Source organism: Cornus florida, unplaced genomic scaffold, assembly GCF_030987335.1.
Source record: "Cornus florida cultivar Cherokee Brave unplaced genomic scaffold, ASM3098733v1 CherokeeBrave_3.0.0_Hap2_Chr11, whole genome shotgun sequence".
Lineage (NCBI taxonomy): Eukaryota > Viridiplantae > Streptophyta > Magnoliopsida > Cornales > Cornaceae > Cornus > Cornus florida.
The window spans coordinates 131,327,200-131,471,378 of record NW_026775581.1 but is presented as its reverse complement, the minus strand read 5'-3'; the positions used below and the strand labels follow the sequence as shown (position 1 = coordinate 131,471,378).

The 144,179-nt window shown below is 33.5% G+C and overlaps 4 protein-coding genes, 1 long non-coding RNA gene and 2 pseudogenes across 5 annotated transcripts; 1 reads left to right on the top strand and 6 right to left on the bottom strand.

Moving 5' to 3' along the window:
- Positions 1-14,020: 14,020 nt before the first annotated feature.
- On the bottom strand, positions 14,021-15,407 carry LOC132284828 (pentatricopeptide repeat-containing protein At1g77360, mitochondrial-like; annotated as a pseudogene).
- Positions 15,408-18,870: 3,463 nt separating this feature from the next.
- On the top strand, positions 18,871-22,333 carry LOC132285261 (uncharacterized). The gene is made up of 3 exons (XR_009472482.1): positions 18,871-19,497; positions 21,542-21,658; positions 22,035-22,333. It is a non-coding gene; the product is annotated as an uncharacterized LOC132285261 (long non-coding RNA).
- Positions 22,334-26,962: 4,629 nt separating this feature from the next.
- Positions 26,963-31,277, bottom strand: LOC132286476 (transcription factor MYB1-like). The gene is made up of 3 exons (XM_059788824.1): positions 31,028-31,277; positions 30,748-30,888; positions 26,963-27,738 (listed from the first exon to the last, which is right to left on the bottom strand). The coding sequence occupies exons 1-3, from the start codon at positions 31,141-31,143 to the stop codon at positions 27,183-27,185; spliced, it is 813 nt and encodes a 270-aa protein (XP_059644807.1). The 5' UTR covers positions 31,144-31,277; the 3' UTR covers positions 26,963-27,182.
- A 44,868-nt stretch (positions 31,278-76,145) lies between these two features.
- Positions 76,146-78,247, bottom strand: LOC132284217 (transcription factor MYB1-like). The gene is made up of 3 exons (XM_059786301.1): positions 77,994-78,247; positions 77,760-77,889; positions 76,146-76,928 (listed from the first exon to the last, which is right to left on the bottom strand). Exons 1-3 carry the CDS (start codon positions 78,187-78,189, stop codon positions 76,376-76,378), a joined length of 879 nt encoding a protein of 292 aa, XP_059642284.1. The 5' UTR covers positions 78,190-78,247; the 3' UTR covers positions 76,146-76,375.
- Positions 78,248-80,234: 1,987 nt separating this feature from the next.
- On the bottom strand, positions 80,235-90,011 carry LOC132282149 (pentatricopeptide repeat-containing protein At1g77360, mitochondrial-like; annotated as a pseudogene).
- Positions 90,012-105,018: 15,007 nt separating this feature from the next.
- On the bottom strand, positions 105,019-107,329 carry LOC132286515 (transcription factor MYB1-like). The gene is made up of 3 exons (XM_059788868.1): positions 107,125-107,329; positions 106,920-107,049; positions 105,019-106,006 (listed from the first exon to the last, which is right to left on the bottom strand). The coding sequence occupies exons 1-3, from the start codon at positions 107,318-107,320 to the stop codon at positions 105,445-105,447; spliced, it is 888 nt and encodes a 295-aa protein (XP_059644851.1). The 5' UTR covers positions 107,321-107,329; the 3' UTR covers positions 105,019-105,444.
- A 14,886-nt stretch (positions 107,330-122,215) lies between these two features.
- LOC132284466 (protein C2-DOMAIN ABA-RELATED 4-like) lies at positions 122,216-124,634 on the bottom strand. Its single transcript, XM_059786576.1, has 3 exons — positions 124,233-124,634; positions 123,126-123,221; positions 122,216-122,740 (listed from the first exon to the last, which is right to left on the bottom strand). Exons 1-3 carry the CDS (start codon positions 124,341-124,343, stop codon positions 122,450-122,452), a joined length of 498 nt encoding a protein of 165 aa, XP_059642559.1. The 5' UTR covers positions 124,344-124,634; the 3' UTR covers positions 122,216-122,449.
- Between the last annotated feature and the right edge of the window lie 19,545 nt (positions 124,635-144,179).

The following is a 144,179-nucleotide window of genomic DNA, read 5'->3' as shown; positions in this document are numbered from 1 at the left end:
CGAACGAGGGCATCCTGAACTTGCTAGGTAATGGACATTTCATAACGGCAGGGCTGAAAGGCAAGTTGGTCCTTTGTACCAGGTCATCTACGGCGGCAGGACCTTTCCCTTTCATAGCCTGCATTACATCTTCCATTTTCCCCTTGAGATCCTTGATCTGCAAATCGAGATGGGTAACTTTCTTTGTCTTTTCCTTAAGACAGAAGGCTATGCTTTCAGGAGGTCGGGAACTCAGTAGGAGAGATGGGTGAACCACCTCTCTATGTCGGGTTCCCACCTGGCTTTGTTCCACTTCAGTCTCATTTTGGGGGGAATGATTATCCCTCTCTTCAAGATTCCTATTACCTCCGTTTGGACTTGAGAGATCTTGTCCTGGAAAGTTTTGTTGAACCGGTGGAACAAGGTGTTGCAAGAGCGTTGCATTTTGCTGGATCAACTGGTTCATACCCTGACTCAGAGTTTGAACCTGTAATTCCAACGCTGCAAGCCGTGCCTGGTCGTTTGGGACGTCCAGGTTTTCACCCGACTCTACCCTTTGACTAGATCCCTGCGACGGTGTTCCTTCGGTAACCATACCGGACTGCAAACGTATATACCCAACGAGTAATTAATTGATTCAAGGGAATCGTCGTTCCCATAGACGACGCCAACTGTTGATGCTGAAATTCGTGCAGTCCGATACGATACCGTTTTCCTGCAAGGAAGAGAGGAGAAGATCGATGAACCTTGACGGCACCGGTGTGGTGCCTGCCAAGAGCTCTCCGACGATCAAATTAGTTACGGAGGTCTAAAAAGAAGGCAGGGATTAATAATAGTTTTTACGTCGTACCTTCTTTATTGGCTTGATGCCCTATTTATGGCTGTCGATTGTTATCAAAATCCGCTGATGTCGATAGTTGACCTTATCTTCCGCTTGTGTGAAATCATAGGAGATTTATTACCAGATTTGTCGGGATATGATTTAATCCTTTTAACCTTCTCCTGTTATAGTAGGATTATTCTTACCTGTTGAACCACGTCAGATTTGATTTCATTATCATTGATAATGAAATCTAATCAATCTTATCGAGGGTAGGGTAGGTTTATATTTTTCCCTATCAGTTCTTGACTACCAAATACACGCATGTGGCTGGGTTGTACGTCTATTCACCTAGATGATCCCTGATCACGTCCACACAAAAAGGGCTCATTAGACCCATGGCCACAACACAAAATAGTGCACTTGCATAAGGCTGGTCCCTGACTATGCCTAACTGATCTGATACTATTAATCATTAAATATTCTTTGTTAAATGACTTTAACATTTAATGGTATTAATCAAGACCACTCATCCCTATTAATGAAAGTACGGTAATATGTAACTTCTTTTTACTCTCTAAGTCCACAACTAGTCCATGACAAAATCTAAATTCTAATATCTACATCCTAACATATAATAGTTAAATATATACCTAAAAGGATTAATCAAATACGATTAATTCCTGGCCCAAATACTACAGTACATGTACGCACTCGAGTAAGTAACACTGATCTCTTTGATCAAATAATTAAAATTCATCCAAACTACAACTCCTTAGCCTTAGCCTTGGTCCCACACTTAATGAGAAATGACAACACTCAATCATGGAAATCCAAAATTATACTAAACACCTAACTATATATCTCAGTTGATCCAAAGCTAAAGACCACCAATCTCACGTTACAACTCCAAACTAAAAACAAATATCTGTCTACATACACTAAAAAGCTTTATATATATATATATATATATATATATATATATATTATAATTCACATATTCCAATTTCAAAGAATAAATAAATAAATACTATATAATTCTCATAATCTAGTTTCAAGAATAAATGAATAAATAAACATACACGTTGATGAATTAAATCTAAAGTTTAGATAATTGACTGAATTCCGAAATATAAAAGTATACAGAGTTCTATAATTATACCACCATAATTAGACATTTCATTAAAATACCCATCAAATTATTATAATATTGTTAAGAAACAAATCAAGTTACAGATAATATATGAGTATAGAAAGCAAGGTTAACTTGCCTGATAATGGAATCTACTTAAGCTTTTTCGTTACTTTGAATGATCGTGTAGACTTCACAGAATGGTATCGTAGGTAATGAAATGTTGATATACCAAGTTTAGATATATAACTAGCAGTTGAGTTCCATAAGGACTCTTTTAAAAATCAAACTAAACTGATAGCCTTATCTCTCTTAAAATTATACGATAAACCTCCTATACCTCATATAATTCCACATAGATAAATAATATATAGATAAAAACATGAATTGATAAATAAATAAATATATATACAATATATATCTGGGGTGTTACAATGCTCGTCGTCCAGTATCAATCAAATCCATTTTCTAAGCAAGAGTTTGCTGCATGACCCATTTTATGTAACAAACGTGTAACACTCATGTAATACATGACCATTAGTCCAATTATGTGACTTTTTTTATTCTCAAAGCAAAAAAGAGGGTTCAGTATCGACATAAGTAATGTGTGTAAGAGAACTTGATCAAAACACTCTTACAATATATTTTCACCGAAAATATAATACTCATGTGATATATTATAACGAGCTGTAACAAGACAACACTATTAAATCAAGAATTCCGTACACTTTATGTATTTGCATTGTTAATTTAAAGTTATTGCATGCTTGGTGTATCGCAATTTAAATGCACGAGACTTAAAATGGAATAGGAGAGAATCCAGATTCTCTAATATCCCCATTAGTGAACACTAAACAGAGAATCCAGATTCTCTAATATCACCATTAGTGAACACTAAACATATGTATTGCATGTCGCAACTCTCTATGGATGTCAATTTAATCTTTTTCGCCACTATTGGGGCGGGTTTGGGATCATCTAATCAGGTTAGAGGCGGGTTTGTGAAGAGAGTTTAACATCCACAAAGTTTCAAACCCGCCTTGATTAATAATTAATACATAAATAAATATTTTTTATTAGGTATAATTTTATTTATTTATTTTTTTCATGGAAAGAATGTTAGGATATTTTATTTAAGTCTTGTTTGGTTGACATAAACAGTGCCTAAATAACTTTTAGGTTAAAAGAATCTAAAAAAATGTTGAATTTCAAATTTTTTTTTTCTTGCACGAGACTTAAATAAGAGCCGTAAAAGAACTGTTTCACTAACACAAACAGTGCCGCCTAAAAAACATTTAATCCTTAGGGTATTTAATTTCTTATTAATTCATAATGAATATTATATTGTTTAATTTCTTTTTAATTTTTAAAAATCTATAATGGATATTTTATTATTTAATTTTTTTTAATCCATAATGGTTATTGTATTGTTTAATATAGCAGTTAAGAAAAATAAATTAAATATAAATATAAACTATTATTAATTTTAAAGAACAAAAGCGACACATTTAACATTGACGTGACTATTCAAAAACCATGACATGCCAAATTTAGAAAGTTAAATTTGAAGACTACATGTACGGATGGTTTCAGTCTGGGCTAGCTGTTGGTCTCCAGTAAGCATCCCATGATTTCAAGTAGAGAACATCACATCGTCTTCTCTAAACTTTTTCTCTATTTAGGGACCACTTCGATCAATTTAACATACGACCTTTAAAATACCATTCTCAAGGAAATAGGACCATTATTGGGTTGTAGTAAAATGTGGACACCACGTGGAATCATTTAAGATTGGAGGTCTCTATTGATGCATGCATGTATGGAAGATATAATTTTGTAAATTTTTTTTTTTTTAACATGGCATTTGTTATATTAAATAGTTCATAATATAACACATTTGCTTATTATTATATATTTTTTTATTAGCAAAAAACTTATACACCTATTTATCTCTATGGACATGCGAGCTTATTATTTGTGAAAGTAAAAGTAATGAAAATTCTTCTACAAATGGTCCCATTGGATCTTTCCATTTTCTCACAGAAATATTATACTGGAATACATGATATTTTAGGCCTGCAGCCTTTGGTATTGGTCTTAAAATCACCTGAACACTAGTTCAATTGGTATGATATTCCTTTTTTTTTTTTCCAGAGGGTGGTGAATTTTTGTTACTAGAGGCATATTGTGACTATTGTGGAGACACTTTGCTTTTGACTTTTGGTTAAAAAAATAAAATAAAAGATACTGATCTTAAAACCCTCTCCAACCATTTGTGTTGAAGATCTATTTTACTGTTTTTGTTTTTTATATTTAGAAAAGAATAAATATTATAAACAAATAAAAAATATTACATGTAACATATTATCAAACAATTACTGTATCATATATTTTTATTTTTTATAAAATATTATTTTCAAAAAATCGTAACTCTGACAAATTAAACTGTTTCGAATCATTCCAAAAAAAGACAATTATTATTATTATTATTTAAATTTTTTTTTTTTTAAGAGGAAAGAGTCACAATCAACACGAAACAACTTTTTGATTCTAATAGTGACGCGAACGATAGCTGTTGTTCATCATATGATCGGGAAAGAACATGATTGGCTGCTTGGATTTCCATCTGCTTCATAATCTCTTTCAATTCGAAATGTCTTTCTCAAGCAATGAAATCTGGAACAAAGAGTGAGCCCCACCGTGTGCAAATATGATGGTTTCTGCCTTCTGGGACGTTGGTCTGTCGGCCCGTTTTATGGGCCCCACCTTTCTGTATCTTCTTTTTCTCTTCTATATACATTTTTTATTTAACATTTATTATTATTATTTAAAATAATAAAGTTTCATTTCACAAGAAGTCCCTAGTGATTTTTATCCATGAATATATTCGCTTATGATCAGATGACGTTATATTTACTCTTTTATTCTATTTTTAAAAAAATTAACTTTCTACATCTATTTATTTACAAAAATATGACTTTTTTTATTTTTTTAACAAAATAATAAAATATTGAAAAAATTAAGAGTAGTGAAACTTGGTCTTCGGACCACAAATCATTGGTGCAGTTGAGATTGCCTATTTGATCAAAACAGAGAGAATGAGTGGCACTATCACTGTTTTCATGAACCTAGACTATAACTAATTGTTCCCATGCAACTCACACTCACCTACATTAACATATTACATCACACCGTATCGTATAACTAGACAACACTTTGAAATAATAAAAATAATTAACATTTTTACATAGTGGCTGTATTAATTTAAAATTATTATGTAATTGTTGCAGGTATTGTAATGCCTAAAATTCCACAAAAGAGAATTATGATCGTCTAATAACAAACTAATCATTATTGTCTAAAAAAAATGTCATGCTCTCCTTTTTGTTTTGTTCTGTCTAAAAATAATTGTTATTTTTCTTTTTCAAACAATATATTTTACATCTTCCTATATATGTTCTTAAAGTTTAAATTTTTAAACTTAAATATTCAAAAATTAGAAGGGCAAATTAGTAACTTTTTAGAGAGACAAGACATGTCTCACATATTTCTTAAAAATTTTTACTCTCTAAAAGTAACATCTAAATTAAAACAAATGGAGTACAATGTAAAACCTCTCTTGGCATATTCATAGTTTTAGTCAAAACATTAAAATGTTAATTTTTCAATTAAGAATACAGTTATTGCCCATTAATATCATCTAGACTCTAGACTCAAGTATTTCAGCTTAATTAGACTCAATAAGTTATAAATTTATTTATTTATTTATATATTATCACAATCTTGTGTAATTTTTATATATTTTTCTCTAATTATTCCTAATTTTTACTAAATTTTAATTCAAAAAATATATAGTATTTAAATTTTCAAGTGGAACCCCTAGCAGATTCACCCTCTGGCCCCCCGGCCCCGGATAGATCAGTGGAATGTACACTATATAACTCGCCCTTCTCAAAACTTTGTCTCTTTCTAGGAGTAGGGACCACTTCGAGGACGACCTTCCTTTAAAATATTACTGTATTTCCAAGAAAATAGGACCATTATTGCGTTCACACTGTCCAAGTAAAATGTGACACTGCATGGGTAGTACCATTTGAAGATTAGAGATTTTGCAGGTTACATTGTCTCACTATCGCATTACATAAGTTCATAATATACCACGTGTCATCATTTGTAAAAGTCAATTAATGAAAAATCTTGCAAGTTGGTCAGCTGGTCCCATGAAATCTTTGGAGTTCTGATAGAGGTACTCCTATTTGATACTGGAATACTGTGATTATGAAAAATGAGAGTTTGTTGTCAATAATAATATTTTTTTTTATTTTTTTATTTTTTTATTTATTTATTTTTTTTCAATTTTCTGCCCTTCGGTTTTGTTTTAAAATTATTGAATCACTGGCATGATTCACGTACTCTCTTTTTCGAAGATGTTATTGAATGTTTTAAGGTGTTATTTGATAAAATTTAAAATTAAATACTGAATTTAAAGTGCTAAAGTAGTTAGATAATTAAAAAAATAGTATTTAGCATTTTGTGACTAGTTGTTTTGTTACTTAAAACGTATTTTTAGTGATATTTAATTGAATAAATTTTTAACTGTTTAAGCAGTTTAAAAATTAAACGATGATTTCATTAAAAAAAAAAAAAAGTACTGATCTCAAAACGCCCTTCAACCATTGTGCTGAAAATCTATTTTATCATGCACAACTTGTTTTGCCTCCTCTGTACTTTTTATATCCAGAAGTGGTCCTTATATATTAGTGTGAAATTGAGAAAAGAAAAAGTCCTTTTATTTTAAAATAGACTTATATGTTGTGTTGAATAGGAATGAAAGAAATAGTGTGAAGATAAATTAAGAAGGAATGAATGAATTTATTTTATTCGGTAAAAATAATACAAAAAAATAAAAAAAAATAATTTCCAAAATTTAGGTCATTGTTGTTACTGTTCACTCTTTGAAATATTTGAGAGTAGTACTCCTTGGTCTTCGCACGGCACATTTATGTATTTGAGATTTGACTATTAAATTCCATCCAAATACATAATTGATTGCGATTCCATTAATCACGCTATTGCTTTCTGAAGAATCCACGAAGAAGCTTTCATTACCACAATGCGAAACATATATATTGTATGGGGCGCAAATCACCTACAGTACACTTCCCATGTAGTTTCCTACTATGAACAGTAAGTGGCCTTAATTTGGTCACGTTTTACTTTATTTAATGGACACTAACGCTGTATTTGGCAATTATATCACTATTTATAAGTAACAATTCTTCACTATTTTTAAGTAACGTCACAGAAATCTAAAAGTAATGTCACATATAGGGATGTCAATTTTTACCGTCCCGCCGGGGCCCCGCCCCGTTTCGCCCCGTTAATAACGGATATGGGAACACGTATTATACCGTTGGGGCGGACATGGATACAAATTTTGTACCCGTCGAGGGTCACGGGGCGGGTAAAGGTTCAATATACATATCCTAGGGCCCCGCCCTGCCCCGCATATAACTATATTTAATATATATATATATATATTAATAAGTTATTTTAGCGGCTTACCCAACCCATCTCTTACAATCCTAATTTGGGATGTAAACTTGGTATTAAATTTGCTTTTGTTTTGGTTATGGTGGAAGTTGGAGCTTAGAACTTCTTGTGATTTGGTTGTATTAAACTTTTATTTTTGTTTATTATGTTCTTTGAATTATGTTATGTGCATGTTATTTTTTTTATTTTTGTTAGAATACATAATTTTATTTATGTTGTGTCATTCTTAGGCTTTGCACATTTAAATAGCAGGAGTTTAAGTTCCAAAAAGTGGGAGAAAAAAATTTGTTAGTGGGGCGGGCACGGGGGCACAGTATTTCCTAACGGGGCGGGGTTGGATATCAAAATTCAACCCGTCGCGGGTCTCGGGGCGGGCATGGACTTGACAAAAATTAAAAGGGGCGGGGCGGGATTTAGGGAAACCCGCTCCAAACCAGCCCCGTTGCCATCCCTAGTCACATAGTCTAAAAAATAACATCACCACCATTTATAAGTATCTGTCACCTTCAAAACGTGGTGATGTTACTTTTTAGACTATGTGACATTACTTTTAGATTTCTGTGACGTTATTTAAAAATGGTGGTAATGTTACTTTTTAGACTATTTTTACATTTCACTACTATTTATTAGTAACATCACAGAAATATAAAAGTAATGTCACATACTCTAAAAAGTAACATCATCAAGTTTTGAGGATAAAAAGATACTTATAAATGGTGGTGATATTATTTTTTAGACTATGTGACATTACTTTTAGACTTCTGTGACGTTAATTAAAAATGATGATGAAATGTTATTTATAAATAGTGGTATAATTGGTCAAACACGACCTTAGTATTTATTAGCTAAAGAATGATGTGATCGATTATAGACCACTTAAAAGTTACAGCAGGATGTCACGCCCCGCCTATGGAGGTTGTGCCACGCAGGCGACACGCAGACGCTGAGGAGGACGCTGCATGGCAACTGCATGGCAAGTGGAGTTTCTAGAGTCTTCCGGAATAGTCTAGAGTTATGTGGAAGATTCTAGATATGTGTAGAAATGTGTAGAAGTGTGTGGAAGGTTCTAGAGTTCTCCAGAGTTGTGTGGAGTAGTATGGAGAATTCTAGAATGTTGTAGATACTAGTAGATAAGTATGGAAGTGTGAAGAAGGTGGGAGAAGATTCTAGATAATCAATCTCCACCGTTGGTTAGAATGCATCCTAGCCGTCCATTAGGGATGTGGATGCCTATAAATAGAGGTAGGACTTCATTTTGTAGGCAACAAGTCCTAGAGTGAGTCTTGAGAGCCTTGTAGAGAGCTTGAGTGTTAGCCTTGTACAAAGCATTCTTTGAAGTAATAGAAGTGTTCTTTCCTTGCCAACTTAAGTGCCTTAGTGTGTGTGAGTGTGCAAGCCAAGTGAGGAGAGGGCGAGGGCAACTACAACACTAGTAAGCGCACGAGGGGAGTGTGTTGGCTAAGGTGTGCACGGGAGTTAGGCTGACCAAGTACTTGCGAGAGTGAAAGCAACGTCTTGGTGCCGCACGGGAGCAGCTAGAGTGGTGCTGAAACTTTAAGCCCGTGACAGTTGGTATCAGAGCAGGTTCGTTAAGGGAGCTTTGTTGGAGTAGACATGGCTAGCGGAGGAGACCACCAAGTCCACATCTTAGAGCAGAGCTTGGAGGAGAAGCTTGCCACACACTTGGTCTACACGGAGACTAAGTTTAATAGGCTCGAGAGAAGGATGGCGGAGCTCTACGAGCTGATTGATGGCATCGCCAACAAGGTGCAAGAGAAAGAAAGGGACTTGCATGATTTGGTAGACGACTTGCGCGTGGAGATTGCCGAGTGCAAGAAGGAGTTCTCCCAGGTGCGCGAGGTCGTGGTGAAGCCAAGGAAGAAGAAGGCGCCGGAGCCTAAGGAGTACGATGGGGCAAGGAATGCGCGCCAGATTGACAACTTCTTTTGGCACATGGAGCGGTACTTCGAGTGCATGGAGATCGAGGATGATGAGGAGAAGGTGCAGACAGGCACTATGTACCTCACAGACACCGCCGCTCTATGGTGGAGGCAACGCTTCACTGGTAGAGGCGCAAGAGCAGTTGACACATGGGAGGAGTTCAAGAGGCAGCTCAAGAGGCAGTTCTACCCTGAGTGCGTTGAGGACCTGGCCATGATCAACCTAAGGCGCTTGAAGCAGAAGGGCAGCATAAGGGAGTATGTGAAGGAGTACTCCAATTTGATGCTGGAGATCCCAGAGATGCCGGAGCGGCAACGCGTGTGCTTGTTCATAGATGGGCTGCAGTCTTGGGTGGCCACGGAGCTAAGGAGGAGGGAGCCTAGAGACTTGGCATCCGCAATGGCTATAGCGGAGCGCCTCAAAGACTTTAGGCGCGATGACAAGAGGGCCACGTCTCCCAAGAGGGACCACGGCAAAGGTGGGGGAGACCGGCGCTTCAAGAAACGGGGCTCGCCCAAGTCTAGCGATGATGAGCACAGCGATGAGGAGAGACGCCCACGCCATGATAAAGGTAAGGACCATGGAGAGAGGTCTAAGGCTAGTGGCAAAGGGGAGCGCCGCGATAAGGGCAAGTGGGAGCCGAAGTGCTACTTGTGCGAAGGGCCGCACATATTGCGACACTGCCCCAACAAGAAGACCATGAGCGCCCTTGTGAAGGATAAGGGCAAGGGCAGGGTGGACGATGCGGGCAGTGATGAAGATAGGTGCATGGGGGCTATGCAGATGCTGAGTAGCATGGCGCATGACACCAAGAAGAAGGGCAAGACAAAGAAGGTAGCTGGGGTGCGCTATGTGGATGCGCAGGTTGGTGGCAAAGCCGTGCAAGCGTTGGTAGACACGGGTGCTACACACAACTTCATTACCCCGGAGGAGGCGCAACGACTTGACTTGGAGATGCGCAAGACGGAGGGCTGGATCAAGGCCGTCAACTCCGAGGAGGCACGCGTGAGTAGAGTGTGCAAGGAGGTGGAGCTATGCATGCAAGGATGGAAGGGCAAGGCTGACTTCCAAGTTGCGGAGATGGACGACCACGACATGGTGCTGGGGCTGGAGTTCATGGACAGGAACAACGCCGCGCCACTACCATGCCTTGGTGCGTTGATGATACTTGGAGGCGAGGAAGGCAAGGCCGCATGCATGGTGCCGCTCGTGGGCAGGAAGAAGAGTCCAGAGGTGGCAGTCAACACGATGGAGCTCGTGAGGATTTCACATCTCCCGAAGGGCGCTCGTACGTTTGGGCCAAGGACATATGCGCAAGTGCTGATGACCTGCGAGAGGCTGGGTCAGCTGAAGAAACCGTGACGAGGGCGTCACGGAAATGGGTGGGGGAGAATGTCACGCCCCGCCTATGGAGGTTGTGCCACGCAGGCGACACGCAAACGCTGAGGAGGACGCTGCATGGCAACTGCATGGCAAGTGGAGTTTCTAGAGTCTTCCGGAATAGTCTAGAGTTATGTGGAAGATTCTAGATATGTGTAGAAATGTGTAGAAGTGTGTGGAAGGTTCTAGAGTTCTCCAGAGTTGTGTGGAGTAGTATGGAGAATTCTAGAATGTTGTAGATACTAGTAGATAAGTATGGAAGTGTGAAGAAGGTGGGAGAAGATTCTAGATAATCAATCTCCACCGTTGGTTAGAATGCATCCTAGCCGTCCATTAGGGATGGGGATGCCTATAAATAGAGGTAGGACTTCATTTTGTAGGCAACAAGTCCTAGAGTGAGTCTTGAGAGCCTTGTAGAGAGCTTGAGTGTTAGCCTTGTACAAAGCATTCTTTGAAGTAATAGAAGTGTTCTTTCCTTGCCAACTTAAGTGCCTTAGTGTGTGTGAGTGTGCAAGCCAAGTGAGGAGAGGGCGAGGGCAACTACAACACTAGTAAGCGCACGAGGGGAGTGTGTTGGCTAAGGTGTGCACGGGAGTTAGGCTGACCAAGTACTTGCGAGAGTGAAAGCAACGTCTTGGTGCCGCACGGGAGCAGCTAGAGTGGTGCTGAAACTTTAAGCCCGTGACAAGGAGCTGCACGAGAGCTTTACTACAGGTGATTTAAGTCCTCTTGTATGAGGAGATAAAAGAATAGTTTAAAAACTGATCAGTGACAGACACCTACCTGTTCCGACTACTAATTCGGATGTTCCTTAATTATGATCAACCGGCAGCAGTCCAGTACAGATATTTCGATATTCACGTGTTTTGTATACATGGTACCATGTGTGTCAAAGCGTCAGTGACTCGATATCTGTGTGGGTATATATATACATATTAGCCACAGACTATAAGGCCATCTGCAGCGCCCTGGCCAAACCGTCCTCCGAGCAGTCCAAACGAGCACACAACTGGCTACCGATAATTGGGCGGGCTCACATAGACTCGCAATTTAGCTCAAAACAGCGATTCCAAGCCCGATTAAATTTATTTATTTATTTATTTTTACCAAAACACCATTGTTTTGGACTTTAGTGTTCAGAACTCTCAAACATTGCCTTGGCAGCATGAGTTTTTTTGAAAAAAATCCAAAAATAAATTATTTTGAACTCATTTATTTTTTTAAAATTAAAACAAAATTAATTAAATAGAAAATATATTGCTTAGGCACTATTTATTCAAAAAAAAAAAAAAAAAAAAAAAATTGATTTGGACCAAAAATAAATAAAAAAAACCTTATTATTATTATTTTTTTCCTTAAAATTTGATTTTTTTTTTTTTAAATTTTAAATTTCTGTCACAAACAATGCATTTGACTGTTAAGGTCAAGGTTGTTAAAATCCGGATTCTACGCAGAATCGTTTTGAGCTCCGTAGAATCGGAATCGTAAAATCGGATCGTGAATCGTAAGATTCTATCAAATTGTAAAAAAACAATTGAAACTAACTTCTTAAACAATAAGATATATAAAATATAATAAAAATGAGACCAAAACACACAATGTTACATATTCATGAGTTCACAAATCTCAAATCTTAACAATATTTCAAAGTCCGAATATGTATAAAAGAAAATACAGTTTAAAATAACATGAGTTTACAAATCTCAAATCTTAACTCATCCATCTCCAAAGTTAGAAACTAAAATTACATATCAAAGGAATTTTTTTTTTTTTTTTTTTTTTTTTTTTTTTTTTTTTTAACTCTATGCAATTTCCTTTCTTTCTTTCTTTTTTTTTTTTTTCGTAAAGTGAAAAAACTAAAAAGATCTTTTTGTCCACCAATCCAAGTGTTACAGTGTATGTGACCTTATTAATCATAAGTATGAAATTAATCAAGAGTTAGAACAACAAAATTAATGAACCACGTGTTAACTCGATCTCATTATATTATCAGTTTAGACTACAAGATTATACTTTGGTTGGCATATCCGGCAAGTCTTTTAAGCTTTTAAATTATTTTTAATTTTTAATACGTATGACAATCCTTCAAAAAAAAAAAAAAACAAATTAGTTAAATGAAAATATTGATCATGAAACCAAAATTTGCCTAAACCTGTTAGTCATGAGTATGCATCCTTGAAATATAATTGATCATTTTAATTTTTTATAATTAAACACAAAAATATATTATGGAACATCGACATGCATGGTAAAAATAATTGATATATATACATATATATATTTCTTTTTCTGCCACTAATGAAAAATAATTTATATTTTATAGAATAAATATTTAATTTTGTATATTATACTTGGGGCAGGCCTTTTTTATTTTGTAGCCCAGAAGAAACCAACCAAAAAAATAAAAAAAGCCCAAAAATAAAGGCCCAAACAACCAATTTTGTAGAATCGGTAGAATCGTGTAGAATAATACGATTCTACCTCCGATTCTACGATTCTACCCCCGATTCTACTAATTGAGCGATTTTGCTACAATTTGACTCAATTTTGAGTTCTGAGTTATAGAATCGTGCGATTCTACAACTCAGAATCGCGATTTGATAACTATGGTTAAGGCATTGTTTGGTTGACACAAACAGTATCTTAACAGTTACAATTTTTATAAAAAGAAGTTTAAAAATAATTAAAATTAAAAATTTAATTTCTTATTCCCACAGTATTTTATAATCCTTATTTTCTTATTCTAATTCATTATTGTTAATTTTAAAAAATCATTCTAATTAATGTTTTTTTTTTAACAGCGAAAATTCGTAGAGCCAAATGAAATGCATGTTTCTTTGAATTAGAATTTGAGTGAGGGTGGAAAAAAGTTAGCAGTGCAAGAAAGAGCTCATAATAAATAATAAACTGATAAAATCGTACCGTTAGCTGCCATGTGATTCTTTAGCAAGTTGTAAAAAATTATGTGATTCGTAGGTTCTGCTTATATCTATATTAATTTTTCGAACTTTCATGGTCTGAAATTTATATCACATGAATTGCGTTGAGGGTAGTGTGAAAATTACAAAAACATTCCTCAAATATTTGATCTTGGTTTCTACTTTTTAGTTGGTACTTACACATACGTAATTACTGAGGTTAGAACTTTTGGCTTCCCTTTAAGAAGTTAGCACCACCTAATAAGTTAAGTTTTTTTTTTTTTTTTTATTGGACTTTGAAGCGCTAGACACACTCATTTTTAATCATCTCCATAAATAATAGTGAAGCCTCCCTTAACCTCCTATTCTTAACCAAGAAGTGAAACAACACATTATAAGTTTGAGAATCCGAGAAAGCACCATAACTGACCATCTCATCCAACAACTTTTCAGCAGCATCAGGCTCCTGAGGATAACAATGTAAAGCAAGCATTGAATTATACATTTCAGTATTGGGTCGAAAATCATTCTTCCCCACCATCGAACCCCAAAGCAACCCAGCAAACCTTGCATCACCTTTCTTCACACAGTTCTCAAGAGCAATCTTAAAGAATTTTATCCTCGGATAACACCTCCTGTCAGTCATTGTTTGGAAGAACTTCATAGCTTCACTCATACCACCATTGGGATCCTTAAGCGAAGTAATCATAAACGAATCATAAGAAGGCACATTCAAAGGGTTCCAACCGATCTCAACCACCATTTCTTGAAAGGTTTTTCTAGCACCATCTACATTCCCTTCGTTCTCCCACCCCTCTAACAAAATTGCATGAGTCTGCGTCCGGAAAAATCTTATACTTGGCAACACTCATAAATTCCATTGCTTTTGATGTCTTCCCATTCCTACAAATCGCGCTAAGTAGAGAATTCAATGCCACAATGTCTGGTGGACAACCATATTGACCCATAACCTCAAATGTCATGATAGCTTCCTGAACACGATCGGCACTCACATAACTACCGAAAACAGATGCAAATGTAGCCAAAGAAAGCAAACCTTCCTTCCTCATCGACTTAATGGCATCCCACATAGGGTCGAACAAACCATTCTTGCCCAACAAATCAACAACCAAGTTCCAAGCATAGGGACTATGCTGGTCATTAAGTTGAAATCCGGACCACTTGAAAAACTTCACGGCGGGGCCAGGGAACCCGTAGGACAGTGTCAGGACCTCTTCAACATCTTCTTGATAAACCCTACTGCCAGTATTTTCAAGAACCTCCTCGATGCCCAAAGAATGAGTGTTGGATATGATTTCACAGAGTAATTTAACTTTGGGTGGCAAATTGGGTGTGTCTAGATATGAAGCGAAGATTGGACGCTTACCCTTTTGTTGTTGTTGTTGCTGTTGCTGCTGATTGTGAGCTGAATGTGTTTTTGGAGGGTTTGAGGTTGATGAAGGCCGGGGCTTCTTGATGTGGTCGTTCCTTAACGATGACGGTGGAGAATCTAAGAAGTTAGAAAGCTTATTATTCTTGCCCATGATTTATTTCTTGATGAAACGCAGAAAAGCTCTAAAAAAAGAAAGAGCCTTGTTCGGAGAATTTTTAGTGAAGGATCAGAAACCCTAGATTTGGATGGAGAGGGCACAGAATTCTTATCGGTTGTCCCCACTCCAGTAGTTCGGCTCTTGGGCGGTGGGTTGGGCATAGCCCAATTCAATCCAAACTTTTTTAATTCGGGTCCAACTTATTTTTTATTCAATATGGGTGTAGATTATAGAAATAGGATTAATTTGAGATAGCTTCGGCTTTAGTTTAACATACGTGTAAAGATTCTTTAAACTAAATGTATTTGAATAAGAAATTATGAAAATAAATTAAGAAATTAATAGCATACGTGTAAAGATTCTTTAAACTAAATGTATTTGAATAAGAAATTATGAAAATAAATTAAGAAATTAATTCACTAAATTATTAATATACACTAAAACAAATTTCGGTTCTTGCCACGAATTTTTTTGCCACGCGTAAAATTTTGTGGCAAAAAGTATCTTTTGGCCACAAAATTAACTTGTTGTAGCTAATATAGGAGTGTTTACCACGGAGTAAATTTTTCGTGGCAAATATTAGTTCTTGCCACGAATATTAAGAACGACTTAAAAATTTGTGGTAAAATGTCAATTTTGCCACGACGAATTAGGAACGACATACAAAGTTGTGGCAAAATGCTATTTGTGTCACGAATTTTTATTCGTGACAATTGTATGTTTCTTTTGCCACGTATATACTTTCATGACAAATCACTTTACAATTTGCCATGATGTTATTCTCGTGACAAATATAATTTTTTGGCACGGAGTTTTTTTTCTCATGGCTAAAAGATGGATCATACCATGAATTATTAGTTGTGGCTATGATATACTCTATTGCCACGTAACTATTTTCATGCCAAATCTATTAGTTATTCACAACGACGCTTTATTCGTGGCAAATAGTATCTTTTACCACGAATTTTCAATCATTGTGGCGAAATGCCATATTTGTAACAAATTTGTTTTCGTGGCAATTAGGAACTATTTTGCAACGAATTTTCAATCATTGTAGCGAAATGTCATTTTTGCAACGAATTTTTTTTCGTGGCAATTAGGATATCTTTGTTGATCGACTATTATTATTTACTTATTTATTTAGTTTTTGTAATTCCTTAAATAAGGGGCCTAGAACACCGAATCTCTAAGTAAATTAATTAATTATTAATAAAACTCCAAAATGGCATTTCCTTTAAATTTGACCTTTTTTAAATACCACTCCTTATCATACAGAAAAGATTAAAAAAAAAAAAACGTACCAAACATTCTTATGTATAATTTAAATTAATCATTATATATATATATATATATATATATATATATATAAATCCATAATGCAATATTTTTAAGTAATTAAAAATTTAAGATATAATAAAAAATATAGATCATATATCAAATTTTGAATAAATTTACAACTACAAAATTTTACTTTATTTAGTAAGGGTATAGATAAAATATTTAGTGATTCAGGAATTTAATAAAATAAAAGATCTTAAAAGTATGTTGGATTTTGTTGACACAAAGCCTTTAACCAAAGACAATCTAGTGGTTTTGATGATTACAAACCATTAATGGTGTTTGTGGATTAATGTTTAATTATATACATTGAGTATTATAAATGATTCATCTTCAAAAAATGACATCAATAAAGCAATAAAGATCACATCAATGAAAAAGAATGGATACAAAGAGACATGAAGTTGCAAGGAACCAAATACAAGTCCATCCAAAGATAACTTGGATTACAATTAATGAGCAAACAAGCAACTCAAAGAAATTGGAAGAAAGTAAGAATACCTTAAAGCTTAAACAATCATTTATGGACAAAGCTTGAAGAAAGGGGTAGATAATATGGTGAGTGTTTATGATTCAATGTCAAAGTATTTATGAATCTATTTGAACCTCATCTCTATAGACCATGCATATCATATCCTCATTCACATGCATAGACACATGAAGTCAGTGCTAAAAGAATGAGTTACTTCAAGCTTGTATAAGCTTTGAAAAAACTCAATACTTTAGCTAGAAATGCTAAGACCATGCACATCAATCATATGTTTTATTTTGGTCTCTAGAAAGTCGAGTCCAAGGTATTGAACTTACTTTTTCATCCACAAAGCATTTGTTACCATGATTTGGTAAATGACTTTACGATTCGGGCATTTCTCATGAAAAACTGTTTCTTAGTTTTTTGGCTGAGTATGGAAAATATGATTTTTTGAAATAAAGATATTTTCAAAATAATTTTTTCCGGTAATTACTCCTTACACTTTAAATAGCCTAAACTGATTTTACGAGATTTTTTCATCAATTCTACATAGGTATACACGGAGGATCAAGTTTTACCAAAACTTACGGGAATTCCAATTTGTAATAAAACTGAATTTTTACATTTTGATTTAGTGGGATTTTAATTTTCTTGTATTTTTTATTGAATCCAAATAAGGGGTACTTTCTTATTTACTTAAATGTTTTCAATGAAAATAAGGTATACAGAAGTAACAACTCATGCTGTCTATCAGATGACTAAAACAGAAAATTTATTTATTTTTCATCTGACCGATCATATTAGTCATACTATCGATAGGATGCTAATTAAAACCAATGAACTCGCATCTTTTGTAGTTTATCAATTGACCGACCAGTTCACCAATGTGATTGATCAGATGTGTCCAAGTGGCCGATCAAATGGATGAAATTTTAGAAAGCGTGATGAAACAGGATCTGATCCTACCGATCACTTCCATAATCTAACCGATCAGATGCTCCATGAAAAAAAAGAAAAAAAGAAAAAAGAAGAAGTCTATTAGTATTAATTAATGTGTATAATACACACACACACTTATTCATCAAGTACTAAATCAATAAATAATTAAACTTAATTAACAACTAATAATACTTCCCTAAATATAATTCACATATAGTGTACATATATTTATGCACAAAAAATAAATAATTAACTTATTATATGAACTATTCAATTATATATTAATTGATCACCTTGAATCGGTATTGAGATTGAGATAGACTTTTAGTGAATTTAATTTCATACCACTAAGCTGGATACAATAATTAATATTAAATATTAAAATATTATAATTACTATTACAACACTATACTATTACATATAAGTGAAGTCATACTTTAATTGATCTTAGTTTGGTCACATGATCAAATTTTTTATTATCATTGATTCCAGAGTATAATAAAAAATTGATTGAATTATCCATTATGATTGAATTAATGAGAATTGGCTTAGAAAGAAGTAATTAGCTTTTTTTTTTTTTTTTTTTTAAAAAAAAGAATAATTCTAAGAGACTTGACACTAGTATAGTTGACCTAAAAAAAAAAAAAAAGGTGTTCAAATTTGAGTGGTATGTTATCAACTTTGTTTTGAGTAAAAATTGTCACATGACAATTAATGGAGTAATTGTATATTTTAAAAAAATACAAGAAGATAATTTTCAAATGATAATTATTTATTTATTAGAGCAATGGGATGTAGAAAGTGTTTTATTTAAGTACAATATTTATTTTCACCCAAAAAAATGGATTTGCCAGGCTCAATTATTTTGGATTGCTGCCCAAAGATATTTTATCTCCCTCTCTCAATTCAAACACAGAATGGTCTGGAAAGTCTTTGTTAATGTGCTGCAATGGGTAAAGGGACGCAGACGAAGAATAGAAAGATGGTCAAATAGTCACCCATTTGATCGGTATTTCTTTACTTTTTCCAACCCAAGCCCTAACACTCTCTCACCTTATTCAAGGTAGATACTGAGAATCTAAGTGAAAGGAGTGTCCATTTCTCCACAAATAATCACAAAAATGCCGAATTTCCATGTCCTTACATTCGAATCCATCTTTTCCTCTTTCGATCGGTGTAGATTTCACTCCATTGGGTAACAAATTCGAATCCACAGCTTGTTATACTATTCTATAGTTTCGATTGGTTTTGTTCAAATTTTGGTTGCGATTGGTGACATGAAGATCGAAGAGTTAGATGATGATGTAAAATACGATCAAGATCGTGTTGGTGGAGGAGGACAAATTGTTCGGGTCGATGCAAAGAGAGCGTTAGTCGGAGCGGGGGCTCGGATCCTATTATACCCGACCCTGCTGTACAATGTGTTCCGCAACAAGATTCAAGTCGAGCTTAGATGGTGGGACGAAGTTGAGCAGGTTTTCTTTCTGATTTTTCATATATATATATATATATATGTATAGCATAGGCATTTCCATATTTATGCATTTGTTCATTTCTTATTGCAGATTTTATAAAATTTATATGCTTTAGATTGTACACCTTTCTGAATAGCTTGTTGCGATCTGATTGGTTTCTGAAATATGTAGGAATAGAAAATTTCAATTCGGATGCTTTGCCGTTTTGAAGGGATTGTGTTTTAGATGTTTCCTTGGTCGTTCCTAATTTTTCTTCTGGCATTGAGAAAATTGTAGGAACATAGAAGAAAATACTAAATAGATTGTTGACTATTTTGGATAGATTGTTTGATTTTTGAATTGTTCTTGACTTCCAGTTTGGATGTTGGGAAAATGTAATAAAAGGGAAGAAAATGGGATATTTGTTCATACGGTTGTTTTGATTAGAGAAACGAATTGAATTGGTAGGTTAGAGAAAATGGGATATTTGTTCATACGGTTCTAATTGAGGCATGTGCAAAGCTTCCATTTACATTGGGAAAAGCAATTAACAAGTAGGTATCTTATAAATTATTCCATAATTCATTTTTTTCTTCTTCAACTGGTTAGAGAAAGTCTCCTCTGAGCTCAATCAAATATATTTTGCAGCTGCAACCTTCCTTTCTAACTCTTCTTTGGATACAACAACATCATGCAGAAAGATAACACACACTCTCTCTGTCCTCCTCCTTTCCGATCATCTGAGAAAGGTCTCTAATTAAACACTTAAATATTTATGTTTAATTAGATGGGTATGGAAAAGTTAACATTCTTGCACACATCCTTGCTGCAACCTCAATGGAATTCATCTCCGCCGGCGCTGCTATTCATTTTTACCGGAAAAAGTCTAAATTCTCGAAAGAAAACTATATTATTCCGCGATTTGAGAGCACAGGCTCTTCTCATGAGGAAAACATGAAACTTTTTCTCATTATGTTGGTCAGTATATATATCTGCTTTACCACACACACACACACACACACACACACACACATATATATAGATATTAACCACTTGGTAACTGTTAAATGGTATATATATATATAATTCTCAAAATCTTAATTTTGTTTTATAAAATATTTAATTATTTGTTATATATATATATATACTTTGTGCAGTTAGGCAAATAGGGTTTAAAGATGCAAGTGAGTGTCCCCAATTATGCAAGTTAGCTAATGAATATTTGAGGAAAACCAAAGACTGCGAAGAAAAAATGTATGAGTATTTTGCTAAGGAGAAAAATGCTTAGTCACTGTATGTCAAGTTGGTGGAGGAATTCCAAACCTGTATTCTCAGATATTTTGCATTTCGTTGGAGCAAAGCTTCTGATATGATCACCCAGGTGTGTATATATATATATACACACACACTTTGAATTTAATCCCAACTAATTAATTAATTATATTAATTTGTTGATAATTTATTTATTAATTTAATTGTCTACTTTCTTGGGTTGAAATTAATTGCAGGTTTTGAGTGTTGATTATAAGAAGAAAATTGTTTTGATTTACATAAATGAATTGAATTGGGAGGTCTAATGGGTTTTCTCATGTTGTTCAGCTTTTGTGAGGGTTAATTACTAGGCATATTAGGTTGGGTTAAGAACTTTGGAGGAGGGGTTTCAAGCATGTGCATTTCTTCTTTGTTAATGATTTTGTCTTAATTTCTCCATTGTCCTCTTGAAGTTTGTTTTTTTTTTTTTCTTCTTTTCATGTGTTTGATATAGACACTTCTTTCTTAGAAGAGTGTCCTTTTTCATGTGTTTAATAGCCTTTTTTTTGCCTTAATTAATTTCAACTCCTATACAAAGTGTAGATTATTTGCAGTTGACCAAAAAATGGGTCATATTTCTTGTTCAGTTTGAGGCTTTGAGAATGACTTTACCCCATCTTTATGTTTGTTTCTCATGAAAAGAAGTCTTATTTATGTTCCCCCAATTTTCTTCTACTTCCTTCATTTTTTTATTTTTTTTATTTTTGCGTTAATGTTCTGTTTGGCTAATTATTTCTAATAATTTGTCATTTAGAGACATGCGGGAAGCTTGTTAGAAGACTTTACACAAAGGTAGATTAGCACGCTAGCAGTGAGTGGAAACTTTTTGGTTGCTGGAGGCTTAAGCTTTCAAGGAGAACTTACTTGTAAGGTGAGTTGATATATGTGCCATTGTCTATCTCTTTTTATTTTTGTTTCTTTGAGGGTGAGGTGGGAGAAGAAAAGTAGGAGAAGATTTGTGAGATGCAGCAATTCAAGGTCATTAGTTGATCTTAGTAGGCAAAAACCTCCATGGAAATATCAAGACAAAAAAATAAAGAAATATAGGAAGAATTAGTATCTACTTAAGTATTTGATTTTATTAATTTGGTTCTCTCAAATTCTACCAACTTTTTTTCATTTCTCTTTTAAAAAAGTATTCAGAATCCTAGATGAATTTTGTAGTAGCATAACTTTTTTGTAGATTCATTTTTTTTTTTTTTTTTGACATAGGCACTAATTGTATTTATTCATTGTTTGTTTTGCAGATTTTTGGATGGGCTCATGTTATAAGACTTCAAGCTCTTTTTGTTTAAAATAGTTTAAATAGTGTATGTCTAAGTCTTTGAACCATTTGTTTAGGAATCTGTATCTCATTTTTGTCTAGGATCTTGAAACATTTTATTTAAGATACTGGCTTGTTTTGATCCAAATTATTGGAGTTGAAATTGTTTTAGATGCTAAGACTCATTTTTTTACGCGATGGGCTTTATTATGTGTGTTGTAAACAATACATTTTTTGGTTGGTGTAACTTATACAATATCAAGTATTTATTTGTTTGCATAATCGTGTTGATGTGATAAATTTTTTTTTTTTTTTTTTTTATAGTGTTTCTTTTGTTTATATATAATGTTAATAATTTATAGGTTTGTCACAAATTCTTATCGTGTCACGATAAATATGTGGCTTATTTTTGGTATTTGCCATAATATATATTTCTGGCTATTAAATTAAATTTTATTTTATTAATAATAGAATAGTCACGGATAAACTCCGTGGCCTATTTTGAATAGTTACCACGACATGTTGTGGCGACCTTGTGGGCGGGTGTGTGTGAGCGTGTGCAGGGGGCACCGGTAGGCTACCACACTGGGCGAGTTACAGGTGCACAATCCCACATCGTCTGGGTGTGAATGGGGCAAGTACTATATGTAGATTCAACACCCTTCTATGACACAACGCGTTTTAAAGCTGCGATGACCGTGAACCCATCAGAACTCTGTAGTTAAGCGTGCTTAACTTGGAATAGTACCAGAATGGGTGACCACCTGGGAAGTCTCTGGTCTGGGTGAGCCAAAAGCGGACAATATTGTGTCTGGCTAGGGTGAGGGTCGTTACACATGTATTCGTGGGCAATTAGATTTATAATCACGAATGAACTCTGTGGCCTTTTTGGATATTTGCCATAACGTATATTCGTGGGCAATTAAATTTATAGCCACGAATGAACTCCGTGGGAAAAAGGTTAAATTAGTCACGACTTATATCGAGATTGCTAATTGCCACGAAAGTATTGTTATTTAGCTACGAAATAGCTTGTGGCGATAGGAGGTATTTTACCACGAGTTCAAATTTTGTGGCAAAAGTTTCACATTTTGCCACGAAAATTTTTATTCATGGTTATTTGCAATCTGTGACGGGGCTACGCCTACGACTGAGCCACGAGCTATTTCTTGTGGCTAAAAGGCTTTCGCCACGAAATTTGAAGGTTTTTGCCATGAAGTGTCTTGTGGCAAGAACCCTAATTTGTTGTAGTGATATGATATTCAAGATTTATAAGAAAAATAAGCTGAAATTTTTTTATCACAATTATGTTTACTTACAATTATAAATATGTAAAAATTTGATGAGATTGGGCTTAAGTTGTTGTTAACTCAATCCAAACCAAACTTAAATTAAGTTTGGGTTAGTTCAACCCTAAACCGATTCTAATTGTAAAATTGGATGTCCAAGTTGATAACAAATTGTCCTAAACCAACTATAATTGTGTGCAAAAGTGTTGTTATTTTGTGTGGGCCTTTTAAATTTGTCATTGGGCTTTAAATGATGATAAGAGGCCCATCTTTGATCAGATTGGATGCCTAGAGTGTTTCCAGCTTACCATCTCTCTTTTAATGTGGCAGACATGCAAAATTAATCAATGAATATTAAAACGTATATAACTAATAGTACTATTGTACTTATTCATCAAAATTAGGTGTGACAATTGGGTGAGTTAGGACTGATTTTGGGCTGATTATGAATGGGCAAGTTAATAGTGGGTCAATAACCCATTATCAACTCATTTACAATGGATGATAAAAATGGTTAGGTGTTAAATGAGCTAGTTAACACACACCCAACTCAATTACTCAAATATTTTTACATACAAATTGTCAAATTATTTTAATTGTTGAATACCAAAAATATATATTTTTATATTAAATTTATTAATTTTTTGGTTTCTCGATATAATTTTTTTCCTTCTATTTTTTTTATTTTCATTATTATTATTTTAAGGAAAAAGTTACTATACAACTTACTTTGATAGTTATCCCCCAAAAAAAAGAAAGAGATGAGAGAAATGGAGAGGCGAGAAAAAAAAAAAAAAAAAGGAAGAATTTTTTTTTTAAGGTAAGAAGTGTTAGAAGTTAGATTAGTAAATATAGAGAGTCGAAATCTGACACTCTTAAGTCCACTAGAGGCACTAAGTTACTGAGCCATCGAGACATCTACGAAAAAGGGAGAAGAGATAAAATGAGAGAGTTTTCACAAAAAAACGGAGGAGGGAGTAACAGAGAGAAGAAAGAGAATAGGAGGAGAGAGAAAAAAGGGAGAAGATTTTTTATTTTTTATTTTTTATTTTTTTCAAGGCAAGAAGTGTTAGAAGTTAAATTAGTGATACAAAGAGTCGAAGTCTAACATTCCTAAGTCCACTGAAAGTATTAACTTACTGAGCTATTAAGGCATTTACAAAAAAAGGGAAAAGATATAGAATGAATAAAAAAATAAAAAAATAAAAAATAAAAAAAAAACGGAGGAGCGAGTAACAAGAGAATAGGAGGAGAGAGAAAAAAAAGGGAGAAGAGAGAGCGGGAGGAAGATATAAACAAGAAGAGAGAGATAAAAACAGAAAATATTAATATCAATAATATTAGAACACTTACACTTCCTAATATTAATATTAATAATATTATAGCACCTACACTTTCAGTAATATTATTACTATTATGATTGTTGAATAAAAAAAATTATTGAATAAAAAATATATATTGTTTTTACATTAATTTTTTTTATTTCAAGCATTACAATTTTTTTTTTTTTTGACATAAAAATGAGAGAAAACAGAGGAGAGAGGAAAAGAGAAAAGAATAGTGAAAAAAAAAAAGATAGGATTTTGTTTGAGCGGGTTAAGACAGGTACACACTCTTAACTCATTATTGACTCTTGAATTGAATGGGTACCCACTTTTTACCCATTATTAACTCGCTCCCTTAAATTTGAGTACCAAAATAATTTAATTTTAGTGAACAGATTTGAGTGATTTAATGAATTTAGATTTAAATTACCACCCCTAATGAAAATAAATTTAACCAATAACCAATAACCAATAACCAATTGAATAGCTGCTTCAGTGTCTACAATAGTTATAATAAAAAATTGTAAAAATGGTTCCCAAAAACTCAATTCTTGATGATACAAATTCCGGGCAGCTGATTGTCTCACTTAAAAGAGGATTTCACCACATCTGGTTGGCTCTCCTTCCAAATCTCAATTATTTAGTGATGAAGACTGACTTTCTTTATTGAAACTAAAGTGTTGCTATGTTAAGTCTAACTTCAATTTTAGGTGTTTTATGTAGCAATAGAGTCCACCACAACAATTGTGGTGGGCCTCTTTCTTACTTGAGATGTTGGACTTTCGGTCGGTATCTAATACACAAAATTCGTATATATTACAATGTCAAAAAGTATGGCATGGAATTTAAGGGTTGAATGTACGAATGTTGGGAAAATATCCTCCTATTCAACATGTGATGGAGATAAATTTTTGACAAGCAAACGGAAAACTTGTGAGGTGTAGAACCGAAATGGGGGTAAACCTCCGCAACCAAACGGTGTGATGTGTGTCTATGAAGAGGAAGTAGACAAAATGCAATCAAAGCGTATCAAGTGGATTGTGGTGTTGGGGTGTGGAAAAGCAAGTGGGGGGTCATTTAATTGATGAGAAGAAAGGCCCATCTCCATCTCTTTCTCTATCTGGCCCCACCTAAGTCTTTGATGGAGGGGAGAACAGCCGGAGACTGAAAGTAACATTTTTTTTTTGGGGACATTTCAAAATAAAAAGATGAATAAATATTTTATAACAGAGTATGAATTATAGTATTGGTACTTGTTTTTTGCTTTTTTAGGAAGCACAAACCCTTCTCTTGGGGACAGAGTGCATAGAGCTTGAAATCAAGTCGGAGAAGCACATTGAACATGATTAAAAAATCAACTTACATGTGTGTTTGCAAGAGTATAGTAATTAAGATTCAAAATAGTATTTCCTTGTTTGTAAAAAAAAAAAATTGCAATAAAGAAAATTTTCAAAATATAAAATATGAACATTGAGTGTGGAATAAATTTAAAGAAGAAGAAAAAGAGAAAAAGATACAGTGAGAGAGAGAAAAAAAAAATGTTATTGTACATACATCATAAATATATAACTGCAAAAAGAATAAATTTTAAGAGAGCCAAAAAAAAAAAAAGAAAAGGAAGAAAATAGAAGGAAATGAAAATGAGATAACTTTGGAGGGAAAAAAATAAGATTTTATTTGAAGAAAAAGCATGTATAATATTGCAAAAGAAATTAAACAAATTTAATGAAAAAAAAGAGAAAGAGAAAATACAAAAGAATAAAAAAGATTTTTAGAATGAGGAAATTTTGAGAGCTGCAATTTCAAAATATTAAATCCTTAAAAGTTGAAAAATGAAACACATGATTACAAAAAAAATAAAGGAACAAAATTAAAAAGAACTAAGGAGTCCCCACCCTATCATTGTCATGGGAAAAAAAGTACTCAAATAATAGTTACTATGTGGCGACTGATGCAAAACATTAAACGAGTTATCGTACTATAGATTATAAGTATCATGATCTTTGTTATATATAGATTTAACATCCTTTTATGACACAACAAATTTTAAAATTGTGATGTCATGAACTAATCAGAACTCCGCATTTAAGTGTGCTTATGTGAGAGTAGTATTGAGATGTGCAACCTTATAGACGAAATTAGCTGAGAGTGTGGCCAACGAGGATATTGGGCTCGATGAGAGAGATTGTGACGATCTCTATGAACATGTGTAATGTGGACAGATGCGAGACACTGAACAAATTACCATATTGACAGGTTAGGCTCATCAGAACTTTAAGCGTGCTTACGCAAGAAGGCAGTGCAAACCAAATAAGCAAGTTGAGCTTATTTGATATGGATCAAATTGCCTTGTGATTTTCCATTACCTTTTAGTTTGTTTTTAGTACACAATCGCTCCCTTTCCAAAAAAGCGCACACACTTTAGCATTCTCTCTCAGTGGCATGATGAAATTAACATATGAATTGAAAGAAAAGCTCCAAGTGTTTGGGAAAAAAAAAAAAAAAAAACTACAAAAATTAAACCATTAAATGAGTTTCGATCCCTTGCTCATGACCTAAAAGATTCCAGAGGTCCACATCAATAGAAAAATCATTCCAAAAATTATTGCTTTCTTGAACAGAAGTAGTCATGTTGTCATCACCTGCTGCCATTGTTGCTGTTGGTAGTAGCTCTTCAGTAGTACCCCAGAGGCCTGTAACATTGGGCTCCTTATGATCCAATAATTCACCCATGGACATTGTGTTTCCATTATTATTATTGTCAATTTCAATGTTATCCCACCATGACTTGTCATGATGACCAAGCCCTAGATCAGGTGATGAAGTAGTCGGAGATGGCTTGTTTAGAGTTTCTCCTGATTGAATTAAGGAGATGTTTCCCATAAACAGATTTGGTTTTTTGGTGAAGGTACGAGGCCGTAGTATGTTGGCTTTCGTGATCATCTTATGGGGTTTGGACATAGCCTCTAATTTCTTACCTGCACCAACTAGCTTCTTCTGCAGGTGAGTGTTCCAATAGTTCTTCACATCGTTTGCAGTTCTATCCGGAAGTCTACCAGCAATTAGTGACCATCTGCGTAGAAGAAGGTAAATATGAAATATAAAAAAGTTACATACAATTGGAAAAACACTTGGGCTTTCTCATTTTTCGTCTTTTTTCGATTCCGGAATTCAAGTAAGCGAATATAAGCTTAGTGCATGATACTTTCGCGATTGCAAAGAGAGGCAGGCTATTTTACTTTTATGTGCATATAAAAATACTGTTTTGGATGTTAACTCTCACCCTTCAAATCATAATGAAATATTTTAGCATTGCCCCAAATCTCAACCACTTAAGAAACGGTTAATAATTTGGATAGGTTTTTAACGGTAAGTAGATTATTTATTTATTTATTTATTTTTTTGGGGAAAGTTGCAAGTTTTTCGTTTCGTTCAGTTGACTTGGTATATACTGTTGTTAGCACAGAAGTTTCATTAATAACTTGCAATTAAGATTAATGATTTGATTTTTATTTCTCAAGAAGTGACTTAGTTACAACTGTGGAGGAGACAAAGAATAGAAATGTAAAACCCTTAAATTTTGTATATTACATTTTATTATTTATTATTTAGTATTTAAATGTTATATTAGAGATATTAGAGTTTTTTAAAAATTTAAATTTAAAAAAGGAATCCTAAACTATCTCAACTACAGTTATAATTATCTTATATTTCAATAGTCGATTGTCTGGAAAGGAAGGTGAAACGATATTTGAGGCAAGTTAATCTTGCATTGTACTCTTATATATATTTGTAACTTGCTAATGATTAATCTTGAAAAACTAATTTGTATGTTTTATTAAACCGTGGAAAATTATTCTGAATGATAATTATGATTAGATTATTATAGTTGCGTAAGATATTGCCTAATTGGACGCAATTAAAAGAATTTCTTTATTACTACATGAATCTTGTTTATTAATTCAATTAAAGTTGATTGGCTATGTTTGGATTATGTTAATAGATTGATTTATAAGTTTTTGTTTTTATGTTGCGATTTACTGATCTCACTCAAAGAATCAGAATGATCATTAATTTTTTTGTTACAGTTGTCAACTATTGGTCTGTTGTAATCCATGATGTATGGTTGGAGGATTAGATCGGAGAATTGTATATTGTGTGTATATATATATAAACTTTGGATCTATATATATATGTATGATAATTTTTGTAGGTGTAACGAAAGCAAACATCTTTATATGGACACCTGTATATATGTTTAGATTTGATTTTGAGATTGATTATACATGGAAATAGGAATTGAAGTAAGTTACTATCTATACAGGCTGTTGGGTCAACTTCTTAAGATATAAATTAAACATATTGTAAAATGTATATATATATATAGATATATATATATATATATTAATTGATTAATTCTGCTTGTTAATCATATGTAAATATATATGGGTTTCTTGGCACATTTGTTAAATATACAGTATTAATATATTATTATAGCATCTAAGATATTTATATATACACTTGTATATGATAATTTGATTGTTGAGCATTTATGATTTAATTCGTCTATATTGACATATATAATGTACATCATTAGCCATTTAAGTATAAAAAAAACAATTAATGCGTTTAAGGGTTGCTATGGGTTTCAATTACTTGTGAGCATTGAAATTCATTTAAACACCAAAATTTTCATGATTAGCTGTTTAAAATAATATTAGAGATTGAACTAAGAATGGAACGTGTTGTGTAAGATATTAAGAGTATAGATTTTGTTTTCTCACTAATCAGGTGTTATATATAAATTACACAATAATCAGTAAATAGAATTATGAAATATTCTTTTCTATACTAGTTCATTATAATTAATGATTAAAGGATGAGTTTGGATTAGTCGGAGGGTAGTCAGGGACTGACCCTATGATGACTTTTGGATATGGTTAGGGACCTACCTATTTGGGAGTGCACTACCCTTTTATTATGGCCATGGGTCTAATGAGCCCTTATTGTGTGGACGTGATCAGGGATCATCTGGGAAATAGACGTACAATCCAGTTTATTGGATGGGAGCCTGGGGCTCAGATGAGATATGCAAATTTACTTAAAATAAATGATGGTTATTTATTGAGTTTATAATTAACTAGAATATATATTTAATTAATGAATTTATTGAGTTGCTTATATATATGGGAATATAAGGTAAGGTTAGCTTGCTGAACGATGATTGTATTTAGTATTTGTTGTTGAGCTTGTGAGCTCACCCATTATCACATTTCAGGTGCTTGTAGAGTAGGAACGTGATGGTGACACGTGATGGGAACGAATTTTAGTTCGTTGCGCATTAATTTATTTTAGTTCAGTTTTCTTTTATTTTGATTATTGTAATAAAGTTAATGTTTTATGAAATTTTATTGACTTGATTCAGTAGTTATTGTGTTAAAATTTGGGTGTGACAAGAAAAGCTGAAGAATGAAAGGACAGCAAATCATTTTTTTAATGAAGTACACACGATAGTCTCTGAGGTGACCCTGTTTTTTCTCTTTATATTTTAGTGCAGACTGATAGATATGGACACTTTACCAACTTTGCTAATAAATAAGGAGATATGGGAAAAAGATTCCCGGTGATACGTGTCAATAACTAATACATTAAAGTTTTTTTTTTTTTTTTGGTTAAGTAATACGTTAAAGTTCGATCCGGAGATATGAAGTCTATTTCCTTAATTTATTTATTTATTTTTAAACAATTCTTAATTTTTATTTTTAAAATATCATAAAAGATTTTTCCCTAAAATAAATATTTTTTAACCGAGTTTTTTAAAAATAGTTATTTCAAACTCGCCAACTAATTATCCATCAATTACCTTGGAAAAAAAAACTAAACTAAATAAACAGGTCATTTTTTTCAAAAAAAATTTAATCATCATTGACTATATAGTTCAAACCAAACATGGACATTGTTTTCTAAATTTTTTATTAACAGTGAAAAAAATAATTCATATCCTTGCAGGTAGCATATAATTTAATTTAGTCATATATTACTTACACACACAAAAACATACATAATAATTGCACTTAATTACCTATTCCCTAACAGCTTATGAAGCCTAACAATGAGATCAACTTCATCTGCTGTAAAGTCTACTCTGTTTATGTTTGGCCTCAAATAGTTCAGCCATCTCAATCTACAGCTTTTCCTGCACCTATTCAAACCTGCAAACACAACACACACAAAGTATATATAATGTCTTCAAAACGTGTCGGGATCTGCTGTAAAGCATCATACTGCTTACAACACGCATGAGTCATCCAATGTTGTACAGCACTCAATACTACGGTAGATGATTGATTTACCTGCCATATGGAACTTGGTGCCATTTTCCTTCTCCATTCTTCTCTATGCACTTTCTTAGCAGATGATCTTCTTCTTCAGTCCAAGAACCTTTTCTCACGCCTAATGGGGTACTACTCTCCTCCATATTATATGGTTCTGAGTTCTGACTTCAATGGCTGGCTTGCACTCCAAATTTATAAACGAAAACTTGGCTGGCTTGTCGGATCTCTAGCTTGGAAGCAGAGACAAAGACATAGCTTGATGGACGTGTTTATTTGCCAACCACAAAAACCGACCTTTACGTGAACAGTTGAGAGACATTATAACAGTCCAAACTCTCATTTCTCAATCAACTACCGTTCCAACCCCTTCAAAACCGCTAGGAGTCTCTGTACACACCGTGTGGACAATTTTTATTTGAGTCATAACCATCATTATTTCAACGCGGACGCTAGAAAAATGAGTGCTCAAACTATATGCACTGTATATAATTATTCTTAAAACTAGAAAAATAAATAAATAAATGAATAATTCAACTTCTGTATTTTTTGGAACTTTTAAAACACCACTTTTTGAATTACGACAAATAAACAAAATAAGACAAAAGAAAAAACAATCTAATGTAGCTAGCTTTAACACAGCTTAGAAACTCTTAATTTTTATTTTTTATTCAATTTGTTTATTTGTCATAATTGAACTTTTCTCACACATGCATCAAGTAAGTAACATCTGCCATATATGCAATATGGGCCCACTGTGTGCTTGTCAAGTGTGAAAACATGGGTTGGATCGGGATACAAGAATTAAAATATATATATATATATAAAGAGGAACACATGTAACCACGAATTTAAAGTTTTATATATTGAACGCATCTTAACAGACAAAACTTGATGCCTATGTTGCTTTGCTAGATAATTTTTTGAATTTTTTTTTTTTTTAGTATAAGTAAAAAATAAAAATAGTATAGCATATACGGTATAAAATTTATACTTGGCCCACCAAGAAAAAAAAAAAAAAAAAAAATTTCTTCCATAACGTAATTATCTTAAAATTTAATATGACTATCTTAAAATTCCAACTCAAACAGTTCTTTCCATAACGTAATTATCTTCAAATTATTCCAATTCAAACACGATTCTTTCCATAATCTTACTATCTAAAATTCCATCTCACACGTGACTTTCCATCACTTTTAGTTTTTTTCTTTTTTATTTTTACAAAATTTAGAACAAAAATTTCATTTGAAGTTTTGAATATCAACAAAAATCGATGATTGAAGAATCTAAATTCTTATTTTATTAATTTGTTTGTGTGTTTTTTCTTCTTTTTTTTTTTCTTTTTTTTTTTTTCATTCCAGTAAGTAAAGAGAGTACCTATTTTTACACTGGCACGTGAAGTCAGTGAAGTATTTATCATGACCCCACATAATTTTTACAAACCTACTTAATATATGGTTAATTTGTAAATGAAATGAGAAAGAGGGAGGAAAAATGAAATATATTGATGTGATTATATAAAAGGTTGTGTAAAATACACAATAATTTTGCACAGTTATGACGTAGCACACATACAGTTGGAGATAAAAAAATAATAATAAAAAAATAAAAGTAAAAATAAAAATGACACATTATAGGTATTTTTATATAAAAAAGAGTGTTTTAACCTAAGTCACGTGATTCGTGGGCCAGGCCCACGAATACAAGCTCCGCGCGCGGATCCACGCTTTTTGAGTGGCCTCTTGTGAAGAGAATAATGTTTTATTGGACTGGGCCAAGTGGGACGGATTTTGACCCCAATCAAGCTTCTTGAATCTTGTGAAGATAATAGTGTGTTGGAATTATTTATAGAAAACTTTTAGCAAGTATTGAACACAGGATTTGTTGAGACCAAAGAAGAAAGTCTACCAGAATGTCAACTTTTAGTTGTGTTTCATTTCCCACAATTAAAATATATAACTACTTCTTAGATTTACTTAATAGAACAAAATAATAAATAAATACTTGATTAATTTTAAATAGCTTTATAGTATAAAAGTCAACAAAAAAATAATATTTAATGAATAAAAATTTTAATACATTAATTAGAATAGTATATATTAGTAAATGTATAGACGCTCTCACGGCGCTCCCGCTCTCACATAATTTTAAACTTTACAGTTTTCGCTCCCGCTCCCGCTCCCGCTCTATGTGACTTAGGTTTTAACTGCTGGAGATACTCTAAGTCATTAACATTTTATGATTTTTTAAAATAATCTACATTATTTTTTATTATCACTTTTTTTTTTTTTTTATTTATGTTTTCCATCCACACTTTGACCTTTTTGTTTTGTTTTGTTCCCCACTTGAATTTGTTTGCCCTTTTCTCATGAGATAAAGAGAGTGTAGAGAGATAAGTTTCACACACAAAAAAAGATTATATCCTTACAATCCCATATTTCAAAGTAACTTCCAAAAAAGAAAAAAAAGAAAAAATCCCTTATTTCGTTGCACACATGCATGATTTGACCTAAGGAATCACTTCTTTGTAGATGATTTTTATGCACATAGCAATCCAGGATAATCTCAAAGTTTTTTTTGTTCCTTTGTATGTATATATTTATTTTTGTGTGGGTATGTCTTTTTTTTTTTTTTTTATTATTGCTTTCTTAAATTTGTATTGGATTAGACTAATTAGTTATGATTTTCTTAATCTCGAGAAAAGTTGAATTTCTCAAAATTTTACTTGGTACATTGTTGTATTGATTTTTAGTTTATAAGAATACATAACATTCTTTCCGGATTAATATCTGCATTTTTTTATATTAATACTGTAGTATAGTTTTGTTTTGAATCTCAAATAAGTTTCTAAAAAAGTAACAATTTTTATTTATTACTTTTTTTTTTTTTCCTTTTACTTGCCAATATTCTTTGATTTAAGTTAGTCAAAATTAATTTATTGTTGTTTGTTTTTTATTGATATATTGTGTAATGATTATTAATTTGTACAAGTATTAAATGAATTTCTTATTTTTTTATAAATTAAAATCTAATTGTTTAATTGAAAGCTTTTATAATTTTGGCATAAATCTTATTTGTGTTTGTTAAAGTTTGATAAAAAGTTTCTTTAAAAAATTAGTTTTTTTTATTTAATTAAATTTGCAAAAGTTTAGATAGACATATTTTTGTATGAATATAATGAATAGTAAAATATTTTTGCTCACATAATATATATATATATATATATTTAAAAAGTTTTAATTAGGTAATGTGCTTATAATTTTGGCCCCGACCTCAAGATCTTGCTCCCCCTTGCATATATATATACACACTTCAAAAATAACATGCACGTACAAGAACCACAATTGTATTTGCAGATTCTAAGGTTCATAAAAATGTTTCCGTCACCTACTTTCTCTCCCTTTTTGTACGGTAGCTTGCATGTATACAATCATGAATCACCTGATGATCTTGGGGGAATATATCTTCACAAACTATGGTCATTCACAGTATATTCTCTTAATTTCAATAAATTAAATAGTACTTAATCTTAAAGAAATTACTTTTAAGAAAATCATTATTATATCACACTTAGATAAATGTAATAAAGAAAAATTTAATTAAAAATCATTATTTCACTAGTCTCCTTCACTATAAATAAATAAACAAATCATTTCTATAGCAAAATCAACAGATCATGAGTTCGTCATATTGTTCTGTAATAAATCTCACAATATATAGTATTTGTTATATATGTACTTCTTGTGTATAGTTGAAAGTTCAAACTTGAAGGCATCAAATTTTCAGGTTGTGCCATTAGTTATCGATAATGTAATATTATTTTTCTCCACATTGGCATCTTATGTTGAGATGACAATACCATGCGTGGAAATAAATAAAGCGACGTGACCTTTTGGTTCTTTCCCAATTGGAGTATACAATGAATGATGATGATGATTTTATTTATTTATTTATTTTAAGGAAGGGTAGGTTCCAATAACCACTAAGATTTTGGTGTTGTATTGAAAAATTTGAAAAACAAATATTAAAAAATTTAAGAATTAAATTATAAGTGCTGAAGTTTTTAATTAGTAATTAAAAAATACATACAATGAATGATGATGATGATTTTATTTATTTATTTATTTTAAGGAAGGGTAGGTTCCAATAACCACTAAGATTTTGGTGTTGTATTGAAAAATTTGAAAAACAAATATTAAAAAATTTAAGAATTAAATTATAAGTGCTGAAGTTTTTAATTAGTAATTAAAAAATACATATTTTTTAAAATTTTAGGGTTTAGTATTCAGTGATAAGTTAAGTAGCATGGGCAAGAACACGGGATATAGGTATGACACGACACTGATATGTCGACAGGCTAAATTTTTAAAAAATATGACACAAGTATGATTTGGATACCATTATATAAATATGAATTTTTGTTTATATACATGTCTTGAGCAATAGTATTATAAAATTTTATTTCATTTCTAATTTTTATATCAAGCGTTGTAATGACTTTTATATTATATATAGAGCTATTCCACTACTTTGGCATAATAATATTTTTTATTTAAAATAATCGAATATCATTAAATGTTTCGCTTGTGATCATATATGTATAATGTCAATTTTTCTTAAAGAAAAAAGTTAAATACTTTATAACATGTTCATATTATTTTTAAGATTATCGGTAGGTTTGTGTTAGAAATATTTGAAAATGTCGGTCTAATTGTTCAAACGTTTTGGGAAAGTGTTCAAAATAATAAAATTTTATTTTTATTTATGAACACGTATATAAAGTGTTAGATACATGTCCGAGGAGTGTCCGTGTTCGATACGGATAAGACACAAGTACGACTCCTTCGTAGAAGTGTTCGTACTTCGTAAATGATAAGTGATATCATGTCACTTAAAAAAATTTTACTCTATTTTAAGTGTCGCTTACTAGTTCACTAATATTCAAATTGTATTATCAAACACACTTAACTAAGTACCCACTTAAAAACTTATTATATATGCAAATGGATTAATGGCTTGAGAACACTTAGAAAGAAGTAGCCATACATCATTATAACCAATATAAAATAAATGGCCAAAACTACCCTAGTGATTTGCAGAGGCGTTATTTGTGTGTGAAGAGCAAAAGGGGTGGGCAGTCAGTTTAGGGTTAAAAAACTTATTATATATAAACAAAATATTTATATATTGCACATTATTAAAGAATTGGTTTGGATTAAAGTTTTAAGAGCTTAATTTGTGAATCGTTCCGACCCCTACGCATATATTCATAATTTATGAATCCGTCACTTTTTGGATTGATTCGAATTTACAAATCAAATGAACACACCTAACTCAAAATCTCTACGCAATGGATTAATGGCTTGAAAAAATAATTATATGCAGACAGTGATAATTACAATAAGATTACAGCATTCACAAGTGAATATAATACAAGTTATATAATACACCATAAAGAAATTTGAATTTATAGATAAGAAGATATTATGTGGCAAACCATCTAATAATTTATCCAATACCACTGTTAACTCTAAGTGTAACAAGGGTCATTTTGTCCCACATCGGAATCGAATGGGAAAGAGATTGGGTATAAATGGGTGGGTATGCAGTCTTACCTAACAGTTCGAGCTTTTGGGTAAATGGGCAAGCGCCCACCCATTACAATTAGTTTTAGAGCCAAACCCATTCCTTGATCTGGTGCCACGCCAAGCGTCCGGGTGGCAACGAGGGCGTTGCGAGTTTGGGTAGGGCCCACCCGTTACACTAAGCCTCTAACTCTATCCGGAAGCCGCAACAATAATGAGTTATGATAAGACCTAATTAATATAGAATGAAGTAATTACAAATTATTTTAAAAAATTAAACATAATATATAATAAAACCAAATTTTAAAAATTAAAATAAAATTGTGACCTTTTTCATTTATTTTTGGGTTAAAATCACAAAACCCTTCTTGTACTCTTATGTGTATATTTTTAAAATAAAATTGTGACCTTTTTCATTTATTTTTGGGTTAAAATCACAAAACCCTTCTTGTACTCTTATGTGTATAAAATATACAATAGAATTAAAAAAAAAAAAACACTCTTAACTAAAAAAAAAAGTTATTAAGTTGTCTCGATATTCGTAACCGACCGGTTAACTTAGTTGTGAAATGATAAAAATAATTTTATTATTTAATGTTAAATTAAAGTGATGATAATATTTTTTTAAATTGTTTTTATTATTTTAAAATAGCAAGGTCAATTTTGTAGTTTAACAATAAATAATAATTTTAAAATTTAAAACAATTTTGTAATTTAACATTTTTTTTTTTTTTTTGTGATTTTAACCCTTTATTTATTATTATTTAAAAAACTGATGACGACAATGAATATTTTTGAATGAGGTGAAGAATGGGAAGACAGCGCATGGTTATCTAGAAATGGTTGATTGAATATTGAAAAGACAACACATGATTTTTGAATAAAGTACAGTACATACATGGTCTTTTTTCAGAAAATGGAAAACGTACTTCTGGTGGAGCTATCTTGTCCAGTTTGTATATCCACCAGCGAACGGTTAATTCTTAAATTCCCATATGTTGTTGCAAAATCACCTCCCAAGTCTCACAGTAAATTTTTTTCTGCTTTTTGAAATAAGTGGCTGTATTCAACATCAATTAAAAATATCAAGAAACTATTTTTTCACCACTCTTGTTTAAGTTGTATTGCATATATATAAAAATTTTAAACATCATTTTCAAAATAGGATATAATTTTATGTTATACTTGTTAATTTTATTTTTTTTCCCATAAGTTATTTTAATAGCAAATGTGGGTCCAATTTAATATTATTTAACTCTCAATTTTGTGTTTTAGGTCGTTTTCCTCCCTCTTTGGTAGGGGTGGCAAAAATCCCCAACCCGATGGGGAACCACTCCGCCCCCGCCCCAGCCCCATTTAAAACGGGTTTGGAGAACCGTTTACTTAAATGGGGTGGGGATGGGGGTTCAAAAAAAAAAAATCGGTCGGTTGCGGGGCGAGAGCGGGGGACTAAGATTCTCGCCCCAAACCCGCCCCCACAACCACCCCGTTTAATATGTTAAATTATTAATTTACCCACCTATGTTAATATATTTACTAAAGTAACCTTCACTATATATATATATATATATATATATATATATATATATATATATATATAATGGAAACCCTACACTTCATCACTTCCATTTTGCTATTGAGGCGGCACTCACACACAATTCTTCTGGTTATGCCTTTTTCCTCTTGACTTTCTATATTCCCCTATTCAATGATGGAGATAGAGTACTTGGGATCAGCTGAATTCTCAAACTACATGAAGAGTATCTATTTGATTCACAACCGAACGATGATTTGATGATCTAAAGGTGATTCCCCGAGAAATGTCTTTCCTTGGAGTCTATTAAGAGACCGAAGAACCTGGCAGCCGTGTAACTTTAAGCTCTCTCTCAAACCCATCATTGAATATATGGGTTTGATCTTCTGATTCTTGTAGATTTTGTAGTTTGCATTTGCAGAGAGAGAGAGAGGGGGGGGGGCAAGTTCAGAGTTGAGAACGAGAATGGAAATGGAGGCGATTAGGGAGGCTGAAATATATGGGTTTTGACCTACTGATTCTTGTAGATTTTATAGTTTGCAGTTGCTGAGAGAGAGAAAGGGCAAGTTCAAAGTTGAGAACAAGAGTAGAGATGGACGCGATTGGGGAGGCTGAAATATATGGGTTTTGATCTTCTGATTCTTGTAGATTTTGTAGTTTGCAGTTGCAGAGAGAGAGAGAGAGAAAAGGCAAGTTTAGAGTTGAGAACGAGAATATAGATGGAGGTGATTGGGGAGGCTGAAATATATGGGTTTTGACCTTCTGATTCTTGTAGATTTTGTAGTTTGCAATTGTAGAGAGAGTGAGAGAGAGGGCAAGTTCAGAGTTGAATGATTTGCCATAATCGGTTATGGGGCGGGGGCGGGGGCGGGGCAAGTGGGGATGGGGCGGGGGCGGTTATGAGGATTAGAAGGAAAAAGTGAACCGATTATGGGGCGGTTTTGGGGGTACCAAAATTAAACGGGGGTGGGGATGGGAAATGAGAAACCTGCCCAAAACCGCCCCATTGTCATCCCTACTCTTTGGTCTCTGGTATTTTATTTTAGAGTTTCAGTGAAATTCCTTTGATTACCATTAAATTTGTACCATTTGTCTGAACAATTGTTGGTTCATTCCAAATTCATATTTTTTACGTGGTTTAACTTAAATTCTTGTGATAATAGTCAATTCTCTTCACTTTGTCTAAAAATTATTGGTTCATTAATTCATAATTTGTTGCTTTGGAATTGAAGAAGGAGCTCCGTATGTGTTGGTGTTCTTCTCTCTATCTTTTTATGTCTATTCTTGATCCTTCCCCGACTCAATTACGTACTGCAATTACTCTATTCAGTAAAATTTTGTTGGGACTTTAAGTATAACATAAGCATGAAATAAAGTATGTTTTGTTTGGATTTTACGTATAACATAAGTATGAAACAAACTACGTATTGCTTAGGATGTTAAGTAGATTATAATTTGAACTAGTATTTCTCCGGTTAGGATCAATAACTCTCATCTAGTACGATTATGGTATTTCTCTGATTAGAGTCAATGATGATCATTCAGTAAAATTATGTTGGGATGTTGCGTACAACTTATATTAACTTAAATTACAAACTGCTTGGATGTTATGTACAAAAATATTTGCATATCATCAGTAAGATTATGTTGGGATGTTGGTGTAGGGAAACGTGCAATATTTAAAAACTTTTCGAGGGATTTAAATTCATAAATCTTGATTCATCACATAGAGACAAGTTTTATGCAAAAATAAAACATGATGTATCATTCAATTAAAAGATTGAATACTTATATCAAGGTTTGAGTAAACCTTGATATAAGTATTCAATTAAAAGATTGAATACTTATATCAAGGTTTGAGTAAACCTTAGATCTCTCCTCTAAAGTGAATGTTCTCACTTATTGTAGATCCCTTTTGTTAGACACCTTTTCCATGGATCTCCATCTTCTTGGTAATGGTCTTGCCTTTAGGAATCACTCATAAGCCTCCATGAATGACCTTAGAAAATTAGGCTTGTGGGAGCCTCCATTAGATGAGAACACTAACCCTAATTTTCTAGAGAGAGAAAATTTATTCCTTTTTTTTCTTCTTCCAAAAAAAATCACCCTAAAATATTCATAGACCATGTATATTTATAGGCAACATAAAGGTAAAGAAAATGAAATAACAAATCCTTCTCAATTTCTAATTCACATGTCTCAAATCTAATATGATTCCAATATCAAGTTGGGCTATGAGTGAGAATCCATTGGGCCTATTATTTTATTGGCTACAATGAATTAATAATTGACCTGGTCCATAGACCCAATTCAATTAATTCATAAATTAATTTCTACTCCACTAAAAGAAATTAATTGAACTCAAATTAAATAATAAATAACCACTAAGTCAATATTGCACTTTGACCCCTCTATGCATAATTAGTTATCGGATAAATAAAGCCATCAATCCGACTACTTAATTAATATATTTATTTTGGTACCATTGATTATTTCTGACTCGATCACAATAAAAACATTTGTTTGACAAAAATAATAATTTAAATAAATAAATATATAATAAATCATTTTGTCTAAAAACATACGAAGGCCTTCGAATTTACTTTGTGATCAACCATAATCAATACAAAATAAATACAAGTAACTCTCTAACTATTAATTACATAACTACCCAAAGTATCGGTCTAAGGATCCCGAAGAATCCGCCGAACAAATCCAAGTAATTTTAATTAATAAAAGAGTCTAAATTTTTTCATGCTTATGAGTCAAATGTTATGACGGTGATAGGGAGCAATTGCAAACGACGGCTCTCGCAATATATCTCAACCTAACGCGGATCCAGTTCAAGTCTTAATCAATTATGAGCCCATCCATAATTACCGACTATGAACCATTTATGATTATTATTTATATTCATGTATTGATCGCCATCACATACATATATAAATATATCTTGTAATCAAGTTGACACTATCAATTCTATAATGAATCGAAACATAATATATTGAATTCACCAATTGTATAAAACATAAATATTTCAGAAACATAAGGAACTTATGTCACTTTAATCCAAATAGAAATTTGCTATGCCAGGGCATATAAATCCCAACATAATATAAATATATCTTGTAATCAAGTTGACACTATCAATTCTATAATGAATCGAAACATAATATATTGAATTCACCAATTGTATAAAACATAAATATTTCAGAAACGTAAGGAACTTATGTCACTTTAATCCAAATAGAAATTTGCTATGCCAGGGCACATAAATCCCAACAGTTGGTACAATTTATATTAACTTAAATTACAAACTGCTTGGGATGTTATGCAATACACAAATAATTAAATAAAAAAATCATACCAGTCCAAAACATATTCAAAATTACTTAGCAAATCTTTGTATCTACTTTAAACCCAAACAATTTACGCATGAAACAAAGAAACGGATGATTACTTTTTCTTCTTCTAGGTATCGTCCACTTATATCTTCCTTCATTCTTAGTTATTATTTTCCTTTTTCTGTCATTGATTTTTCCTGGAAATAAAAGGTTTTGTTTTGAAATAAAATAAAAAAATTGAAAATAATGTCTGCTTTTCTTTGTGCTCCAGTGTTGCTTGTTAATTTGGAATTAAATGATCTAAGGAGACCTCTGGACATGTTTGTATCTACTTTAAACCAAATAAATCTATGCATTAACCAAATAATTAAAATAGACCATTAATTTACTATTTCTGGGTTTCTTCCACTTATTTTTACTATTCCTTCTTAGTAATTTTTTTCCTTTTTCTGTCATTCATATTTTATGAAAACTAGAGGATTTCCTTCCTAATCTCTCTCCTCCCGTGTTCCTCTTTAAATTTGGACAAAAATGACCTACTATACAAAGAAATAAGATGAAATTTATGAAAACACATGTAAGGAGAAATAGAGCCCTGCTTCTATTTGAAAACAAATCAAAATCTGAATATTTTAGGAGAGAACAAAAACTGAATGGGCAGGATTTTTATTTTCAAATGGGTTACTGCAAATTCATAAGTGAGGGAAGTAGAAAACGTATTTGTCAACTGTACATATTTATATATATACGAAAATTGTATGGAAAAATATTACCAAATTTTAAACGTTCATGTTAATATTGTTCTTTTACTCCAACAGAGAACTAAACACTGTGAAACCAGAGAGGATCCTAATCCACATAAGTTGTACTTAGACCGAACAAAATTTTATACCTTTTTTCTCAATGAAAAACAGTAATATAACATTTCTATGACCTTTGGATGCCATTCATTGTCACAAAAAAAAACTCTACAATTTTTATTTTTTATTCTCGAACCCCCAACTTTTCGGTTTAAATTTATGCTTGAATTTATGCCAGCTGGACTATTGCCCATTTAATTATATATACATGTTCTTAGAGGAACTTTGTGTCATTCTCCTATTGCATACTTGTCAACGTACTTCTTCATAAAAATATTTTCTTCCTCGGTCCATGCACCTTTCCTCACTCCTAAAGGACTACTACTTACTCCCCACTATCCTTGAGTTGCATTTGTTTAGACTTTTGTAGTCTGTAATCTGTATTCCTTTTATTCATATATTCATATCTCTCTTTTTTAGAAGGTTTTCCTCTGGTTTCTCCTTTTGGCAAAATTGTGAGGTTTCTTAAACAAATTCCTTGCCTCAAATGGATTTGGTTTTTTCTCCGTTTCTTGGTTCTGTCAAGTGGATCTTTCTCTTCATGAAGGGTGATTTAGCAAACCAATTAGATTTATGCAAACTCTCGGAAGAGGAAGAGCAAGAAATCGTGATTGCTGGTACGATGGCCTTAGAGGGTCTCAAACTCTGCGGTCATAGTCTTGTTGGGAAACTTTTCTCAAATAAACCAGTGAAGTTTTTTGGGATGCGGAAGGCACTGGCATGGGATTGTGATGGTCTGTAAATGTACCAAATTAAAGGGCTTATGTTTCAGTTTCTTATTCCTTCGGAGGAGGATAGTGAGCGAATATTGCGGAATCATCCCCGGAGTTTCGATTGCGTTTTGGAGTTTGGTGAATCAAAAAGTTACTTCGGCGATGAATGCTATGTGATTGAAAGATGGTACTTTTGACGAATTATGGCCTACCCTTGCCAGTATGGGTCCTTATAAAGCTCCAGGTCCCGATGGGTTTCACCTCTTAGTTCTTTCAATCAAATTGGGAAGTTCTGAAATGGGACCTTTTACAGGGATTCAATGATTTTATCGATGGAGGTCAGTTACCCCAATCTCTTAATTCTACAAACCTTGTTTTTATTCCAAAAGTTCCGCACCCAACCTCTATGTCCAACTTTCGTCCTATCTCACTGTGTAATGTGTCTTATAAGATTTTTTTTAAAGTGTTAGCTAACCGATTGAAACCACTGCTCCTTCTTCTCATCAATGAAACCCAAAGTGCCTTTGTTCCCAACCGCCTCATTCATGATAACATCATTCTTGCGCATGACCTTCTCCATGTTCTGAAGTACAAAACGAATGGTGACCTCTATTTTAAGGCCCTCAAGTTAGACATGGCGAAGGCTACTGATCGCGTCAGCTGGGTTTTTCTGGGAAAGTTTTTAAGACATTTGGATTTCAATCCACGGTGGGTCCTTTTGATTATGGAATGTACCAATTCAGTGTCGTACTTAGTCTTGATTAATGGTGAATGAGGTGCCAATTTTATTCCCTTTAGGGGGCTCAGACAAGGGACCCATTGTCTCCGTTTCTTTTTCTCTTTTGCACAAAATGTTTATCCCTTTTGTTCAATTTGGCAAGTCGGATTTCTCACCGTCTGGGTCTTAAGGCAGGGAAGGGTTGTCCTTTGATTTCTCACCTCTTGTTTGCGGATGACGCTTTGATGTTTTGTTGGGCTAGAGATATTGAGGTGCAACGGGTTAAAACTATTCTGGATCGGTATGCTGTTTTAATGGGTCAACAGGTGAATTTTGCAAAATCCAGCTTGTTCTTTTCTCCTAATACTTCCTCTTCTCAGAAGGAGGTTTGCAGGCGGATGTTGGGTATTCATAATGTGGATTGGCAAAATAAATATCTTGGCTTACCTTCCTTCTTTGGTCGTTCTAAGATGGTGGCTCTTAATTTCCTGTCCGAAAAACTCTCTACTAAAGTTAGTTGTTTAAAGGGATCTATGATGTCCAAGGTGGGCAGGTAGGTCATTTTGAAATATGTTCTATTGACAATTCCAGTGTTTTCTATGCAACATTTTCGGCTCCCAAAAAAGAATTGCCAAGACTTATCTAGTCAGCTTCTTAACTTTTGGTGGAGTGGTGTGGAATGATCAAATAAAATTAAATGGATTCCTCGGACTGGTATGTGTCAATCCAAGGATGCTGGAGGTCTGGGTTTTCATAACGTTGAAGCCTTTAACATGGCGCTTTTAGCCAAGATTGCTTGGTGTATGAAGGTTGGTGATGATTCTATGCTTTACAAATCTTTTAAGCCTAAATATTTTAAAAAATGCAGCTTTGTGGATTCGTCTTCTCCGTCTCATGCTTCGTGGGTTTGGAAGAGTATTTTCTCAGTGCGCGAGGTGATTCGCCAAGGGATGAAATGGCGGATTGGGGATGGTACGAAAATGCAGTGTTGGCTTGACAACTGGCTGTCAGACCCTCTTAATCATGCCGTTTCTTCTAAGCCATGGGGCGCGAGTTTTTCCTTAGTTGCAGACTTGTTTTCCCCTTCCCCTCCTTGCTAGAATCTTGAGTTGGTTGACCGGTTTTTCAACCAACGAGATAGAGACCTTATTCTTAAAATTTCTCTGAGCTTGTTCCGAAGAGAAGATCGAAAGGTATGGGGCACCCTCTTAATGGTCGTTTTTTGGTCAAAAATGTTTATTATATTGCTTGTACTCTCCTCAAAAAATCACCATCCTCTCCTTCCAAGACAAGTTTAAGCTTTGCTGCTGTATCTGGAATTATGTGGCGAAATGTATGGAATATTAAGGCCCATCGAAAAATCATTTTGTTTCTCTGGCAATGCATGTATGATAGAATTCCGGTCAATTCCCAACTTGGGATCCATGGGGCTCTTGTTTCTCTTGAATGTCTTTTATGCGAGTCGACTATCGAAACTGTGGATCATCTTCTTTGTACTTGTGCATTCACTTGTTTGGTTTGGAAATTATGTCCGCTTCGGATTGACTTTTCTTCTCAAGCTCCTACTTTGTGAAAGAAAAGGTGGTTTGATTTATGTGATCGGTGGTCGCAGTCTGGTGTCTCGGTTGATTGTTTGTTGGACTCTTTGGAAGTGTCGCAATGATCTTGTTTTTAAGCGGAAACGTTGGGACCCTTTTGATATGGCTCAAAAAGCCTTTGCGGATTTTTAGGAGTTTCAGGAGGTGTCTCGGTAAAATAAGCTTCTTTTGTTGTCGTCTTTTCCAGTCCAGCCCCCTCCGGCGATGTGGATGGCCCCTGTATCGGTTTGTTTCAAACTTAACTTTGATGCAGCTTTTAACTCGATTCATCAGACTTGTGGGAGAGGTGCAATTCTTCGAAACCATTTGGGTCACCCTGTCAAAGTTGTGTCTTTTTTCCTTCCTAATGTTTCCAGTCCTTCTCTGGCTGAAACTTTGGTGTTGCGGGAATCCCTTTTGCTTCTTAGTCGCTGGGGCTACAGGAACGTTGTGGTTAAAGGGGGTTGCAAACCTGTCATGCAGTTGCAGATTACAATGGAAGGTCAAGCGTTGGTTTTTCATGATACTTGTTCCCTTGTTTCCATTTGTGTTAGGTTTTCTCTTGTTTGGGTTCCTCGTGGAGCAAATGGTGTTGTTCATATTTTGAATAGAAAGGCTCTTGAGGTCGAATGTGGTGATTTGGAGTGGAGCATATGACTCCATGGTTGTTAAATGCTCTTTTCCCTGACTGTTTTTTTTCTTTTTTTTTTTCCTGCTATGGTTTAATTTGTTTATTGGTAAAAAAAAAAAAAAAAAAAAAAAAAAACTCCCCACTATCCTCTGAATTAAATATTTAATGGGAAACCATATTCCTGCTTACACTTTTCTACATTTATACTCCACTTTTATTTTTTCTTTAATGTAAATGACAGAAAAAATTCATAAGCTAATTAGTGCATCACTTCTTATTTTATTATATAATAACTACCCTTTGCACTATAAACTTTCTTTTTTTACCTTCTTTACTTACTCTAAAATTATTATTTAACATGTCAATAAACCAATTGTCCTCCTTAATATTACATGGAATATTAAATGCACTAACTAATTTTAGATAAAACTATTATTTCATCGTTATCTTCTTCACCCTTTTTTCTTTCTATATCATTATTCCTTTTGTTGAAAATTCCTTTCTATAAAATCTTGAAAACTCTGTTGCAATGAATGTTTTTTTTTTTTCCTTACTTTTTTCAATTAATTAATATTATATCTTGTTAATCTTTCAAAATATATATATATATACCCCAAGGAAAAAAAAAAAAAAAGGAGAAAATATTTTGAAGGTGAATTCTATAGATGTAGGTTTTGACATAATACGCATCTCTCTTATTTATTTATTTATTTTCCCTTTTTTTTAAATTTTATTGTCAAAATAGTTAGGGTTTTTCTTTTCTCATCAACAAGAAAAACTTCAAAATTTAAATATATTTCAAATTAATTCTTAAAAATCACATGAAGGAAAAAAAATTGAAATTAAACTCAAAACACACAATACAAAACGAAAACTAAAAGAATAAATTACCATCATCATTCGCATCATGAAGTTTTGATAATTCTTACATGCTTTCAGTGCTAATCTTCCATTGTTACTTGCAAAGATCAATATTAAACCCTAACGAAAAGAGATGGAGTGGGAGAGACAAATATATATTTCTATAATTGAAAGGGTAATTGAGGTATTTCAAAAATATAATTATTTATTTATAAACTTAGGGATAAAAGTGTCATTTCTTTTAAAAGTATAGTGTAATTGTAAAAAAGTGAAGTGCAGATATCGTTTCCCTATTTAATTTATAAATTATATTCTATCCACATATGTATTTAATTTAATTTATAAATTATATTCTATCCACATCTGCAATCAAGATAGATGTTCCTACTAATCTCACTTAGGGATGGCAACGGAGTGGGTTTGGAGCGGGTTTTCCTAAATCCCGCCCCACCCCTTTTAATTTTTGTCAAGTCCATACCCGCCCCAAGACCCGCGATGGGTTGGATTTTCATGTCCAGCCCCGCCCCGTTGGGAAATGCTGTGCCCCCGTGCCCGCCCCGTTAATAAATTTTTTTCTCCTACTTTTTAAAACTTAAGCTCCTGCTATTTAAATGTGGAAAGCCTGGGAATGACACAACATAAATGAAATTATGTATCCCAACAAAATTAAAAAAATAGCATGCACATAACATAATTCAGATAACATAATAAACAAAAATAAAAGTTTAATACAACCAAATCATAAGAAGTTCTAAATTCCAACTTCCACCATAACCAAAACAAAAGCAAATTTAATACCAAGTTTACATCTCAAATTAGGATTGTAAGAGATGGGTAACGGGGTAAGCCGCTAAAATAAGTTATTAATATATATATATATATATATATATATATATATATTAAATATAGTTATATGCTTAGCGGGGCGGGGCGGGGCCTCTAGGATATGTATACTGAATCCTTACCCGCTCCGTGACCCGCGATGGGTACAAAATTTATATCTATACCCGTCCTAACGGTATAAAAAGTGTTCACATATCCGTTATTAACGGAGCGGGACGGGACGGTAAAAATTAACATCCCTAATCTCATTCATTCATATAGCATCTTTGCCCATCCACAAATTCGTTAATAGTACTTGAAATTAATTAGGTCATGATAAGTGTTCAAACACTCATTCTCAATCAACTATCAGTACAACTTTAATTTTTTAAACTCATATAATTAGTGAGAACACATTGTGTGCCCTAGATATACCATGTCATTTATATTGTCTATCCTATAAAATCGACTTTTGGTTGATAGTTTTTACAAAATAAGTGACACAAATTTCATTGGATACATGATACTTTTTAAATTTAGTGGCCGCATCAATAACGTGTTACTCTGGAATCAAAAGCAAGTCACTTTAGGAGTATGTCTTTTTCCCTTCTGAAGAGGGAGATTGAAGTTCAAGTCCCGATTGGAATATGTGCATCAATTATTAAATGTACTTATATATCTTAGTTTTTGTAAATAAATTTAAAAAAAAAATTTCGTACTAATAACCTAATTAATAAGACGTCCATCTCTCTTATGCCCGTGTTCAATTTTTCCTCTTTTAATTTATGAGGGGAAAAAAAAAAAATTTCCTTCCAAAGGCTTAAGTCCAAGTTATTCCATCCCTTTCTCATATGAAAAGTTCATGAGAATCCAAGTTGTATCATAATGAGTGTCATGGGGCTTTAAATTAAAAAAAAAAAAACAAAGTGAATATATTTCAAATTATATTATTTTGAAAAAGTTAAAATTGACAGAATTAATTTTAATTATATCATTTAAATTTTTTATTTTTCAAAATAGAACTATTATTATATCTATAGTACAATGAGTCTCACCATTGTAAAGATTACACGGAGAGGGCTTGATTGCCATACAAGTAGGCAGACTAGATTGAGGACTCCATTCATGAACCTTTGACTTGGGTTACTAAACGACAAAACTAATGTTATTATAACCCATGCTATCACACGTCTATATTCGCGCAAGGACAGACTATTAATGCCAGTTTGGTGTGTTAAAATGAAATAGAATGATAATTCTAACTTTTAATTCTTTTTCTTTTTATTTGGTGTGCCATTTTAAAAGTAAAATGATTATTCTAACTCATTCCTCAAGAATACCTATTCCATCAAAAAAATTAAAATGACCATTCCTCTTCTTGAATAAAAGAATGGCCATATCATTCCCAACAAAAAATAAAATACAATAAAATAAAAGTAAAATAAAAAAATAAAAAATAAAAACAACTTCTAACCTAAAAACTTCTTTTGACTCACGAAACCTCCAAGACAACCTGTGACCGCCTCCCTCAGTCGTCTCCCTCGCTGTCTTCCTCCGCCGTCTCTATTTTCTAACACTCCTAAAAACTTTCCTTTGTCTCCACTTCTCCCTTCACAGTTCCACACTTCCCTCTCCCTCTCTCCTTCCTCTCTCACCCCCATATGCGTCTTCCTTCTCTCTCACCATTGTCGGCGAGCAGCGGCGGCGGTAGAGGGCTGTGATGCCTATGCTTTATTGAATCTCACTGTTGTTTTCACTAGCAAAGAATTGAATTCGGATGGATTCGGTTTCGCTGAAGAACACATCGATTTCTAACTTTTTGAGATTTATAGAATAATCAAGGTATGTAGTATTCACAATTGTAGCAATAGTGGAGAGGAGGTTTGGTATCTCTATCGCCGTCTCAAACACTGCCGGTCAGATAAGGTGGTAATAGATCTGTAATTTGGGGATGTAAATTCAAATAGTAAGCACCATAGAGATAAATGCATAAATGTTCATTAGAGATATGAAGCAGATTGATAAAACTCAAAAGATATCACTAGTGTTGGTGGATTCATACTACAAATTGCTGTTGATCAATTCTTATTCTTATTTATTTTAATATTTTTTTAAAATTTTGAATTTTGATAAGAATATTTTGAAAAAAAAAAAATCATTCCATTCTAGTTTTAGGATGGTCCAGCCAAACATTGGAATGGAAATAAGCATTCCATTCCTTATCATTCCAATTCCATTCTCATTTCATTCCCATTTATATTCTCATTCCATTTCATTTTATTCCTGCACACCAAACTAGCCCTAAGGTATTACAAAAATATTTTAGGGTTAATTTTACCTACACCTCCTGAACTTTGCCAATATTTCATACACACCCCCTCTACGTTGCATAATTCCACCTACACCCCATGTCAGTAACCGTCGTCTAATTTAGCAACGGAAATGTGTAATTTTACTATTTTACCCTTGAATTATATATTAAAATTTATAACTTAAAAGGAAAAGACTTTTATACCCTTTCTTTTAGACCATTAAATTTCTTTCTCTACTCTTTCACACACACGCATATATATACACACATTATATATATATATATATATTTATATATATATATGTATATATATATTCCTTTCTTCATTACTGTCGGCAACGAAGGAACTGGGTGAAGCAATCTCCGGCGAGTTACAAAACCGATCTCGCCGTTTCTCCACCTCCACCTACCATCACCACGGCCGACTACCAACCACCAACAACCATGTACATATACGTAGACACATATACACACAGATACATATACGCATAGACACATACTCACAGACAGTGAGACACACATATACATTAAACATAGGTCTGACTCCGACGAGCTTCATGGATGAGGAGTCAATATTAGATCAATAACCCATTATCATCTTATTTATAATGGGTGATAAAAGGGTTGGGTGTTAAATGGGCTAGTTAATACACACCCAACCCAATTACTCAAATAGTTTTACTCTTAAATTTATATTTTTTTGCATTTAAATTCATAAAATTTTGAAATTATCCCTAATGAAATTATGAAAAAAATCATTTTATATAAATTTATCTTCCCTCATATAAATTTCTAGATCGTCCCTCGTGTCGACAATAGGTCCGTATCTGAAACACAGAATTCTTACATATACCAATCTGAAAGATAATTAATTCTATTAATACAATGTCAAAAAATATGGCATTGAATTTAAGGGTTGAAGAATAGAGTGAAAGTTTATGTATGAATGTTGGGAAAATATCCTCCTACAAGTGGCCTACAAGTGGTTTTTTTCAACATGCCGCGCGGGGGGGGGGGGGGGGGGGGGGGGGGTGTGGTTTCATTTAATTGATGAGAACTGAGAAGAAAGGCCCACCTCCATCTCTGCTTCTCTCTCTCTCTATGATAATTGCAGGGATGACATGTACGATGATAATTGAAGGGATGGTGGTTTTACATGTCAGGGAGCAAGGATTTGAATTCACGATAGTGAAATTTTTTAAAAATAAAATTAAGAATAAGAAGAAAAAAAATGAGGAAAGAAAAATAAAATTTAAAGGATACAAATTAGAGCATAATTAAATAAGAAAAATTTAATTTTTTTTAAAAGTAATTAAAGTGATTTAAAGAGTTAAAGAGGAAAAATAAAAAGAAGTTTTTTAAAAATTTGGAATCTAATAATTTTAGAGGCATGATATATAAATTTTTCAATATATATATATATATATATATATATATATATATGTGTGTGTGTGTGTGTGTGTAAAAAATTAAAATAAAAATCATACATATATATATATATGGGGTAGGACCAGGTAAGAGGAGCCTACTGTCACGGGCTTAGAGTTTCAGCACCACTCTAGCTGCTCCCATGCGGCACCAAGACGTTGCTTTCACTCTCGCAAGTACTTGGTCAGCCTAACTCCCGTGCACACCTTAGCCAACACACTCCCCTCGTGCGCTTACTAGTGTTGTAGTTGCCCTTGCCCTCTCCTCACTTGGCTTGCACACTCATACACTAAGGCACTTAAGTTGGCAAGGAAAGAACAATTCTATTACTTCAAAGAATGCTTTGTACAAGGCTAACACTCAAGCTCTCTACAAGGCTCTCAAGACTCACTCTAGGACTTGTTGTTTGCAAAATGAAGTCCTACTCCTATTTATAGGCATCCCCATCCCTAATGGATGGCTAGGATGCATTCTAACCAACGGTGGAGATTGATTATCTAGAATCTTCTTCCACCTTCTACACATCTCCATACATATCTACAACATTCTAGAACCCTCCATACTACTCCACACAATTCTGGAGAATTCTAGAACTTTCCACACACTTCTACATATTTCTACACATATCTAGAATCTTCCACACAACTCTAGACTACTCCGGAAGACTCTAGAAACTCCACTTGCCATGCAGTTGCCATGCAGCATCCTCCTCAGCGTCTGCGTGTCGCCTGCGTGGCACAACCTCCATAGGCGGGGCGTGACATTCTCCCCCACCCATTTCCGTGACGCCCTCGTCACGGTTTCTTCAACTGACCCAGCCTCTCGCAGGTCATCAGCACTTGCGCATATGTCCTTGGCCCAAACGTACGAGCGCCCTTCGGGAGATGTGAAGTCCTCACGAGCTCCATCGTGTTGACTGCCACCTCTGGACTCTCCTTCCTGCCCACGAGCGGCACCATGCATGCGGCCTTGCCTTCCTCGCCTCCAAGTATCATCAACGCACCAAGGCATGGTAGTGGCGCGGCGTTGTTCCTGTCCATGAACTCCAGCCCCAGCACCATGTCATGGTCGTCCATCTCCGCAACTTGGAAGTCGGCCTTGCCCTTCCATCCTTGCAAGCATAGCTCCACCTCTTTGCACACTCTACTCACGCGTGCCTCCTCGGAGTTGACGGCCTTGATCCATCCCTCCGTCTTGCGCATCTCCAAGCCAAGTCGTTGCGCCTCCTCTGGGGTAATGAAGTTGTGTGTGGCGCCCGTGTCCACCAACGCTTGCACGGCTTTGCCACCAACCTGCGCATCCACATAGCGCACCCCAGCTACTTTCTTCGCCTTACCCTTTTTCTTGGTGTCATGCGCCATGCTACTCAGCATCTGCATAGCCCCCATGCACCTGTCTTCGTCGCTGCCCGTATCATCCACCTTGCCCTTGCCCTTATCCTTCACAAGGGCGCTCATGGTCTTCTTGTTGGGGCAGTGTCGCAATATGTGCGACCCTTCGCACAAGTAGCACTTCGGCTCCCACTTGCCCTTATTGCGGCGCTCCCATTTGCCACTAGCCTTGGACCTCTCTCCATGGTCCTTGCCCTTATCATGGCGTGGGCGTCTCTCCTCATCGCTGTGCTCATCATCACTAGACTTGGGCGAGCCCCGTTTCTTGAAGCGCCGGTCTCTCCCACCTTTGCCGTGGTCCCTCCTGGGAGACGTGGCCCTCTTGTCATCGCGCCTAAAGTCTTCGAGGCGCTCCGCTATAGCCATTGCGGATGCCAAGTCTCTAGGCTCCCTCCTCCTTAGCTCCGTGGCCACCCAAGACTGCAGCCCATCAATGAACAAGCACACACGTTGCCGCTCCGGCATCTCTGGGATCTCCAGCATCAAGTTGGAGTACTCCTTCACATACTCCCTTATGCTGCCCTTCTGCTTCAAGCGCCTTAGGTTGATCATGGCCAGGTCCTCAACGCACTCAGGGTAGAACTGCCTCTTGAGCTGCCTCTTGAACTCCTCCCATGTGTCAACTGCTCTTGCGCCTCTACCAGTGAAGCGCTGCCTCCACCATAGAGCGGCGGTGTCTGTGAGGTACATAGTGCCTGTCTGCACCTTCTCCTCATCATCCTCGATCTCCATGCACTCGAAGTACCGCTCCATGTGCCAGAAGAAGTTGTCAATCTGGCGCGCATTCCTTGCCCCATCGTACTCCTTGGGCTCCGGCGCCTTCTTCTTCCTTGGCTTTACCACGACCTCGCGCGCCTGGGAGAACTCCTTCTTGCACTCGGCAATCTCCACGCGCAAGTCGTCTACCTGATCATACAAGTCCCTTTCCTTCTCTCGCGCCTTGTTGGCAATGCCGTCAATCAGCTCGTAGAGTTCTGCCATCTTTCTCTCGAGCCTGTTAAACTTGGTCTCCGTGTAGACCAAGTGTGTGGCAAGCTTCTCCTCCAAGCTCTGCTCCAAGACGTGGACTTGGTGGTCTCCTCCGCTAGCCATGTCTACTCCAACAAAGCTCCCTTGACGAACCTGGCTCTGATACCAACTGTCACGGGCTTAGAGTTTCAGCACCACTCTAGCTGCTCCCATGCGGCACCAAGACGTTGCTTTCACTCTCGCAAGTACTTGGTCAGCCTAACTCCCGTGCACACCTTAGCCAACACACTCCCCTCGTGCGCTTACTAGTGTTGTAGTTGCCCTTGCCCTCTCCTCACTTGGCTTGCACACTCATACACTAAGGCACTTAAGTTGGCAAGGAAAGAACAATTCTATTACTTCAAAGAATGCTTTGTACAAGGCTAACACTCAAGCTCTCTACAAGGCTCTCAAGACTCACTCTAGGACTTGTTGTTTGCAAAATGAAGTCCTACTCCTATTTATAGGCATCCCCATCCCTAATGGATGGCTAGGATGCATTCTAACCAACGGTGGAGATTGATTATCTAGAATCTTCTTCCACCTTCTACACATCTCCATACATATCTACAACATTCTAGAACCCTCCATACTACTCCACACAATTCTGGAGAATTCTAGAACTTTCCACACACTTCTACATATTTCTACACATATCTAGAATCTTCCACACAACTCTAGACTACTCCGGAAGACTCTAGAAACTCCACTTGCCATGCAGTTGCCATGCAGCATCCTCCTCAGCGTCTGCGTGTCGCCTGCGTGGCACAACCTCCATAGGCGGGGCGTGACATTAAATGTCACGAAGTGATTCCTAAGACGCTTGGAGGATGGAAGACAAGCATGCTGGTTGGCAAAGAGCAGAGTTTGACTGGGAATGGTTCCAGGGAAGGGGCGTGCAGGAGCACAGGATGGTACCTCTTCAGAGTTCAGGCAGGTCGACTCGGTTCAGTTCGAGGTGCTTGTCGCTGGTCGTGGACTTGACTATGAAGAAGGGAGTTGGCCATCCCTGCACAAACTGGTCGGGAGCTGGAGCCGTTCCCCTGACGAGGCCATGGCAGGCTGAAACCAGTCAGCATGTATCCTTGGGAGGGCAGGTCGTGGTGGCTGACCAGGGCGCTTGCGCGAGCTGAAGCAACGCCTTGGTGCCGCACGGGCCGTGCCGCTGCGCCAAATCTCTAGGCCCGTGACAAATGGTATCAGAGCAGGACTTGGGGTAAAGCACGGTGGGGTGCCCCCTTGTCGGTCCGGGAGGGGTCAGAGGATGAAGACGGTGCATTGAAGTTGCGTCGATGTGGAGGAATCAATGCAGTTGGGAGGGAGAGCCTCCATCTCCCCAGGAAGAAGCGTCCGTTGAAGTTGCGCATTGAAGGGCCGGAGGGCCGCGCGCACCAAAGTTCTTGCTTAGTCCTTGGGTGATGCAAACCATGGTGAAGGGCGAGCATCAAGTCGGCAGAAGGCCATTGCTTGCTCGGGATGTCGCGGAGGCGGCATGACGGAGAAGAGTCACGTCCTTGAGGAGTGGACGTCCCCTTGGTCCGAGGCCTATCATTGGGCGAGTGCAGTGCAGGGAGCTGCACAAGGAAGCGATGGTGGGAAGGCGAGCATACCGCATGGAGGCAGGCTTTGGAAGGGAGTGGACGCAGTAGTGAAGCGCCGCACTGCGACGAGGACGTCGCAGGATTTGGGTGGGGGAGAATGTCACGAAGTGATTCCTAAGACGCTTGGAGGATGGAAGACAAGCATGCTGGTTGGCAAAGAGCAGAGTTTGACTGGGAATGGTTCCAGGGAAGGGGCGTGCAGGAGCACAGGATGGTACCTCTTCAGAGTTCAGGCAGGTCGACTCGGTTCAGTTCGAGGTGCTTGTCGCTGGTCGTGGACTTGACTATGAAGAAGGGAGTTGGCCATCCCTGCACAAACTGGTCGGGAGCTGGAGCCGTTCCCCTGACGAGGCCATGGCAGGCCGAAACCAGTCAGCATGTATCCTTGGGAGGGCAGGTCGTGGTGGCTGACCAGGGCGCTTGCGCGAGCTGAAGCAACGCCTTGGTGCCGCACGGGCCGTGCCGCTGCGCCAAATCTCTAGGCCCGTGACACTACGCCTGGGCATGCTCCACCCCCTTTTCACTATTATTCAATTACTTGCCTAAATATCTATGGGCAAAAATCCTCTCCTGATCCCGCCTGTTTGAATGCGTGGCTCAGATTAGGCCACGTCAATTAAAAAAATTACTATTGATTGTAGTAACAAATGTTTAACTGCATCGTGCCCCACATGTATATATACGTTTGAATTATATTAACAAAATACTTCAACAATTATTTAAACAAATAAATTTACCAAATGATCCTTATGTTATCTCAGAAAAAGTCAAATCTGCCCTTGTCATTTAAACTTCTAGAGAGAGAGTTTTAGAGAGAGAAAGAGAGAGGAAATGTTGAGGAGAGTTAGACGATTCTCTAGAATGCTTGGAGGCTACCTTCCAAGATTATCAAAGACGATTCTCTCTCCATCTATGGTATTATTAATCTTCCTCTATTTCCACATCTAATTTTTGTTCTGATACCCAATTAATCTCTTTATATAATCATTTTTTTTTTTTAGATCTCCATAATTCAAATCAGATTGTATGAAATGGATTTTTTTTCCCTATTTAATTGTTTTTTATTTATTTATTTTATACATCTCCATAATTAGGGTTAGATCGTCTTCGAGTTCTCTAGAATGCTTGAAGGCCACCTTCCAAAATCATCAAAGACAATTCTCTCTCCATCTACAGTATTACATCTAATTCCTATTCTAATACCCAATTAATCTCTTCATATAATTATTTTATTTTATTTTATTTTTAGATCTCCATGATTTAAATCAGATTGTGTGAAACGAATTTTTTTCCCTATTTAATTTTCAAACAGAACCCATATTAATGGCGAAAATAATTATCAATGTAATATGAATTATGAGTCTTTTTTATTTTATTTATTTATTTTGTAATTATCTAGTTTTAGTCATAGAATTACCAACTAAGACAATTTTATTATTCTTTAATTCAACTACTGCTATGTGCTTAATTTATTCACTTGGTTCCTAAATTTATGTGGATTTGCGGTTGTGGATGAAATTGAAAATCATATTATTTGGAACCGAAGAAAAAGTTAATACTCCACTCTACTTTACCTAATACAACCCTCTTGGTTGAGAGGAAATACACTTTTAATTTTCTTGGTGGAACCCAAGAATACGACTTCAATATAATTTTTTATTTTTATTTTTTATTATTATTTTTTTTTTTCACAAACTTTCTTAGTTGCCAAACATAAACTTTATGCCAATTACTTGAAGAATACTTGAAGAAGACAACATATTAAGAAAGATGAAGACTTTGTCACAGTTTTCCTTAGACAATCATTTAGTATAGGGTGGGTGAATTTTTTTTTTTTGGTAAAGCAGTTGAAAGTTTATCAATGGAAGAAGCTTAGATTATTGCAAGAATTTTGGGCGGGGAATGTTTCAAGCATGCATTTAGGAGATGGTTGGAATTGAGATTTTAAAATGCGGTAGCAATTACTGCCATTTGAGAATTCTAAAGAATAAGTTATGAAGTGATCATTTGATCATCTTTCTTCTCGGTGAGATTGCTCCAAAATCGATTCTGTGATACCCCTCGGATCCGAGACACGGGTAGATCAGGCCCAGGCCCAAACCCGAGGGAATATCAAAATAATTAAAGTATTTTAAAGCGAACACAGATGACAAAATGAAATAATAAAGATGGAATAAAACTGAAAAAACATTAATTATAAAACCCTCCATGCATAACTGAAATAATAAAACTCCAATCCTCCCAAAACTTCAAGGTTACAACTTGGGAATCCACTGGTGGACCCCTAACCAAAAGTTCAACTGAAATTGAAAATTGAAAATAGAAAATGCTAGAAACATCGAGAAAATCCTACGTAATCAGATGAATGTGAGACTGTCCTTAACAAGCACGATCAAGCTCTAAGGTTGGAAGTACCTGAAAAGAATAATAAAGGAGTGGGTCAGACCCACGAGCAAGTTCTAATCTAACTGCAATCCATACAATGACCCGATACGCAGATACACCGTAGACACCTCACAATATCTATCTAGTCCATAAGTATAAATATATCCACACTAAGGGACATTCACTAGTCTAAAATAGGGGTCTCAACCTGAATAGAAGGTAACATGCGAATACGCACCCAAAGGTGGGCATGAGTACCTAGACCTAACAGGGTACACCTCAACCTATTATAACCAGCTACGCATCCACCGCATATACGCACCCTAACCAACGAGTCTGAGACTCAAGCTCAGCTCGTGGTACCATAAACATATATATAACATCCATCCAAATCCAGGGTATGTAGTTCAAATATTTAATAAACTAATATACAACAAACCAATTGGTTAGTCACCCAACTTATTCAGTTGATGTGACTTAACCTCCGTCCATTAATCCAAGAAGCCACTCAACTTAGTTGCAGTTGACATGTCTTAACCAAAATTAGGATTCAACATTTATAAATCCATTCCTTAAATCCGTTAGGTTAGGTTTAGGTGTTTGGAGCTAAACCGTTACCAGTATGTCACCGTCCCATATCGGTGCATACTATCCTCCATATCCAGGTAAATTACAATGTATACATAATGAACAAGTAATTTACAGTCCAAAACCACCATCCAAATAATTGCAGAAAAGTATTTAAGATTTCAGCAATTTAAATCCCAGAATTAAACCATGTAGTTGCAGGAAACAGTTTAATAGTTTACACAACTAGCATCCAAAGCATGCATAGACCCAATCCAATATATCCATGACTCTATCACGCATTTAGAACAAATTCTATAATCCCATTATAGTCCAACAAATTGCTAAATTAACCTAAACAATTTATTTCGTCCCATCCGATAACAGTGTACTAAGTCATACGCTTTTATATTGTTTTATCCTTTCTCTTAGAGACTTAAACCATGCATCAACTAGTTTAATCACACTTAGAATCAAGTAATTAAATCATCTAAAAAGTCCCCACAATCCATTAGAAGCATCCCAAGGCTCAAACAGTGTCCAGAATACCAAACAGTGCCTTAAAAACTAAAAAAAATAAAAATTAATCGTATATTGCAAAGGGAGCCTGCTCTAAATTTTGGGAGCAGGCTCTTTCAGCCTAGATCCGGCTTTAGGAGTCCTTAGAGCTGGCTTTACTTGTTGTGGGAGCCGGCTCCCACATCCAATGAGCCGGCTCTCACCTTCTTTGAGGGCCTCTGTCCCCGTTGCTTCGTTTCAGTCCATCTGCTCCTTCTCTGATCAATTCCTACCACTCTGTTGGTTTCAAAAATAGATTTTAAGCATCTTATTAACACCCATGAGCATCCCAAAGGTTTGATAACAACCATTAGAATCAATTACAGAGGTTAAATTGGCTACCGAACTAATACGCGTTAAGAACAAATCTGCAACTATTTTGCATTAACAGTTCTAGTCCAACCCCTCTGTTCCTCTTCACTACTGATCTTTAGAGTCCTATAACACCCCATAATCATCCCCATGATTTATTTACAGAGGTTAAAAACAATTACAGAAACTAAAATTGCTAACAACAAAACATACTTAAACAGAGAACTGAAACAAGACTTGCAAACATTTAACAAAATTTATATTAACACGCAGAGATCATCAATATTTTATATGGTAAGCATTTAAGTTCTGGTTTTAATAATTAATTAAACCCTAGAGATTATCTAGGTGCACAGAACACAAGCCAGATGGAAGGAGGAAGAGAAGAACTTGCCTGTAGTTTTAGACTCAAAACTTGTCGCCGTCGTCCTAATTTCTGGCAACCACAGACTACCTTCTAGCCTCCTCTGGTTCTGGTCTAATCCACCAAAATCCTCCCTTGGTACTCACTGTTCTTCTCCTTGACAATTCTTACAGTGCCTCCGTTCACAACCCTCTGTGCTAAGAACTTACTTCACATTTATGTAATCTGAATTATGATTGTAAACCCTAGGCTAAAGCATAATGGTTGTATTTATAGGTTTAACTCTAAAACCCTAATCCTTGTAATTTTAGAGACAGAGCCCTAATCTTAATCCTAGTCGGCCCATAAACAAAACCTATGATTAAATTCTACGTTGATGCCCAAAAGAAACTGTGAGTCAATTAATGTATTTAAAAACTCACGTAACTTAATTTTAACATTACAAGAATTATAGTAAGTTAATTTCCTAAGTTTAAAATAGTGAATTACAAATAATACAATTAATAATTTACGAAAATAGACACAACAATTAAGAATTTAAATAAACCAAATAATGCACATAAAACCAATTTAATTCAAATTTCAAATAACCAATTAAACAAATGAAAAACAATAAAATAAATAAAAATGCGATAAAGACAATAAAATAAATAAAAATGCAATACAATAAATATTAAAAATGCCGAGACTATCCTTTTAAAATTAGGGGTGTTACAGATTCTCCTAGCATGGGTTTGTCTAAAGAAATGGAATTCCATATCTGTTATTGTTTTCTAAGTACTCGTTTGTCAGGCTGATATTTTAGTTCACCACCTATTTGATACTTTGCCTCAGTATACATAATCCCCCTCTATTTTCATAATTAATGACGACTAAAATTGAGGCGTCAAAAAAACAAGCACAAAAGCGTTGCATTTGGGTTTCTGAAGTTTTGCTAATTATGACTAACTTGTTTCTTGCTTTTTTCCCATGGGTTGTGGTATTCTATGATTTCTTCCCTCCATTAACATTTTGCTATTTTTGATGCAGGAAACGCCTCTTTAATATCATAAAACGATCTTCCAACAATTTTTGAAGTTATGACAGGGGCAACAAAGAAACGAACAAAGGCATCAGTTTCAAGTCACAATGGAAATAAGTCTAAATCTAGCTCCAAGGTAGAAAAACGATCACTCTCCGACTTTCTTTAGTTCTATCACATAAATTGAAATCATAGGTTAGTAGTGCTGGTTTGTTGTTTATGTTGCTTAAATGAAGATACTGGTCTAATGTTCATAATGATAGAAAGTGCCTTAAGAATACTATTCTAATAATAATTTTTGCCAGTCGATTAGAGACTCGTGATTTTCACTTATGGTAAGGATGAATGTTCGAAGAGATTTTTAGGTGCTTGGAAATCATGGCACATGGTAGACATATATAGCATTTTTTGAAGAGAACCTTAATTTTCATTCTGGGGTTAAATTTATCCATGTTTAGCCCTCTTTCGGTTGTAGTTGCTCTCTAGGTCTTGTTCCTTAATTTAATAATTAAAAATTCAATATTGTAACATTCAACATTTACAATCATATATTCATTTAATCATTTGGTTTAGTGGTTTGCAGTAAGATATGACGACTGTAACTAAGCCCTTTAATGGCAATTTAAAGGCTAAACTTCTTTTGTTTCTTTCACATTATATTTTTATCTTTCTTTTTCAATCTTATATTTAGTTAGCAACTTCATTTGATTACTGAGAAACCAGTAGAAAGATTACAAAAATGAAATCTAAATTTCTTTCAATTCCTAATTCTTTGGTTTTCCAGTGAAAGGAAAAATAAATCAGCAAATTAGTACTATTGTTTCATTTCTTTAGGTAAGCTTTCTCAGCCGTCAAGGAAAGATAAAAGTGTTATCATTCAATTACTCATGGAATTAATTTCATTGGAAAAATATGTACTGAATGACTTGTTTGACTCTATGTTGTAAATGACTTGTTTATCATTCCAGTGAAAGATTGTATTTATATTTCCAACTTCCTTATATTTTTATTATTTATTTTTTTGTATACTGGTTGCATTGCATTAGTTTTGTTCAATAAGTTGATTTTAAGTTTGAGAGCTAATTCACATAAAATTTAATTTTTGGGTCTATATCCTATAGGTACTGCTAGTATCGAATGTATATATATTGTTTCAATTCTTCAATCATTCCTTTTTTAAGCGTTTAGAGCAAAACTAATTTATGCACCAAATTTTTTTACTTTACTCTGGATAACAAATTTGTCACTTTCTTTGCTTAAGGTTTTATTATTTCATTTATAATAAGATTGATGGTGGCATTATTATTATTATTATTACTATTACTATCATTATTTTAATTTATTCGGTAAATGTTATAGCAGTGGCTTCATGTATATAGAATTGGAGAGTATATATATGTTATCCACACAGGTAAACAAGTTCCTTTAATTAATATATATTTTTTAAAGATAGTTCTTTTGCAAAAAACTTAGTCTGTCAAAAAAAAGTCCAAAGAAATAGTTTTCTTCCTCTTTTTTTTTTTTTTTTCAATTTTAAAATTAACTGTTCTTTCTTGTTTGCATTTTTATGCAAATTTTTATTAGTTAATTGTTGAATGTAATATTAACTTTGTATTAGTTACCATTTATTTTCTTTTTTCACCTTTTTTTTTTAATTCTAAAATTAATGTGTTCATTCTTGTTAATTGGTGAACGTAATATTAACTTCATGTTTCTTTCATGCCACCTTTGATTTCTATTGTGTGCATTAATTTGTATTTCATGTTTTGATTTCTTTTGCATGTGTTTGATTTCTTAGGTTTACATATAATTTTTTTTATTTTATGTTAGTGTTTGATTCCATCTATGATGATTTTTGTTACATGTCTCTCATACAATATTTTGATTTATATCTCGATGTATTAAAAACTTTGGTATTTGAATTTCCAATACTATAAATTGAAAATATTGAGTTTTAGCTGACCGGTGCTACTCTTTCCTTTATCTTATGTGTAGTCTATAATCATGTTTTTTTTTTGCTATTCTATGTTCAATTGTCTCCAATCAATATTCTTTTATCTTGTATTTTTTTGTGCAAATAATGTTAAATATTAGGTATTTTTATGATCAATGTTTATCCCTTTTAAAACCTTCTATTAACATGGACCACATTAGTTTCAGGCATATCATTTGTTGTTAGTTACAAACAAAAGGATCTTTATATGCTCAGTCTCGTGTGTGTGTGTGTGTGTGTGTGTGTGTGTGTGTGTGTTATATTCATGAATATTAGTCTTGATAGCTAACCATTTTAGATTTTAAATAGACAATAGAGCAAATACTTGGACTTGAGGGGCCAAAAAATTTAATTGGAGATCAGCATATGTACCTCCAACATTGTTTTGAGTCTAGGAATCATGATGCAAAGTTTGTAAAGGGTGGTACGGTAACTAAGATTCTATGCTTATATTAAGAGTTCTAAAAACTTATAATTTTTAAATTTAAACTGCAAATTAAATTATTGTGATTGCAGGTAGATTGGATTGTCTACGACACTAGATGGTTGGCATTCCTATGTACAAATGGAGTTGAGCTACAATAGGAAATTATTCATGTACAAGTTTGCATAAATGCCATGTATTTTTATTTATTTATTTATTTATTATTATTATTATTATTATTTTTTTTTTTTTTTTTTTTACGTATAATTGAAATTTTTATTATACAATTATGTTATGATATAGAGAACAAATAATTTTGAAACACATTACATTTAACTTGGGATATTTTCTATCCATATTAATGTGTTCTAGTGAAGAGTATTCATTCTTGGTTTATGTTGGGAATTTAATGAATAATTACAATTTCACACAATTCAGTTTTAATTTGGGATGTATGTTTTCTATTAAGATTGATTTAATTTGTCTTCTTAAAATGTAATCAAATGTGATTTTTATTTGGGATGTGTGTTTTGTCTATGAAGACTGTAAACCGTGTTCAAATGAAATAAGGGGTGATTCTTTCTATAATTTTGTTGGGATTTATTGTACGATATTTGATTGTATTGTCACATATTACATTTAATTTTGGGATGTATATATCTTTATGATGTTCTTGTGTTGACGCGAAATAAAAGATAATTCATTTTAGGTTATCGTTGGGATTATATTAACTATAATTTGACACATATTATATTATATTATATTATATATATATATATATATATATATATATATATATTATGGGATACATATTTTCCATAATAAATAATTAAATGTGTTCAAAATAAAAAATCAAAGATGATTTTTTGAAGGAGAAATAAATGGTGATTCAGTTACAATTATTCATGGAATTTAGTGCACACCATTGGAAAGACAACGAAAAATTAACAAAGTTAGACTCAAGAATCACTTGATTCGAAGTCTAGATGAAGAAGATATGAAACCTTGAAATCTTACAAAAAACTTAACAAAACTGTGAGAATAGGGATGTCAATACAACCAAGCTAACCTAAACAAATGTACAAGATTGTTTGGGATGTACAAATGTATTTGCATAAGAAGATTCGGAGTCTCGAATTCGACGATTGATCGCCGATTACATAAAAGGATGTCAATACAACCAAGCCAACCTAGGGATGTTGTGCATCCCAAAATAAGGTCTCCTTACCTGAAAAATATCCCAAACATCTAAAGGGAGTAAACAAGTTACTCGTAGGAAATGAGTATGCATATACCCTATAGTCTTAATGCCTTTGCATGAATAATATAAATTGTACTCAATGAATTATGCTTCCTAACGTCTACATTTCAAGGGTAAGCTAAGGCAACATCCTATGATTGAAATACATTCAAAGCAATCCACAATACGTATAAAAATAAAATACAATGGGATAATCCATGATATACAACAAGTTATAGAATGAGATAGATTATTTCTTTAGTTTTTCCAATTTTTGCATGGCCAAAGTAATAGAATGAAATACAACTTTAAGTTATTTGTTTTTGCAAATACATATGTACAAGTCATTCCAATATATTTGTACAAATAGATGAGGTAAAACTGTTTCTCTTATATAATGGGATAACTGTTGGGATAGTTTGTACATATGTATTTGCATAAGCTTATAACTTAAAAGACGTATTTGGATTGTATTACTTTGGCCCTTACAAAATTGGAAATACTTTAGACAACACGTCAATTATGTCTAAAGTAGTGTAGATGGAAGTACTCTGGTACTTACAAATATATTGAGATGTTCTCTATACCTTTATAATGAAACTACCTATATAAATATCGAGATGACTGGTACATATGTATTTGCAAAATAATATAACTTAAAAGGTGTATTTGGATTCTATTACTTTGGGCCATCAAAATTGACTTACTAATTTATTGGGATATTCCTAATAACTTTGGAACGAAAATATGTTCATACTATGATACCCCCGGATCTCTGGATGCGGGTTGGCCAGGCCCACGTCCGATTACCCGAGGATATCAAACCAATTAGCAGTTAACGAGCACATAATACAATTAAGAAAACAGGAATAAATAAATTGCGGAAAAGAAACTACAATGATAATCCAAAAACTGAAACCCCAGAATAAAATTTTATTGATAAATAAAACTATTCTGTTACAACTGATCCTTCACGAATATAAATCATTCTCCAAATTATACAATTCAGGAATCCATTTAGTGGACCCCTAAAATATCCCACTTAACTCAAATGACTGGAAAAAAACCAAAGCCTAAAACATGAAACAAAATCCTACAGCATCGGTGGAGTGAATGACTGTATCTGCTCAGCACGATCCAGTTCTAAGACTAGAACTAACGAACACCTGTAAAAATAATAGTGGGTCAGGCCCACATGCAAATTCTTCTCTAACTGCAATCCAAACAGTGACCCGATACGCAGATACACCCTAGATATCTCAACAATAATTATCTAGTCCATACACACATATATATATCCACACTAAGGGACATTCACTGAACTACAATAGGGGTCTCAACCTGAATAGAAGGTAACATGCGAAAACGCACCCAAAGGTGGGCATGAGTACCTAGACCTAACAGGGTACACCTCAACCTACTATAGCCAGCTACGCATCCACTGCATATACGCACCCTAACCAATGAGTCTGAGACTCAAGCTCATCTTGTGGTACCATAACCATATATTTAAAATCCGTTCATATCCATCCATAAGAAATCCAATAAGTCGTTCAGCTTATTCAGCCGCACAAACTTATATAAGAGATCCAATAAGTCGTTCAGCTTATTCAACTGCACAGACTTAAATATAAGGAGAATTATGTTTTTTTATAATTTGTACCCTTATTCCAAAATAGGTAGGACTGAGTATTTTGAATCAGTCTGTCCCTAGTATGACACCGTCCCATACCGATGCATACAATCCACAAAATCCATATAATTGATAAAACAGATAAACTGTTCACTAATTAAAATCCATAAGGTAGGAATTAACGTTTTAAGCTAAACCATACCAAGTATGCCACCGTCCCATACTGGTGCATACAATCCTCCATATCCATATAAATTACAACATATAAATACTAAGCACGTAATTTACAGTCCAAAACCAAATATCCATATCCTTGCAGAAAAGTGTTTTAAGTTTCCGCAATTTGAAATCCAAAACCATGTAAATTACAACATATAAATACATGTTAGTAATTTACAATCCGAAACCATTCCAAACAATTGCAGAAGAATATTTATTATTTCAGCAATTTAAATCCAATAGTTAAACCATGTATTATTTAACGGTTCATCAACAAGGATCCAATGCATGAATAAATTAGTTTTAATAAATCAACTATTCCATCATGCATTCAAATAAGATTTAAAATCATAATATTATTCAAGAATTTGCTAAAAATTAATTCTAGCAATTCAGTTCCTTTTATCCGTCAATAGCAAGCTATGTTGCATACTTGTATATTGTTTTGTTGTTTACGCACCCAGCCACAAACTATGCTACGAGTCCAATTTATTAATTAAAAGACTCCCTCACGCATCTAAAATTTAATTTAGAAACATATATAACACCTTAAATTGTCAAATTAAAATTAAACAATTTATTTCCTTCCAGCCGTTAACCGTACGCAAAATTGTTAATTAGCGCACGGTGACTCCAAATAAGTTGCATTCATGTGTCAGAATCCTAAATCCCAACTGTTCTAAATACTCCATAATGCAAAACACTTAAAGTAACCAAAATATTCAGTAAAGCAAAACACATAAGGTAAAACAAAAATGCTCCATATTCTTCCCCTTTTTAGATTATCGTTCTATTTTGGGAATTCCTCCTTCTAAACCAAACCTACCATATAGATTTACACCAGTTCTTTTGTAAACTCCTTGGTAACCATCCTGTCTCAACACAACGTAATTCAGAACAAATATTTGTTTACCCTTCAAACCCAATCATTCCACTGTGATAATCATCTATTATGACAACATACACTTTCCAATATAGTTTTAAAACAGCTATGTATATATCACCAAAAATTCTATTACAGAACGCAATAAAGATAGCCAAATCCAATAGTTCACTTTATTAAAAAGTTTCCCAAACCATAAACTTCTAGAAGCTTAATCATAAAATATTCCTTAACAAAACCAGTGTATTTGATCAAAGCCATACTAAACTTTTAGTAATCCTCCTTTACCACTAGTAATTAATATTACTCTTAAAAGAGCCTTCCTCTATATGAGTCGGTACCCTCCTGCTAGGACGGCCCGATATCTCCTCGTCTAGGACACTGCCTGCAAGTGTGACCAAATTCACCACAAGTATAGCAAGTACCCCTAAAAGTACCAAACGGCCTCCTCCGTTGGTTTGTCTGTGGGCGATACCGTTCTGCCTGTGGTCCCCCATTCGGTTGTCTCCGAGCTAGTCCGGTACACTGGTTGGATGTATGCCCAAACTCTCCACAGGCAAAACATTGACCTTGTAACACATTCTGCACCACTGGTATTACTTCGGGTGCTTGCTGAACGTGTGTCTGACTCTGAAATGCAGTTGCTACACCTTCAGCTACAACCTGAGCAATGATGTAAACTAGCTGAGGAGAATACCCTGGATTCCTGCCCTGATTGTTGGCCCGATCATGAGACTCCTGAGTATGCTGAACATCCTCGTGTTCTACATGTAACTGACCATCTTCCTCCTGCTCCTCTTGAAACCTAGGCAGTTGTTGCTCTTTCTCCATCTGCTGACGCCGTAGGAGATACTGTTGCCTACGTGCCGCTCTCCTTTCCTTTCGAGTTCCTTGTACAGTCTGTCCTCTGTTATCCATCTGTTCACACAGAAGGATAGACATCAGTACAAGTCACTAGGACCGTAAAGAATACAACGAATCCTAACTAAAAACTCTAATCAAGAGAAAACGCTACGCGGAAGACTTAATACGAAACGTCCTAGAGACACTTGAACCTGGAGTGCTCTGATACCAACTGTGATACCCCTCAGATCCGAGACACGGGTTGATCAAGTCCGACCCGAGTCCGAGGGATATCAAACAATTAAAGTATTTTAAATCGAACACAGAATACAAAATTGATTTTAGAAATAAAAATTTAAAAGCTGAACGGAACTAGAAGTAAATATCTTCCAAATATAATTATAAAAATCCAAGCTTCAAAACCTCTGTAAGTTTACAACTTGGGAATCCATCTATTGGACCCCTTATAAAATTCTCAAATAGGAGTTTAAATCATAGAAATAAATTCTACAGCTAACATAGAGAAGATTCCTACATAGTCGGAGGAATGAATATCTGTATCTGCTCTGCACGTCCAAGCTCTAACCCTGGAACTGACGAACACCTGAAAAATAAAGGAGTGGGTCAGGCCCACATGCAAGTCATGATCTACTACAATCCAAACAGTAATCCGATACGCAGATACATCCTAGGAAGACTCAACCATATCTAGAGTAGTCCATATATGTATATAGTGCACACTAATAGGACCTTCACTGGAATATAATGGGGTCTCAACCTGAGTAGAAGGCAACATGCAAAAACGCACCCAAAGGTGGGCATGAATACCTAGACCTAACAGGGTACATCTCAACCATCATATCCAGCTATGCATCCCAATGCATATACGCTCCCTAAACAACGACTCTGAGACTCATGCCCATATCGTTGTGCCATAACATATATATAAAGTCCGTATAACCCAAGGTATGCCATTTTATTGTTTATTGAATTGACATAAGAATTTTAATCCAGTTTAGTCATTCAACTTAATCAGTCGATCTGACTTAAACACAACCAACATTTAATCCAGGTAGTCATTCAACTTAATCAGTCGATCCGACTACACACAAACACAATTAATCCAGATAGTCTTTCAACTTAATCAGTCGATCTGACTAAACAAGGTTCAGGATTCAATATTTTACAATCCTTCCCTTAAATCCAATAAGTTAGGTTTATGCGTTTTGAGCTAAACCATCCCTAGTATGACACCGTCCCATACCGGTTCATACACATCCATTCAAGTAAGACTTAACCTTTTTATGGTTAATCCAACTCATTCCAAATTAGGTAGGATTTAGTGCTTGAACTAATCCATACCTAGTATGTCACCGTCCCATACCGGTACATACAATCCTACAGTTACTATAGTTGACAACACAGTGAAAGATACTAATCAACCATACTCCAGAATATGCACAAGTTAAATTAATCCTCATACATAAATATCAGGCATTCACTACGGAGCCAAAAATCTAAATCCAACAATGTAAACTGCTACAATATATTCAAGCATTCACATCCCCCAAAATATGCATAAATATAAATTCATACATATATAACAGTATTAGGTATTCACTACGGAACCAAAAATATCATGCTCCAATAATTTAAATGGCTAAAGTCAGTTATAGCATTTAAATTCCACATACAGTCCATAAAACTGATATCATTTAACAGTTATTAAGTGCCAATCTACTCCAAACCAGTCATAGTTGAATTTACAAATAATTCACTACGTTCATAACATGGTAAATAAAAATAAAAATATGATTAAACATAATTAATTCATATACCAACAACTTGCTAAGCTCCGGTAATTAAAATTCTTAGCAAAACAGTGCAACACATAGATTTTCCTTGAGCTGTTCATGGCTCCCTTCTTTAATCCGTTATCATATTAAGTGTTTACAATATTTATATAAGCCCTTAACATTAAATACACCTTACAGTAGCCTTTAAACAGCTTCTGGAAACACTGTACAGCCCTAACCATTCCCAAACACCCAAACCGTAGCTTTCAGGGTGAGAGCAGGCTCTTCCAAAATGCAGAGCCTGCTCTTCTTCAACAAGAGCCGGCTCCAATACCCTAGGAGCCGGCTCCTAGCAAGGTAGAGCCGGCTCCACACCTTTGGGAGCCGGCTTTAAGGGTAGGAGAGGCGGCTCCTCCTCTTTTGGAGCCTGCTCTTCGTTCCTTAGATGCCGTAGTTCGTTTATGCGTCTTCTTCTCCAACTCCGGTGATTAACAGAGCCTCTATGGTATTTTTTTCATCCTCGTTCTATGTTCAAACTTAGTCCTAGATAAATGTTAAACCACTGATATCCAATCCTAAGATGTATTGAAACACCACCTCTTAAAGCAACAGCTACAGAATTTCAGTTAGAAAATTTAAGAGATTCTAAACAGATTTATTTAATGATAATAACCACTGCTTTTAACACTTGATTTAGAGTTCAATCATCAATTACATAATCATGGTCTCAATTTAATCAATAACGACACAAAACACCGAGAAGAAACATATAACAGAAACCTCAAGACTTATTGCAACCACTCGTTTCAACGAGACAGTATAGTTTATACATGCATACAAGACTTGATATATTTTTCGTTTAATCCATTTTTAATCTTTAGTTTAAATTCCTGGAATCTAACTAGGCATGCACAGAACACGAATTAAAGGGAAGGAGAAGAACAGAAACTTGCCTTGAGAATTTGGTTTAAAAACCCCCAACTGTTGTCTCTATCATCTTTGGCTACCTTGGTTGTATCAAATAGCCTCTGCTGCTCCTAATTCAGTCCCGAACTACTCCTTGAATCACTCAAGTTCACTATGTATTTCCTCTCAATCTTTCTCTCTATTTTCTCTCTATCACACTGTATACGTGATTATGGTGAATATGGTTTTTATTTGTAACCCTAAATCAACGTATAAACAATATATATATAGACTCTACAGAAACCCTAAGTCCATACAGATATCACTCGGCCCATAGGTAATCCTAGGTTATAACAATGTCGGCTATGATAAAACCTAAAACCCTAAGTTACAACTAATGCATTTAAAACACATTAAACCAATTAACATAAATAAATAAATAAACAATTAAAACAATTAAATTAAAACTAAAAATAAAACATTTAATTCAAATAAAATCAACTAATAACAATTAAATTAAACAATATCAAGTAGTTCAAATAAATTCAGATAAAATCAAATAATTCATCAATTAATGAAAATACACACTTAAACAATTTAAAAATATAATAAAATAATTAATAAAAATATCAGAATTATCCTTTTGAATTTAGGGGTATTACAGGACACTTTCACAATCTTTCTCTTCTCTCTCTTCCTTCTTATAACTTTCTTTTTCCAGCCATTCATGTACCCGAGAGATGACACAGCATGTACCAATTGCTCTGTTTCTTTGGAAACAATTATCTATGGAAGTAAAAAAAGAAAGAAGAACAAATTTAAGAAAAGAAATGAGAACTCTTTCTTGTTTTGCTAACAAATAAAAATCTGATTCTATTTTGGGCTTTGGGAGAAGAAGATACAATAAAGGGCGGACTTTTGAAATTTCAATTTTCAAATTGGCTGCAACACTGTTACGATATATGTATATATTATGCGTATAATTCATATATATTCTATATATAATTTATATTTTCATAAATACAGATTTTAACTTTTTTACTTTTAAAATTGGCCAGAACAGGAACACTGTTCCAATGGAGAGTACGTATTTTGGTCCAAATATATATATATATATATATGGACGAAATTGGCAGGTTGATGGTAAAATGAGCCCAACCAAACTTTCTCTTATTGGAAACGACAAATAGTACTTGAACCAACAAAACACGATTTTTTTTTTTCTTTTTTTCTTTTTTTTTCTTTCTGTTGTCAATAATTGATTTTATATTACTCCTTGTTAAAATTAATTTTTTATGATAGTGAAATTTTAATAATTTTTTTATTATATTAATAAAATTGAAATTTCAAATATGCTCTTGTTATAAAAAATAAAAAAAATAGAACATTCCATTTTGGAATGTGACATGACTTTTGGGACATTCTAAAATAGAAAGCTAGACAAGTATTTTAAAACAAATGAGTAAAAATTATGGTAGGTTTTTTTTTTTTTTTTTTTTTTTTTTTTTTTTTTTTTCAATTGATACTCATAAACACAGTCTTTTCTGAGACTTAAACCCCTGACCTCTCTTTGGAAGTAAGAGAATGATACAGTTAGGCTATTAATCCGTTGGTATAAATTATAGTGTTAGTACTTGTGGTTTTTTTTTTGTTTTTGTTTTTTTAGCAAGCACAAACCTAATCTTTGGGACAGAGTGCATAGATCTTGAAATCAAGTCAGAGAGACATATTGAACATGATTAAAAAATCAACTTACGTGTGTGTTCCAAGAGTATAGTAATTAAGATTCAAAATAGCATTTCGTTGTTTGTAAATAAAAAAAATAAAAATAAAAAATTGCAATAAAGAAAATTTTCAAAATACAAAATATGAACATTAGGTGTGGAATAAATTTAAAGAAGAAGAAGAGAAAAAGTTACCCAGAGAGAAAAAAAAAAATGTTATTATACGTACATCATAAATATATAATTGCAAAAAAAAAAAAAAAAAAAAAAAAAAAAAAAAAAAAAAAAAAATAGGAGATAACTTTGGAGGGAAAAAAATAAGAGTTTATTTGAAGAAAAAGGATGTATAATATTTCAAAAGAAATTAAATGTGACAATCTGGATTTTTAAGACTTTAAATTATATTTATTTCATAATTTTTATTTTTATGTCATTGGAGGTTTATTAATTGGAGATTGAATTTTTAATAGGAGACTTATAGTTTATTTAATTTTTGTGACATGTTATATAAATATATGTATATATATATATATATATATATATATATATATCAATTAGAGAGATTGAGAAAGGAAATTGAAGATAGAAATGGATTTGGTGGGCGGCGGGTCCCACTGGAGATAAGAAAGTGATGGGTTTTGATTGTTTTATTGTATTAGTGTGTGTATATATATATACACACACACATTGCATCTGAAGAAAAAAAGAGACGTTAATTGAAGTAAAAGAGAAGGAAAGCAGGTCTGCCTACTTAGAGGAAATTGGTTCTTTGAGGGTCCCACTTTGAGACTTTTTGGTCATTGCCATTTTTTACTTTGATTTTGTGCACATGGCTGGTTAGGGATGACAAATTCCTTATTTTCGTCGAGTTTTCGCCCTGCCTTGTTTCCCTCCGCCTCATCTCATTCCACCTCGTTTATAATAGGGATAGAGATCTTTTTATGTGAACGAGAATAGGAATAGGGATAAATTTTGAAAATCCAACGGAGACGGAAGCAAGGGCCGAGAATGAATAAACATGTCCCGCCCTGCTCCGATTAAATATAAAATTATTAATATAGCATACATATAATGATTTATTACTAAATTAGATTTAGTATATATATGAAAATAAGAAAAATTATATATATATTTAAAATATATATATATATGTTAATCGGGCTGGGGTCGGGAATAAGGGGGCGAGGGCGGGGCCGGGGGTGATGGTGAAATTTTAAGCGATGATGGAGATTAAAAAATTCAATAGGGATGTAAAATGAGATCCTCGATTCGCTCCGTTGTCATCCCTATGGCTGGCTTTGTGTACGTGGGTTGATAGGTTTTGTGTATAGAATGATTAGAAACAGATAAATGAGGAGATAAAGATAAGAAAGATAAATGAGATATTATTGCATGTGTCGGTGGAATGGCTCATAAGTATCAATATTTATTTGGTAAGGAAGCAAATAAGGAAATAGAGGAACACACTGAGCGAGAGTCCAGAGAGAGAGAAACCTGAGATGGTCTAAATGCTCAGATGATTCATTGATTTTATTCTTTTACAGGGTAGGGGTCTTCATATTGAATGGTATGGATGATTTTGTTTCAAATATTTTATTAACTGTTATTTTGCTAAAATTACATATATGTATTTTGTTTAAAAACATATGTATATTTTTGTGAAGTTAATTTTGTATGAAACTTTTTGAAATCCTTGTTATGGTTCTTCCTACTGGGACTTTTCCGTCTTCAGTTTCAGGTACCATTGATTGCTAGTTGTGACCTTAGGTGGAAGAGTTGGCGATTTAATTTATTTGGAGATATTGTATATTTTTATTTGAGGAATTGATCTTGTATCAATAAAAGGATATTGTTTTTTGTGATGATGGGTGAATACTAATGTATTTGGATTTGAATAAATTGAAGAATTTTATTTAGAAAATCCGGAACGTGACATTTAATGAAAACAAAGAGTAAAAGAGAAAATAAAAAGAATAAGAAATATTTTTAGAATGATGAAATTTTGGGAGTTGCAATTTCAAAATATTAAATCCTTGAAAAATGAAGCACATGATTACCAAAAAAAAAAAAAAAAGGTACGAAATTAAAAAAGAACTAATTGAGGAGTCCCACCCTATCATTGTCAAGGAATAAAAAAAATTCAAATAATAGATACTATGCAGCTACTTTTTTTGAGCGGATACAAAACATTAAACGAGTAACCAAACTGGTAGAGTAATGTATTTGGATTTGGATAAATTGAGGAATTTTATTTAGAAAATTGACATTTAATTAAAAAATAGAGTAAAAGAGAAAATAAAAACGAATAAGAAATATTTTTAGAATGATGAAATTTTGGGAGCTGCAATTTCAAAATATTAAATCATTGAAAAATGAAACACACGATTACCAAAAAAAAGGGGTACGAAATTAAAAAAGAACTAATTAAGGAGTCCCACCCTATCATTGTCAAGGAATGAAAAAAAATTCAAATAATAGATATTATGCAGCTACTTTTTTGGGCGGATGCAAAACATTAAATGAGTAACCACATTGATAGACTATAAGTGCAAAATATTGAATGAGGTACCACACTAATAGACTATAAGTGCAAAACATTGAACGAGTTACCACATTGGTATATCATAAGTGTCATGATCTCACATTACTTGAGAAATGTGAAGTGCTATATATAAATTCAATACCCTTTTATGACCAGGGATGGGGGAGTTAAGGCCCAGAGGTGGCACATGCCTCCCTGAATTTTCTCTCCCTTTTATATATATATATATATATATATATATGTTTTTCATAAAAATATAAAAATTGCCCCCCTGAATTTTCTCTTTCCCTTATAATATTCTATATATGTTGTTTTTTTTTCCCCCTCTTAAATAGTTTCCTTAATTCTTATATTCTATATTTATAATTAATTTAATCCCAAAAATATCACTATATATATATATATTTATATATATATATATATATATATATATATTATGGTGTACAATATTACAAAATGGTTCCCTTCTTGAACAAATTTTCTAGCTCTATCCCTGTTTATGACACAACAAATTTTAAAATTGTGATGGCATGAACCAATTAGAATTCCGCATTTAAGTGTGCTTATGTAGGAGTAATACTGAGATGGGCAACCTTAGAGATGGAACCAGCTGAAAATGTGGCCAACGAGGACGTTGGACTCCATAGGATGATTGTGATGACCTCTGCAAGTATGTGTAATGTGGACAAATTCGAGACACTAAGTCAACTTCCTGACATGTTAGACATCATGGGCCTGTTACACTGGCCTCAAAATGGACTTTTAAGCCAAAAAAGTTTTTTGCCAATAATAAAGAGGGTTTGGTAAATTTTTAAAAAAATGGACTTTTAAAAAGTCTAAGTGGTTTAGAAGCTCAATTGGCTTCCTGATCGATTTCCCACAAGCTACACACTTTTTTAAGTAATAAATATAAAATTTCTATATTATCCATTATTTAACCTAATTCCATAATTTCATTGTAAACTTTTATCTTTCTCTTTCTATATCATCATCTTCTTAGTTGGTTTTTATTTTTATTTATTTTTCTTCACTTCTTTGTACATTCCAATTCAACTCTTTGCTATTATTCATGATTTATTAAGGATATAATTGTCAAGTTAAATTATGTTAATAGTTAAAAGAGCTTCAAAAATTTTACCTACCAAACAAAATTCTTTTCATCAAAATGTATTATTCTTCAAAGTCGTAATTTTAGAAACTGAAAACTCCCCCCAAAAGAGCCCAAACTTCAAGCATGCTTATGCTGGAAGGCTGTTACATACTAAATAAAGCAAGTTGAACTTATTTGATATGGATCAGATTGGCTTGCGATTTTCCATACCCTTTTAGTTTGTTGTAGTTCGCACTCACTCTCTTTCCAAAAAAAGAAAGATATTTATATTTACCCGAACTAGGGCATAAAAGAAGAGATCTCCGTCATATTTACTTATTTAGGGTAAAAGTACCCAAAAAAAAAAAAATCAGCACACACACTTAACATTCTCTCTCAGTGGCATGATGAAACATAACATTCTCTCTCAGTGGCATGATGTAACATATGAATTGAAAGCTCCAAGTGCTTGGGAAACAAAAAAACTACAAAAATTAAACCATTAAATGAGTTTCGATCCCTTGGTGATGACCTAAAAGATTCCAGAGGTCCACATCAATCGAAAAGTCATTCCAAAAATTATTGCTTTCTTGAACAGAAGTAGTCATGTTGTCATCACCTGCTGCCATTGTTGCTGTTGCTAGTAGCTCTTCAGCAGTACCCCAGAGGCCTGTAATATTGGGCTCCTTATGATCCAATAATTCACCCATGGACAATGTGTTTCCATTATTATTATTGTCAATTTCAATGTTTTCCCACCATGACATTTCATGATGACCAAGTCCTAGATCAGGTGATGAAGTAGTCGGAGATGGCCTGTTTAGAGTTTCTCCTGATTGAATTAAGGAGACGTTTCCCATAAACAGAGTTGGTTTTTTGGTGAAGGTGCGAGGCCGTAGTATGTTGGCTTTTGTGATCATCTTATGGGGTTTGGACATAGCCTCTAATTTCTTACCACCAACTAGCTTCTTCTGCAGGTGAGTGTTCCAATAGTTCTTCACATCGTTTGCAGTTCTATCAGGAAGTCTACCGGCAATTTGTGACCATCTGCGTAGAACAAGGTAAATATGAAATATAAAGTTACACATCTTTTTTTCTCCCCGAAAATTCCAGTAAGCGAACAAAAGCGTAGTGTATGATAATCAGATGCATGCTGTTTTACTTCTACATGTACATTAAAAAATAATAAAAAAGTTAGACTTGGTACGGTTATTAGCACAGAAGTTTCCTTAATAACTTGCAATTAAGATTTAATGATTTGCTTTTAATTTCTCAAGGAGACAAAGAATGGAAAAGCTGAAGAATGAAAGGACAACAAATGATTTTTTAATGTACACTTGATACGCTCTGAGGTGGCCCCGTTATTTCTCTTTATATTTTAATGCAGACTGATAGATATGGACACTTTACTGACTTGCTAATAAATAGGGAGATATGGGTAAAAGATTGGGGTTCCCGGTGATACGTGTCAATGACTAATACATTAAAGTTCGTTCTAGAGAGATGAAATCGAGTTCCTTAGTTTATTTATATTTAAACAATTCTTAAATTTTATTTTAAAAACATCATAAAAGATTTTTCCCTAAAATAAATATTTTTTAACTGAATTCTTAAAAAAATAGTTATTTCAAACTTGTCAACTAATTATCTATGAGTTATCTGAAAACAAAAAACTAAACTAATTAAACTAGTCATTTTTTTTCCAAAAGAAATTAATCTATCATTGACTATATAGTTCAAACCAAACATGGACATTGTTTTCTAAATATTTTATTAACAGTGAAAAAAATAAATCATATCCTTGCCGGTAGCTTATAATTTAATTTAGTCATATATTACTTACACACACAAACATGCATAAAAATTGCACTTAATTACCTATTCCCTAACAGCTTATGAAGTCTAACAATGAGATCAACTTCATCTGCTGTAAACTCTCCTCTCTTTATGTTTGGCCTCAAATAGTTCAGCCATCTCAATCTACAGCTTTTCCTGCACCTATTCAAGCCTGCAAATACACCACACACAAAGTATAAGTATATATAATGTCTTCAAAACGTGTCGGGATCTCTGCTGTAAAGCATCACACCGCTCACAATCCAGAAGATTTACCTGCCATATGAGGAACTTGGTGCCATTTTCCTTCTCCATTCTTCTCTACGCACTTTCTTAGCAGATGATATTCTTCTTCAGTCCAAGCACCTTTTCTCACTCCTAATGGAGTACTGATCTCCTCCATATTATATGGTTCTGATCGAGTTCCGACTTCAATGGCTGGCTTGCACTGCAAATTAAACCACACATACATATATATTTATAAACGAAAACTTGGCGGATCTCTAGCTTGGAAGCAGAGACCAAGACGTAGCTTGATCGACGTGTTTATTTGCCAACCACAAAAACCCACCTTTACGTGAACGGTAGAGGGACATTATAACAGTCCAAGCTCTCATTTCTCAATCAACTACCATTCCAACCCCTTCAAAACCGTTAGGAGTCTCTGTATACACAATGTGGACAATTTCGTTTTGAGTCGTAACCATCATTATTTCAACGCAATTACTAGCTTTAACACAACTTAGAAACTCTTAATTTTTAATTTTTATTCAATTTGTTTATTTGTCATAATTGAACTTTTTTCACACATGCATCAAGTAATAACATCTGCCATGCAATATGGGCACACTGTGTGGTTGTCAGTTGTGAAAACACGAGTTGGATCGGAATACAAGAATTTTAGAAAAGATAAAAACAAATAATACTTAATTGAGTTTATGGCTTTACTAGGAGATGGCCCCCAAAGACTAGTTGATGTAGGTCCCAAGCCATACATCCGAACATGGCCACTTCTTTCTTTTCCCCTAACTTGGGCATAAAAATTGTGGGGTGAAGGTTCATCCGGTTTAGAAGGCAGAGTTGCAGCAAGCTCTTCTAATTGTGTGTGCATACATAGAATGGATAAGGAAACACAAACTTGACAAGCCAAATACCATTTTGTACTCCAGCCAGATAAGTTCGCAAAAGCAAGAAAGTCACTTATAGTCCGCAATAACGCTGCATGCATGCAAAACATCCCTTTTCTCGATGCATCATAGGTATCCACCCCTTCAACCCATAGTACCTTTAATTCTTCTATCAAAGGTTGCAAATATACATCAATATCATTTCCAAGACCTTAGGCCCAGGGATTAAGGTGGATAGTATGAAAAAAGGTTGTTTCATGTACTATGTGCAATACTCATAGTCCTGAATGGGTTGAAACCGTCTGTTGCTAGCCCAAGTCTAACATTTCTAGAAGACCTAGCAAACTCTGGATACTTTTTGCCAAAATGATCCCACGTTAGAGAGTCAGCAAGATGTCTTAACTTTCCATCTTTTATGCGTTCTTCCTCATGCCATCGCATATCTAAAGCTGTCTTATTTGACATGAACAACCGTTGAAGTCTTGACTTAAGAGGGAAATACCTTATAACTTTGGCTGGAATTTTCGTCTTTTTTGATTGGGGGGGAGGGGATGTACTTGTACTACCCTTGAAATGAGTGTCAAAATCCTTCCACCTAGACTTGCCACATTTATGACATGTTTCATCATTAGCGTACTCCTTCCAGTACAACATACAATCAAAGGGACATGCATCAACCTTATCATACTTGAGACTTAAGTCACTAATTATCTTTTTTGTCAAGTAAAAAGATTTTGGCAGTCTCACCTTCTGGTAGTACATCTTTAAAAAACATTAGCAAGTCACTAAATGATTTATCAGTCCAATAATGCTAAGTTTTCAACAAATATAGTTTCACTCTAAAAGACAGCTTCGTAAAGTCTTTACACCCAGGATATAGATATGTTTTTCCATCATCTCTTGTAAAACTTATCTGCCTCCCCGATGATACTCATTTTCCCTATCAGCTTGTTCACCCATTTCATTTTGAATTCCAAAACCCTCATATAAGAGTTCGTGCATGTCATCATTATTTACGTTGGAGTCGATATGCTCGTATGAGGTGTCCCCATCATTATGCCTAGAAGACAAAGGTAATTGTTCTCCATGATAAATCCAAATTGTGTATGTATTAATAAACCCATTCCACATCAAGTCATCCAAAACTTCTTGCCTTGTTTTCTTGATACAATTCTCACACTTGTTACACAGGCAATATATACGTCCACTCTGCCCAACACGCTCAAATGCTGTATCTAGAAATTGTTCAACTTGATTCGAGTATGTAGTACTTATCCTATTTGTATAGTAAGAAAAATGAAGTCAAAATGAATATATATATATATATATATATATATATATATATATATACTTTTAAAAATTAACGAGACTAAAATTTAAAGCACCTTGAGTCCGTAATCCAACTTCTATCATAATGTAACCTAGTAAAACAAACAACATATGAATCTTAAAACTCTGTTGGTCAACTTCTTTGAATTACTGGAGTTCATAGTTCTTTAATCAATAAACTACTTCTATCTACTTGGGACAATACATGAACAGAATTACTATTAAATGTCCTAATTAGCATCACCAATAAAGTCAAACTCGCTGTTCAGTCAATTTTTTTTATTTTGGTTGAATGTATTAATTTTTTTATAGTCGTCTATAGGTTTACCTGTCTTTCCTGTTACACTTTCAGCTTTGAAGTCCATCTTCTTTTATTTGAGTTAGTATTTTAATTTTTTTTTTGGGATTCCTTTAGGATCTTCACCGCCATACTTGAGCGACCAAGACATGTTTTGTTTTATTTGTTTTATGCTTTTTAGTGGAGCACCAAAATTGTTTGGTTGAACTGTAAATCGAACTATCCTCATCCATCATGGTGCAGTCTTTCTAATGGACGTAGAGTTCAAAATATACCAAAAATTATACGATTAAGAAACGTAGGAGAATGAAAAAAAAATAAAAATAAAAAAAATTTACATGATATAGGTTTTTATCATATCATGAATGAAATGTAAAATTTTAAAAGTAGGAGAATGAATTTCAACTCTGAAATCAGATTTTTTCTAATGGCTACAATTCTGCGTGATATAGGTTTTTATATCTTTTGGGTCAGATGGCAAGTTATTCTTTTGTACATCACCACATTCAGTGAATCAGTGGGGGTGGGGGGCAACCAAAATAGACTGACTACCAAACGTTGAGTCTCTTTCTTGGCGTGATGAATTTAGTCTTTGTTTAAAGTTGACATGTGCAACTCTACTGTTTGTACACCATTTACCTCTCCTCTTCCTCTGCCCAATTGACCAAATTGTGATTCCACTGCCCTTTTCTCTAAGAACTTTATAATGAATTGCACTGCTTGGGCGGTAAGCGATGGTTAAAATTGTCCTATATTGCCTGATAGATCTGAAATCGTTCGGGCATATAAACACGGGCCATGAAATTTTTTTATTTTTTTATTTTTTTTCTTTTCAGGGCAAGAATATTAAGGGTTAATGGTTATGTTAGAAGAGAGAAGGATGGATGGTGAAAGGGGCTGCTAGATACGAGGAGTAACCCAACCACATGGCACTTGTGCATGAAATTTAGGGGACACAGTGAACATGATACAAATGAAGCAAAAGATAGAAAGCCATTACAGTTGTTAGAAGAAATTTCACACTCCAGGCAATACAGATTTAAGGTCAGACACATTTTTACAGCTTAGCTGTAACATATGGAGAAAAAAACATTGACAAACAAATAACAGGAGAGAAGTTAATTAATAGTACAAAGAACAGGAGAGAAGTTCATTACACCTAACCTTAACATTATCTGCCCAAGTTGCATTCTCAAGTATGATAGGTACCAAGCAATTAATATATAAAAAAAACGAACATGTATTTTTGAATAATAAACTGGAACATTTTCCACAAGATTTATTCAAGGTAGTAATTTGACAATTATATGATGCTGGGAAAACCAATAATTACATTACTTTGTTGAACCCTAATAATTACAACTTTCAGCATCTATTTGAGCCAGCAAAAGTCAAGCATTTCATAGTCCAAGACATTAAGAAATGAAAAATGCATGAATGGGTGTACCTTATAAGTCGAGATAAAACAATTCTGCTATGTTTGGCAGATAGGAAAAGAAAAGAAAAAAAAATTAATACAAAATTTGAATTAAACTTCTTGCAATCCCAAATGGATGGCACCGATTCGGTGCTCTCAAATATAACATCGGTACATTGTTAAAATAGAGGGCATATCCTTTCAAAAAGGTCCAACAATACAATGAAAAAACCTATTCCCATAGGAAATACAGCAAAAAGCACCCTTGCACCCACCAAGAGAAAACTGAGAAAGCCTCGTCAGACTAAAAACAAAGTGGTTGTAGAACTTTTCTAATGATAATAAAACAGCTACAAGTTCCAATATTCATACATCATACACACACCCATATACATATAAAAAAAGACTTTTGTGTCTCAACCAAGCTTAATACTATACAATATTTCATCAATAGGATTTAAGTGTTACTCCACAAAAAGTACACACAATAGCATTCAAAGATTTCTTATACATCTATTGTGTGTATACACAATACAAATATGAATGATTTGAGGAGAATACAGTTTTGGGTGCTGAATCTCTAGAAACCCGAGAACCCCAATAGTGCAGTCTAAATATTAAGGATGAGTACAATTGTGGTGCAAGTAAAAGAAGATTTAAATAATTTTTTATAAACTTCCAAAATCGTATTTTCTAACAGGTTACAAGTTTATGAACTTCCTAAATGGTATTTGCTATTATGGAGGTCTGAAAAAAATAATTTTTTAACTGAAAACTATCCCCAATCAGGATGACTGCAGATATCAGCATATGTTATTAGTCAAAGAAAAAAGGAATGCTATAAAAAGGAATGATATATAGATCTACGCAGCAAACCAAGGAGCAAAAGGGCAAGGAAGCTTTGTCTGATTTGGTGCGAATTTTCATCTCAAGAACAAGAAGGGGAAATCAGGGTTTAAAGTGCTTACAACTTACAGGAGACCAACCCTTCAACCACCACTGTCCAAACCTCCGATGCACCACCAGCGCACCACCAATCAACCACAGCCGCCGTGCTCTTCCCTGAGCCACACCATGCGCACCACCAAGCCCTGATGTCGTGGGTAAGAGAGAAGAAAGGAGTCACGATATGAAACCTAACCCAAACCCAAAATGTGCTATATTAGGAAAAAATAATAATAAATAAAATAATAACAATTAAATTATTAATGGCACACAGTTTATAACTGCCGGAAATAATTTATATTTTCTAGCGCTTTTAAAAATTATGCCGGAAATAATTAATATCTTCCGGCACTTTTTAATATACCGCCGGTATAAATACAAATAACGGCGGATTCTACTATACCGCTGGAAATAATTAATTAATAACGGCGAACGTAAAAAAAACCACCGGTAAAAATGAAATTTGTTGTGGTGCTTCTTCCAAAGCATACGGCTTTCTGGACGTAGATGATGATATCTATAGAGATGGATCTTATATATATTGTATAATGAAGTACCACACGAGTGGATATATAAGAATCCAAATCTACCGAATCACTCATGTTATGATCCTCCGACACTTTTTAATATACCGCCGGTATAAATACAAATAACGGCGGATTCTACTATACCGCTGGAAATAATTAATTAATAACGGCGAACGTAAAAAAAACCACCGGTAAAAATGAAATTTGTTGTGGTGCTTCTTCCAAAGCATACGGCTTTCTGGACGTAGATGATGATATCTATAGAGATGGATCTTATATATATTGTATAATGAAGTACCACACGAGTGGATATATAAGAATCCAAATCTACCGAATCACTCATGTTATGATCCTCTACATCCTAGGTCAACGATAGTGGTTTGTGTATTTTAAGGGCAATGCCTTAAATCCTCATTCCAAAGTTGAACCAAGGTCCTTTCCATGAATTTTAGGTGGTATGCGGATGGTAATTCTTTCTACTTCTTCAGTATAATGACAGATCAAGAGGCCGACAAGATGGAATGACCAAGAAGTTTTGTGTTAAGTACCTTCCAAATAAGCCATGCGTCTCCAAAGACCTAAACCATTTAAATGAACATTCCAGTGGTGGTTATTTTTGGGTGTGAACATCCCCAAACCAAACCTCGCCATATTTTTCCAAATTTACATTCAATTGTACACATGATCCCCTTTGCAGGGATTGTGTCACAAACATTATTCAGATACAATTTGAAGGATTTCGTAGGTTCATTGGTAAGGGCTTGACGGAAGAACTTTATTCAGTGGAAACTTGAACTACGTACATACATAGTTTTTAAAAAAGGTAAAGCCAACAGAAATATAGAAACGACAATCTCCCAACCCCTGAACAACCCCTCCAATTACTCCCTGAAAGTCCAGCAAGTGATGAATCCTTTACCCTTGCTCATATTCCTCGACCCATTGATGAAGGAACCCAGGCCTGCCGGCACAATAAGAGAATGATGGAGCCAATCTGCTTGCTTGTACAGGTGAGGACCGCTCAGCGCCTCCCCCATCTTAGGCACCTCTCTCTTTCTTAGTTTCACACTGGCCTAATGAATGCAATCGGTCTTTTAGTAAGTGTATATAACAGCTGTTTAGTGTACAAGCAATTCTTTAGTGGCCGCACCAAAAGGGACGTACGGCGGAGGTTGGTTGAAGATGATGTTACGTGGTGTTCAAAACCAGTCTTGAAGTGAATGAATTAGAAAGAACGAAGAAGTAAGGAAATGAGAAGATTCTTTATTGAACTATATCATGAACAGATCCTCCCCTCCATACCAATCACGAGTTTTTCTCCATTCCTCTCCTATATCTTCATAACACCCTTAATGCTAGGTTTTGAAAAGTAGATCGTTGATTGAAGAGCCAGGTCAGGAGCTCTTCCGGCCGATCTGATCTCCCATCCGTTCCCATGGCCATGGAATTGGACATCTGCACTTTACGCATGGTTTGTTTACTTCGTACTTAAATTCTGGGCTCCAAGAGATAGAATCTCATTAATTGGGAAAAAAAAAAAAAAAAAAAAGAAACAAAAAAAGAAAAAAGAAAAAAGGAGGAGGGCATGAATCCATTGTGATTTGGTTCCTTGGTGTCGACATCTCTGCCTGCTGGTGCATTCAGTGGACAAATTGTAAAATTAGATCAGAAGGGATTAACATTTGTGATTGAAGATTATAGATCATTGAGACCAGATTGAATAACTAGGATTCTTCAAGTTTTTATGATCACACACCAGATGAAAATTCCACCAGGAGGTTTGTACTTATGAATTCAGCTCAGCCAAGCCTAAGTATCTGTTAGAATATGGAATTAAGAATGGCTGCATGGCAGGTTGTTGTGTTGCCTGAAGGAGTTCTGTCCACGATGGATGCATTGTGTATTTTAAGTGCAGGAAATTATTGCCTTAAATCTTCATTCCAAAGTTGAACCAATTTCCTTTCCAAGATTTTAGGTGGTATGGGGATCTACATGATTGCTTTTTCTTGGAAGACTCTCTCTCTCTCTCTCTCTCTCTCTCTCTCTCTCTCTCTCTTTCTCCACAAAGCATAAGCAGTCAAATTTAGACAATTGTACATGTTCTTTTTACTAATCCATATTTCCTGGTATTGTACATGGTCGACATGCTTGTCAGTCATTCACTTATGTTTAAGATGACAGAATGACTGATTGTCATTGTATCTTTTTGCCCCCGTATAAATTATCACATCATCATATTTTTGTCTTGCCAAAGTCGAATTCAATGTACATTGTCTTGCCAACATTTATACTGAACATTTCGATTTAAATGTCTTTTTGAGGCACACCTTCCGATTTAAGCAATTTTAACATCAATTTTCACTCATAACAAAGTATTCAAAAAGATCAAAGAACAGTATTTTCATCAATACAAGTATGAAAAATTGCTTCTGCATAAAAGTATTGTTTCTTAAAATAAATCAATCACCGTACATACGATATGGTATAAAAGTTTATCTTTGTTCCACATGACAAAATAAATGGCACAAAGTATTGGAAGCAAAGTCAAACAGTTCAATACTAATATGGGGTTAAGTGCACTTAACACCCCTGTAGTATACACGATGTGCACAATGCACCCCTACTTTTTAAAATGAGCTGAACCCTCCCCCCACCCCCCACACCACCCCCCCCCCCCCCCCCCCCCCCCCCCCACACACACACAACTAAAACCACTTTTTTTGTGACATGTTACATAAAGTAAATGTATTATTGCATTTTTTCCCTTTTAACATTCTGAAACTGCGCCTTGCTGGTTTCTTATATATATTTGAAATATTTAACCCATCTCTCTCTTTCCCTCTCCTCTAGCTCTCTCTCCACCCTTTACGACAATAAGGGTATTAAAAATTCTGAAAAACCAGTGATTGATATAAGTATATTGAAGTATTAAAAAAAAAAAAAAAATGCTATACAAAGTCTATTGATTATCAACAGGCCAGTTGCCTAGCAGTACCAGGCCCTTACTTCCCAAAGGGAGGTTAGGAGATCGATAGTCTAGTGATTCATCGAATTACCACAAGATTGTTCCTGAGTAAGATAGTCTACAATAAAAGGTCGAAATAGAATCAACCATATATAGACATGCTTTCATAATTTTATGGTTTCTAAATGTTAGTTCCTAGTCACACTGCCTAGCTGAGCTCCAACTTCTTTAGACCAAACAGTTATTTAATCTGGTTGGGGGGCTCTAGGTGGTTGACCTATTTATTATGACATTTAATGCAGAAGTAGTAACTTAATAAAGCTAGATCACAGCCATTTCCAAATCCAACCTCCCTTAATTATGAAAATTTCATGACAAACTTTGAAACTAGAAAGTAGAAACCAATGGCCAAATATTTGAGGACTGTTTTTGTAATTGTCACACTACCCTCAACGCAATTCATGTGATATAAATTTCAGACCTTGAAAGTTTGAAAAATTAACGTAGATATAAGAACCTAGGAATCACGTAATTTTTTACAACTTTCTAAAGAATCCAATGTGTGATATAAAAACCTAGGAATCATATAGTTGCATTCCATTAGACAAGATGAGAGCAGAACCTTCTCAAATGGAAGCTTTGCTCTTAGCTTGTCTAGTAGTACTTGTACTGGCTTTGCAAGCAAGACAGCTCAATCTCTAGAGTTGCATTTTTTTAAAAAAATTATGCCCTCAAGCAGAACTGAAAGTGAAGACTCTCAAGGAGTCCAAAAGATCAATAATCTCCTCCATGGATTTGCAATTTCTCCCTAAAACCCAATTTGGCCTTGTGTAGCTTTTGAGGGATGCGATCCCCTTTTGAAAGCCTTTTCAAATGCATATATTACTTATTAAAAAGAAAAAGAAAAGAGAATGGCACATAAGCCTCTTTGAAGGCTTAGGTCCTTTGTGGCCCTTTGTTCTTTCTTGGTTTTCGCTCCCCTTTCGAGCGCTTTTTTATACAATTTTACTTATCAAAAAAAAGAAAAGAATGGCACATAAGCATTTTACGAACGATCCATCACTACCTGCTGGCTTACTTCGATTACAACTTCATGACTGTTTCATTAGAGTAAGTCCATAATTTCCACACACACACAAACACTATCATGTTTTAGTATGACACTGTTAAAATATGTTAATTATCTAGTACAATTACTTCACTGAGCTAGTACCACTTTCTATTTTCATGTCAATTTATTTCGAGTCATTTCCAATATATGCTTTGAGATTGTCATTTTCCAGTTGAATTACTTGGTCTCGTTGAATTACTTGTAATTTTCTGTTAAAATGCGTTATCTAGTTGAATTAATTGCCTGAGCTAGTACAACTTTTATTTTCATGTCAATATATTTCGAGTCATTTACAATATATGCTTGTTAGAGGTTGTAATTTTTGGAGATTCCTCTCACTGCAGGATTGTGATGCTTCTGTTCTTATAGACAGCACAGACGAGAATGTGGTGGAGAAAGAGGCTCCTCATAATTTCACTTTGAGAGGATTTGAAGTGATCGACAAGATTAAATCAGAGTTGGAGAAGCAATGAAAGTGGTTGTTTCTTGTGCAGATATACTGGCATTGGCAACCCGGGACAGTGTTGCCTTTTCTGGAGGATCAGTTTACGCTCTTCCAATTGGGCAGCGAGATGGGACTATTTCTAGTATCAGTGATGTTCACATTCCTGGCCTTCTTTTTCTATAGCTGATGCTTCAAAAGCTTTCCAAACTATCAATCATGAATTAGCAGACCTTGCTACTTTACTAGGTAAACCTCATAACTGAAAAAACTATACATATATTTAACCCTAATTTTGCATTTCTATTTAATACTTCAATCTCAAGTCTTCACATGGACAATGTCCAATTTGGTCATTTCCCATTTGAACCATTTTTTATATAAAAGGAATTGTAAGAAATGTTGTTGTAAGGGTAGTTAGGTCTTTGAACCAGTTTAATAGGTCAGGAAGTCCTTATTTGCAGGCTTTTCAAACTTGAGGGGGTTTGGGGAACATCAGGGGTGTATATGCACTAGAAGGATTCTAGAGGGTTGTAAAAGTGCACTTAACCCTACGGGCAAGAAAATGATAAAAATGAACCTGTTTGTTCCTTAGCACTAATGAATCTATAAGTAATTAGCATCCTAGATGCCCATTTAACAAATATATTCAAAATGTTCTCTAGAGAGAAAAAAATAAAATAAAAAGAGAAAAAGGACTGACAGGTTATACACGAGGCGCATAGAAGAGACAACAAACATAAGCACATATCTCAATAGAGAATATAATTTAGACAAGCTCAAACATACCTATCGAGTTTTCCACTGTCTCAAAAGTTCATCATAGACAAAAGGCTTCTTTTCAACAGACAAGCTTTGTTTCAACTTTGCCAATGTGGAAGACTTCAACTTGATGCCTCCATCAATCATATCCTCAGCATACTTAACAGCTTCTGAGACTCTATTTATATCACGAAGCCCAGAACTAACAAATTCCCAGTTTCCCGAATCATAATTCTCAATCATGCATTTCCAAATTTTTATCGGGACATACGGGTCTCTATTTTCCATGTATATCCTCACTGCTGATCCACAATTTGAGTGGTTTGGGACACACTCATTTTTAATCATCTCCATTCCCTTAACCTCCTATTCTTAACCAAAAAGTGAAACAACACATTATAAGTTTGAGAATCCAGGAAAGCACCATAACTAACCATCTCATCCAACAACTTTTCAGCAGCATCAGGCTCCTTAGGATAACAATGTAAAGCAAGCATTGAATTATACATCTTAGTATTGGGTCGAAAATCATTCTTCCCAACCATCGAACCCCAAAGCAACTCATCCCCGGATAACACCTTGTGTCAGTCATTGTTTGGAAGAACTTCATAGCTTCGCTCATACCACCATTGGGATCCTTAAGCAAAGGAATCAAAAACGAATCATAAGGAGGCACATTCAAAGGGTTCCACCCGATCTCAGCCGCCATTTCTTGAAAGGTTTTTCTAGCACCATCTACATCCCCTTCATTCTCCCACCCCTCTAACAAAATTGCATGAGTCTGCGTCCGGAAAAATCTTATACTTGGCAACACTCTGCTTTTGATGTCTTCCCATTCCTACAAATCGTGCTAAGTAGAGAATTCAATGCCACAATGTCTGGTGGACAACCATATTGACCCATAACCAAAGAAAGCAAACCTCCCTTCCTCATCGACTTAATCGCATCCCACATAGGGTCGAACGAACCATTCTTGCCCAACAAATCAACAACCAAATTCCAAGCATAGGAACTTTGCTGGTCATTGAGTTGAAATCCGGACCACTTGAAGAACTTCACGGCGGGGCCAGGGAACCGTAGGACAGTTTCAGGACCTCTTCTTGATAAACCCTAATGCCAGTATTTTCAAGAACCTCCTCGATGCCCAAAGAATGAGTGTTGGATATGATTTCACAGAGTAATTTAACTTTCGGTGGCAAATTGGGTGTGTCTAGATATGAAGCGAAGATTGGACGCTTACCCTTTTGTTGTTGTTGTTGCTGTTGCTGCTGATTTTGAGCTCAATGTGTTGTTGGAAGGTTTGAGGTTGATGAAGGTCGGGGCTTCTTCATGTTGTCGTTCCTTAACGATGTCGGCGGAGAATCTAAGAAGTTAGAACGCTTATTATTCTTGCCCATGATTTATTTCTTGATGAAACGCAGAAAAACCCTAAAAAAGAAATAGCTCGGTTCTTGGGCTTGGATTACGGTGGGTTGGGGAGCTCAAATTTAACCCAATTCTACCCAAACTCAAGTCCAACTTATTTTTAAATCATTCTAGGTGTAGATTATAGAAATAGGATTAATTTCAGATAGTTTCGGATTTTTAGTTAGAGAAGTGATAGATCTTCCGACTTCAATTGCCGACTATTCCTCCGAATATAACGTGGTTGGAAATGAGTCGAAGAGAAAGAAATGTTTACGGAAATTTTTTTAAGAGTTCCAATGAGATCCAACCACGTTGTATTCATAGGAAGAGTCGACAATTAACGTCGGAAGACCTATCATTTTTCTTTTAGTTAAACACACCTGTAAAGATTCTTTAAAGTCCTCCGAATATAACGTGGTTGGGAATGAGTCGAAGAGAAAGAAATGTTTACGGAAATTTTTTTAAGAGTTCCAATGAAATCCAACCACGTTGTATTCATAGGAAGAGTCGACAATTAACATCGGAAGACCTATCATTTTTCTTTTAGTTAAACACACCTGTAAAGATTCTTTAAACTAAATGTATTTGTATACGAAATTATGAAAATAAATTAAGAAATTAAATCTATAAATTATTAATATATGATATTCAAGAAAAATAAGCAGAAAAATTCTGATCACAATTATATATATCCTTACAATTATAAATATATAAAAATTTGATGGGATTGGGCTCAAGTTGTTGATAACTTAATCCAAACCAAACTAAAATTAAGTTTGGGTTAGTTCAACCCTAAACCGACTCTAGTTGTAAAATTGGATGTCCAAGTTATTTTTTTTTTTTTGGGAAAGTAATTGGATGTCCAAGTTGATAACAAATTATCCTATACCAACTCTAAATGTGTGCAAGTCTTGATAAGAGGCGAATCTTTGATTAGATGGGAAGCCCAAAGTGTTTCCAACTTACCATTTCTCTCTTTTAACGTGGCAGACATGCAAAATTAATTAATGAATATTAAAATTTATATAATTAATAGTACTATTGTACTTATTGATCAAAATTAGGGAAAACAATTGGGTGGGTTTGAACGAATTTTGGGTTGATTATGAATGGACGAGTCAATAGTAGGCCAATAATTAATTATCAACTCATTTATAATGGGTGAAAAAAGGGTTAGGTGTTGAATGGGCTAATCACACACCCAACCCAATTACCCAAATATTTTTACATACAAATTATATTAAATTTATTAATTTTTTGGTCTCTCGTTACAATTTTTTTCCTTCTATTTTTTTATTTTTATTATTATTACTTTTTTTTAGGAAAAACTTACTATGCAACTTATTTTGAGAGTTATTACAGCAAAAAAATAATAACAATAATAAATAGATGAGAGAAATGTATAAAAGAGACAAAAAAGGGAGAAGAGTTTTTTTTTATTATTTTTTTATTTTTATATATAGTGTTAGAATTTAGATTAGTAGATGTAAAAAGTTGAAATCCGGCATTTCAAAGTCCACTGGAGGTACTAACCCATTGGGCTATCGAGACATCTGCAAAAAAGGGAGAAGAGATATAATGAGAGAATTATCACAAAAAAACGGAGGAGGGAGTAAATAGAGAAGAAAGAGAATACGAATACGAAAAAAAAAAAAAAAAAAAACACAAAGAGAGAGATAGAAACATAAAATATTAATATCAATAATATTATAATACCTACACTTCCTAATATTAATATTAATAATATTATAACACCTACATTTCCGGTAATATTATTACTATTATGATTGTTGAATAACAAAAACAAAATTGTTGAATAAAAAAGGAAAAATTGTTTTTACGTTAATTTTTTTTATTTCAAGCGTTACAATAGGAGAGAAACAGAATATTAAAAATGTTAAATAATCAACGAAATAATGAAATAAAATATGGGAATATGCAAGTTAACATTAAACAACAGAACATGAATAACTTTGAAGAACTTTTGATTAAAATATGGAACTTACAACTTTGATCTTTGAATACAACACTTTTGTTCTGAGCCGAGCTCCTTGGATGAAGTAAAACTAAAAACTTAAACTTAAAAATTACAATTTGAACTGAGAACTTTTGAAACGGAAACTAAAATCTAAACTTGAAAATGAGCCTCCCTCCAATGTCTTGAGGAGCTGTTATTTATAGGGCCTCGAAGAAGCCTTGGGAAGCTTTGGATTCCTTGGAAATAAGGATGCAGTAGGAGGCCATGTGCAAAGCCTGAAAGGCTGATTTGAGGTGATGTCTTCTGAATGATGTTGGAGGCCATGTGCAAAGCCTGAAAGGCTGAATTGAGGTGATGGCCACTGACTTGCCTTGGATTCCTTTTTTGAAAAGCTTGTCTGTCATGAACACCAAAAGGTACTAAAAGCCTGAAAATGGAGAACTGTTGAATAAAATTTTAAACTGTAGATTTTTTTTTTTTTTTTGTCACTATGCAGCGGCATTAAATGACCGAGGTTAGAAGCTTTTTTTGAAATGAAATGATGATTTTTGAGAATATTGTTTACTGGAGCTGTTGGGTAAAAATACCAAAACAGTCATCTTCATTGGGTTGGGCTAGATCTGTTTGGGAACCATGGAAAGAACCTGAGCCTTCACTTCTGTTGGAGCCCAATTTTGAGAAGGCTATGGGATTGACTTGGGCTAAAGTTTCTATGAGGAAAGCTTCATACTCATCTTGGGATTTTGCTGAAGAAAGCTTTGCTTGGGCCTGGCTTTTGGATAGGAGGAAAGCCGAAGACTCTCCTAAGCCAGAACATGATATTGCAGGGGTGCTTTGAGAACCATTCAGAAATTGCTTCTGGAGTAACATCTTTGATAGAGAATTGGTCCCACCATTTGACTTTGAAAATCCTTCCTAGAAGAGGAAGATTAGAAGGGGTTTTGAGGATTTGGAATTGCCATAGAACTATCCATGACAATGCGAAATTTGCAAAAAATAAGAATGATTTGGGAAACTCGGAAAGCTCAAGAGGAGCTTGGAATTTTTCATTGAAAATTGAAAATCCCTTGGACACCGTTTCAGGGATGATTTCTTGGCAAGGACCAAACATATGCCACCAGTCAATGAACCATCGGGGGATATTTAGATTGAAATTCTTTTGGAAAAGGATAAGCCAGGAATGGCTATAATCCTGATTTTGGAAATAAAAGGTATTGTACCAGGCATCTTGATAGTCCCAGTAATTGAAAGTTTGAGGGTTGCGAAGTTGAGAAAATTACCTCGGAGTATTGATGTTTTTACCCCAGGCTGCTGGAGTAAGGATTTTTTGAATGGTACACGTGGTGTGAGAAATGAAAGACTCATCACCTGGTTTTGAATGAGTTCGAATTTTGATGGAATCAGTGTCCACTAAAATAAACTCATAAAAATTTTGTGTTTTCCAAAAATCTGATGTTGGATAATGAAAACCTTTGACAAAATGATTTTGAGAAAGTAAAACTGGGTTTTGGTTAAAAAGTTCTTTTTCAACCACACAAATGGTTGATGAATTTGGTTTTTGAAAATAACGAGATTTTTTTAGAGTGGGATTGTTGACCACCACTTGCTGTGAAACAGATCTTGAGGAAATTTGTTTATCTGATGCTGAAGAAATTGCATCATAAGTTTTTTGAAGGGGAGGAAAAACTGGTTGTTGGGATTGTAAGTATGCTTGGATGGGGTCATACTGGATTGGGGACATGTTTATGACATGTTAGGGAATTGTGGTTAGGGCTGAAAACTGGTTTGTAATTAATGGAGATGAACTAGCACACATAGCTTCTTCATCTTCCTCGACTTTATCATACCAGGTTTTTTTGGAAGGGTTCTGAGAAGAGGATGATTGTGCATATGCATCTTTTTTTTGTGGGGTTTTGTGCTTGCAACTGAGGCTCCTCTACCTGTCTTGCGAGGCATAGTAACCGTCCTTAAGCTCCTGCTTTTCCCTGCAAAAATTCCCTGGTGAGAAAATCAAGAAGAGAATTGTTTTCTCCTTTTATATATTCAATATCAAAGTCAAATACAGAAAGAATAGCTTGCCATCTGGCGAAAATTTGTTTTAAGGCTATGTTATGAACATCTTTCTTTAAAACAGTTTTTGCAGATTGGCAATCAACACGAACTAAAAAGTTTTGATTTAGTAAGTCACTTTGAAATTTTGAAATGCATAAAACTATAGATAAAATTTCCTTTTTGACTGTAGAGTAATTTTGTTGTGCTTGGTTCCATGTGCCAGAGGCGAACTGAACTAGTTGTTCCTTGTCACCTGTTTTTTGTTTTAGGATACCTCCATATCCTAATTCAGATGCATCAGTTTCCACAATTTTGAAGGCTTTTGGATCAGCAATAGATAGGCAAGGAAGGTTTTTTGCTTTGCTTTTAAGGATTCTGACTGTTTTTGTATGCTCATCGGACCATGGGGGAGGGGATTTTTTTAATCTTTGGCGTAGTGGAGCACAAAGAAGAAAAAGATCCTTGAAAAACTCAGAGAGATAATTTAGGCACCCTAAAAATCTTTGAAGCTGGGTTTTGTCTTTAATTTCATCAGGGAATTTATCAGAAAATTAGATAGATCTGTTGATTGGGATGACAGTTCCTTGGTGGATCTGAAAACCTAAGAACCTAATCTTGGTCTGAAACAAAGTTAACTTTGATAAAGAAATGACTAATCCATTATGCTTGATGGTTTGAGCAAATACATTGAGATGTTTCCAGTGAGCATCTATAAAAGAAGAAAATATTAGTATATCATCAATATAAACAATTAAAAAATTCATAAGATGAATAAAAATATCATTCATAATTTTTTAAAATTCTGAAGGGGCATTTTTTAATCCGAAAGGCATCACATTCCATTCGTAATGGCCAAAAGGAACCGTGAAAGCTGTTTTGTGTCTATCTTTTTCAGCAATTTGGATTTGCCAAAATCCTGACTTGAGATCAAACTTTGAAAAAACGGTTGCATGAACGAGACGTTGGATTAGGTCCTTTTTATTGGGCAAGGGATACCTGATCCATTGAAGAACTTCATTGAGGGGCTTGTAATTGATAACTAATCTGGGAACACCTCTTTCTATTTCAGCATTCTTTTGGACATAGAAAGCGACACAGCTCCATGGGAAACGGCTTTTTCGGATGAGGGGTTTGTTTAATAATTCCTGTACTTCCTTCATACAGTAATCAAGAAATTCTTGACTCATTTGGCTAGGACGGGCTTTGGTAGGGATATCCTTTTCATTGAAAGATTGTTCATAAGGTAATTCAACAATGTGTTGTCTTCTGTGCTAAAAAGCGTTTGGGAGATCAGAGCAAACCTGACTTTCAAGTCTTAATCTGAACCTTTGAATAGAGTCTTTGAGACTTTTTTGACTGAGTCATTCATCAATCTGTTTGAAGATTAGTTCTTGTTTGAAAAAGTCTAAATGCTTTGTTTTGCTTTCAATCCTGTTGACAGCAGGGACTTGAGTAACATAGGAATCCTTAATGGTATTGAGATCTTTGGTGTCTATAGGATGAGCAAAAGGAAAGCAAATTTCTTTTCCAACTAAACTTGTTGAAATGCCTTGGCTATCAACTTTGAATGGGTAAAGAAGAGAAATAAATGGAGTTCCTAAAATAACAGGGGTATTGAGGTCTTTGACAAGGATGAAAGGTGTTTTAATACAAAGACCCTGATTACAAACATGGGCTTTGGTTAACTTGTACTAAACAGTGAGTCGTGAACCATTAGCACCTTGAAGCCGTTCTTTGGTTTTCTCAAAGTATTTCGTAGGGACAAGTCCTTCATTGATACAATTGAGATCAGCACCGGAGTCAATGAGAGCCACTGTATGAATGGTATAGTCTTTGTTGATGACAATTTTTAGATTAACATGCCATTTCTGAAATGTTATCTGGGTCAGAAGGTTGATGTAAGTCTCATTGTCCTTGGTGGGATTTTCATAAACTTGTTGTTCAAGTTTTGCAGAGGACTTAGGTAGTAAGGCATCTATCTGGGATTGTTGAAAAAGGATTTAGCTTCTGAGGGTAAGAATATCATGAGCAGTGGAATCTTTCAAAGCCTTGCCCTCTTGCTTTAGGAGTGAAATCTCTTGCTTGGTTTGTTTGATTTCTTTATGGAGATCTTGAATCGTAATTGGCATCTGGGGTTGTGTACCAAATCTTTCAAAGATATCAGTAAGGTTGTAAGTATTTGGTATAACAACGGGAACTTTGTCATTTCTTTGGCCAATGCTGTTGGTGAATTTAATCAAGCATTCCTTGCGTTGATCAAGATCTTCTATTTTGTCAATGAGTTCCAACATGAATTCTTGGTCCTTAGTAATCATACAGATGCATTTGGTTTTGATAGGTTGGTCATCCAAAGATGGGTTGGAAGAATCAGAATCATAATCTATATTAGCATGATAGTCATTTTCTTGAATACCATTGATATCATGTTCGGATTCTTCATCTGAAGAGTTTAAAAGAATTTGCATCAGTTGGCTCCTGACGGTTTCAGGGAGATCGAGCTCATTGATCTTCTGTTTGGCTCTACAATCGCTTTTGTAGTGACCCATCTTGCCACACTTGAAGCATTTTATATCTGCTTTTGAGGTGGCAGAATTCTTTCGAAAATGTTTTGGAGGAGGGGCATTTTTCTGTCTATTTTTCTCAGAGGAGAGATATTTATCTGCAAATGAGGGTTTGCTCTTGTTATACCGTGACCTGTTTTCGTATCTTTTGGGAAAAGGCTTGCGGTAGCGGGTGTGACTTTTTCGTTTGGAAGGAGGGGTTAGGTTTTCGAAGCCGAATTGTTGGCAAAAAGTTCCTAATTCCTTTCGGCTAGTGGCATTCTCATGCTTAATTTGCTGTTGGAGTTGGAAATCGGTGCAGAGAGCAATACCTTCAGCTGTGATGGTACTGATGATGTCACCATAGGTGAGGGAGTCATAAGGAATATGGCCATTGTGTTTTGATCTGAAATGCTTGCGAATTCTCTCAGCAAAAAGATTGGCGAGTCCAGCAATGAACTTTTCTTTCCAAAAGGCTTGGTTACAATCAATCCTGGTGAGGACTTTTGAGAGGAAGACATCCTTGTACCATCTGAAATCCTGAAGTTTGCGACATCGAAGGTTGGCTAGAATTTTTGAGGTCTTGTCTCTAACAATTGAGAGGTCACCGAGGAACTATTTAGCGATAGAGAAAATGAGAGTAGCAACTGCATCTTCTGTATCTGCACCTTCTTCTGTTTTGATAATTGGTCCTTCAGGAGTTGTTTTGACAGAGTTAAGAATAGCTTGTCGTTTATCTGGAGTGAGGATGTTGTCCCACCATCCTTTGAGTTGGCCTGTGAATCCTCCTACTAGGAGTTGTGCTATAGCATGATCAGAAGAGTAATTCTTGGTTTTGTAAGCAGTGCTGACCATTGTCATTTCTTGAAGTGTATTGAGAATGTGATACTCAGTTTTGCCATCTATGTTCCATAAACGACAAATAATCAACAGGGATATTAGTAGATGTCAGACACTCTAAAATTTACCGGAGGCACTAACTTACTGAGCTATCGAGCTATCTGCAAAAAAGGGAGACTGGATAGAATGGGAGAGTAAAAAAATAAATAAATAAATAAAAATAAAAATAAAAAAAAAACCCGGAGGATAGACAAGAAAGAGAATATGAGGAAAAAAATAATAATAAAATTAAAAAAAAAAAAAAGAGAAGAGATATAGTAGGAGGAGAGAGAAAAAAAAGGAGAGAGAGAGAGAGAAAAAAAATATATATATAAAATGTTAATATTAATAGTTTTAGAACACCTGCACTTCCAATAATATTATTACGATTATGATTTTTGAATTTAAAAAAAAAAATTACATTAATTTTTTTATTTCAAGCTTTACAATTTTTTTTTTTTCTTTTCATAACAGAAAAAAGGAGAGAGAAAAAAATATATAGGATATATTTTGAGTGGGTTAAGATGGGTACTCTGTAATGACCCGAACCCGTGGGTCCGGACCATTACCCGGGTCCCTATCTGAACCCGTGATCAACAAGGGTACAATGGTCAATTCCTATACTCATCGGTAGTACTCGATTCATTTGAAGGTCTAAAGGATACTCCAAATTACAGCTCAGGAGGAAAAGTCAAGGTGTAGGTCAATAAAAAGGTCAGCCGGGTTAATGGAAAGGTCAGCCGGGTCAATGGGAAGATCAGCGGGGTCAATGAGAAGATCAGCCTGCTGATGGCCTTTCGTCGACCAGTTGAAAATACATGATCGGCCGGCTGACTGATGTGGTCAGTTGGCCGAAACGATCACAAATTATGCAAACTCTCGGGACTTTGCTACAGTGGTCCTTCAGCCAACTGAAAATGAGGTTCGGCCGGCTGAAACGATTACCAAAAATAAAAGCTCTCGGGACTTCTCAAAAAATAAACTGTCGGTCGGCTGGAGATGAGGTGTCGTCCGACTGGTGATGGGGTTTCAGTCAACTGATGGTAAGGTTCGGTTGGCTAAAACAAAACTTCTTAATTACCCAACTTACTAGAATGGCCTCAAGATGCTTGTCAGTTGGCTGACATACCTTATCAACCGGCTGATGAGCCCTGGGATGCTGCTATGTGCAGCCAGAAAGTCCAAAAACTTGGGCTCTTAGTGAGCCAAACCTGATAATCACTTAATTCCGAATTCACAACAATAATGCATAATGATATACAATTAAAAACACCCATAATCAATCATAGAATATACTAGCAATTCCCATTCATTACCAAGATGCCAACATAGTTCTACATTTACATTAAACTACCGTCAATTATCATAATTAAATTACATGGCCATGCTTTACAATTGATACATTCTGGAAATTGAAGTTTTACAAAAGAATGGTTCATGTGCAAAAAAGGTAGCAAAATAAACTTCAAGTCCTCGAACTAGACTTGTGGTGGACCGTCATCCATCACTTCTTTCCTTAGTTCTGAAAAATGATAATAATAGAGGGATAAGCACAATGGCTCAGTAGGAGGTGCCTAAGACACACCTCTTGAAACCTCATAAATCCAACTATAAATATGAGTAAGGGAAAATGGGATCATGCATACCGGGAGAAAAACAACCACAATATCAATACCAACTATCCACCTCAGGAATAATCTATATCATGCTATGAAATGCAATGTCATGCAATGTCACTTCCCGTTTCCAAAATATTTTCATTTCATCGTTCCAAACTGTTAATGCAATCCGACCCATAGCGCCTCTATGGTGTTGTCTAGGCCTAGGTAGCTCAATCACACTAGAGTTTCTCCTTAGTTCCCTCTATATTACATTAACACCATAGACCACTAGGCGCCTCCTAGGCGTAACCTTTCATCAAACCATTTTCCCCAAAAATTATTTATTTTCATTTAAATCAAAATTTTCGCATTTCATGCCCAATGATATGCATAGATGTCTCATGCTTTCTAATGCTATGCCAATAAAGAATTTTTTAACTTTCAAATCAACATGTTTCCATATTTCAAATTTCAACAATTTACACATAATAGGCATGGAAATCTATCACATAAGCATGTTTTCTCACACAAATCAACTAGCATAAGGTCCATCTACAACAATTAAGCCAACTTAGAGAAATTAACACAATTTTAGCATGTTAAACAACAATTCATGAAAAATTAACTTACAAAAAGTCTAAGAAGTCGTGAATTAGAAACCCCTACCTCAATTTAAAAAAAAAAACCCAAATTTCTACCCCAAATCCTAGAATTTCGAATTCCCCAAAGGTGGCCAAAAAGAGATTGGCTCTGATCAAAACAACGGCCTTAACGAGCTCTACAACTATACCCAAAGCAGTAATACAAAAATCTCAAAGACAAGAAGGAGATCAAGTCTTGAAGCTTGTAGGAAAAAAAAGAAAAAAAAGAAATGAGAGGAAAAGAGAAAAACGTGGAGAGAGAGAGAGAGAAAGGAAGATGAAATTGAGGCCAGGAAATGGCCTCTTGGCCATTAAAACATGTTAAATGTGGGGGGGGGGGGGGGGGGCGGGGGGGTTGTCTATATACCATTTAAATTAAATTATCAATCACACAATTTAACACATTATCACAAAATTATGCGCAAAATAGTCATGTATGAAATGGAGTGGACCCATGACGCAACCTCCGTACATGACAACCCCGTAAATGGGTCTTACCCGAGACTCTCCGGTCCGAAAAACGAAAAAAAAAAAAAAAAAAAAAAAAAAAAAAAAAAAAAAAAATTCGAAATGGCCATTGATACATTTCCAAGAGTCCCAGATTCAAAGAAATGTCCTAAACAACTCTCTGACCCACCCCGGCACACCCCACGACGTCCCGCACGCAAAATGAGAAAAGACAAAAATACTCTAAAAAATTAAAAAATTCCAGAAATTGAAAAATGACAAAATTCAGGAGCATTACATACCCACTCTTAACCCACCATTGCAATGAGTACCATTTTTTACTCATTATTGACCCATTCACTTAAATTTGGATATCCAAATAATTGAATTTTAATGGACTGACTTGAGCGATTTAATGAGTTTAGGTTAAATTACCACCCTAATCAAAATCAATTTAGTTGATACTAGATGATTTTCAATTGCAGCGTCTACAATAGCAATAATATAAATTTGTAAAAATGGTTCCCAAAACTCAATTCTTGAGTGATGATGATACAAATTCCGGCGGTAACTAGTTGTCTCACTTAGCCCAAATTTCACCACATCTGGTTAGCTCTCCTTCCAAATCTCAATTATTGAGTGATGATGATTGGCTTTCTTTGTTGAAATTAAACTAAAATGTTACTATATGAGTCTAATTTTGCTTTTAGGTGTTTCACATAGCAATAGCAATAGTGTCCACCACAACAATTGTAATGGGCTCTTCTCTTACTTGAGACATTGGACTTCCGGTTCAAAATTCATATATATTACAATGTCAAAAAGTATGGGCATGGAATTTAAGGCTCCGTTTGGTTAGATGGAAATAAGCAAGAAAAGAAAATAAATGGAAAATGAAAGAAAAGTGAAGTGAATGGAAAAAAAATTATTTTCTAGCATGCATTTGAAAATTGTAGAAAAATATTAATTGTTATTTTGGATAGCATGAAAGTGAAAAGAAATCGATTAAGGATACCAATTTTACCCTTATAATTTTAAATACTAATAAATAAATGAATTTGTATTTGTTGATGTTTATTTTTTAAAGCTGCAACTTGGGCGGGCTAACCTAGCCCAACCCAACCCCAACTCAAAAATTTTGAAATTTGGGCTTAAAATTCATAAATCGGGCTCATATTTGGATTGGGTTTTGTTAAAACCTAGACATGTTCGGGTTGAGCTCGGGCTCAACTTGAACCCAATCCAAAACCCAAAATAAAAAAATAATTTTTTTTTTTTTTCCCTTTCACTCTCTTCTTTCTTCTTTCTCTTTCTCTGTCGTCCCCTCTGTTGATGCTGCCATTGCCACTGCCACTGCCGTTGCCGCCATCCCTCCGCCGACATCACTTCCAAAAATTAAAACAAAACCCATACAAGCTGAAATGATTTGCCCTAAAAATATTTTGATTTTTAATAATAATATAATCAAATATATAGAATATATATACATTTTTGAAAGAAAAAAAAAAAAAAAAGGTCAACACGACCCGACCGAAAATATTCGGTCGGAGTTATGATCATAACCCATGTTGGGTACAATTCGGGCTGGTCAACCCAACCCGATTCGGGTTAAGGTTGGGTTGGGATTGGGCTAGGTTGGCCAGCCCAACTTGCAGCCCTACTATTTTTAGCAAAGAAATAATAAAATAATGGATTATTAAATTTAATCATATAATTATTTATATTTAAAATAAGACGTCATAATATTTTATGAGGCTGAAGTAGAACTAATTATTAGTGTATGAGAAACGAAACTTAAAAAAAACACAGAGATGTATTGCCATCAGTACTAAATTTTTTTAGAGACATTTGATTGTATTTTGTTGTTGCCAATTATATATGAAACTGTGGAAAAACAAAGAAAGGTGAATAAAAAAAAAATGGAAAACAAAAAACAAAAAAACAAAATAAAGAAAATGTTGTTTTGCAGAGAACTTGCCTCTTAGAAATCGAGAACGAAAATAAAGGAAGAAATTGTTTTTCACGATTAAGTTAAATAAAAAGGCAAACATTTCACGTGAAAAAATAGGAATGTCAAATAAAAAGGCAAACATCTCACGTGAAAAACTTATTTCGGTGTTTTGTGGATGAAAAGTTTTGAGAGAAAATAGATAAGTATGGAAACAAAATTTTTCATTAGTTTTTTCTTTCTATCTATTCAAATTCTAAAAAATTTTAAAAATTTTCTCTTTCTTTTCTTTTCTAACTATTTTCACCTAAAAATTTTCTCTTTCTTTTCTTTTCTAACTATTTTCACCTAATCAAACAAAGCCTAAGGGTTAAAAAATAGGGTGAAAGTTTATGTACGAATGTTGAGGAAATATGCTTCTATTCAACATGTGATGGAAATGAATTTTCTGAGAAGCCAAACGGAACCCTTGTACGGTGTAGAACCGAACCTCCGCAAGCAAAGGGTGTGATGTGTATGTATGAAGCGGAAGTAGACAAAATGCAATCAAAGCGTATCATGGGGATTCTGGTGTTGGAAAGCCGTGGGGTGGGTCATTTGATTGATGAGAAGAAAGGCCCATTGATTGATGAGAAGAAAGGCCCATGTATCTTATGTAATGTCACTATCGAAGTCCATGCACGATGAATACCGTTTGTTATCATGTATAGCCGTAATTAAAATGAGCCCAACCAAAACTTTCTCTTTTTGGAAACGATAAATAGTACTTCAACCCACAAAATACCTGTTTTTTTTTTTTTTTGGCATGCTAATCCCTATTTCCAAAATATATGGCCTATTTGAAAAATCCAACTTTTTATACTAGTGAAGTTTTAATAGTCTTTATTATATTAATAAAAATGAAATTTTAAATATGCTAATGTTAAAAGGATAACTAAAAAGATAGCTTTGAGAATGTTATAAAAAATCATCCAATTTTTTAATGTGACATATTTTTTTGGAACATTTCAAAATAAATTGATGGACAAATATTTTATAACGGAGGGAGTATGAATTATGAGAAATACTAATTGCAGTCGCGCAAACGACGGTCTATTCATAGTCGCAGTTATGATCGGTTAGTTTTAAATACATTAATTACTTGGGTTTATATTTTTATGGGACTCTGCAAACATTACTTTTTTAGACAAAAATACCCTTTTAATAACTCATATTAATCGATCTATATGGGGATGTGTGCGCGTGTGTGTGTGTGTATATATATAATAACTAATGTTATGTGAATGGATGCTGAGGGAAAAAAAAAGTTAGATAAGATAATCTATTCACAAAAGATGGATTCTGAGGGAAAAAAAAAAAAAGAAGAGATAGAAAAAAATCAGGAAAAAAAGAGAGAGGAGAGAGCGAGAAAAGAATCCATATACAAGATAGATTACGAGATTTTTTTTTTAAAAAATACAAAATTAGTTTTATATACGTATATATTTCTTTTTATAAGTATCTGAATAAATTATTTCATTTTCTTTTATTCTTTTTGGATTTTTTTTCTAGCTCTTTTTTTTTTTTCCCTCCTTCCTTTTATTTTTTGTCAGAATCCATCAATCTCTTGTGAATGAATTATCCTATCTATATTTTTTTCATTTTTCAAAATCCATTCACATAACACTAGTTACATATATATACATACATCCTCAATTAAAAGAGGAGAGAAGAAGAAAGATTAAAACAATTTAAAAGGGTATTTTTGTCTAAAAAAATAATGTTTGTAGAGTCCCAGCAAAATAGAAACTCAAGTACTTAAAGCATTTAAAACTAACCAATCTTAACTACGCGTGACTGTAAATGGACAGTCACTTGCACGACTGTAATTAGCATTCCTCACGAATTATAGTGTTAGTACTTGTTTTTTGTTTGTTTTTTCAGGGAGCACAAACCCTTCTCTCTGGGACAGAGTGCATAGAGCTTGAAATCAAGTCAGAGAGGCATATTCAACATTAAAAAATCAACTTATATGTGTGTTGCAAAAGTATAGTAATTAAGATTCAAAATAGTATTTTCTTGTTTGTTAAAAAAAAAAAATGCAATTAGGAAAATTTTCAAAATATAAAACATGAAGATTAACTGTGGAATAAATTTAAAGAAGAAGAAGAGAAAAAGATACAGTGAGAGAGAGAGAAAAAAATGTTATTGTACATACATCATAAATATATAACTGCAAAAAGAAGAAATTTTAAGACGAGCCAAAAAAAAAAAAAAAAAAAAAAAAAGGAGGAAAAGAAAATGAGATAACTTTGGAGGGGAAAAAGAGTTTATTTGAAGAAAAAGAATGTATAATATTTTGAAAGAAATTAAAGAAATTTAATGAAAAAGAAGAGTAAAAGAGAAAATAAAAAAGAATAAGAAAGATTTTTAGAATGAGAAAGTTTTGGGAGCTGCAATTTCAAATATTAAATCCTTAAAAGTTGAAAAATGAAACACATGATTACAAAAAAAAAAAAAAGAAAAAAAAGAAGAAGAAGAAGATACAAAATTAAAAAAGAACTAAGGAGTCCCCACCCTATCATTGTCAAGGAAAAAGAATACTCAAATAATAGTTAATACGTGACTTTTTTGGGTGGATGTAAAACCCTGAACCAGTTGTCATACTGGTAGACTATAAGTATTATGATCTCACATTGTCTAGAAAATATAAAGTGTTATATATATATTCAATACCCTTTTATGCCCCAACAAATTTTAAAATTGTTATGGCATGAACAAATCAGAACTCTACATTTAAGTGTGCTTATGTATGAGTAGTATTGAGATGGGCAAACCTTAGAGACGAAACCAGCCGAAAGTATGGTTTACGAGGACGTTGGGCTCGATGGGGGAGATTGTGATGACCTCTGTGGACTTGTGTGATGTGGACAGACACGAGATACTAAGCGCTGACAGGCTAGGTTCATCAGGAAGCTGTGATTATGGAAGGCTGTTACAAACCAAATAAGCAAGTTGAGCTCATTTGATATACATCAAATTGGCTTGTGATTTTTTTTTTTTGAATGGTAATTGGCTTGTGATTTTCCATACCCTTTTAGTTTGTTTTTAGTACACACTCGCTCTCTTTCCAAAAAAAGAAAGATATTTATATTTACCCAGAAAGATTCAACACTAGGCCACAAAAGAAGAGAACTCCGTCATATTTACTTATTTAGAGTAAAACGAACACGCACACGTAACATTCTCTCTTAGTGCTACGATGAAACATATGCATTGAAAGAAAAGCTCCAAGTTTTTGGAAAAAAAAAAAAAAAAAAAAACTACAAAAATTAAACCATTAAATGAGTTTCGATCCCTTGGTCATGACCTAAAAGATTCCAGAGGTCCTCATCAATAGAAAAGTCATTCCAAAAATTATTGCTTTCTTGAACAGAAGTAGTCATGTTGTCATCACCTGCTGCCATTGTTGCTGTTGCTAGTGGCTCTTCAGTAGAACCCCAGAGGCCTGTAATATTGGGCCCCTTATGATCCCATAATTCACCCATGGACATTGTGTTTCCATTATTATTATTGTCGATTTCAATGTTATCCCACCATGACATTTCATGATGACCAAGCCCTACATCAGGTGATGAAGTACTGGGAGATGGCTTGTTTAGAGTTTCTCCTGATTGAATTAAGGAGATGTTTCCCATAAACAGAGTTGGTTTTTTGGTGAAGGTGCGAGGTCGAGGCCGTAGTATGTTGGCTTTCGTGATCATCTTATGGGGTTTGGACATAGCCTCTAATTTCTTACCTGCACCAACTAGCTTCTTCTGCAGGTGAGTGTTCCAATAGTTCTTCACATCGTTTGCAGTTCTATTGGGAAGTCTACCAGCAATTAGTGACCATCTGCGTAGAACAAGGTAAATATGAAATACAGTATAAAATTACCCTTTTTTATTTTATCCCGAGAATTCAAGTAAGCAAACAAAAACTTATTGTATGATAATCTCGCTGTAACGAAGAGGGTCGGATCTATGCATATTGTTTTAATTTTTCATGTGCATAAATAAAATATATAAATATATATTTTTGATTTTGAACTTGTATCATTGTGAAATTTTTTGTCGTTGCCCTAAATCTCAGTCACTTAAGAAATAGGATTTTAACGGTTAGTTTGGTTTTGAAAGATGCAAGTTGACTAGGTACGGTTATTAGCACAGAAGTTTCATTAATAACTTGCAATTAAGATTAATGATTTGCTTTTACAGTAATTTCTCAAGAAGTGACTTACAACTTGAGGAGACAAAGAATAGAAAAGCTGAAGAATGAAAGGACAACGAAGAATGAAAGGACAACAAATGATTTTTTGATGAAGTACACGTGATAAGCTAAAGAATGAAAGGACAGCGAAGAATGAAACTCGTCAACTAATTATCTATGAGTTATCATAAAAGATCATAAAAGATTTTTCCCTAAAATAAATAAATATCATAAAAGATACCTAAAATATCATAAAAGATTTTTCCCTAAAATAAATATTTTTTAACTAAATTTTTTAAAAATAGTTATTTCAAACTCGTCAACTAATTATCTATGAGTTATCTGAAAACAAAAAACAAAACTAAATAAACTACTCATTTTTTTCAAAAAAAAATTAATCATCATTGACTATATAGTTCAAACCAAACATGGACATTGTTTTCTAAATTTTTTATTAACAGTGAAAAAAATAAATCATATCCTTGCCGGTAGCTTATAATTTAATTTAGTCATATATTACTTACACACACAAACATGCATAATAATTGCACTTAATTACCTATTCCCTAACAGCTTATGAAGCCTAACAATGAGATCAACTTCATCTGATGTAAACTCTCCTCTCTTTATGTTTGGCCTCAAATAGTTCAGCCATCTCAATCTACAGCTTTTCCTGCACCTATTCAAACCTGCAAACACAACACACACAAAGTGTAAGTATATATAAAGCATCAGACCGCTCACAATATATGCAGAGGATTTACCTGTCATATGAGGAACTTGGTGCCATTTTCCTTCTCCATTCTTCTCTACGAACTTTCTTAGAAGATGATCTTCTTCTTCAGTCCAAGCACCTTTCCTCACTCCTAATGGAGTACTACTCTCCTCCATATTATATGGTTCTGATCGAGTTCCGACTTCAATGGCTGGCTTGCACTGCAAATTAAACCACACATACATATATATTTATAAACGAAAACTTGGCGGATCTCTAGCTTGGAAGCAGAGACTAAGACGTAGCTTGATCGACGTGCTTATTTGCCAACCACAAAATTAAACACACCTTTACGTGAATAGTAGAGAGGCATTTTACCAGTCCAAGCTCTCATTTCTCAATCAACTACCATTCCAACCCCTTCAAAACCGTTACGAGTCTCTGTATACACAAAGTCCACAATTTCGTTTCGAGTCGTAACCATCATTATTTCAACCACGACACTAGAAAAAGGAGTGCTCAAACATATATGCACCGTATATAATTATTTTTAAAACTAGAAAAAAAATATATAAATAAATAATTCAACTGCTGTATTTTTTGGAACTTTTAAAACACCACTTTTTGAATTACGTCAAATAAACAAAACAAGAAAACACGAGTTGGATCGGAATACAACAATTTTAGAAAAGATATAAACAAATAGTACTTAATTGAATTTATGGTTTTAGATATTTAACGTATCTTAACAGACAAAACTTATGAATGACCTGTGTTGCTAGATCAATTAGCTCCATATATATATATACTTCAAAAATGACTTTCACGTACAAGAACTACAAATTTTATTTGCAGATTCTTAGGTTCATAAAAATGTTTCCATCACCTACTTTCTCTCCCTTTTTGTACGGTAGCTTGCATGTATACAATCATGAATCAGCTGAGGGTCTTGGGGGAATATATCTTCAGAAACTATGCTCATTCAACGTATATTCTCTTAATTTCAATAAATTAAATAGTACTTAATCTTTAAAAAATTACTTTTAAGGAAATAATTATTATATCACACTTAGATAAAAGTAATAAAGAAGAATTTAATTAAAATCATTATTTCATTTTCATGCATGCACACCATGTAGTTCAGTGTTTCAGTAGTCTCGTTTGTGTAAAAAAAATAGAATAAAATAAAATAAAATAAAAGTAGTCTCGTTCACTATAAATAAATAAACAAATCATTTTTATAGCAAAATCAACAGATCATGAGTTCGTCATATTGTTCTGTAATAAATCTCACAATATATAGTATTTGTTATATATGTATTTCTTTAATCATTTATATTGTATAGTTGAAAGTTCAAACTTGAAGGCATCAAAATTTCATATTGGCCATTAGTTATGGATCTTCGAAAATGAATTTATGGCTAGATTTTGTAATATTTTCTTTTTCCACATTGGCACGTTCTGTTGAGATGACAGTACAATGCGTGGAAATAAATAAAGCGACCACAATGAATGATATATATATCCATAGTTGTATTGAAAAAATTAGAGTATACTATGGATATATTCATAATTTATGAATCCGTCACTTATTGGATTGATTCGAATTTACAAATCAAATGAACACACCTAACTCAAAATCTCTATGCAATGGATTAATGGCTTGAAAAATTAATTATATGCAGACAGTGATATTTACAATAAGATTACAACATTCACAAGTGAATATAATACAAAGTTATATACTACAAAGAAATTGGGATTTTTAGATAAGAAGATATTATGTGGCAATTTGTACGTAATTAGTGAGACCATCTAATAATTTCTCCAATAGCTCTGTCAACTCTAAGCCTCTAACTCTAAGTAACAACAATAATGAGTTATAATAAGACCTAATTAATATAGAATGAAGTAATTACAAATTATTTTTAAAAATTAAACATAATATATAATAAAACCAAATTTTAAAAATTAAAATAAATTTGTGAGCTTCTTCATTTATTTTTGGGTTAAAATCACAAAACTCCTCTTCTACTTTTATGTGTATAAAATATACAATAGAATTAAAAAAACATTTTGAACTAAAAAGAGTTATCAAGTTGTCTCCATATTGGTGACCGACCAGTTAATTTACTTGTGAAATGAAAAATTAATCTTATTATTTAATGTTAAATTAAAATGATGATAACATTTTTTAAAAATTGTTTTTATAATTTTAAAATAGCATTGTCAATTTTTTTAATTTAACATTAAATAATATTTTTTAAATTTAAAACAATTTTTTAATTTAACATTTTTCTTTTATGATTTTATTATTAAAAAAAAAAAAAAAAATCCTGATGACGGCAATGACAAAAAATGACACAACTTGCACGAGGTGAAGAATGGAAAAACAACAATCAAGACCCAATCGGCACTCAAATATAGCTGTCGATAATTGGTACCATTTATTGGAGAGTTGATCCAGAATAGTAAGTGGCATTTATAACCTTGCATGCTTTCAGTGTGACTGGACAATATTAGTATTATTATCTCAGTCTCTCTCTCTGTTGGGTCACCATTTCTTACCATAATCGACTAATTGAGTGACGTCTCTCTATCTCTCTCTCTGTTGGGTCACCATTTCTTACCATAATTGACTAATTGTGTGACGACTGTGTCTTGATTGTTGTTTTTCCAAAAATACCCCTTCATAAATAAAAGTCATTATTTATTATTATATGATTGGGAAATAACATGATTGGCTGCTTCAACTTCCATCTGCTCTGATAATCTCTCCTCATTGGGAAATGTCTTTCTCAGTATTCCAAACCGTCTGCAATGATGATATATCACCTCCCACTCCGTCTCATATGGTCTCTTGGCCCCTTTGTATGGGCGTATGCAGGTTGTCCACAGGACGGGACACCTCGGGGCGTTAAATTAAGACATCATTAGTCAAAACGACTGGAACAGTTCTATACAATAAGAAATAAGTAAATTTGAATTGACTTTAAATAGGTTCAAGTCATAAACAGGTTGACACAATTAACCTGTTAACTTAATTATGTCGAGTTAGAATTGAAAAATTAAACCCATGTAACCTGTTTATATGCGTTTAACTCAATATATTATAATTATGAATATGATTCATGTAATATGCTATCTGTTTAAACCAAATTATTATGGACAGTTAAGTAATTTCAACGTAAATCATGATTACGACCTTATGATTTTTCTTCTTATTTTGAATATTTAGGTTAATTGCGACAAATTGTTTCTAGTATTTATTATTTGATTGAATATTAAATATTTCTTTTTGATAAACAGGTCATTAACTCGTTTAATAAACATGTCTAGTTAGTGTTGAGGATTCCTGACACGATTATTAAATGGGCCAGGTTTGAATTTACCTATTTAATTGAATACTCTTCTATCGACACGACACGATTATGATCCCATCACATGAATTGCGACCCCTCACACCTCCCCAAACCTTTCTTGTCAATATTTTTTTTTATCCACGTTGGGGTAGGGGTAAGTTGGGGACACTCCAATATACATATATTTTTAAGAAAAATAACCCAATCTTGAATAAATTTAAGATAAATTTTATAAAAAAATTTGTAGTATAATCAAATATTTAATAATTACTGTAACAAAAATATTGTTAAAATTTTCACAGATAGATAGAAGAGAAATTATAACTAATAAGATATTATTTATTTATATATTAATTATTAATCGGGGCAAGTTTGAGGCTTTGCCAATTTCAAACTCTATTTCCAAACTTGCATATAACCTGATTAGGTTGATTCCAAATTCATCTCAATAGGAGCATCTCTTAGCCTAGTCCCTCCAGCTTCTTCTTTTATCTTCTATATACATTTTGATTTACCAAAAAAAAGTATAAAATACCAGCCTGTTGAATCTACTGCACTTCTTTATGAAAGATAACTAATGGTCAAAAAGATAATCTGAGGGGAAAAAATGAAAATTCTTATTACATAAAGTTTTAACCAAACAATACACATAAGATGCTGAGATTTATAATTTTTGAAAATAAATTTCTTGAAATTTATAATTTCAGTCATACATGCGTGTGGATATTTATAATTTTAAGATAAGATGAGCATTATTTTTTATTTTTGTCATGGGGATTAACTCCCACAATACAGGCCTTGGTGATATAAAAATGTTTATGAAGAAGCAACCTACTGAACCAGGGACGGAGCTGGCCAGCCTGGCCCTAAACGTTTTAAAATTATTTTTAGGCATGCAATTTAGTATAATATTACAAAATACCCACCCTAAAATCCCCCTTTTTGAATATTTTTATGTATCACATGTCGCAACTAGTTAGGGATGTCAATTTAACCCGTCCCGCTCCTATTAGAAAGGGTTTGGGATCATCCTCATCATATTAGAGGTGGGTTTGTGAAGAGAGTTTAACACCCTCAAAATAACCGGTCTCAATTAATAATTAATACATAAATAAATATTCTTTTATTAGGTATAATTTTATTATTATTACTTTTTTCACGTGAAGAATGTTAGGGGTTAGTGGTTAGAGGGGAGGGAGAAGGGTAAGGTACGCGAAAAGGTTCGAATACAGGCTTTAGGATATGGGGAGTAACCCAATCACTTAGATAACACAACACTTGCCCTTTATTATTATTATTTTTATAATTTTAAAATTTAACAATATTATTGTTATTATGATTATTAAATATTTGACTATACTACCAAAATAATAATAATAAATTACAAAATTTATGTTAGACTTGTGCAATTTTTAATTATTTTTCTTAAAAAGCATGTATTTTGGGGCATCCCGACTTGCCCTCCCTCTAATGCGGGACACCAAGAATTGGGTTTGAGAAAAAAATTCATTCAAGGGACGGAATTGGGATAAGAGTGCCCCGCCCCATTGACATGTAACTAAGAGCTTGTTCATTGGTCTAGCGAAAACCCATTTCCGTGAACCCAAATTCCAAATTCCAGGAGCCAAGGGTGCTCCAATCCAATCACAGAAAGTCGGCCCCATTTTTTGTCTCATAATCGATATTGTGTTGTTTAATTTCTTTTTAATTTTTAAAAATTTATAATGGATATTATATTATTTAATTTATTTTAATCCATAATAGATATTGTATTGTTTAATATAGCTGTTAAGAAAAATAAATAAAATATTTTTAAAATAAAATAATTGTTATTTTTGAAGAGCAAAAGCATACCATTATGACATATTTACTAACCAAAATTTAAAGAGTCCAAAGACTATTCAAAAACGAAGACATGGCAAATTTTAAGACACTAATGGGATGCTCTACATGGATCGGATGGTTTCTGTCTCAAGTAAGCGTCCCATGGTTTCAAGTATCCCATTGGTGTCTTTAAATTTTAACGCAGTGGACCGAGATATTAAGTTCGGAGTGAAATAATAGTATTGGGATGTGCAACACTTTTTAACGCATTTCACTATCATCTTCTCTGAACTTTTTTTCTATTTAGCGACCACTTCGATCCATTTCACGGACCTTTAAAACACTATTCTCTAGGATATAGGACCATCCTTGGGTTGTGGTGCGGACACTATGAGGTACCATTAATTTAAGATTGGAGGTCACTGTAGTTGCATGCATGTATGGAAGAAATCGTTTTGTAATTTTTTTTTAACACGGCAGATGTTATGTTAAATAGTTCATAATATAGCACATGTGCTTACTATTATTATTTTTTTTTTCATTAGGAAGAAATTTATAAACCTATTTATCTCTATGGGGGCCACATGGGCTTCTTATTTGTAAAAGTAAAAATAATGAAAATTCTTATAGAATTGGCCCCATTGTATCTTTTCATTTTCTCAACATAAATATTTTATACTGAAATACCTGATTTTGTAGATCTGCAGCCTTTGGTATTGGTCTTAAAATCACCCGAACACTAGTTCAGCTAGGATGGTATCCCTGATCCTTCTTACTGAGGATGGCGTGGCTTCCTAGAGGCATATTGTGACTATTGTGGGGTCACTTTGTATAAAAACGAATAAATAAAACAAAAACAAACAAACAAATCAAAATAAATAAATAAATAAAAGGTACTGATCTTAAAACCCTCTCCAACCATTGTGTTGAATATCTATTTTACTGTTTTGTTTTTTATATTTAAACAAATAAAAAATATTATTACTAAACAAATAAAAATATTATATGTAATGTATTATCAAACGACTACCATATCTTTTTATTTTAATAACAATCGCACAAAACAACTTTTTGATTCTAATCTTTCAAAAAAAAAAAAAAAAAAAACTTTTTGATTCTAACTGTGACGCGAACGCTAACTATTATTCATCATATGATTGGGAAAAGAAGATGATTGGCTGCTTGGATTTCCAATCTGCTTCATAATCTCTTCTCAATTCGAAATCTGGAAGAAAGAGTGAGTCCCACCGTGTGCAAATATATGATGGTTTCTGCTTCTGGGCTGTTGGTCCTGTCGGCCCGTTTTATGGGCCCCAGCTTTCTGTATCTTCTTTTTCTCTTCTATGTACAGTACATTTTTTGTTTAACATTTGTTATAATAATTATTATTTTAAATAATAAAGTTTCATTTCACAAGAAGTCCACAATGATTTTTATCCATGAATATATTCGCTTATGATCAGGATGATGTTATCTTTACTCTTCCATTATATTTAAAAAATAAAATAAAATAATTTTTTACATTTATTTATTTACAAAAATATAAACTTTTTTAAAATAGAATAAAGTACATAAACACCCCTTGAGATTTGAAGTAAGGACATGCAGATAAAAGTTTGCCTATTTTTAGACAACCACTCAACCTTTTTGTGGTGCCGTTAATTCCTCGCAGATCATCATCAACTCTCTGCCGCCGCCGCCACTGCCCTCTACCGTTGCTCTCTACCGTCCACTGTAGATTTCTGGAGCCACCGTCGAGATCTCAAACGCATCAAGGTGGCCACGGTGGGAGGAGGTGGTAGTGGCCAAGGTGATTGTAGAATTGATTGGGTGTTGAGGGTAATTTGGTTATTTAAGTATTTTGATATTTTATAATTAAAATTAATAAAATAGTGAGAAGTAAAATGAACTTTTCACATGTTTTAAGGTTCTCTATATATATAGTTAATCATATCGTGGATGAATCATGAAACCATTCTTATTTTTCTTTTACACATTAACTAAAACTCAAATTCTAAAATAAATAATGAAGATTACATATGTATGTATATATACAAACTGGAAAGAAAATAAAGATATAAGAATTTTAAAAGCTAAAATGTTAAGTTTTAAAGTTTTATTAAAATAAAAAAAAAAATGTATTAATTATATTTCTTATGATTGATTTTTCAATTAATCAGATGTATAATTGTCTTTCTATAATCGCATGCCCGAGTACAACTAGCAGCTCTCAAGAAAGCTTGAGATTTAGTGAACAATAATACACTTACTTATCACTATGTTATGACTTATGACTAATATGTACCCACGGTAATCAGTTTTGTTGGTTAACGAGTGACCACTAAACCACCACTAATTAAGATTCTCTTTATCCGGTATCAAACAAATCCATCTTAATTGTGCTAAACCACCACTAATCCGGATGCTCTTATCCGGTATCAATCAATTAATTCACTTTTTGTTTTTTTAGTGCGATAATGACGCAACAATGATGTAACACTCATATATATATATATGTATATATCTCACATATATTAAGACTTGATCAGCAAGTAAACTAGCAGCGAAGACTTGAGTGGACGGTCGAGTATAAAATTGCTTATTGGCTTTCGCTCAAGGTGAGAAAAAGAGCTCCGGAACTCAGACATGCCATTAAAATATAAAGAATAGTTGCCTCCTGCCTTATAAGATGGAAGTTCGTTCTTATTGGTGAGGTGGACTAAGTAAATATTGCCACGTGTTCTAAACTTAAAATTTTATTATAAAGATATTCATAATAAATTCTATCCATTTTTAATCGGGTTTTATCTCCACTATTAACCGAAAATCTTAAACAACGGATTTTTAGGATTTCTATTAACGGTGACAATTTATACTCGAACCCATTAAATTGTCCAAATTAAAGAACTAAAATTAAATTTAGTGACTAATTTAAGTGAGTGGGTCTCATTAACGAATAAAAAGTAGGTCCTCATTACAATTGGATGGGTTAACCAAAATCTAAGTGGATGGGTTATAAGTGGTACCATCTTAACCCGCTCAAACAAAATTCTTAAAAAACAAAAATAAAAAAAAAAGTAAAAAACTTTTTTTTAGCTCAATTTAAAATTTTCTTCTATATCATATTAACATTTAATGCAATAATTTCTGATTTTATTTTATGCTTTATACAACTGTGCTAGTTCAATTAGAGAGTACTCATAAAATATTTTCTGGTATTTGGCTAAATTTTGAAAATAATTTCTGTGAAACATTACAGTATATATTATTATTTTTTATTTTTTTATAAATGGATTTGATGGATCAATGTAAAACTTTCTAAAGCATATATTCCAACCGAGGAAAACTTTTTGTCAATTTTCACGACAAACAAACACTATGACTGTATATATATATATTATATATATAGAACAAAACCAGTTCTTTGAATCACAATAGGAATCAAACATAGAAGATTGCACAGGTATATGATCTTGAAGAGGACTCTTGTGTTGCAAACTTCATCTGATATTGACGACCAAAGATCAGCCATCTAATTCTCCTTTGATTTGGTAAAATAAAATAAAAAATCTCCTTCAATCACAATTGTTTGATTCAACAATCTTGAATAAATCTGATGAAAAATAGTCGTGATGTCATTCTTTTTTCTTTTTTTTCCTGAAAATCCAAAAGTACTCTTTTTATGTAAAAAGAATGTCCTTACTAATTTTGTATATATTTGAACAGTGAATGTGATTATTTGAATGTATTTGAAGACCTATCTAAAGAAATCTTCTCTCTAATATTATTTTTCTCTCTTTAAAATATTTCTATGTTGCCGTTTAGCAAATTGTTTTCAAGAAACCATCTTTTTTAGTTTTTTATGATACTAAATTTTATTTAGTATGTCAAGTGAGATTCTGGCATTTTTAAATTATTTTTAATTTTTTAATTTTTTTAGAATATTATTTATTTCAATATATATATATATATATATAAACATGATCTTTTTGCAAATATTGCATCATTCGCTCCAAAAAATCAACAATCCAATTCCAATCTTTTCAAGAGGATTAAGAGAAAAAATTAAGAACCATTTATAAAATAGAGGAAAAATTAGATAGAAAATTTCTTCTTGTATTCAGATGAGGCAACGTCAAATCAATATTAGGGAGTTTGAATTTTTTTTTTATGAGTATTTCGTTTGTGTGGACTTGTTTAGTTTTTATTTGTAAATTTTTACACTTACATATTTCTTTTTCAAATTTTAAATTTGAGCACGGATACGGCTTCAAGTTTGAAACACAAAGGGGTTTTGTACAAAAGAAGTGAACTTGACCAAAGATGGTGTAACATAAATAATTATATAAAGATGCATCTCTATGTTATATGTCATCGCTTATTGGTTAAACAATGTTGTCTTAATCTTTTATAAATAGTTGGGTTTATTTACTGATATGAAATAAAAGATAAGGTTGGTGGGTGTGTATTTAAACAGTGGGTTTATTTTTTGAAGTATATATAATTATATAAAGTATTATTATGTTATGGCAGGCGAAGAAGGAAAATATGAATTTAAGGTTAATTTTGACCTTTTACCTTTTGCTACTTTTATTTATTTATTTTATAATTATACATTTTGTATATTATGAGAGAGTTTTTTTACACTTAATCTTTATTTTAACAAAATGTTAACCTTTTATTGGGTCAATCACCTATAAAAAGAAACATTCTTATGAGATAGGAAGCAAGCATTGTCCAATATTAAGTAGACAACATTATTTTAAAAAAAAAAATTCAACACTTCTTTTATGTTTTGGGTTTATGATTTAATAAAAATTATTGCGTAGCTATTGTATTGTTGATTTAAATTTAGTGGACTTAAAATTGAACAAAGGAGGATCCTGATTCTCCCTTGTCTCCATTAGTGGCCATTAATCATTAAGGATTACATGTCTAATCATATCCTCACGCTCAGGGATGGACCTAGGCAATTGGCTCCACTGATTTTTTATTTTTTATTTATTATACTTATTTATTTTTATTTTTGTATTATATCTCTAAAAAATTGTAAAATTACCCCATTGAATTAATAAAAAAATTACACCATTGGCCCTACAATTTTTTACCTTCTTGTTGTTAAAGACCATCATCTCCTTTCACATAAATTTATTGTCCGTCCCTGCTCATACCAGACATGGAACTATGAAGGGCCCATAGGGGGCAGCCGCCCCCAATGATTTTTTTCTATTTATAAAATTGCCTATAGATTTTGTGAAAATTTTAAAAATATTTTAACTCTTTCGTTAAAATTTTAAACATATCCTCACTTAATTTCTAACGGTGCCCCATCATATATTATTATTGTTCAAAACCGCCCTCTCTCGTATAAATCTATGAGTCTGTCACCGGCTCATACTCTTAGTTTTAATCAAAACATTAAACTGCTACTTCCCCCATTAATTTTACAATCACTGCACATTAATCCTATCTAAAAAAGGAAGCAATTGTGGCGGTCTAGAAATAGAAATCAGAGTCGTGTTGATGGAGCTTACTAGGCAAATCATGTGGAATGTTTATAATTAGGGCATGTCCAGCTGTATGATCTGAGAGGACAAGACATGGTGTAATATTTATCGAACAAGTGGTCGAGTGTTTTGAGTGACAACCATGTTGTGACTAAAAAAATACTCTTCATATATCTTCTATTCTATCACACCACATTTTGGATTCTTTGAATGAATAATATGAGATTTTCACAACCATAGAAGTTTGATCAGAATATTTTCTTTATAATTTTAAACGTTTTTTTTACTGTTTAGTTTATTAAAAAAAGAATAAATTGAATGCAACTAACTCAACAAACTAATTTGTTTATTCATTGGGGTGTACAAAAAAGTATTGAGTTCAATAAAAAGATGGGGTTCCACAAATCTGGAAATCCTGATTACATCACTCTCCTTCACAAACAAATGGATAATGTTTGATAAAAGTTATACAAGATTGGGAACCGTTTGGCTCCACAAAGTCATATCAAACTTCAAACCCTCCTCCATACTAACCACTTACATTTCACCTAACTCGTTTGTCCATTAGTCTAATGATTTGCAGCGTAATAAATTTCATAATTGTTATGATAATATTATATTATATATGTCCCTACATAGACATAGCAAAAGAAATATATACTGTTAAGTTATTATATTACTTTCTTTTTTTTCCTTCTTCTTCTTTTTTTTCCGGTAAATTTAATAGATTTATTGAAGAAACAAACACATATATAATGAAACTCTACACATGCAAGATCTCGAGTTAAAAATATTTACACATCCTAAGAGGATGGTTAGATTATGTATCGTAGCAACCAAAACTCAATACATTATTACTAATGGAGTTTCTTGTGTTTGTATTCCAATCACAACCTATCTGCGCGCGATTCACTTATTTTTTTGATAGCTTGCTACTGCATAAATTGAAGCGGGTTTGAGTGAAAACATTTGAAGCCTAATCAAAATTCAGATTTTAATTTTGGGGTTCACATGGGTTGCAAAATTAAACAAAAAATATATATAAAAAAAAAAAACATATCAAATACACATACAACAACATATAGATTTAAGGGTTATTCGCCCAAAATTAGGATTGCGTCATAAAAAATGACACAAGATACATAGAGTTTAGAATGAAACTCTCATTTTAGGATTAGGACAACACAACGAATATGAAATACACCAAAATACCTTCCAAAAATTTTGTGATTATATCAAGGCTAGCTCCACACTACCCTTCACAATCCTTTCTTAGTTGGATCTTATGGACTATGTCAGTAGCCTACTGTAACAAGGGTCATTTTGTCCCACATCGGAATCGGATGGGAAAGAGATTGGGTATAAATGGGTGGGGATGCAGCCTTACCTAACAGTTCGAGCTTTTGGGTAAATGGGCAAGCGCCCACCCGTTACAGTTGGTATCAGAGCCAGACCCAGTCCTTGATCCGGTGCCACGCCAAGCGCCCGGCCCGGAAGGCGTCCGGGTGAGTCATCCCGGGTAGGCAGGGTAGCCCAACCGCAACGAGGGCGTTGCGAGTTTGGGTGGGGGAGAATGTAACAAGGGTCATTTTGTCCCACATCGGAATCGGATGGGAAAGAGATTGGGTATAAATGGGTGGGTATGCAACCTTACCTAACAGTTCGAGCTTTCGGGTAAATGGGCAAGCCCCCACCCGTTACACCTACCAATATAATCAAACAAGTCATAATATACTAAAATGGGCTTGTTTTAGATCCATTGCTTATGTTCCGAAATTTAAGGGCCTGCTTGATTTGTAACTCTGAGAACAAACTCTGCTTGGTTCAATTTTTTGAAAACGATTTTATGAAAACTCAATTATAAACAAAGTAGAGAATTGTCTTTTACAGTTCTCTAAAAATAATTTTATATTCTCTAAATTATTGAGAACTGTTTTCAAAGTTACAAACTAAGCAAGCCCAATCTTTAGTCGGTATATATGTATAGGTGTCAAACGGGGTTAACGCCCGGGCCCGAAACCAAAACAAAGCAGACAAAAAAGGGCAAGGAAAAAAGGCCCGGCCCAAAGTCAATTGTGGGACGGCAGGTAGCTTACTGAAACAGCTTTCTGTTGGGCAATTCAAAAAAATAACCTTTGTGAATAACGGACCTGTCGCAGACTTTTCTTTAAAGAAGAACCATAGTAGTATATGAGTATTTGACCCACTTAAAAATTTTGGATCTAGAATTAGAATCAAAACCAATTAGAATGGATTTGGGCTTTGATTAAATTTTTGGGTCAAAATCGACCTGTTGAATGTCATTGCAAATTGGACTTGGGATGGTTGACAGTTATGAGCTCTGACACGTACGTACATATTATTTTGTGACTAAATTGATCATCTTTCAACGAGGGCTTAAATAGACTGCCAATCTACAGATTCTTTGCTGATTAATCTGTTAGTCTGTTCAATTTTTGTTGTTTATAAAATTAAACTTACATTGTCACCCATTACTACTTTCACACTATACAATTAAAACTCGGGATCATTTGGAAGATGTCTTCAAGTGTGCATATGCATATACATATATATACATAACCCACGAAAATGATTTTGGAAAATGACATTGCTCTTTGTGGAGGATAATTATGATAAATTTAAATTTGTTAGGCTTACACAATTTATAAAATAATTTATTAAAAATTGATGAATAAATTATTTTTATTAAATTTTAATATATTTTTCTTTGTAAATATTTTACTCTAATCAAACACCAAAAAAAAACATACATATAGCACCATCCTATATGCTATCATTTGACCACTTTGGTAAATTAATGAGCTCTGCGTTCACTCTGTCACCATTCTATCTTCTTTAATAGATGATCAAACCCATATTGCTCTGTCAGTGGTAAATTAATGAGCTCTGCGTTCACTCTGTCACCATTCTATCTTCTTTAATAGATGATCAAACCCATATTGCTCTGTCAGTGGTAAATTAATGAGCTCTGCGTTCACTCTGTCACCATTCATCTTCTTCAATATTTGAAAATTAGCAAATACATTGAAAGATGATCAAACCCATATTGCGCGCTCTCTCTCTCTCTCTCTCTCTCTCTATATATATATATATATTTATATATATAATGTATTCTACATATTTTGATAGATTAAAGTCCAAAGAATAATTAATTTATTATCGAAGAAAAAAAAAAAAAAAAAAAAAAAAAAGGAGGACTCCAACAAATTATTTTAGTACATAATATGACTAAACTGTCATTCTCTCCTTATTTTGTGTTCCAATCTTTCCTCCATTATCTTACAACTCTATTTGAATAATTCACTAAGCTAGAACTCTTCTATCATGAAGATATATATGTGTGTGTGTCTATATATATAAATATATATAAGTCAAAACATATCATGATATATCATTCTTTTCAATTTGGAAACCATGACAAATCTACAAACCCACAAATTATATGCATTGAAGGTTGATTAATATCATCTCTTTAGTAGTGAATTTTAATGATGATAATTTATGCATTGTTATTATTATTATTATGTTTTAACTTTATTATATATAATACTCATACATGTTGGATTGACTAATCATGTGAGAAATTTAATTAAAGAAGAGAACTAAATAAAGATGGGAAAAAAAATATCTCACTGTTGGAAGTTTTAGTGAATTCCTCAACTAAGTTATAAGATAGAGGAGAGAAGGGTAGCTTAGTCATTTTGTTCATTACAAGTAAAATAAGGAGTTGGAGCTCTAGCGCCAATATCACATCTCTTAATGTATAACTAGTTATGTTGGATACGTTACAAATACAATGATGTCAAATAATAATGAATGAAAATTGTGGCTTTAACAAAATATATTACAAAAATTACAACTCTTACATAACTAATTTTTTATTTGACAAGTATGAGTACAATTAGGGCAAAATACCCCTCACCAATTTTTTCTTTTTTTTCTTCTTTTTTTTTTACTCAAATGCCCTTCGGTGGTGGGGAGCAAATTAAGGTTTTGCGGAGTGAGATTCACAGTGTGTGGCGGTGATGGTAGTGAGTTTTTATTGGTTATGGATTTGTTTTACAGGAAAATATGCCGGTGGTTGACCGAGAAAAATGGTTGCAAGTGGTCTCCGACAGGTGGAGGTTGGCGGCCGTGGTGACTGATTTTGGAGATGCTGAGAGTAGATAGTGGAGTGTTGTATATGTGTTTAGAGAGAGTAGACACAGAAATAGTACCGAGGGCATATGTGAAAATGACTCAAAAGTGGTGAAAGGGCCCTTTGAACTAAAATAGTACTTTATTTATTTATTTATTTTTTTAATGTGTATCCAACCCGCACACGAACACCATTTAAACCAGAAGTGAGATTCAAAAGTTAGACCTCCTCAAAGACTAACCAACGCTACTATTATTAATTCTTCCACCCACATATTATTTAGAAACCTTGTAAGATCACCCACATAAGTATTCATTTATTAAATTTTCCCAAGCACCAAACTGATCCAGCCTGTTTGTTTAACACTTGTATGATTGACATCAATACAGAGGCTAATTAAATACAAAACGCTACTCTATTTTACATGTCTCTGAACAAAATAAACTGCAAGAGAAACACACCAAACCTGTCTGCATACCATACCATGCTTAGCAATAAACAGACAGTTGATATTAGATCGATTTACAAACCCCTAGAACCAGGAACATCTATCCACTGCAGCTGGAGTTCAATCTCGCCACTCTCGACATTTTGCAGTTTAAGGAACATGTTCTGGACAACCTTGCCTTCCGTCCAGACAATGCGGCTCTCTTCTGCCAAGCAGTTCTCTCGGTTCGGTATTACTCTTGTGATGATGGTTCCATTAGGGACATTTCCCAACCGCATCTTTACTGCTTCAAGGAATGGTTTGATGTCAATCTCTGCATCTCCCATTTTGTCATCAAGGGTGAATGTGTCCTTGTCATAAACTGACTGCAATTACAAATAATAAAATGGAGAATTATCTATACTAATCACAACAACGAAATTAATGTCATTCAAGAAATGCCATATATGCCATCTTGATTAGGTTTTCAATTAAACATTCCATTGTTTTGGATGTTATTATGTCCCAAGACAACCAAATGATGAGTACCCACTATTGGAATGTTTGAAACTAATAGTAGTACAAGCTCTTCAAGTGTAAACATAAAAGATAGATATTCTAGTTACATTTCATTTTTACCCTAGTATCTGTTAAGGCATGTCGAATAAATGTCTATTCATTTCTAATTTTTATGTTAAGAGCACAAAATCCATAACTGTTGAACAGTTCCGACCAAGTTCACCACCACACTGCAATAACTAAAATACTTACAAGCTTAATTGGAAGATTAGGATCTGCAATGGAAAGAGTTAAATCTTCATTCCACTCGGGATTGATATCTTTATTCACTACACGAGTCTTTAATTTCTGCATCAAATTTGCCATAAAAATACCATCAGTTAAATGAATAAAGCTAGAGGCTCAACCTTATTTCCCCCAAAAGAAGAAGCAGCAAGAGACTAAACATTATATGCAATGAATAAATGATAAAAATATAAGGTCAAATACTTGACCAAATTCCTTCAAGAATATCAACTCGAGTACTAGGTAGGAGGATATGCATACAATACAACGATTTGAAGTAGAATGAAGCATTTCACAAGCTTCAATTTACAAGAGAATACAAAAATGATAATTGTCCGAAACTGACAGGTTAGTTTGTGGCTACAAAAACCAGGAACAATGAAGATCACCCCATAAGACACTGGCGGACAAACCTTAAAATCTAGTCCAGCTTTGTTCCGGGTAATTCCAGAATAGAAAATGATACTGCCCTTTGTGCAGGATAATTATGGAATATATAAATTTTGTTAGCCTTAGAATAATTGTAAATATATCAAGATCAGTAACCAAAAAAAAAAAAAAAAATTTTGATGGGAAAACTTGGGAAAATAAATTAATACAAGAGAAATTGAGTAACGAAAACCAGGGAGCAGAGGACAATAAGCCTCACCCTTTGGTTGAGGATCTAAAAGACAGAATTATACATATACAAGAAAAGGGGTGCAACACATTACTCTTTTCTCATGCATTACAAGATCATTAATCCTAGATTAACCTTTAATTAGGATTTGGGGACATAAAGTTCCAGGAAAGTGGAGAAGAAATAAATTAAAAAGACAAGCAAAGATTTGGGGACATAAAGTCCGAGGAAAGTAGAGAAGAAATAAATTAAAAAAATAGAGTAGGAACAATTGGGACAAAACTGACGCATAGTTTTACCCAAACCAAATAATTCTATAACAATAACAGAACCAACAAGACGACTATCAACTATTAATTGATCCGGCTTGGATCTCACGGATATCATAAACCTAGTGGGTTAATTTAAGTATTGAATCAGAGAGTTGAAAATAGTAGAAGAAGTAGAAAAATGACCTGTTTGCCCATTCGGACAACAACATAAGGATCGCTGCTTGTGCAATCTCTGACGGCAAGATTGATGCCTCTTTGGACGTGAATTCTGACAAGACCCAACAAGTTTTCCATGGTGTTGTGTTGATCAACAAGTTGAACCGGTTGCTGAATGAAGAGGAGTTGGTTTGAGTATGAGAGGGACTTTTAAAGCAGAGAAATACTGGTTTTGATTCCTTGGTTGACCTTTTTTTTGGTGCTTTTATACAAACCAAATCAAATCAGAGCCACAGTCAGTGGAGCATTTAACCAATAATTGAGTGGGGGGAGTTCATTTATTTTTGACGAAATTCACATGCTGCTTCGGAGTCTGGCCTTTTCCCACCATGGCATGCGAAAGAAGAGAATTGACGTTGACTCAGGTACTACTAGCCCATTGGGGCAACCGGGTCATAGGTTCAAGCTAGTGACAGTGTGTTCACATGGACAATGGTGCCCTTCCAAATTCAATAACTTTGCATAAGAACATTAAATAGTGTAATAAATTGATAATTATTAGAACATCACTAATAGGTTCTTTAAATTTAGACTCTCTAAATTTGTCACATCAATATTTTTTAATAATCACGTCAGCATTTTCATGACCACGTCAGCGTTTTAGAGTCTTCAAATTTTAGCTATCAGATGTACTCCAATAATAAATTTTCGCTCTTCAAAAATATTAATTTTTTAAAATTTTAATAAATTTTATTTTTTAATTTTTTCCTACCGGCAGTATTTTTAAAACGACTATATCTTACAAAACATTTAAACAATATAATATTTATTATTAAAAACAATATGATACGACATAAATTTAAACAATACAATAAAAATAAAAAACAATACAATACAACATGAATTAAAAACATAACAACTAGGAAAAATAGAATAATCATATGGAATGCTTGAGATAATCCTATGGAAAGCTTGAGTTACCGTGTGTGCGTATAGATGCTAATATTTCATTTTGGCGTTCAATTAGTCATGCTTTCCTGGCTTGTGTTGGCATCGATTCTGGATATTTTTGCATGATTAACATATTTTCAGCTCTTTGTTTGTTTTCAATCTCTCTTAGTTTGCTTTGAAGCTCGAGTTGTCTGATTTTTTCTTTATCTGCTTTACATGCATCTCGTGCTATTTGAGCAGCCTCAAGAGTTTCAGATTGTCTTTAATAAAAGGGCTATTGCATGATCGAATTTGCTAATGAAATCATTCTGATTTTCAGATTGTCTTTTATCCTTATTTCGCCTCTGCTTTGCTGCTTTTTGTCTTTCTGGTCGCTGACATTTTTTAACATCTGTCGGATCATTTTCGTCTATGTGCGTCGATCCTTCAACTGAACTTGGTGTCGTTGCTGCATTATTTGATGGAGTAGATGGGTTTGAGTGACCAATAGGCTCATTATCATCAATGTGGATTCCACTCCTCTTCTTCGGCTTTTTTTTTTTTTTTTTGGATGTCAATTCTTTTTGACAATATAAATGCCACTTATTGTTGCTCTTCAAAATGTTCCAACAATTGTCAAACTTAAATTTGATGTTATTTTGACGAGCAAACAACTCTTCATCTAAAAAATAAAAATCAATAATTATTAGAAGACAAAATTTTAAAATAGCTATTAATTAAATTTAATATAATAAATAACTTAACTTGTACTCATTGTCTTGCCCACTGGGGTAATTCCTTTTAATCTGGGCCATGCATCCAGAAAATTTGGTAATCATTTTTTGCATGATGGACCAACGATTCAAGCACGCGAAATGATTTCTTTTAGGTGTATCAGCACCACTAACGTGTTGCTCAAAACTTTTTTGAATTTGGATCCATATCGCTATCTTTTGTTGGTCTGAACCGATGACCGCATCAGTGCTAATGACTATCCACGCATAACATAAAGCCTCATCTTCAACTGTGGACCAATTAGGAAGCCAAATAGCCCTTTGCTTTCTGGGAGGTTGGGAGTTATTGGATTGTGGTACTTTAGTAGGAATGTTGGAAACTTGAGAAGGTTGATGAGACGAAAATTGAGATTCTTCTCCAACAAATAAAAAAGGAATAAAAATTATCATTTGATTGGTTGAATTGGGAGTTGTAGTTGTAATATGGTGATGGAGGATTCATGGAATTGAATTTGAGTAAAAAATATAACTAAAAGATTGAGAAAATGACTTAATGGTTGTAATTGTAGGTTGAAGACTAAAGAAGATGGGTTGAATATGAGTGAATAATAGTAGGGGTTGATGTATTTATAAAGGAAAAATGAAAGGTTTTTATTTTTTATTTTTTAAAATAAATAAATATAATTATTTTTTTAAAAAATAAATTCAAAAAATTGGTTTTTGTGCTAATATTGCCGTTAGCTATATGTCAAAAGGAATATTTTTAAAAGTAAATTTTTCAAAAAAAAAAAACATTTTTTTCTATTTTTTTAATACTTTTTTTGCCCAAAAACCTGTAAGGCACTGTTTGTGTCAGCCAAACAGTGTCTTAACGGCTATTTGGTTCAATTATTTTGAGGAGGAAAAAAAAAAGAGAGAGAAAAAAGAAACCAAAAATCTGTTCAATTATTTGGTTCAAGGAATCGTCTTCTGGTTGCAATGGGCTCTCAGCGTATCCACAACATCCTGAAATATGTTGTTCCTCAATCTGCTTAGTGGCACAGCCGCACAAGTACTAACGAATCACTTCACTTGATATTCCATGTGTGAGAGGTATATGAAGTTGGGTGGTGACATGACGACAATTCATATTGGGGTTCGGGTCTAGACCCGAAATTGATCTTTCAAAAGTTCTGATATTTTACAACTAAAAGCAATAAAAATTTTAAAGGACCATCTTGTTTTTTCATTACTTTTTGGGTTATTTGGATCAAAATTTTATTGCGGTATTATTCTTAAAATAAGGGCTCAATTTGCATATGAGTGTCATTGGAGCAAACATTAGAACGTGTCACTATAAATTATTCTTATTTTTAAATGATATTAGAATTTTTTTATTTTTAATATGGGCTCAATATATATGAGAATAATTCACAATTTAAATACATTCAATGAAACATTGAAAAATGCCATATGTCAAGAAGTATTATCGTTTTGGTGTAACGATAAAAACTCAAGTTTATATGTGTAATAATATGATATTGAGTCATAAACAATTGTTTTATACTAAATAATGTGAAGCTATATTTGTATTCCTTAAGCAATCGAAAAATATTTCAATAAAAACAAGAGTTTAAAAACATGCATGGGATTTTTCTTTTTCTATTATTACTGAAGCAACACAACAATTTAAAAAGACATATTTAATTGTGCCACTGTAGTCATTTGAAAATAATCAAAATGTAAATAATAGCATATGGGCTATATTAGGATGGTTCTTTTGATGAAAATTTTGAATTAAGAAAGAAAGGAATTTTGAGAGAGGATTTGGGCTATCCATTAATATCGGGTTCAGAATTTAGCGACGTGTTTGGAATCTGGACACTCGGGTGACCCGTCAGCATATTTGGGCTATGATTTATTTTTTGTTAAGCTGACAAGGAATCACTGATTTGTCCCGCCTCCTTCCCTTGACTGACGTTTTAATTAGTCGGACTTCTAGAGTAGATGCAATCCGATATCGCAGGAATATTACTCAACACATAGGGAGTATATATTTATATATATATATATATATAGTCACACATACATGATACATACATATGACACATCATGCTATATTTAATAGTTACTAAATTGTAGATTGAGGTGGACTATGCACATGCAAACACATGCAAGCAAATTCATAAGATGACATTCTCATCTAAAACCTACGGCCTAAAATCACTAAACCACTCGAGTCCTAATCCGACAATTAATGCATTTTATTATATTTGAACTTTTAAAATTTAAAATTTTGTTTTACTCCGTAGTGGCAATATAAGCTAATTCAATTATATCAGAGATTATTTATTTATTTATTATTATTATTATTATTTAAGTATAACGTTCTAGAAACTATATTTTTCAAAAATAAAAATATCACCTAAAAATCACATAAATTTATCTATTAATTATTTTTAAGATAAAGTGTAAAAAATCCCTCTAAATTATGTCAAATTTTGCAAATAACCATATTGAAGTATATTTTGTGCATAAAAATCCCTGAATTTTCACATTTAGTTGTAAAATATCTCAATATCTTAACTATATTTCATTAAATGATCATAATGCACTTTCTTATTGAATTACATTTAATTTATTTTTTTATTGAAATAAATTATGAAAAAAAATCCATATTAATTTGATAACATATTTTTCATTAAATTTGAATAAATTTATCCTTAATTTTTTTAAATAAAAATCTTTAGTAGAAAATTTAAAAAAATTTGAGTAATTGTTAATGAATATATTGCATAAAAAAGAAGGTATTGTTTGTTTAAATATTTATTAATTTTTTTATGAATATATTGCATAAGAAAAGGTATTTTTATGGTAAAAAAGTTTAAAGTTAGTATAAAAAAAAATTATTATAAATAATAAAATTTTAATAAAAAAGTTAGTCCTTTTAGAAAATGGTGATTACAAATTTATTTATTTATTTTATGTTAAATTTATACTAGTAATAAAAATAAGATAATTGGTATAATTAATATTTAGATAAGAGAAAAAATAATAAAAATAATTTAATAAAAGATGACAAATGTAATGAGGAAGGATAATATAGTCTTTTGTTATGAATTTGTCCTTAATTGTAATAAATTAATAGTTTATTATTAATTTTAAAAAATTATTTATAAAAAGGCAATAGGATGAAGGGTTATTTTAATCGCCGCCACTAGAATTAAATTAATCAGTCCCACTTCAACTTAGTTATAAGTCACGTCAATATATTCAATAGGCACAAATTACAGATTAGTTTAGTTGGCGAATCAATGCACAATTATTGAATTCTATATGTAATTTTGTTCCAACAACCAAATGATTCATGCCAACATTTTGTCAATCAGTTTTCTATTCAGCTAGAACTTGTTTTTCAGTCACATGAAAATGTGGGAACCATGACCTTCCCACACCTAACGGGTCGACCCGCCTAATCTATTTGGTTCCCTTGATATGGGCTTGATTTTATTTAATTTCATAATCTCACACAAATAAAAGAATTTAAAAGCAACTAATTAATCTAATTAGTTCCCTTTACACGTGCCTGATTTCATATTATTTTATAATCTAACTCAAATAAAAAACTCTAAAACAACCAAGAGTTTAACAATATTTTAATTACTTTTTAAAATAAAAAATTAAGAGTTCAAGTCCAGATAAAGTGAATGTTTGATTTTCTTGTCAAGGTAAAAAAATATAAATAAAAATAAAATGTGATTTTCTTGTTAAGATAAAAATAATATTAAATATTTCAATCAAAATAGATACATTTGACCTAAGTCACATAAAGCGGGAGGAAGAGTTAGAGTAAGACAGCAGCAAAATTAAGTAATAAATGGTAAAAAGTTGAGTTAGAGCACACGCGGAGTGTAAGAGTAGGAGCTCGCTCGGAACGTAAGAGCGACACCCGTTGAGACAAATTATGTGAATTAGCATTTGACTGGTACAAAAATAAGAGATAATAAATGTGGGACAAACTTAAAGAGAGTGAGAATGGTGACATTTAAAAAAAAAATCTCCATTGCTAGAGGATGTTCAGTGAGCATTTAACGGTGGTAATTAACGCCACATTTTTAACATAGCTTTATCATCACCAAATCAACAAGATAAGTAAAAAATTTATTAATATATATTTTATTTTACCATATATATCAATACTGATTTATATGGTTATATTTTATACAATATATCATACTACTAAAACAAAAAATACCATTCAACTTTACCTTTTTATTTAAATTAAAATACATTTTTTACTTTTTCTCTTCTATATCAGAATTTTGTTCGTATATTATTTATTATTCTTCCGTCCCAAATAATGTAAATACACCAAAACAAACAAACTAAATTTCAGGTTGCTTCCAAACAATGTAAAATACGTTCCAAAATTTGGTTTTATAGATTTTTTGTGTTCAACCCAGAAAAAAATAATAATAATATATTGTCTGAATAATAATCTATTAAGGGATAATTTCGTCCGAAAAAATCTCTCAAACAATTACTTAAACGGATATAAGTTAAAAACACTCCCTTAGAATAGTTGAGAAGAGTTTTTGGACAAAAATATTTATAAGGAGAATATTTCGCAATTGACTGATAGTCCAAAGGTATTTTTTTGCAATTCACCTTTATGTATAGGGTGAACTACATTAAACTCCTCTTTTTTATTTGTGGTTTTCACTAAACCACCCTTTTCTATTTTTTTGTCAAAAAACCCCCCTCAACTATTAGAGGGGGAAGATTTAACTAATTTCCGTTAACTAACTATTAGAGGGGGATGATTTGATTCTTAAATATAATATATATATATATATATATATATATATATATAACAAATAAATTTCAAGAAAAAAAACCTAAATTTATATTGGAAAAAAAAAAAATTAGGCGTTATTTTCTGGTAGTGTCCCTTTAATAAATCTATATAAAATGAAAATTAATAAAAACCAAATAAATGAATGCACAATATAATTCTCAACTATATATATATAGCAAATAAATTTCAAAAAATAAAAATAAAAATAACAACAACCTAAATTTATATTGGGTTGAAGGCTAGATGGAAATAAAAATATATTTAAATAATATTTAATGATACATATTATATATACCATTATATTATGATACAAATTATATATAATATTATAATGATGGATAAATAAAAGAAGTTGAACAAGAAGAAGAATATATGTTGTTGTAATGGTTTTTTTTTCCAATATAAATATAGGTTTTTTTTTCTTGAAATTTATTTGCTATATATATATATATATATATATATATATATATATATATATATATATATATATTTGAGAATTATATTGTGCATTCATTTATTTGATTTTTATTGATTTTCATTTTATATAGATTTATTAAAGGGACACTACCAGAAATTATGCCTAATTTTTTTTTTCCAATATAAATCTAGATTTTTTTTCTTGAAATTTATTTTCTATTATATATATATATATATATATATATATATATATATATATTTGAGAATTAAATCACCCTCATCTAATAATTAGTTAACGGAAGTTAATTAAATCACTTACCTCTAATAGTTGAGAGGGGGTTTTTTTGACAAAAAAATAGTCAAGGGAGGTTTAGTGAAAAATATATATAGAAAAGGGAGGTTTAATGTAGTTCACCCTTATGTATATGACTATATGTTAAAGATGCAACTAAAAAAAAAATTATTCATTTAATGATCAATAACAAAATACAATTAATAAGAATATTAAAATATAATAATACCCCATTAATATAATCTATCTCATTAATGTGATAAGGTTATCATTTATAATTTTGAGTACTAAAATCAAACTTTGCCGTCAGGTCAAATATAACGAAAAGGACTTTTGCGCAAATACAATAATATTGATTGAATTTTTTTAAAATTTTATATATTTATTTTCTGGTAGTGACCACCACCATTCCAAATAATTACGAATCTTTGGTTCATCGAAGAAGAAACCAAAAAAACTAAAATTGTTCTTGAAATCACTATCAAAAACTTTGACTTGAGGGTATAATTCTCAACTTTTCATGGCCCGAGAGTTTAAGGCCAAGCAGGACGAAGTCAAGATTTTAAGTTAGCAGGTACTGGTACACTATATATATATATATATATATATATATATATATAACATAACAAATATAAAATATAAAAAAATGTAGAAGAAAAAAAAAAATTCAAAAAATAAATAAATTATGCTATGTAGTTTTTTTTTTTCTCAAAGCCAATAATTCACTCGTGGGGGTTCACGACTTCACGTTGAAGTATAATAAGATAAATAAAAAATAAAAAAAATAATAAAAAAAAGTTGATTGAAAATAATAAAAATAAGAATTTACTGTAATATTGATTGAAAATATATATATTTTTAATACATTTGCGATTGTCTTAGATGAATTTCTATATTAAGCAAGACATTCACATAAATTGAAGCAAAAATATGTATATTTAACTAATACAATTATACAAAACAAAAGAAATTCAAATGTGGGTATGTTCTAGTGTATTTCTGATTTCGTTTTACAGTGAATACTATTAATAAATTTTCAATAAATCAAATTAGTTAGAACTCTACAAATCAGAAAGTTTTAGCTTAAAATATTTAAAATTAATGAATGAAACTTTTCTTTGTATTGAATACTTGAATATTTTCAGTTAGGTTTTTCAAAGAAAAATTAATTGATAATTAAAGACCAAATAACTAACAAAATTGCATGTTTTACAATATGGGTCCTCACATTTTTTTTAATGAGTGTAATTCATGGTTTTTATGTATACAATAAAATTAAAAAAGAATAGTTTATTTAGGATTTTCTCATACTTTCTTGGAGATTGTGATCAATCTTCTTTTTTTTTTTTTCTTTTTTTTTTTTCTCTCTCTCTAAAATGGTTTAGAAATTATCATTCGTTCATAGTTAAAAGAGATCCAAAAGAGATGATAATCAAAGGGCCTTGTACTCTAGTAGTATTTTTTCGTCTTTTAAAATAAAAAGTTAGAAGATTCAAGTTTTTATAAGAACAAAAATGAATGTGTGCGTTTCATTTCCCAAAAAAAAGAAAAAATAAAAAAGAAATGATTAAAAATAGGGATTTGGAGTGACAAATGATCATAGTTAGGAATTAAAGATTTGAAGTGTGGGGACAAATTTAGAAATTTGAAATTCTATATATAGAAAAATAAAAAATAAAATAAAAAAACAATAATGAGGGGGTTGTTTTGAAAAAAATGAAATTTGAAGGTTATGCAAATCGACTCGTCGGTGCCAACAATAACTCAGTTAATTAAAATTTGAGGTTTTATTTTAAAATCACGCCGATTACTTTCAATTTACGCTTTAATCCATAAAATATTGGTCTTCTAAGTTAAACAAATACAAACTTCTGTTGTCATTATCACCATCAACATCTTCTCAACCATTCTTCTACTCCCTAAATAAGTGCATGATTAATATATCGTATTCTATTGTTTGGATTAGAGCCTGAAAAAAAAAAAAAAACTTTCATTTGGAGATTTTTCTTTACATTTTATATGCTTAATTTTTAAATTATGTCTGGTAATTTTTTTTTTCTTTTGAAGTAGAACAAATCCAACTATAAATCACTCCAACCGAGAATTTTAGAGGGAGTAAGTTTTAGAGACAAATGAAATTCAGTTTCTGTTTCGTTCAAAACAAACTAGACTGTTAATAAGACTATATAACACTACTCTTGATTTGATTTGTTTTTATTTATTTATTTTATATAATATCATTTTGTTATTAAAATTCAATCTTACTTGCAGTCAAGAAAAGGTTTTTTTTTTCCCTCAAAATTGACCAAAAATATATATAAAACCTTTAACTGTATAAGAGCTCTGATGTTACGTTTGAGAATATTGAATCCACGCTTTAAATTTGAAATTGAATGAGTTTTAGTTCAAAGTTTTATTTAATTTCGATCCTAAATCCAAATCACTGTTTCGGTGTTACCAAACATTGCAAGATTGTTTTTTTATTTTTATTTTATTTTTGTATTTTTTTGTTTGCTTATCCAATAACAGTTTGCCCATGGAGGAATTTTAGTTTTATTTTTAAACCATTGCCCATTAAAAATTTAAAATGAATAAATTGTGTCCCAAAGAAGAAGGCAAGATGACAAACATATAATGGCTTAATACATATTCAGGACAATGACTAAGCCCAGATCTAGAGTGGGCTTTCAATGGTAGATTAAGGTTCTTCACGAGTCCATTGGACGGGGCTTCAGGGGTTGTCTTTTGGCAAAAGTCAATAACGAAGCCCAGATTTATAGTGGGCTTTCAAACGTTTTCCATTTTAAGATGGTGTGTTAGAACAAGTTGAACTGGTTGCTGAAGACTAGAAATAAATGGATGAAGATCAGGCTTGGTTTGATTGATTATGAGATGCACCAGCCCCCGGTAAGTATCCAACAATTCAGAAAGAGTGTTTTCTTTTATGTGCCTTCCGAGTGTCGAACTAAAGGGAACCTCCTCCTTTATAGTATCTATCTCACGCCTAACTCCATAAATCAACTTGCTTGTCAGTCCCTACTAAACTTGTTTAATCTTAGATTTAACAAATATAATGGTCATGGTAAATGAATGAGAATGCTGTTCATTAGTAAGTCTCACTTGCTTTTTAAACATGGCTTCTTTGGCCAGTCTTGTAAGTCCATATAGCCAGCATTCACTATGTCACCATTCATCTTCTTTAATACTTTACAAAAATTTGCTCATTTACCTAAAAGTTCGAACTGTTGGGTAGTGCTGCATACCCACCTATTTATACCCATGTTATTTCCCATCCGGATTCGATGTGGGACAAGTCTCCCCTTGTAACATTCTCCCCTACCCGAACTCGCAACGCCCTCATTGCAGTCGGGCCACCCTGCCTACCCGGGGTGGCTCACCCGGACGCCTTCCGGGCCGGGTGCTTGGCGTGGCACCAGATCAAGGACTGGGTCTGGCTCTGATACCAACTGTCACAGGTGGGCGCTTGCCTATTTACCCAAAAGCTCGAACTGTTGGGTAGTGCTGCATACCCACCTATTTATACCCATGGTATTTCCCATCCGGATCCGATATGGGACAAATCTCCCCTTGTAACACTTACCCACTTGAGTCAACCTTGAAATTAAGTATACTCTATATTACATGACTAAACAAAATAACAACTAGGGAAACACACCAAACCTATCTGCAAACCATAGCATGCTTAGCAATAAACAAAGACAGTTCATATTAGATCTACAAACTACTGGAATTAGGAATATTTATCCACTGCAACTGGAGTTCAATCTCACCACTCTCAACATTTTGCACTAATTTAATTGAAGATTTCAAAGGCCCATATTACTTTCCAATTATAAATATATATATATATATATATATATATATATATATATATATATATATTATGGAGATAATATGCACTAATACCTTAGTACTCTGAGCTGAGTTCACGCGATGGGTAAGCTACATGTCCGTGAGTTTTATTGCAAGTAGAGTTTGAGAAACATTAGTCTCTATTCTGATCCGTTTGATCATCATCAACTAGAGGAGCTTCATACTGATGGACTATATGTTTTTGTGTTAGTTTTTGCAACTAATCGTAGTATATCAATTCCCTCTGTGAAAAGCATAATGAGTTGCTGATTTCCATTCATTATTGGATCTTGAATTCCCGCATCTATATATATATATATATATATATATATATATAGCTAGAGAGAGAATCAATTAATCATTCAACTCAAACATTTCCAAATCTAAAAGATCCCTCTGTCTTTCTTTTATTATTATTATTTTTTTCATAGGGGCAAATAAGGCCGCTGTGAACACAAAATAAATAAAAAGAGTTCAACTGTAACGACCCAGTCATTTGCCTTACTTTCCTTTTTCCTGAAATTTTACGAATGAATTTTTTTTGTTTAATTTTCTTTTCTAAACTCTGTTTCGTGTCGCTTAATGTCATCTCGAGTGCTCGGAATTGGTTCCTGAGACTCTTTTCCGTGGATTGACAACTTCCTTTGAGGATCGAGTCATTTTCACATTTTTTATTTTTCGACACTATGCGTTATTTCGTCCTTTTCTCTATTCTGTCTTATCTCCGTTTGTCAGTTTTTTGCATAACCTCACTTCTCATGCTCGGAGTTGGTTTTTGACTTCACGTGCCTTCATCTTGAGTGGTTTCCTCGAAATACGTATCTTTACTTTTGCAAGAAAGTACTCTGGTTGCTCCCGGTGCCCACAGGGGCACGGATGCACAATTCTTTAGAATCTTTTTCATTTCTTGGGGTGTTTTTCGTAAATATCTTTTGAAGATATTTTATTTCAGGGGTATCTAAGAAAATATCTTTTGGAATATATTTTCATTCTAGGGCAGTTTTGCAGTTAACCCTTTTTATAGAGGTCATTGTGCAATTAACGAAAGTTATCGCAAAATGTCTCATCTGGAGTCTGGATTCTCGTACAGGATTCATTTTTACATTTCGTCGAGTCGTGGACTTTTAGAATTTCCTTCTGGTTGTTTTCTCCAGTTTTAGGGATTTTTGGCTCCAGTTACTGCCGAACTTGCTCGGGGCATAACTTTCTGTTCGGAACTCAGTTTTTGACGCCGTTTCTTTCTTTGTTCATATTTTCTCATTTTGAATCTATTTTGTTCATGGAGTTTTGCCATTTGAGCACGTCTGCTCAAAATCCACTTTTCCAGACCCGGCGGAGCCCTTTCGGGGCACTTTTTGTGATTTTCTATAAATAAGGGGTTTGAAAAATTAAAACATAATTTTCCTCTTCTTCCCCACATATTCTGGACCAGATCCCACAGCCTTCCATGGCTGCCATCTTCTCTCTCCTCTTTTGGTTCACTTTTCTTTGATGAAAAGTTTTCGGCCTTAATGTTTAATACTTGTCTTGACACCGCGCATCTTATGCCCTTATTAGAATCCATTTCCAACGATTTTTCAAGTTCAAGTTTGGAGTCAAGTTGGGATTTTCATGGGGCTTTTTGCGGATTCTTGTTCACAGTGTTGTCCCCGATAAAACCTCTCAGTATCGTCGGATACGGAGCACTTTCGTTTCAGTGGGGATTTGAGATTTTTATCTCAAATTGAGGTAGGGGATGTTCTAAGTTCAAATTCTTGTTATATAGCATTCTTGTGATGCTTATACTACTTGTTTGCATGATTAAATATAAAATCTAGAGATTTTATTATTTATTTTTCTTGTACGGGATCTAATTTTTCCGGTTGCTCGTGACTTGGTTTAAACATGTAGCATGATATTATATTACCCCATGATATGCTCATTGTCGTGTATTAAAATTAGAACATTTAAATAAGTACTAAAGCTTTTATTTAATATTTATCTTAAGTGAAAGATTAATTCACATGGCTTTAACTAGCTTAAAATCAATATGTGTTAGCATATTATATTAGGCCCTAGCATGCTCTTCAACATAGAATAAATTGAGAGAAATCGGAATTGTTTTGAAAAATTAGTAATTATTAATTAACTTGATTAATTAATTTGCCCCGAGTGCACTATTCATTTCATTTGAATTCCGACTTGATATTTTTGATCTACATGCCATATAGCTTCACATATATTTGATTTAGAATATTCGGTGAGGTTTTGAAACCTTTCATTTAATTAATTTCCTTATTTAAGATTTAATCCTCATGGTGATATACAACTTGGAATTGATTTGTGGCATGCTAGAAAATTAGGCTTTGGTATGGTTGTTCACGTATATTAAATTGGGATTAATTGCATGAGAATTGCAACTTTTATTTTATATTTAACTTTAGTGAAAGTTTAATTCACATGGTCGTAAATTGAATGACATAAACTTGTATTGTGATATTACATTAGTCCTTGGCATGTTCTCTAAGATATGTTAAATTGAGAGCATTTGGTTAAGTTTGAAAATCTAGGGATTTTAATTAAAAGAATTAATTAAAATCTATTTATGGTTCCCTTAGCTTAATTAAGTTTTTAACTTGATAATTGTATTGATCATGACTTGTTTACTAGCATATATTAATTTGGGACTATTAGAAGTTATTTTAGAACCTTGGGAATTAAATTAGCATGATTTAATTAAAGTTCTACTTTGTTGTTCCGACAACCTAATTGAGTTTTAGAATAAATATAAGTGATGACCATGCCATGTCCTTTAACATGTATTAAATTGAGGTTATTTGGAATTGAATCAGAATCTAGAGAATTTAATTGTGTTTATCTATTTAAATTCTATCAATTTGCTCCATGATCTAGTTGTGTTTTAGAAGTGGTTTCTATATTCAAATCATGGACTTGGACTTGTTGTATATTCATTTGGTTATATTTTGAGCATTGGATAACATAGTTGCTGTATTTATACTCATGAGAATATGTTTTCCTTATTGAATATATTGTTGCCTTGTGTAATGATTTGCACACTTCGTATTTAACATCTTTCATGCATAGCGCGTAACGAATCACACACTGAAGATTCGATATCCATCATATCATATTAGTTGTGGACTTAGAACATGTATTGTATAGGTTTCCAAATTTGGTTGTGTATGGTAGATAGTTGATTATCTTGTATATATATGCTGATATATACGTTGTTGCACAACTTGTTGATTTTGGAAACTTAGAGATGTCGTTGTTTGGCTACAGCTAGGACGTGGTTCTAGTACGGGGGATAATCCCTCTATATAGTCTAGTGCGCACATAGGGAGGTTACCCATGGGCTAGTAACCCTAAAGTAACCACATTGTCGGTTTGATTCGGCGTGACGTCCAAGTATCCACTTTATTTGATTTCGTATTTCATTTCAAGTTGATAACTAGATGATGTTGTGACTTGTTGTTTCTTTGTTGATTTTCCATTTTAAGTTGTAAGATGTTAACTTAGAGAAATCATGCTTTACGCGTTGTATTAGAAGTTCTAATGTTGGTTAGATGGCATTGAAATTGTAATTTGTGTTTTGATGTTCTAATGTAGTTTATGATTGATCCTATAGATTCAATTGGAACATAGATATTATGCCCCATTCGTGATTTCAAGTATACTCCTTGTCATGTTAATTGCATTGATAATGTAATTCTTGTTAACATGTGTCCGAGCATACTTATTGTCATGTTATATGGAATGTTCCATCCCTGTATACTTGCATAGATATTATGCCTTATTCTTGACTCCGTATATAATTCTTATCGTGTTCTTTGGATTATCCCAAACTTGACTTGTTTCATATGTGTATATGTATCATGATTCTTATTGCTTATGCTCCATGATAACTTAGGATGCGCCCTGAGTCTCACTTTGACATAGACGTTAGGTGGCATGAGCCCCTTTAACATGTTTCACCTTAAGGTGATGAAATTGTAAAATGTTAGGTCGATGCATGCTTGTCTCCTACGAGTAGCTTTATGTTGCTCACCCCTACGTTACTGGGGCATATTTCAGGTACGAAGACTTGGTTCGTGATGCTTAACATTCCTTGGATGTCGTGTAGCTTTCAAGTTTCCATTTCATGCAAATGTTAGCATGAAATGTCATTTTGTAGACTTATATGTAAAACTTGTATCCTTTGATTCCATGTATGTAATATGTACTTAAGTGCACTCCTTTCAATGTATTCAACATGTATGAAATGAGGCCGGAGGCCATTGACATGTATATTGAATTTTTTATAACTTCCAACTTCTTGAAATATTAGGAAAATATGAAAAAATGCCAAGTCATTGTCTCACCATGGTTGCATCGGGTGTGGGAATTCCGTTTTCATTCTTTCATAGGGTCTTATAAATCATGTTTGAAGTGTGGCCAAGGGCCAAACGGTCATTTGATCTCGTACCGAGTTTTCATTCCAAGTTTCATTTTTGCCTTTTTGCCCGTTGGGGGGTCGAATTTTGCATCGGTGGTATTTTTAAGTCGTGGACCATTGTAGCATGTCCAAATAGGTAAGTTACGTTTGCGTGCATGGTTGTTTCCGGGCAAAACCTTATCGTTTGTGTTTTGAGCCTCTTGTGAATTCATTTCACACTTTTTTTTTTTCATAATCTGATCTAGGGGCATTCTGAACCTTTTACATCAGTTTCATTTTCTTCTTTTAACATGGTCACTTAGAAAACATGATTTTAGGGGGGGTTTCTTTTTCGTGTTTTTCCAGAAAATGTCGTCTTGGTGCCGGAAATCGATGGCAAAGTTCAGCTTTCTGTTTTTTTTTAGCAGCTTTTTAGACCTCCATGACCAGATTTCATGGAGGGGCATTTCGGGCATTCTACATTGCCTTTTTTTTTTTTAATTCTTCAAGAGTCACGTAGAAAACTCAATTTTGAGGAGTGTTTCTTCTTTGTGTTTTTCCAGAAAAATTCATCTTCTACCCTGTTTTTGCTTTCAGTTGTGGGCAGATTCTAAAAAATTTCATGTAGCAGCTTTTTGGGTCCATCTTGACCTATGCTGTTCAAGGGGCATTTTAGGGGCTTTACATCGTGTTTTTTTGGTTTCTTCCGCGATGTCGGGTAGAAAACATAATTTTAAAGGGGATTTCTTCTTCATTTTTTTCCAGAAAAACTCATTTAAGGGTCCGTTCATAGCCTCAGTTCTGGGAAAAAAATCAAATGTGGCTTGCTGTTACAACACTATTCATACTCAGATTTTTGACTCGAAAAGTGAGTCTATTTTTTTGAAACTTTGAGACTTCATATCTTCATCATCCGGACTCCAAATCAAGTGATTTTTGAGTCTAAATTTATTAACTTTTGCTTGTCTATCCAACGGTATGCACGGTTGCATCCAATTATATCTGAAAAGACCATTTTACCCCTTGTCAAATACCCATGCCGCACTGTTTTTAAACCCAAAAGATGATTTTTTTGAAACTTTGACGTTTCATATCTTCTTCGTCCGAACTTCAAATCAAGTGATTCTTGAGTTTAGATTCTTTAATTTTTCCTGGTCTATCCAATGGTATACTTAGTTGCATCTAGTTTGATCTAAAATGACCATTTCAACCCATGTAAAGTACCCTTGCCGCATTAATTTCAAACCCAAAAGTTTGATTTTATGAAACTTTGAAGTTTCATATTTTCTTTATCCGGACTCCGAATCAAGTGATTCTTGAGTCCATCTTGATTAGTTTTTCGTTTTCCTTCCAGCGGTGTGATCGGTGGCACCCGAGTCCACAATTTTTAGAAATGACTATTTTGCCCCTAGGGGCTTATTGGTCATATTTTTGGTCTTTTGCTTCCGCGTCAGTTCTCATTAAGTTTCACGACCTCATGGAAGGTCATTTTGACTTCTTAGAGTCTTGTTTTCTGTTTTCGCTTCCGCATATCGGATCTGTTATCGGGTCAATCTTCAGTTCATCACAGGACACGCTGGCCTAAAAACCAGGGTCGTTACACCAACTTCGACAAGTGACACTAAGAGCTAATCGCCAGGACTTAAGGAAAAAATAATGTTAGTTGAAATTCCTAGTTATATATTCAATTATGATACACACAAAGATCTTGAAATTCTTTCATTCAAATAATATGTATATATTGTGTATAATTCTTTTACATGATTCTAATAACTTTGTTTACAAATAGTCTTATATTTGCTCCATGCTTGTATGTTGATTACTAATATTTGGGTTTGGTTTATTTGCATTACAAGAAAGACCGATCCCCAAACGAGGTGGCCAATAGTCCAATTACATAGTTATGCTATATGTGGCGTCAAAAAGCCAAAAAAAAAAAAGGGTGGGGGCTGGCCGAACACCAAAAAATAGCTTCGGACCTCAAGAGTTCGAAGGAATCAAAAAAAAAAAAAATTTCCTCTAAGGCACAAAGAGCTGCTGAGGAATAAAATTCATCTTCGGATCTCAAGTATTTGAGGACCTCAAAATTCCTCTAAGGCCAAATAATTGTCGAGGAATAAAATTTGTCTTCGGATTTCAAGAGTCTGAGGACCTCAAAATTCCTCTAAGACACAAAGAGCCACCGAGGAATAAAATTCGTTTTTGGATCTCAAGAGTCCGAGGACCTCAAAATTCCTCTAAGGCATAAATAGCCACCGAGGAATAAAATTTGTCTTCGGATCTCAAGAGTCCGAGGATCTTAAAATTCCTCTAAGGCACAAAGAGTCACCGATGAATACAATTCGTCTTCGGATCTCAAGAGTCCGAGCACCTCAAAATTCCTCTAAGGCACAAATAACTGCCGAGGAATAAAATTCGTCTTCGAATCTCAAGAGTCCGAGCACCTCAAAATTCCACTAAGGCACAAATAGCTGCTGAAGAATAAAATTCATCTTCGGATCTCAAGAGTCCGAGCACCTCAAAATTCTTCAAGGCACAAATAGTTACTGAGGAATAAAATTCGTCTTTGGATCTCAAGAGTCCGAGGACCTCAAAATTCCTCTAAGGCATAAATAGTTGTCGAGGAATAAAATTTGTCTTCGAATCTCAAGAGTCCAAGCACCTCAAAATTCCTCTAAGGCACAAAAAAGTGCCGAGGAACAAAATCACATGAAAATTACCTCAAACTCAAAGAAGTCGACAATTAAAATTTCATATAAAATCCTCTAAAGTACAAAATAGTGCCGAGGATAAATTTAATATGAAAATTACCTCGGACTCAAAGAATTCGAAGATTCAATTTTCATGTAAAATTCATCTAAGGCACAAAAAAATGCCGAGGAACAAATTGCATGAAAATTACCTCGAACTCAAGGAAGTCGACGGTTAAATTTTCATATAAAATCCTCTAAAGCACAAAATAGAGCCGAGGATAAAAATAATATGAAAATTATCTCGGACTCAAAGAATTCGAAGGCTAAATTTTCATGTAAAATCCTCTAAGGCACAAAATAGTACCAAGGATAAAAATAATATGAAAATTACCTCGGACTTAAAGAATTCGAAGGTTCAATTTTCATGTAAAATTCCTTTAAGGCACAAAAGAGTGCCGAGGAACAAAATTATATGAAAATTACCTCGAACTCAAGGAAATCGACGGTTAAATTTTCATATAAAACCATCTAAAGCACAAAATAGTGCCGAGGATAAAAATAATATGAAAATTACCTCGGACTTAAAGAATTCGAAGGTTAAATTTTCACGTAAAATCCTCTAAGGCATAGAATAGTGCCAAGGATAAAATAATATGAAAATTACCTCAGATTCAAAGAATTCAAAGGTTAAATTTCCATATAAAATCCTCTAAGGCACAGAATAGTGCCGAGGATAAAAGTAATATAAAATTTACCTCATATTCACAAGAGTCAAAGGTTAAATTTTTTATAAATCCTTTAAGGCATAGGAGAATGTCGAACAGCGAAAATTACATAAAAATTACCTTGGACCCACAAGAACCGAAGGTTAATTTTTTATAAAAATCCTCTAAGGCATAGGAGTATTCCAAAAAGAGAAAGTTAATAGAAATGTAATGACCCGGTCATTTCCTTCCTTTTCTTTTTCCTCAGAATTTCACGGATGAATTTTTTTCGTTGAAATTTCATGTCTAAGTTCAGTTTCTCGTCGCTTAGTGTCGTCTCGAGTGCTTAGAAATGATTTTTGAGTCTCTTTCCTTTGGATTGACAACTTCCTTTAAAGACCAAGTCATTTCCACATTTTTTATTTTTCGATACTATTCACTTTTTGTCTTTTTCCCGTTTGTCACTTTGTTAGCACAACCTCGCTTTTCGTGTTCGATTTTGCTTCCATTTTTGTATGCACTCATGATATCTGATTTTTTAGAAATGTGTATTTCTATTTTCTTATAAAAGCATGCTAAGTGTTTACTTTTCTTGTAAAGGGTATAAATGCATAATTTTTTTTGTAATAGTTTTAACTTGTGGGGTTTTAGTGTAATTATGTAAAATAATTATTTTTCATTTTAGGAATCATTTTGTAATTTAATTTGGAAGATATTTTCAAAAAGGACCCTTTTGTAATTTTTAAAAAGTGTGACAAGTGTCACATTCTCATTGGTTCACTTGTTGGCATTTGTGTAGGGACACTTTGATGCCTTGGATGATGACATATGAAGGGTGGAGATTGAACCACTTGTTGACCTAGGATAGGTACACTTGTTGGCTTGGATTGTTGATAAGTGTAGGCTTAGGATTAAGCCCATAATGGATACTTGGATGAATGACAAGTATATGCTCCAAATTAAGTCTTGCAATTATTTTTGGGCCACTTTGGGATTATGGTTTTAAAAAGGGATTTTTGTGCAATTGATTAAAACTTATGTGTGTTAACCATGGTGTAAGATCACATAATGAGTGGAGGA

Coding starts and splice junctions, on each gene's coding strand:
- LOC132286476 (XM_059788824.1), bottom strand. CDS start 31,143: ATGGAGGAGAGTAGTACCCCATTAGGCGTGAGAAAAGGTTCTTGGACT. Junction 30,889..31,027: donor GGAAAATGGCACCAAGTTCC/ATATGGCAGGTA, acceptor CTTTGTGTGTGT/TGTGTTTGCAGGTTTGAATA. Junction 27,739..30,747: donor CATAAGCTGTTAGGGAATAG/GTAATTAAGTGC, acceptor TCTTCTACGCAG/ATGGTCACTAATTGCTGGTA.
- LOC132284217 (XM_059786301.1), bottom strand. CDS start 78,189: ATGTATGTGTGGTTTAATTTGCAGTGCAAGCCAGCCATTGAAGTCGGA. Junction 77,890..77,993: donor CCAAGTTCCTCATATGGCAG/GTAAATCTTCTG, acceptor GTGTATTTGCAG/GCTTGAATAGGTGCAGGAAA. Junction 76,929..77,759: donor CATAAGCTGTTAGGGAATAG/GTAATTAAGTGC, acceptor TGTTCTACGCAG/ATGGTCACAAATTGCCGGTA.
- LOC132286515 (XM_059788868.1), bottom strand. CDS start 107,320: ATGTATGTGTGGTTTAATTTGCAGTGCAAGCCAGCCATTGAAGTCGGA. Junction 107,050..107,124: donor CCAAGTTCCTCATATGACAG/GTAAATCCTCTG, acceptor TTGTGTTTGCAG/GTTTGAATAGGTGCAGGAAA. Junction 106,007..106,919: donor CATAAGCTGTTAGGGAATAG/GTAATTAAGTGC, acceptor TGTTCTACGCAG/ATGGTCACTAATTGCTGGTA.
- LOC132284466 (XM_059786576.1), bottom strand. CDS start 124,343: ATGGAAAACTTGTTGGGTCTTGTCAGAATTCACGTCCAAAGAGGCATC. Junction 123,222..124,232: donor TTGTCCGAATGGGCAAACAG/GTCATTTTTCTA, acceptor AATTTGATGCAG/AAATTAAAGACTCGTGTAGT. Junction 122,741..123,125: donor CTAATCTTCCAATTAAGCTT/GTAAGTATTTTA, acceptor TTGTAATTGCAG/TCAGTTTATGACAAGGACAC.